This window comes from Melozone crissalis, unplaced genomic scaffold (genome assembly GCF_028551555.1).
Source record: "Melozone crissalis strain CALT ecotype California unplaced genomic scaffold, PUWL_Pcris_2 ptg000018l_1, whole genome shotgun sequence".
NCBI classification, from domain to species: domain Eukaryota; kingdom Metazoa; phylum Chordata; class Aves; order Passeriformes; family Passerellidae; genus Melozone; species Melozone crissalis.
The window spans coordinates 1,047,748-1,179,728 of record NW_026535796.1 but is presented as its reverse complement, the minus strand read 5'-3'; the positions used below and the strand labels follow the sequence as shown (position 1 = coordinate 1,179,728).

The 131,981-nt window shown below is 42.6% G+C and overlaps 2 protein-coding genes across 2 annotated transcripts in view; both read right to left on the bottom strand.

Annotated features, from left to right (window-relative positions):
• FADD (Fas associated via death domain) overlaps window positions 1-740 on the bottom strand; it is a 3,855-nt gene extending 3,115 nt beyond the window's left edge. The window contains exon 1 of the mRNA XM_054275851.1: window positions 342-740. Coding sequence (XP_054131826.1) covers window positions 342-702 — 361 coding nt within the window. The 5' untranslated portion in view covers window positions 703-740. The remainder of the gene's footprint in view (window positions 1-341) is intronic.
• A 9,699-nt stretch (window positions 741-10,439) lies between these two features.
• ANO1 (anoctamin 1) lies at window positions 10,440-81,876 on the bottom strand. Its single transcript, XM_054275347.1, has 27 exons — window positions 81,808-81,876; window positions 51,054-51,232; window positions 48,207-48,533; window positions 45,765-45,863; window positions 44,648-44,799; window positions 43,373-43,427; window positions 40,920-40,971; window positions 38,425-38,490; window positions 37,873-37,928; window positions 36,360-36,401; window positions 33,260-33,324; window positions 32,574-32,708; window positions 31,196-31,356; window positions 28,282-28,364; window positions 25,776-25,847; window positions 23,868-23,915; window positions 22,582-22,656; window positions 20,978-21,179; window positions 20,393-20,504; window positions 20,171-20,228; window positions 19,982-20,082; window positions 19,714-19,859; window positions 18,433-18,585; window positions 17,212-17,264; window positions 15,426-15,610; window positions 13,707-13,812; window positions 10,440-12,781 (listed from the first exon to the last, which is right to left on the bottom strand). Exons 1-27 carry the CDS (start codon window positions 81,863-81,865, stop codon window positions 12,521-12,523), a joined length of 3,102 nt encoding a protein of 1,033 aa, XP_054131322.1. The 5' UTR covers window positions 81,866-81,876; the 3' UTR covers window positions 10,440-12,520.
• Between the last annotated feature and the right edge of the window lie 50,105 nt (window positions 81,877-131,981).

Below are 131,981 nucleotides of genomic sequence, written 5' to 3'. Positions count from 1 at the left end.
CTCTGTTTGAATGGAATTTATGCATCATGCATGAAGTGCATGAATATGCAACAGGCTGTTGTTTTAAGGGTTAATCCTCTGTTAACGTGGGTCCTTTTTCGGGCTCGTGCTGCCCAGAAGAAGGTACCCGGACTGTCCATAACCCTTCGTCTCTATTCTCTCGTATTGTCCTAATTTAAATTGTCCAAATTATTATTACTCTAATTGTACTACTATTTTTAAAACCATTTTATTACTATTAAACTTTTAAAATTTTAAAAACAAGTGACTGGCGTTTTTCACACGGGGATATAACTATATTAAAAAAAAAAAAAACCCTCTGTAGAAAATAATCCACCTACGTTTTTCATGCTCATCTGGCTGATCCTCAGGGGCCTGAAGTTCCCCCTGCTCGAACTGCTCCACCAGTGCCAGCAGGCCGACCCTGCTGATTTTCCGCAGCAGCTGTTTCAGGAACTCCAGATTGTCGGGCGCGATGTGCCCCCGCTCCCTCAGGATGCTGAAGAGATCCAGGCCGACTTGCACCGTCTCACTCTTTCCCTTCGGGACTTTGTCGCGGCAGAGGAACGTCAGGTCCTTCACCTCCTTGGCCGACAGCTCTGAGGAAACGGAGAACAGCAGGCTCTGGAGAGGATCCAAGGCGCCGCGGCCCACGGGGGGGACGTCGGCGTCGTGTCCCAGCCCTCTGGAGGGGAAATTCATTACTGTTCGCGCGGGGTGACCTCCCGGGAACACGGAGAGACACCGACGGGACGGGACGGGACCGACCCCAGCGGACCCGAGCGGCGGCCGGAACTCACGTGACCCTCGGCTTTCCCGCCCCAAGATGGCGGCCGCGCCGCCGCCCGTGAGGGTGGGTGTGCGCTCTGTCGCCGCCGCCGCCTCAGCTGAGGTTGGGGACTCTCTGCCCCGAGCCCCTCCCGAGGCGAACCGGCTTCTTTGGTGCTGCTGAATGCAGAGCGTGTGCTGGAGCCGAGCTCAGTGAGGCCGGTGTCGTGCTTCAGGTGGAGCCTCGGTGCCTCAGCGCCTCAGCCGTGGCCAGGTCACAAAATCACAGAAAAAGAGTCTCAGAGTCGCAGAATCGCAGAGGCACTGAATCAGAGAATCACAGAATCACAGAGTCACAGAATCACTGAATCACAGTGTGAAAAATGCATTATTTTATGCTTGGTTTTTCGCGAATATTAAAATGAATATTATATATGTTGTGTTAGTAATGCTGTATTAATTCTCTTAAGTAGTGTGTTAAATATAGTTTTAGGTTATAAAAAATGTTAAAATAGAAACTGTGCTATGTAGGATACTTTTTTTTTTTTTTTTTAAAGAAAGGACTCGCAGCGAGATAGCAGCCACAGGACACCTGCCTCTTTCAGAGAAAAAGAATTTTTTGCCCTCTTATCAGAAGAAACTTCTTCCAGGAACGGTGACTCCACCTCTGGGCAGGCCGTTCCAATGTCTGATCACCCTTTCTGCAAAGGAATTCTGCCTAATATCCAACCTAAAGCTCTCCTGGTGCAGCTTTGACTGTGTCTTCTTGTCCTGCCACTTGTTCCCTGGAAGCAGAGCCTGACCTTCCCTGGCTGCCTTCTCCTGTCAGGGAATTGTACAGAGCCAGAAGGTTCCCCCAAGCCTCCTTTTCTCCAGGCTGAGCCCCTTTCCCAGCTCCCTCAGCCTCTCCTGGTACTCCAGACCCTTTCCCAGATCCATTCCCTTCTCTGGACATGCTCCAGCCCCTCAATGACCTTCCTGAATCCAGGAACCCACACCTGCAGATTTCCTGGTTAATATTGAATAATTGGACTTCTTGTGAACACCTACCCCCATAAGACTTAATCACTGTGTTTGTTTTTTTTTGTTGTTGTTGTTTTTTTTTTTGTTTGTTTGTTTTAAAGGTGGAAAGAAAAGCAGCACAAGGATGAAAGGTTCAGCCTGGGCATGAGGAAGCTCAGGGGGTGCCTTCTGGCTCACTGAGATGAGCATGGAGACAGGAGGGACTTGGTCACTTTTCCCAAGAAAAAGGGGCTGGACAAGAAGAAAATCACCAGAGGAGGTTTAGGTGGGGTATTAGGAGACATTTATTCACTGAAAGGTTGGACAGGCATTGGAACAAGCTGCCATGGGGAAGTGGTGGAGTCACCATCCCAGGAGAGATTTAAAAGATGTACAGATGTGGTGCTTTGAGATGTGGTAGAGGACTTGACAGTGATGGCTTAATGGCTGGACTCAATAATCTTAGAGATCTTTTCCAACCGTAATTGTTCCACAGTTCTATGGTTCTATAAATGGTTTTCTCCACCAAGAGCAAGAAAGGCCCCAGCAGAGCCCTGCCCCCAAAGAGATGCCATTCCCATGGCTTCCCTGCCTGACAGCTGCCCAGGAATTCCTTTCTGCCCTCCCTGTGTGCCCCTGCTGCCCCCAGAGACCCCCAGCCTTTCCCTGGAAGCACAGGACATGCAGCCTGGCCTTTGTTCCTCACCAAGATTAATTGTGACACAAAGCACCTCCTGACCTTTAAAAGGCAAGAAATAGGGCAAATGTTAAGTCCCTGTATTTTAGAGGTGACTCTTACACAAGGTGAAAGGTTGTGAACTTTTCTTAAATGGGAAAGGTCAAGTTCACTCCATTGTTTTGTAGGTGCCTTTTGGCTTTTCTTCTCAGCACATGTAGATAGTTCAGAAATTTCCTTGTTCCTTCTGTGAGCACTGCCATGTTGATTCCCCAAGTTACCCCGTTCCCAAGTTGTATCCAGCACACTTTAATTTATTATTCTTACAGCATGCTCATCGACCTATGTTCTCTCATAGAAAGGTTTCTGACTGATAAATGGACTCAAACAGTATCATCTTCCTCATCTCAGTCTCCACTCTCTCATGCCAACGTGAAGACCAACCCCCAAAAACATTTCTAAAACTCCCACAGGCACAAGCCCTCCTTAGATAAACCCACTAGATATTTTTGCTTATTCCCTAAATGCTGCAGAGTGGAGGGAATTAATTTCTTACAGGGTCTTGTGGTAAAGGAAAGAGTGAGAGGAATTGCCACTGTGAATCTGAGCTGGGACAAGATGTGGTGCCTGATTCAAGAGGTGGTTTTTTTTTTTTTGGTTTTTTTTTTTTTTTTTTTTTTTTTTTTTTTTGCTGCCCTGAATATACTTTAAACTCAGGGAAAGTCATTAGCAAAATAGGAGAAATATATTTGCTGTGTGTGCATTAATTAATGAAGCAGGAGTAACCCTTGTAATGGTATAAGAAGTATAAAATCCAGTTAAATGAAATTCCTTTTAAATTTTGCCAGCAAAGGTAACTCTACAAAACAGCAGGGACCAAATCATATGGCACCTGGTGATGGCAACCAGCCAAATTCAGAGACAAATCTGTGAGAGGGAAGTCCAAATCAGCACAATTTATACCTTTATTCTCTATATCCTGACATGCAATTGAAAACAACATCAACTGAGGTTTTAATGAGTTCATCCAAACCTGGTGGCCAGATTCAGCACTGAGTGTGAAAGTGACACTGCACATTTATGTAATTCCAAAGGTGTCTAAATTAGTAACAAAAGTGAAACTGAAGACACAAATCTATGTTTAATTAAGACTCTTAAATGCTTTTAAACTCACTCCTATGGGAAGGCAGAGTGATTGAGCAGGGTCTTTTATTCTGTCTGAACCTGACTTGGATGCATTCACTGATGAAAATACCCCAAGCAATAAATTGCTTTATTCCAGTGATTTCCTTTGGAAGCAGTTTGTGGGAAAGGAAATATTAGGTGAGCCTAACAGATTGTAAGCACTTCTGTGTCAGAATAAAACTTAATAGAAATGATTTATTGGAGTAGCTCAGATTCCAGTGGAAGTTTCCCAGAAATTTAAGTGCTGTGAATGATCTGGTTCCCAACCAAATAATCCTCAGGTTTCTCGAGGCAAGATGAGTCCTTGCAGAATACTGCAGAGGGAGCTCGAAGCCTGGGAGTGCCTCGGGCTTAGCTTTGGCTTCACGGTCCTTGCTGGAGGAGCAGGGCAAAGAGAGCATGGAAAGATTGATTTCAGCAGAGCCCTCGGGGAGGTGTCAGTGACCAGGACATCCCGGCAATGCCACCCATCCGGGGACTGCACAAATGGCCAAGTGCGGGGCTGTCCTGGGGCGTGTTGGTGTGGAAACTCGGGAAGATCCTTCCCTATTTCCAGCCAAGGCAAGCAACATTCTGCTGGTGCAGAAAAACTGGAATGTTTGGGAGCTGCTGTGTTTTCAAGTGAAGCAGCTTTGATAATTTCTTTATTTCCCACGCAGTGCAATAGCACATATCCCAGGGGGACTTAAAATCCTTATCCTGACAATTCTGAGAGGCAGGTTGGGCAAACGCCTTGGCACAGACAGTGCTGAGGAACTGTTTCTCTTTTGAGGCCCAGGTGATTGTACACTTCTTTTAATATACCTGCTCTTGTCTTCCAAGGGAATTAATGACCTCTCCTTTTTTATTTGCTGGCTTCAAGATAAGCATATAAAAACCAACCCTCTCCCTACTAGCAGAATTGAGCTACAAGAGGTTTTTAGTTTGCTTCCTCGCTTTTTTACTCCTACACTGAACAAACTGATTTCCATAAAATTTCTTAGTGTACTTATCCAATGCCACTCACCCATGTTTTGCTAATCCCTAAAATGCACATTTTCAGCAAAGAGAAAACTGTTTCTGTATTTTCTTTTGTGAATGAATTGATCTGCACATGTTTATTTTGTCAGCTATCACCCCTCTCTTGCTATAACATCCAGTCTAGAAAGAAGTGTTCTGGTAAAGAAACTCATTTGTGAAGAGACAGAGGATCTTAGGAGAAAACTGTCCCTGACAAAAGGGCCCGTAAGAAATGCCAAATTATTGTGGGTTGAGAGAGAAAATTAGAAGCAGAGTGTGGGAAAAGTAAATAAGTACTGAAAAGAGAGTGAAGTCTGGCATGACTAGGTTGTATACAGATAAAAAATCTGGCCAAGTAACAACAACAACAAGCAATAAGTTGTTAACAGATGCTTGAACTTAATATTGAAACAGCAGAAGTGTTGATATAATTCTGTTGATACAGTTCTGTTGTGTTATTGTTGGCAGAAGAAGTTAGTTTAACTTTAGGGGAAGGGTAAATTGTAGACTTTTGTTTATTTGCTCCAGCTAAAAAACCTCTGACTTGACTTTTTATCTATTTTTGTAGTGAATTTTCATCATACCATGGAAGTATGAAATCATTCAAACAAACATTTCACATGTCAATAAAGCTGTGTGCATATATTACCCCAGCACACCTCATTCCTCTAAACCATATTTATTACTTCAGCTCTGCAACATCAATTTTGCACTTGGAAAAACAGAAGAACAGAGAAGACAGAGAGCGAGGGTTGTTTGTAGAGGAATGTCATTGTGAAATGACAAAATGTCCCCAAATAACAGTGTATGATCATTAAATATCTTTTGGGGCCCTTTCTATTTCTATTCAGTTCAGTTCCTGCTCTGTGACTGGCTGAGGGCAAAGCAAAGCAAATTGAGATCCAAACTGGAAGTTGCTATTCATGCAGGGAAATAATCCAGCAGCTCTGATTGCCAGGCTTGGAAGCTAATACTGATTCATTTCTGCAGAGTATGTATAATTTGTTCTTTATTTTCCTGAGCTGCTGTATTGCTAGTTTCTAAACCAGATAAAACCATGAAAAGGTAAATACTTACCACAGTAACATTTATTTTCTCTAAATTGAGGTATTTTTGTATTGGAACCATCTTTACAAACATATCCATCTTTGTATTAGAAAATACAATATTCTGAGCAGCTATAAAATAAAGGTTAGGATAACAAAAATAATTATTTTGCAGAAAATTGATCCATTTTGCACCACTTTGCAGTATTTCTTACAAGCATGTAATTAGTTCTGTGCCACAGGACTTCATCCTCCCACCCAAGGAAAGGTTTTCTTTCCTTACTGAGGGGCAGCACTCCATTGCCTGCTGCAGAGCATTGCAGTTGAAATAATGGCAGCAGGGATTTATCTTTTTATTTTTTTTGGTGTATGTGAATATTCAGCTCTTATCTCTTCTGTACTAACAGACTCTGCTTTGGACCTGGTAAAAAATGGAAAATTTTTCCCAACCATGTCCCTGCATCCAGCCTGCAAAGACCAGAAAAGATCTAAATGTCTCTCAGAGATCCTGAAATTTTGCTTTAATAAATAAAAATGAGTGAGCCTGTCACACTTACTTGATTTTTGAGTTAAATTCAGGTATTGTGAACTCACTGTTGTGACTGGAGAGAATGACAAGCCAAGAGGTGGGGGTTATTTCCTAGAAACAAGCATTGCTTTATATATCTGTGATTTTCATTCTTTTCAGGACGTGCCAGTGCAGTATTTTCCATCTGAGTCACTGTCCTGGAGGTTGGAAGGTGCAAGTTTTTTACTCAATTCCGATTAGAGAGGGAGTGCCTCATGTGCTCAAGCACAGTGCACTTATTATCCAGTTATTTCCTTTTAAAACATGAATAGTTTCACGTGGCCACCAAGTGATACAGGATATGACTGGGCAAATTACTCACAGGGATTTAGATATCATAAATAAGAAAGCAAATCTGGTTTCATCATCCCGCTCCCTTGATTCTTTGGGGAGGAATTATTATTTTCTGCTCTCTGAAGAAATGCTGTAATTTGAGCTGGTCGGCAGTGCTGTGGTCAGACCGAGATACCAGCTAGTCCTAAACCACAATTTGGAGCCCATTTTCATACACAAACTTGTGGGAAACTTGTTGCATTTGTTCCCAGAGATGAAGAGTCTAGAAGGGGAGCGTGACTTCCTGAGAGAAGGCTGGATTAATCTAATACAAAATATAGCATTTATTTATTTTTCTTGCTGTCTGTATACTTCAGAAGAAGTGAGGAAGTTACAAATGCCACAGCTTGGTGCCAGAAAAGCCACAGAGTTTTTTCTTTTTCCTTGTGTAGATACAACCAAAATTAAATGACTTGTAGCATAGGATCAGCCCCAAGCTCACCCTCTCTGATCACTCAAATGCACATCTAACCATACTTTGCTGTTCTTCACCAGTTTTGGAGTAAGGCTTTTGAAAGGGAGCCTGTACCACATCTTTGCCCAGCACCTAAACCTAGCAGTGATTAATTCATTGCCACTTCTCATCCCCAAGAAGCCCCAGAGGCAATTACCAGCTTAGCTCAGCTGCTCTAAGGCAAGCCTTGTGAAGAGGTGGGGGAACTTGGTTTCAGAAGCCAAAGGCAGAGAGGCAAAAGGGGAGAGGTTCAGTAGAAGTTCAGAAGTGCCTCTCACTTTACTTCTTTCTCTCATTGAAGACAGGATGGAGATGGAGCTGAAGTTCATGTTGATTTGCTTGCAGGAGTTTCACTGTTCCTTCCCTGCTCACAACTCCCCTTTTCCACTGCCAGCAGTGCCTGAGGAGAGCAAAATGCCCAAACAGCTCCAGGAGTCAGAGCCCACCAGCCTGCAGCACCCAGGGCACACACACCACCTCTAGCAGTAAACCCAGGGCAGTCTGGCCTGCTGGGATTTATTGCTTCCCCACTTGCTGGCTAATTACCTGCAATTGCCTTCCTTCATTACCTGGAGATGTATTTCAGAGATTAATGCTTTGAGAAATGTGAGCTGCTCCTGTAATTACACACTGCTGCCATGACAGATGGGAATTCCAGGCTCAGCTCCATTCCTCCCACAGGACCAAAACATTCCAGCTTCCATCTCCACACGAGACCCACGGCATTGCCTGGCTGGGTGTGGTTGGGATGGCATGTGGGAACACGGGCAGAGGCTGCCCCATCATCCACCTACAAGGGGAATCCATCCTCTTTCCAGAAAAGCTAACTTGGGTCTGGGAACAGCAGGCAAAAGCCTTTTCTTCCTCTCTTCCCTACTGTGCATCTTTTCCTTAGCTCCATCTCATAGTTCAGCTGAGAAGATAACCACTGTTTTCTCATTTAGCAGTAAAAACAGGGAATAACCTTTTCTTCTAAGATTGCTTAGCCACATGCCTCTTGCTCTGAGAAATGGACTTTATTACACTTAAGCTTGTTCAGCACAAACACTCTGCTAAATATTTTGTATTTTGATTCTTGTTTCCCATGGCCATCTGAACAGATACAGTTCCTGTTTTGGCAGTAAAATTACCATCCAGAGATGGTACTGAGCCAGATGAAAGCTATGACCTCAGAATCTTCGATTTTCTTGGATTTTCCAAGGCCTTTGCCTCATGGCAACCAGCACAATGGGGCACCCAACTCTTTACTGCTCTCACAACGCATCTGCATCAATTTATTTTGGCTTTAGCTGACACTGAAGGTTAGAAAAGTAACCTAAAAAGTCTGTCAGGAGTTTTTATTCTATCCAAAGTGAAACCAATCACTCAATAAGTACCTCTTAACCTTATGCAAAACACACTGAAGGGAATCAATGGGAATATTTTCTTTGGCTTCAGGTGGCTGACACAGCCTTAAAAATTAGGATAGAGTTAAAATTCAAAACAAGCCACATTCATAGTTAGTTTTTTCTTCAGAAAGGCCTGTTGGGCTAAAAAAAGAAGGTTAAAAAAAGAACTTTGGTTTTTCTCTGCTATACTAAAAATGGCATGTTGTGTTTGGTTATGGAATAAATAGTGCTCAAATGTGCAAAGAATTGAACCAGAGTTTGAATGGAATTCATATAAATTTTAAGATGGGTTTTTTCCAGTGGTGAGAGGAAGAGAACTTGTGTACTCTGAAAACTTTGTAGGAAAATATAAATGCACTCAAGTGATGCACAGAGCTCTGGGAGAGGTCAGACTCCAGAGGTATCAGGATGAAAAGTAAATTATTATTGCTTATTGGAAATCACAACAGCCAAAAAGATCATTAACAGCTCAGGACCAGAGAGTGTAGGGGGGTTAAAAATAGAAATATGTCTGTGCCTTGATGTGAGACTTATTCACCCTTAAGCTATTTAAGACTGCAAAATATTTGTAGGACAGTATCTTGGAAACACAATGACATGGAAATCCAGGAGATTCAAACTCACACAGGCAGCCCTTGGGGTGGGAACAGCTTCCTCCTCGGACGCACCGACTGAAGTTGTGTTTTCGCTACCACCCTTGCATGGCAAACAGCAAACAGTGATTCAGCAATGGCTCAGAAATGGCCCCTGCAGCCATTTCCAGCAGAAATCTTCCCCATGGTCTGCATTATCTCTTGGACCAAGCAAATGGATGCCATGACTTTCCTCTTCAACACCTTAAGATGTTGGGTTTGAGACTTTTCATTTCTTTGATCAAATCTGGGCTGGGAAATGGTTTTGTGCTTATGGTTTTGGGGCAGAAGCATGCCAAGAACAGGCTGACTGCATGTCATGGACGTGGTGTCATACATGCCATACAATTCAACACAGAATTCAGCTTTGTACTTGCACAATTGAAATATTTGCTTTGCTATCTTTCATCAAACCTGGTCACTGTGAGTCACATCAAGGCAGGTATTCTTTGATCATTTCCAGATCCCTGCTTCCCTGTTTTAAGTTTCTTTTTTCCCCCCCTCTATTCCAGTAAATCCTTTCTAGCACAATCCTGCCTCAAATTTGCTATTGTTAAAAGCAAACCTCTTTTTTTTTTGCATCCCAAATATGAAACAACTTTCAGGAAAAGTACCACAACCACAGTGCAAGTGGTTTTCTGGATTATCTTACTTCTAATGAGCTCATATGTACTATTTTGTCTTTAATAACTGACAATCCCATACAGTTACCAGCCAGACTGTGGTTTATCTGCTTCTGGTGTCCATATCCATTCTCTCAGGACACAATTCCCACCCTTCCAAACTAAATTTCCTGATTTGGAGCATTAATACTCTCCATCCAGGAAAGGAGGGCTGGTGTAAAGCTTCGTGCTTTGCCTTCTCACACAACAGTTAAATGGGAAAGGGAGGGAAAAATTGCAATCAGCAAGTGAGGTTCTGAGGCCAGCCTTGCTTGGACAGGTCCCTCAGGGCAGTGGAAATGTGACAGTCACAGTGTGAGCCATTCTGCAGCCAAAAACTCCCTTTGTACTCTTGGAGATGGATTTCAGGTGGGATTCACTCGCCTCCAAGTGGGTCTCTAAAGCAGCTCAAACACCAGACCTGCCTGGGACATTTTTAGGGAGATGTCTGTACACTCAGAGTACAAGGAGGGCTGGGAACAGAACCTGTCCCATAGGAGAAACTCTTGGATATTTAAGTTTATTTCAAATAAGTGTTCAAAGAAAAAGAAAGAAAAAAAAAAAAACCAAAATAAAACAGATTTAGTATATATTTGCTTTTCTTAAAAAATGATTCCATGAAATAATTTTATAGATATCTGAGTAGTAATACAGATTTTTATATACAAAATTCCATTTCAAACAATTTACTGTACAAAAGAAAGTATAAGCAACTGTTACTATTCCATGATTTCAGCAAATAATGAGAAATTCAGATAAGTATGTGTTCAGGATATAGTTCCACCATTTACAGGAATGTCAGTATTAAGTTGGGAACACTTTCAGGTCAGTATTTACAGATTAAATCCCCTTCGAGGACGATCCCTAACATTTCTCCTCAGAATAGGTAGTTTGGCTTTCTCCTGGATCTTTTGGGCTACCAAGGAATGAGAGGAAAAACAGGTTTTCAACAAAATGTGTGGACAGAATTCTGCTTGATTTCTCCCCAGTCCTATTGCAGTCAGTGGGCCTGATCTGGTAAACATTTACTAACCAGGCATTACATTTATGTGGGAATAAACCAGGCAGGATTTGGCCCTACAGCGACATGCTATCATAAGTTACAAATTTTAAAAATAGTGACATTCCTGCAAGTCAAAATACAACAGAAACAAGAGTTAACAAAATATAAGCCCTTTATTAATAAAAATCTTTGGTTGGATCAGTATTTTAAATAAGCATCAAGAATATTTGGTTAATACCATTTTCTTTCTTCCACATAATTTCTCTTTTGGTACCTTCTTTGGATAGACTACAGAAAAATATCAAGTTTATCACATACTTTAAAACAAATAAATATATCAAAAGCTATATATGGCATTCTTTTTAGAGTTCTAGCATTAATCTTTAAATTAGTTTGGCAAAGAAAAAAAGAAAGAAAAAAAGAAATAACTAACCTTTTGAAAAGAGTTTGGTTTTGTAACAAACCATACAGTAGTTAGACTTTAAAGAAATCTTTCCTTTTTATTTTCTTTTTCAATTTTATAATGCAAGTGCCATGGACAAGACAAAGCAATAAAAGAAATTAGGTTAATTGCACCAATATTATTTGGAAGTGCAGTTTATCGGTCAACAAAGCAAAACAAAAACATATTATGCTTAAAAAGAGCTGTACTGATGGGATTTAGCTAGTCATGGTAAGTAAGGATTTCAGACTTATACTTCAGGGAAAAGCTCCTTGTACAAAAGACAGAGGATTTTAAGACAAAAGAAAAGTCCTGTAACTAGCTGAAGGTCTGGTCCTGTAGCCCCAGTGCAGGCAAAGCTTCCACTGAAGACAGCAAGTGGGATGCATTTAGGATTTCCTCCTCTGGCACAGCCTCTGGGAAGTGCCAGCCAACTGCAGGAAATCTGTGGGAAAAGCTGGCTGTGAAACACGGGGGCAAGCACTCCCTTCTCCTGCTCCAGAGGGCTACAGGGAAAAGCCAGGCTGGGGCAGGGATGTGCTGAAACACCGGGGAAAAGGGAATTTCCTCAGCAACAGCAGTGTGTGAGTGCTTGGCAGGGCAGTGAGAGTCACTGGAGCTCTCTGTGTGCTCATTAACTCAGGGCATTTAACAAATGCTCCGTGACCACGGGCCTGCTGGGAGGATCTCTGCAATTGTGCTGCTGCTGCTGCCAAGAAAGCACTGCCCAGAATCCCTGTGCTGATGTTTCCAGAGGCAGTGGTGCCTCAGGGAGGGTCTGGAGGCTGCCACAAGTCCCCCCCACATCTTTAAGACTCCAAAGCTCAGACTCACAAAGCTAAACCCAGCCTTGGGAAGCAAGTCAGTCTAGAAGGCTTTATGGAGTACTAGGGAATACTGATTTTGCGTATCATTTAGCAAGCTACCCCATGGACCTTCAAACCTGGCTTTCCAAAAATAGTTCCAATTAGCATTATTATTATTATAATGACTTCAAATTTACCTTTATTTCATTAGCTAATTGATAGGCTAAGATCAGATTCTCAGAGAATATCTCTAGCAAGATTCTCCTAAGTACCTGCATTTCTTAATGCACGCCAACGTCGATAGTGCTACCTCAGGATGAAATACAAAAACTCCCTGCATTACTGCTTGTGCAAAAGAAAAAACAAAACAAAACCCCAACATTGTCAAAAATAGAACGTGGTCCTCCATGTTTGCAAGAAGGGCATTTCTCACAAAGATGGGAGCGAAATGGCAGCACATCCTTCAACATGCACCTGGGTGTCCGTACCGGAGTCCTGCCCTTGGCGCCATGGCTTTTGTCTCTGGAATGCCCCGACAGCCTCAGCTCCCTCTCTCCTAAACGTCCAGAGGATAGGAATGGCAGGAGGACAAGCTCCCACTGCGGCTCCTTGAGAGCCTGGGGCTGTGGTTGTTGCAGTTTTCCCCTCTTCTCTTGTCCTTGTCTTTCCAGGTTTCCAGCATCTGCAGCTTGCCTTGCTCTTCCCTCATGAAGACCTCCACCATGAGAACTTTCTCCTTGTGAATCTGCTGACTAATGTCCTTGGGAATGTCTGGGATAATCCAGTCAACAAATTCACTCATGAACATGACCAAGTTCTGAAAATGAAGTTGTGAGAAAGTGTCAGCGGGGCCAAATTGAAGGGTGGCTGTAGGGAAAGGAGAGGGCACTTTGGAAGGAAAAATGAAGAGAGGACAGTACTTGAGTTGGACTATGGGACCAAATTCCCATCAACTGCTTTGTGCATGCTAAAAGTAGAGAAATACATCAGGTATTGATTGACCTCTATGGTTTCTGTACCAATCCTGACACTGCAGCCACTTAGAAATCCAAAGGAATTTGCAATTGGTGAGTGGCTCATGAGATTTACATCAGGAAGGCAGAAGCAAATACAAGAGGTTAAAATGGTAAAAGTTGGTAAAATACATTCCAATTGAATTTTTCTAATTGAAAAACTTTGATTCAAGGAAAGGGTGGTCTTTCTCAAAAAGATAATTTTTTATCAAAAAAACCCAATAAAAGTTTTGAAACAAGTTATTCAGATAAGGCAGACTTAAAACATCTGTGTCACAATAAGTAGCATCACTGCTGTGATTAAATAATGTCTTTTAAGAACAAATCACAAGATTTTGGCTTCTTATTCAGATGCAAAGTAAACCTGAACTTGGAAAATTTTGAAAATCTCATTTCTTGGCTAGCTCTAAAAATGATTTTGGGTTAAATTTATGCTGCTTCAGTGAAATTGTTGATGTCCTACAGGAGAAATTGGTGGAACCTAATTAGTATCAGCCTTAGTATCAGCTTTGCTGATCTCTAAGGTCATTAAGTTGTTCTGCATCAAACCAGCTCAAGGAATCCCTGGGGATGAATTTTTCCACTGAGGATATACCAATGTCTGGGTGGGTGGGACAAAGAGGGTGATGAAGATGGGCAAATTTCTTTGGCTTTTCCATGAAACAACTGAGAAAGAAGATATTTCTTTGGCCCAATAACTTATTTCCAAGTGCCTGCAGTGTCACCTACCTGGAAAACTATCACAAATGCCAATCTTGCTGCTAGGACAGCCCAGAAATCCTTTGAAATGTCATATTTGTTTTCAGACCAGGGGGGTTCTCTATAATCTTTGTACCTGCAAAACAAGACTCAGTAAATTAGGGGTGCAATTCAGAAATGTTGGCACAGGAAGGGGTTATTAACAAACAGTCAAACAATAAATGGAACTGTTTAAAACAAAGTTCACTGTGTTAATCTCTCAGAAACAAGACACAGATGAAACTCTCCCACAGCTTTCAAATTAGCCTTAAAATTAAAGGTTAATTCATCTTAGTACCCTCTGATTACTACATATAATATCAATTTTGCATAACACAGAGTAAACTACACAGCTCAGGTGATTTATTTTAAGATAGGTAAAAAGGCAACATATATTTTTCAAACTAATTTTAAAGACAAAAATACTGGTCTCAGATTCATAGAACATGTTTAACATGTGATTAGCAAAAGGTTGAAGCTAAATTTTGCCCAGTGGAAAGAAGAGAATTTTTCCTTAGCTATGGCTTATAGAAAATCTATGTGTTGATAAACAAGACCAAGAAAAATACATTAAATTCAAAACCACAGCATCCTGTCAATATTTTGAAAGAATTAGGGCTCTGCATTTTCAAATTATTTTAAAATCCTTGGGATAAGGATGGGATTGAAAGAAGACAGAGGCTGGGAGTGGAAAGCAAATAAATCTGGCATTTTGCCTTTGGACCATGATGCCAACACTTCCATTCTGTGCTGAAACATGTTTGCCAGCCTTGCTTAACCTCTGCCCAGAGAGCAGCAGGAGGAAACCAGGAGAAAGTAAAAGAAAGCAAAGCTACTGCAAAGGCAGCTTGGGTTGGTTTTGCTTTCATCTCTGAGAAAATTTTCTGTTTAGAGGTCATTTCACCATATTAACTTGCACTATTCAAATGCATAAAGAATTTAATATAAAATAATATGATTCAAAGGCAAGGTTTTTTACTTGGTCAGTTATGGTGATATTTCTACTATGCATGTATTAAAGTCCTCTTTCTTTCTCTCCTTGAATATCTCTTCCTTCCTTACTCTCCTCTTCCCCTTCCTCCCTCTGTTGTCCCCTTTTCAACTTCGCTGGTCTAAGTGCTTTCACTGTCAGATTAGAACTGTCAATTCTAAGAATGTATCAGCTGAAATTGGTAAACACAATTTTCCTTCAAACATGAAAATAGATATGAATTGTCACAGGCATGCAAATTTCTCCTGTATGATGACACTATAAATAAGTCCTAAGTTCCAGTGCAGATAAGGATGCTACTGCTCTCATCAGGAATTGGGAACTGGACAAAAAAAGAGGTCATGGTCATTATATCATGACATGACATCAGAGGGACATAATTTTCTTCCCTTAAAGCACCATTGTGCTGTTTATCATTATCTGTCTCCTTTCCTGGAAAAGGGAATCCATAATAATAAAAATCTTTGCATGGACAAGCTCTGAATTTAATTAACAATAATCTCCATTTCCCAAAATAAGCAGTAAATAATATTCAGGTCTGTGGTTACTTAATATGTAAGCAAGATGTTCAAGGCAATGGATCCACCTTATATAAAAGGCTAGCAAGGTGCTAAAAAGGTATTGAAAATACAAAGACTCTGCCCCAGCAATGTAAGAATTTGCCACATTCTCAGCCAGCTGTGAAAACACTTGGCATTAGCGATCATTCAAGAGAGTACCTGCATATCTGAACCTCGTAGCCAAGATCCAGGGGGTCGTTGGGAGCTGTTCCTGCTTGGAAATCGCTGACATTAAAAGAGGATAGTGTATGGTTGACGAAGCCATGCATGGTGCCATTCTCACTGTACATGTACAGGTACACGAGGCGTGGAATGAAGTCGGATGTGAATGAGATCACAAATGCCTGAGCCACAAGAGTAGAGAGTGAGCGCGGTGCCCAGGCAGAGCTTCACTTCATCACATCCTCAACCATGACTTGCCCAAACTACTCACACCACACTCAGGGGAGCCCGAGGGCCCTGAGAGTGGAGCATTCACTGCACCAGCAAGGGATTGCTCACTGCCTGCTCTCCTGAGGTGCAGCGCATTCCCTGGAGCAGTGCCACGCTAGCTGAGGTGCCTGTGTGGGTGACAACCTGGGCCCCCAAAAATGGAGCAGCTGCACCCTCCAGCACCAGGGGAGAGCTACCACAGCTCTGCTTCCCTGTGTCCCCGTCACAGTTTCTCCCTGTTGCCTTGGACAAGGTCCAATTGATTGATTTCCAGCTGCTTTTCCATCCTGCAAACAACCCATGGTGATTTGACTTCAAAGTCTCATTGCCTTGCAAAAAAATGTTAATTGTGTGTGGTGCTTAACTTCATCAGGATAAAAGGATGAGGAGACTGAGCCCAGTTTTATTTTTATGGCCACAAAAGTTGCATTTCATCCAGTTATTTAAAATTTTCTGAAAATATCATGGGGAAAAGGCACAGCAGTCAATTGGGCTGAGTTCCTCATGACTTTAGCCTTCCTCATTTATCATCATTATGAAACATTGCCACTGGCATAAATCTCATGTACATGTGGAACAAACAGTACAAAATGTTTTACTTATTTTATGGTAAAGAGAAGCAGTACATTGATCAAAGAGAGAAAACTAACACTGGGTATTGGCGAGGAAAGACTACACGACTACACAGAACAAAAGAGAAAAACAGAGAAATTATTTCCAAAGGAAAAGAGGAGAAATGGGAAGGACAAACTAAGGCAGCACACCAAAAGAATGGGTTTGCCATAACACAACAGAACCCTGGGGACAAAATAAAGGAATTTTAAGTCTGGATAATGTAAAAAAACCCCAAGGGAGTCCATAGCCATGTGGCCATAAGCCCTACAGAGCCCCTGCTTTGCTGCACTGCAAACATGTTGAATTTCAGCTGGCCTTTGTTTTCATCTTTCCCTCAGCTGAGGTGCAAAGAGGATGATCATTGTGGATGTCTATTCATATAGAATAGTGCAGAAGTACATGCATTAATATATTAAGACCTGCTAAATTTTTGTGAAATGTTGAAATAAACTTTTTTTTTCAGGATTATCCAAGCTCTCTAAGTAGAAGCAATGCAGCTTGAGGGCAGATCGATGGAGGGATTCTGCACTCTGAGGAGCTGAACTGGTTCTCACCTTACCCAAAATAGCATTGAAGTGAAAAAATACATCTTTTGCTACTAAGAGTATTTCAAAAGAGTAAAAATAAGCAGCTGTGGTCATATTTGTTTGAAGGACAGAACTGTTTTACAAAAACATTCTGGAAAAAAGCAGCAGTGACTACTTACTACTTTATATTATTGCTCCTGCCATCACAGCTTGAAAATAAACACAGCAACTCATCCTCAAATATTTCCAAAAATTTCTCAATCATATACTTTCACTTGATTGAAGGGATTTTGTACTGAAATAAAACTAATGGAGCAGAATGGAAAAGCCAGCCTATTGAATTCAAATTTAATTCATGCTGATTTACTTACGTTTATGATGACAGCAAGCTTTCCAATACCTCTGAGGATATTATACCAGATTCCTGAGGAAGGAGACAAGCATGTAAATGCTGTTCTAGTCCTTAAAATGAGATAAATTACATCTGCAGTTAACCGAGTTAGGAGCATGTATGATTGTGCTGAGCTAGTTATATTTTAAATAGAAAAAGAACAAATTATAAAAAGTTAATTCAATGGCTTGTAAGCAAAAGGAGTCCAACTGTGTTTTGGCACCTATTTTTTTCAGGTTTTGAAGAATGGGGTCGAACTGCAATGAATTGCAATTAACACATCCTCAGAAACAAAGAATAATCAAAACCCCATCACAATCAAAAAAGTCAACATCACTCTCCCAATCAATTCCACCAGCAATCTGAACCTGCAGCATAAATCAGGGAGGCACAACAAAACACCCCCAAAGCAAAGTCATGGCAAAACATGATGTGTCCTTCAAGTCTGGGATGATCCCTAGGGCACAAGGATGAGCCCAAGGAAAAACTCTGCCTGTACTGCAGCAGAATAAACTTAGAGTTCGATAACAGATAAACTTCTGCTCTTGCTGCTTGGCTCTGTAACAAGGACAGTTATTTTGTTTCTAATTTTATTTTTATTTTAATGAGCTTTTGATTCATAAGGAAGCACCATTTGGGAGAAGCAGCTCCTCATTACAAACACCCATAGGTGTGAGCCCCCTGTAAGGGCAGGACTGGGCTCTTGTCCCCACACAGCCACAGAGCCCAGCTCCAGCTCCATCCACTGCAGTTTGCACCCTTCTGACCTTCCTGCTGAGTAGGGACAGAGGGATCCATCTACCCACAGGCTTTTGAGTCTCCTCTCATTCCCAAGAGTATTTCTGAGGCCAGTGCAGAGTTGTTAAATGCGGAAATTTTTGCTTCTGCATGAAAACTGCATTGCCAAGAAGGGCTGTTGATGTCAGAACTGTGTGAGATATTTTGCTACTGCATTGATCATTTTGATTTAAAAAGTGGTAATATTTACTTAATGAAATATTCATCTGAATTTAAAGCTTTGGTCTTCCTATTTTAAAGGTAAAGCCTCAATAAATTATGACAATTCACAGGTAAGCCACAGCTGAATGTTTTGACTTTTCCTATAAATATCTCCTTGTTATTGAAACTGGCTGAGCATAACAATATCCTGCCATCAATCCAGGAATAAACAAACAGGGATACAATAACAATATCCACTTACCTATATCCTTTGCTCTCACTGCTACCGGTCTCCTCAGCTCAGTAACAAATTTTTTGGCATCCAGACGGATTTCAATGATGTTGTTCAATAAAGCAAACAAAGGTGCCAGCGGGAAGGAGGCAACAAACAAAGTTACAAACCCAAACTGGATAACTGGAAAGAAAAAGAAAACATCTCAGTGCCTGTTGTCAGTATTTACCAAATGCACCCATCACCACATCAGTGCCAGTCCCTAAATTCTGATGAGGTGATGACTTCTGGGAGACTCAATCCCATTTTCTGTGTCAGGCACAGTTTGCATGATGGCTGCTCTATTTGGGTATGGAAGGCCCAGTTGTCACCTTGTAAAAGGCAAGGCAATAGTAACCAGAAGGATGGGGAAGCTCCTAAAACAATTTTTCCATGGGCAAAGCTGGCACAGGAGTCACTTGAAGGAGTGGGATTATGGCAGTGACCATGCTGGCTCTACCTAAGCTTGCCATGTTCCACCTGGCAGGTTTTTGGCCTTCACTGGAAGCTATGGAAAGGACATGGCTGATTCCTGCCTCTTCCAGGAATAACTTGCTTCCTATAACCTGGGATCATATTTGCTTTTTGTATGGATGTCATGCTCATCCTGGTACTGCCAGTGCCCATCTTTCTCCTGTTACTTCCAAATGCTGATCTCAGTAACAGCATCTTTTCTTATTTTTAGGAACTGGCAGCATGGCCATTCAGTTTGTCCCACTGAATTCCCATCTGCTTCAAGTACTTTGAACATCAAGGTCACCAGATATTCTAATTTATCTCACTCAACATGACATACTACTTGAAAAAAAAATTCTATGCGATCTGTCAAGTACAACCAGGTCTACAGACATGCACTGCTCTCAGAAGATTTAGTTCAGATATCAGATAAAAGACTCTGGTGAGGAAATAATCAAATCTGAACGAACATACTTCCAGTGAAGGGTTCAACTGATGGTAAAATATGCCTCACAATCTCAAGTAGATGCCACTTAATCATTTGCATTTGAAACTTGACAGTGATGTGTTACATGGCTTGAAAGAAAAGATCTAAAATATCATTCTACAGTAAGGGCTTGCAAACGGCAGAGAGCACAATTCAGCCCTCCAGCAGCCAGGGTTGGCTGAAACATGCTCCAGTCCAACTGAACACGTTAATAATTCAGTTATCTCATATCCACTGTCTGCTGAATGTACAGTTCAAAAAGCTCAGCTCTCCATCCCAATTAGTCACAATAATTACAGTTTAAAATGCCTTCTTTCCACCTCACTCACTCATTTCCATGTACTCAGGGGTGAGTCCAGCAAAGGGCTCCAGGTTATAGTCTACTTCATAGCGCTGCTTTTTCTTCATGTGCTCTTCATGGTCTAGAGAACGCCGGCGCTTCAATTTCAAGTATCGTATAAACTTCTTCATTTTTCTGAGGGAAATGGAGACAATTTGCTGAGCACTCCATTCTGCTCACTCAGTGCTCATTTCTCAGTTGTTTTGCATTGCCAGGCACAATAATTAAAATAAGAAAGTACAGAAGTTGCTACTTACGGGATGCCAATCTCAAACAAATTGTTCTGGATCAGCTGCTTGCCCAACATGATAATACTGAGCTGGATACACAACTCCATTAGGCAACCTCCTGGGGCACACTGGGGTGAACAAAAGAGAGGTCAGTCAGAACATCTCCTCTACCCCATCCATCCAATATGATCCCAAACAGGATAGAAATTCAATTACCTCTTCCATTCGGAAGGAATGGAAAATGTAGACGTAGTCGCCTGGACGTCCAACAAATCTAGGGCACAATGAGTTAAAAACATCAGACGGATTTTATACTTTCAATATTTGATTCCTGAAATAATTTACGCCATACTCCATGCCTCTGAGTGGGACCACCTGATGTTTAGTCCTGAAAAGGCCTCCAAGAAGCTGAAACTGAATAGCCTTTCCATCACTCACCGGCCCTTGAAGAAAGCCACATAGAAAATGGGGGTGTAGGCATTGACAAATTTCAGCAGGAAAGCCTTGAAAATCAGCCGCTCCTCGAAGTTCTTGTCGGTCTTTGGTACCTCTGGAACCAATGGGACATGGATGAGAAACGTTAAGGAATTATCCAACCTGGAATCATTTCAAGGTCTTATAAATGTGGGTTTTGGAGAACATCATCACATCATTTGTTTAAAAGCCACCTTTTAAACAAAGGAAAATACATGTACAGTGCTATATATATGTATACATATAAAAGCAGTATGGCTGCACTGAGGTCAGTGGTCAATCTGCTGAGGATCCCACCAGTCAGACACGTTACAATGGCAATTCCAATTTAGTTCCACACCTGCCTGACCTTCATGACAATCATTTGTAGGTGCGCAAAAACTTGACCTGAAAAGATTCCTGGACCTTTGGTTACTGACAATTTCTTGGAAATAATAATGATAAAAGTTCCACAGTGGAATTTTAGGCACAAATGTGCCTACTCAAGATCCCCAGTGATCTGGGTGCTCAGATTTGACCCCCTTGTGGCGAGCTGAGGTTCCAACGCACCGATCTGCGTGAGCCACCTGGCGATGCAGCCGTACACCTCGTCCAGGATGATGATGACTACCAGGTTGATGATGACGGCGGTGGCGGTGACGGTGACACGCACGCTGGAGCGCCCCGAGGGTGTGGAGCTGATGGCCAGGGCGGCGGCCGTGGAGATCCTGTAGATGATCACCCCGAATACGATGGCGAACGTCAGCCCAACCTGCCAGGAAAAATCGCCCAGAACCTTACCAAAGGTTTGCCTTCCAACTCTTTGTTTGGGATTCAGAAATAACCTTAAAAATGGGATCTCTGGGCCACACCCCAAGTCCACCCAATACTGCATTAAGGCCTTGATGAACTGTGGGAAAGGAGTCCTCTTTTTTACTTGAAAATCACAGGAAAAAGAATGGCACTGGGATGCCACAATCACAGGCAAAAGGCTTTTTTTTTAAAAGGCACCTAAATGTAAACTCCACGCTTATCAGCGTTAAAAAAAACTACATATTACTAAGAAATAAATTCTAAAATACTTTATATTACTAATGAATATAAGTAATAATTGTAATTAATAAATACTGATATGAAAAGTATATTTCAGCAGTATATACACATGGTGTTTCCTTTGTGATAAACAAAAAAATTTGTTTAATTGAAACAAATATTCCAAATTTGAAACAAATACTTCATTTGAAACAATGGAGTATTTCAGCTTCACTCAACATGCCAGCCTTCAAATCCCTTAGACAGGCTCACTGTGCTCTCATAATCACAAAGTGAAATTAAATCTGATTAAATCAACACACCTCCTGGCTCAGTAAAATCTCTCTCAATTTTTCATTGCTTAAATAAAGGAATGATTTTAAAACATGGTTCTCAAAAGATACTGGATTCTTCAGCTGAGCATAAGAGATTTGTTGCATTTCTGTTCTCTGAAAATACAAATATTTAAAAAACTTAACCTTAAACCAAAATCCCTACAGCAAAAAACCAAAATAATTGACTTAGTCTGGGAAATTCTACCTTTGGAAAGGGTTTAGGCTTTTTTCACTATATCTGCCATCTGTTCCATGACTTGAATTATTATTGTTTCTGTCAACATTTGTTTTAAATGCTGATGCTTTATCAGCAAATGGAAGAAGGCTGTTCTCATCATTATTTTACATTTTCCTTGAATTAAGTGCTCTGTTTGCAATTCTCTTGTTAGATGGTACAGCTCCAAATTTGACTGATTTATTAAAAATCATTGCAATTATGATTCCAACTGGCAACATCAGTTATTTCCTCAAGTTTGACTATAAAAATGATGTTGGTCTCTACTTTCTGAGAGGGCTCTCTGTACTTTTTAAGCTTCATCCCATCAATGGTGTGGGAATTTCTATTTCTGTGTTGTCACTTTCCCCTCCCCTAGTTTAGTAATCTTTTATGTTTATTGGAAAAAGACAGCAAAGTAGAAATTCAAGCTCTTGCAAAGATTTCAGATCATGAAACAATAAAATGCTTGAATTTTTTCACTGGAAAAAAGCCATTTTGAACTACACCCACCTGATAAAGTTTCCTATCACTTCTCTTCCATACAATGTTTCAGTAACAAAAAATTTCAGGTTTTGTCAGGTGATGCTTACCATGAAGATGATGCCAACAAAATTGGTTAAATAGGCTGGAAAACGATCCTTCCATGTCAGCTTCTCTTTATCCGTCTAAAGTTTTTTTTGGTGGGAAGAAGAAAAAGGTACATTTGATAAAGAAGGAGAGTGTGATTCTGCACATGTGATGAAAACAGAGAGGGGGAAGAAAAGGCTGGCAAAACCACAACCAGTTAGAAGATGCAGACACAGTGTTTACAGACACAATTCCACAGAGGCAAATTGTTTACTCCGTATCCAGGTTCAGACTGGTCAAGTGCCTGTGCTAGGAGTATAAATAAACCAGATTTTTCTGTGTACTTTTTGAAGGAAACATGCAAATAGGTTGTCATAAACCATGAAGTAAGGTCTCTCTTGCTGTTAAGTATTTTCTTTTGCTTTCCCTACAAAAATCCCCCTCCTTCCTCCCCCCTTCCACAGTTAATATTTGCAGCTCTGCTGTTGCACCACTGGCTCCACTGAAATACAGATTTAAGTATTAAATGAATTCATGCTACAGAGTAGCTCCAAGGTGAGCACTCAGTTGACAGGGAAGATTAGGTTTTGATGTGTGGCAAGACTTAAAGTTCCTTTTGATATGAGTGACTTTTAATTTTACCTGGCTATTCCTATGGTATTCAATGGACTACAATAATAGGAATTATAGAAGGGGGGGCTGGAATGAGGTGGTCTTTAAGGTCCTTTCCAACCCAAACCATTTTGTCATTTTCTATATAAAAACTCTGTATATTCTCCGTATTCCCTAAACACAGTCAATCAGCCACTGCCTGAATTTTGGCTACAAAATATTCATTTAGAAGAGCTTTGCTCCTCTGGAGTCCTTCACAAACTTGGATGCCTGGAATTGTTTTGAAACACAGAAAATCAACAGCAAAAGGAACATCTCAGAGGATGATGCACACGTTGTAATGCACGTAAAAATATTGCTCAAATTCTATTTTTATGACATGCACGTTGTCTCAGGGAAGTGCAAGCAGCTCTTTCAGCACATGGCCCATGCTCCTCTGCAAAACATAACATCCAGGATGGGAAATCTAAGATTAGCCATGCAGTGCCATTCCAAACTCATGGAGCAGTGTCCCAAAAAATGCTGAAGGAATGAGGCAAGGAAGGGGAAGAAACCCAGAACTGAATGTGAATATTAAACAAAGGTTCAACAGCCAAAACCAAATTGATTTGTGTCTTCCATAATTACTCATAATTTGAGTTTCTTCATAAGTTTGTATAAAAAGAACCAATTTCACCCCAGCCATGACTCTCTTAACTCTTTGTCTCCATTTGTTTGCTGTCTCTTCTGGAAAATATCGGTGCTTCTGATGGGCAGTCAAAGGAAACAGAAGAGGGTTGGGAAATATGGAATTACAAAGCACTGCTCGATTAATTCCAGTAATTAATTCCATATTCTCTACTGACACAGCACTTTAGCACAAATGAATGCTCTGTTAGCTTGGTTAAGGCTTTGTGTTTCAGCTTTAAGTTAATAAAATATAACAGCAAGAAAAGATAAATGCTTGCCCCAAATCCTAGGGAACATCAGGCAATCCTGCAAATGATATTCCCTTTTTAATATAGGATTGTGCTCTGCTTTATATTTTATGAGGTGTTAAAGAATGTGCAGATTTTTTTTTCCTTTAATTTTTGGTTTTTTTAAAATTAGGTTTCTCTTGAAAAACTACAAGCAATTTTGGTTTAGCTTTAGATATTTTTTCTTTAAGAAGGTTTCCAAGTGTTACAACTGTCGAATTTGAACTTTAACACACTAGATCCCAATGAAAGATAACCACCAAGTCTTTCAGAAAAAAAACCCTCTTTTTCTCACGTTTCCCAAATTAGTAACATCCAAATTGAACACAGCCCAAAAACTTATAAATAGCCTGGTTAAAAAAAAAAAATCCTTTCTTAATTGCTCAACTTTCATTCTCCAGTATTAGAGGGCCACCATTCATTAGTTGTCTGATTACCCTTCCACATTTAAGATCTGAATTCTGATTATACTCAAAAGTAGAGCAAGTTACAGGTTTTTAATAGAATACAGTAAAGTCTGTATCCAAAATCCTTTACCTAGTCTATCATAGTGCAGCAACCCAAATTGTTTCTCTTCTGCAAGGGATTTTAAAAGGGATTTGATTTGCTTATGGCCCTGAACCACTTACATACAGCATCCTATAGATTAATGGGAACACACCACCAGCAGCTCTGTAGCATCTGTTAAGAGGGGCCCAGTGGTACTCAAGTATAAATTTACTTTAACATTCATCTATATGTGCTACCCTAAAGAGTGCAAATGTTATTGCAGTTGTATTTTCACAGGGTTGCCATAAAATCCCAATTTAGGGAACAGTTCCACGTTGTAGTGCCACTGGCAACAGACACAAAAGAGGAAATTCTGCCAAATTTTATGTTGGAGTTTTTACTTTTCTCAATAAAACCACGGCACACAAATGGCTCACTCCTTGTAGTGAAGGGGGAATAACCTCAGGTAGGATGGGGGCATCAGTGGGCAGGGGAGAAAAGGAGCTTTCCCAAGTCGTTCTGCTCCTGACAGGAAAGGAATTCCAGCTCCAGTGAAAGGGCAGGGAAGCTGCTTGTAGGGATTGCAGCATCCCTTGGCAGGAGGCAGGTGCTCCTGGGGTGACAGGCAGCACCTTTCTCACAGTGACATAGAGTAAGTTCAGAGCATAAGTGAGCACTGCCTCGTTCAGTGCGATAAAAGGGGAAGCTGTGGTTTTAAAAGGCAGAAAGTTATTGCCAAAGCTGGAATTTGGCATGGAAATTGGAGTTAGTACTCTTCATTAATATTTTTATTTGCAGAGAAAGTCCAGCAAGACAGAGAACTTCTCCTGAGAGGCTTTAGGTACTTTTACTGCATAGAACAAGATGGTTTGTTACAGTTTTCTCAAACTTGATTTATTAGTGTTAGAGGAGCACCTCTTTGATGAGGCTCTGTTAGTTTCCCTGAGCCACACTCCTGAATCTAATTAGTAAAGTCATTTCTAGATTTAATCAGGTCTTGTGCCTGGCAGACCCCGAGCATCTCATGTGTGGAAGAAGACACCTGGAACTTAAACACAGTGAGCATTGACTACTTTTTACCTATTTATTAGTCTTGGGTCACTGCCTGCTGTAACAACCTTCTTTTTCATAAGGAAAACAAATTAATATTTTTACCTTACCTCTTTATGTTTGTGTTCTTTTCTCAATGATTTTTCTAAAACTTTTGCTTCATATTCTGCTCTTGGATGATCCTGTGAAAGAAGTCATATTTAATAAAAAAAGCAAGATTACTTATTTTCTCTATCAGCTACAGATGAACTCTCTGCAGGTTGATTTCCTGATAATTTCTGAGTTTTCTAACTGAATTCCAATTCACTTGGTATGTCATTCATGTGAATTGATAGTTGATTATAATTAAAAAATGTTAAGTCCTGTGAATACAGGAGCAGCTGCAGAATAATTTGGACAGCAATGTGCAGTGCTGTGTAGATTACATTTAATATATGAGATATGCAGCACAACCTGCAGACAGCACAGCTCATGATGCTTGGACTTTAGTTACCTCTATTTTTTAAAAAAGTTAAACGTCATTAACCAATTTCAGTGATCCTCAGCTCATGAGAGGATTAATTTTCTGCTGTAAGTATGCAAAATACATGTCTTTGGGATCCCATAAAATTGTCAGTTGGGGTGTTCCCCTAATTCTGTCCAGGACAGCATCCACAGATTCTCTATCTGCATTGCAGGAGAAGGTGTAGGAAACACTTGGAAGTAAGAGACAGCCAAAAGACTGAGAAAGATTCATGGGTTCAGAATTCCCGACAATTAAGCATTCATAAAAGAGTCAGAATTCAAAATTATGCATTGGATGGAAACAGAACGGAGCTGAAAAAAGTCTGAACAAGTGGAGAGGGGAAGGGTGTAAAGGCAAAGCAATCAGTGGGAGTTCCAAAGCAAATCTGATGCTTGAAAAAGGAGAAATGGAGATCAAAAGATGGCATTCATCAGTAGACATGGAATAAAAAAGGTAGGAGCGATTTGAAAAAAAAAAATGTTTTCCAAACCTTGACTGCCTCCTTCAGGAAACCAGAAAAAAACCACGAAAAACAAGAAAAAACAAAAAACAAATAAATAAAAATTTGATTACTGAACTGTTCCAGGTCATATTGTTTTTATATATTAAACGTTACATGAAACAAAGATAGGTACAGTGGAAGGTTAGACACTATTGGAGAAAACCCAGTCTATTCATGTTCTATATTAATTAACATTACTGCAAGTATTGTGTGAACCTGGCATCCTTAAAAACACCAGAAAATGAGATACTTTGTGCTTTAGCATTTCACTCAAAACCCAGACTGTTCAACATGATTCTAGCTTAAGTTTCCCCCAAATCAGCAACAGGAGAACCTAAAATCCTGTGAAAAACCCATGACTGTATTATTTATCAGTGACCACCAAAAACACAGAATAAAATATATGGAATTGACAGCTGCTGGTTTGGCTGTGCAGAGCTCTGGACTCAGACATGAAGCTGCCATTGAAAAGATACACTTAATCCCTTCACTTTCATGGATGCTAACAAGTTACCAAAAATAAAGGAGCATATAGTGTCCAGGAAATAAATCTCTATATTCTCCCCCAGTAAATAGGTATGGACCAGTGCAGAGGCTGCTGGTACAGGGCACCTAAATATATTTTGGAGGAGATAAACATATTAAGGGGAGATAATTCCTACAGAAAGGCTCTGGGGGCGAGGGGAGCCATGGCTGTGCCAGGCTCAGCAAGCTGCAGGGTGTCAAAGCCAGGAAGGGCTGCTGAGGTTTGTGTTTCACGTGAGCAGTATTTGTTGTGTATCTATTTAGGACATCTAGAGACATGACAAGGGAGGTCATACTTCTTTTAATAACAGCAGCAGGGCAAGGCTGGGGGCTGGGACTGTGCTCTGCTCCGGGAAGGTGTCCCCTTTATTTTCTGTAAAGTGGCAAAATCAAAGCCAAAAAGGTGGGAAACAGTTTCTCAGCTGACTGAGGATTTTCTCTCCTCTCTTTGCAAAACTTCATTGATTTTGAAGGTCTTTTCTTCATACAGATTTGGGCCTTTTCTCCTTTATTCTCTTCAGCAGATTTAGAATAAACCTGGCCAGAGGTATTGCTTTTTTTTTAGCCACTACAAAAAACTCCACCACCTCCACACCATGTCCCTCCCTATGCCTCAAGCCCACATGTCTGGCAATGCTTTCTGAGGTATTTTCCAAGTCAGGGCTTGATCCTGCATCATTAAAGTTAACAGGAATTTTTCAGTGTTTTTACAGCACTGTAACTTTATCAGCTTCAATGCACTCATTTCTGATTTACAGCAGTGTGTGATGAATGAGGTCCTTGGCTCTTGGCACCTGACTTCAGCAGAAGGTCTGAGCTGGATATTCCATGCCTACACTGCTAGGTGTGACCCCACACTTCAAAAAGGAAAAAAAATAGTCACATTTTGTGGCTATACAATTATGTTCCCATGGCAACAGGACTGGACTAGTCATGCCTTTGCTACAAAAACCTCAAACGCTTCATGTATAGGGATTTTCCTTCCTCCTGTAGGATGGAACCCTCCCAGGAACATGAGGCAAAGTCTGTAAGGTCAGGGCAACAGCAGGGTGGAAAGCAAAGAGTCAGAACTGAAGGGACAAACCTCCTCCTCTTCAAACCCAGTCAGGTCCCACCTGTAGTTGAGGCGCATCTGTTTTCTCTTCCAGTGCTCCATAAAGGTGGCAGCTGAAACAACAGTTTAACATGTAACACAGATTACCACAGAACTTCATTTCTGCTTCTTTTTATTCAACAGTCAGGTCTGGCTGGGAAACACTGATGTGCCAGGAGCCAAATGTTTCATCCAGGTGAACTGAAGAAAAGGCATTTGTTACATCCACAGCTTCATGTAGGAAGATGCCTGCAATTTTTAAGGGGTCTAAGAAAGCCAGTCAGCCAAACTTATTTAAATATTTTATCACAATTAGTATGTGTGACTAATAATATTATTGGTCTTCAACTGTGTATTGTTTCATTTGTTCAATGTTTTATCCAGGTGAGCTGAAAAAAGGGCATTTGTTACATCCACAGCTCCATGTAGGAAGATGCCTGCAATTTTTAAGGGGTCTAGGAAACCCAGGCAGCCAAACTTATTTAAATATTTGTATGAGTGACTAATAATATTATTGGTCTTCAACTGTGTATTGTTTCATTTGTGAATCAAAAAAACCTGAATCTTATCTGTACAAAATAGGAATGATTTCAGTTGCACTGATGGCAGAGTTATTCCCTCAAGGATATAAAGATAAAGCATTTTTATATCATTTCATCCACCTGTGGTCACAATAGAGTGGTTGGCTCTAATCATCACACTGAAACCCAAACACTCTTGTGAAAGTGTGAAAGAGGAAGCCTTTTCGTTTTAATCATTAGAAACCCAGCCATTTTCTTTTTGATGGAGAAGGGTCAGAGAAAAAAAACCTCGTTAAAGCAATTCCTGATTCCCCATGAATGATCCCAGTCTATATCAGTCTATCTGCCCCTGAGACCGAGCGAGTTCTCAGAGGACATATTTAGATGCTGGGAATACACCAGTGTTGTATAATAAATAAGTGATTATGAAAGAGGCAAGTCTACCAAGAAATGGTGTTCCCAGGGGAGCTTCCCACAGTGAGTATTAACAGATGTGCTCAGAAACATTTGTATCCAGAAAAAACAGAGGCAGGGAGAGGGTAACAAAATTGAAGAGAGAGGAAAGGACACCCTCTTGACTGGAGCCAGGCTGGGGCCATGACATTCATTCGCCTTCCAAGCGAAACGTTCATGTGGAAAAGCTACAGCTGAGCCCCTTCACAAGCCACAGGCTTCCTGTGAATCAGGGTGGCCAGAGCTGTGTCTTGAGAGGGTCCTTGTCTCAGGGACCTGGAACTGCCTCTCCTCTCCTCACAGTTCTCACGCTGGCTGGGGGCTGCAGCTTCCATTTACAGCCAGAGATAGGGAACATGACCGAGATGCTGCGGGAAATCCTCCCGTGGCACTGGCTTACAGCAGGGCAAGAGGAGAGGACAGTGTCTGGAATGCTGCCTTGTTCTGGGAGCCCTGGAGGAAGTGCCAGGCAGCTGCATCCCTGCTCTGCCACGAGCATCTGCACTTCCCTATTTCAACCATACATGAATTTAATGTCACTAACTCAAAACTGTGTGGAGAAAGTTCTTAGTTTTCCAGTTGAAAAAGACATTTTTGAAACAATGTTTGGTTTATATGGGATTGTACCACAATAAAACTTTGTGTTGACTCCAAAGAGCTTGAGAAGTTTGACATCCCACTCCAAAACCCTCTCAGATTTTGTGCAGGGCCTGGCTTCTGCCAATCTGCCTTACTTTGCACAAGAGTGTAAAAACTGGATGAAGAGACCCATAGTTGCCTGCTGTGGAAAGGGAGGCAAACTTTTACTTTTTGGACAAGAGGATAACATGCCAAGATCCATGTGGGGCTCCCACTAATGGTAAATGAGGGAGACCAAAGCTGACACTTGACTTTCCTTTGTGGTACCTGACAGTGCTGCATCTAAAACAATGCTACCCCAAACACAGATCCTGGGCAAAAATTAAAATTAAATTATGCTGAAAGGTACTTATATTAGTTTAGATGAATGGTAATGTACAAACAGTTCCCTATGCACTGAAAGAGATAAAAACTCAGGGTGTATTATTATCACCTCACTGTGAATTAATATAACCTGTTCTGAAATATAATCCAGAACAGGCTGTATTAATTCACAGTGAGGTGTACAGGGGGGCTTGTGCTGCTCTCACTGCTGCTGGGAATATGTGGCCATGAAAGCTCCTCTCCCCCAGAGCCCATTCCTGGAGTAAGGAGGTTCCCCATCCCTCCCCCAGTAGGGACAGGAGAAGCCCTCCATAACCATTTCTGAAGGCATCCTCACAAAGATGTCATGAGAGGGTTCATATTTTGACCCTAGTGCCAGAGACATGCCCAGAAAGGTCTCAAAGCATGAGGGCAGCATCAGGACCAGGAAAAATCCCTCTGCACCACTGTTCCCTCTTCCCAGCCTCCTTGCATGATGTCTGCCTGCTGATAACCCTAATTGCATCTCAGACCACACTCAGGAATCAATGTTGGTTTGTCCTGAAGACGCTAAAGGCCATTACAATTCCCCCCAGAGCCCTCCCCTCAACCCCAGAGTACATTAATACATTTATTCTGTAATGTTCTAAAGTGGAAGCTGGCTCTGCAAAGAGATTTTTTTTTTTTGGCAAGCTGTGCAATCCCGTTAATGAAATTTTGACAAACCACGCAGCAGTTTTATGACAGATGCTTAACAATTTCATTTGCTATTCAGCTTCAGCAACTTTTTGAATTTTAGTCTCCAGTCCAGAATATAAATTTGGGTGTGACAGTTTCATGGGAAAGAAAAAAAAAGGAAGAAGAAAAAAAAAGATAAATCCTTTCTATCATTTACTGCCTGTGTATAAATATACTGCTTTATCTCCTCTGTTTCTTCCGTTGTATTTTTAATAATTAAAAGCTTAACATCAAGGCATAGATCTCCTTACCCCAGAGAGCCATGAAGACTGAGAAGAAGACAGTTGCAGGGTTATCAAACAGATGACTTGCACGGGCAGTGGCACAAGCAGAGCTCATCTTCCAGTAACTGCACGTTTTGTCACACAGGGGACACATGGTGATGTTGTTTCTCTGGTCACACATCTCCATACTGCAACAAAGCCACAAGAGAAGGGAAAAGCGAGGTCAGGATGGCTCCAGCTTTGTGCTCTGGTGATCTTTTCTCCTCTAGACAGCAGCTGCTTCTGTAGGATCATTGGATATGATCCTCCACCATTGCAGGGGCTGAAATCCTCATGTAAGGTTGTCTCCCTCCCTCCTTCCTGCCCCAGAGCCATAAGGCTCTATGCTTTCTACTCTAAGATCTTACAGAATAAAATAAATAAAAATAAAATAAAACACTCTTGTTTTATCTACAGTGATAGATAAGGTACAAGGGAAGTGCTGAACATCAAGAGACTGGAGCTCAACCAATTTATCTCCTCTGTATTCCATCTGTGAAATAGCAACAGTGACCCTCCCTTTGACTTTCTTCAACTGTTGGAAGCACTACAAAGCAGTCTTAATGAACAACAAAAAAAATTAAATCTATTTTTTGGTACCCATTATCTGCTCTGTTATTCAGGACTGGTGCTTGCTGTACAAACCATGTAATTTGCATCTCCAGCTGATGATGCATGCAGGGCGAATAATGCAAAATCAGAGGGCTTTAAAAATGTTTTAATACAAAACTTGCTGAAAGATTAAAAGTAGGAGGATATCCAGATTTTGTTGACGTGATCGCAGTAGCTTATTTGAGAGATGTATATTCTTGATGCATCTCTCTGTCACACAATGCCCTCCTCAGCACTCTGTGCTGGGAAGCACCAAACCCCCTCATTAGCAGAATTTTGCTGGTTTGTTTTAACATAATGATCTGAGTTTGGGAAAAATCCCAACCACCTGAGCAACCAGCCAAGAATTATTTTTAGGACATCAATGCAAACTGCCCAAGTAATAGTAACAATGAATGCTAATGAGATAGAAATGGGCTGCTCTGTGCCCTTGGGAGAGTTCTGTGCTTTAGTGGAAGCTGAGATCAGGGGAGCTGTGGAGGTGGATTAATTTGAAGCACAGCTTCCAAATGATGAAGCGTGAGGATGGAGAGTTTTAGGAGCACACCATCCTGCTGCAACAGCCAGCTGGGACAGATGGAAATGGGGACTGGGGTGAAGGGATGTGGGTGGCACAGGACAAGACTCAGCAACAAGAAACCCCAATTTCAGCTGTGCTTGGCCTAGATATTAATAATAAAGCATTTGTAAAGCAAGGCAACTTTGAGCTTGAAGTGCCCTCTAACAGCAGAATTTATTTATTCATCTATTTTACCTGGGTATATTCTCATCCACAGTTGCACAGCCATAGAGGAAAACGATAATCCCTACAATTGAAGCTGGAATGAGCATTTGTGTATAAACTCCCAGCCAGGCAAAATATAGCCCGATCTTCTCTCCAAAGTATTTTCTGAAATACATTTAGAAAAAAATAGAAAGAAATGAGAGAGACATGTTTCCTATTTCTTAAAATATAATGTGGCTAAAATTATGAATCACATCTGGATTAGGCATGGAGAAAGTAAGATGACCTGTGGGAATTTTTTTCTTCTCAGAGGACTCTCTTTCTCATGATGCTTGGAGTCCATCCAGAGATATAGGCACCCTGAAAACAAGTTTGTCCCACTGGTCATTTCCCCCCGCCCACTGTGTTTCTGTTGTGCAAATTGGTATCTTTGGACCTTCTGTGAGTGAATCCTCTTAAAAAGGCACCTCGCTTTCCTCAGAGAGTCTTACCACGAGCAAACAAAATTAATTAAAAATATATCCCCCACAAGCTTTCACTCAGTGTGGGATATATCAGCATGTTCTAAACTCACAGAAAACTCCTTTTCTCCCAGTGAATTTCCCATTCTCTGGAATCACCCGGGGTGAGGGGGCACTGAGGGCAGCATCCACCCAGGGGAATGGGGCACGAGCATCCCTGCAGAGCTTCATCTCTGCCCAGGGTTGAACTCTCACCTCACCAGGTCGATGGGCTGGTATTTATAAAACACTCCATAGCTCGCCCACTCCTCACACAGGAGCTGGAAGACAGAAAAGCACAAGAAAGGTGAGAGCTAAAGCACCACCAGGTTCTGCTCTGGATGCTGCAGGCCCCGCAGGCCTCACCACGCCGGGGTTTCGGCCCAACACGCGCAGCCTGAATTAAATATTAAAAGTAAATGAAATGGTTTGGCATGCTCCAACAGAGAGATGGATTCCAGCACATTGAAAGGCTCTTCAGCAGCTGGACTGATGGACGCCTAAGCAGAGACAGGGACAGCAGTGTTGGTTTTGTGGTCCGTGGGCCCAGCCACCCTCTGGGGGAAGAACCTTCTCCTGACATCCAACCTCAACCTCCCCAGACACAACCTCAACCTCAACCTCCCCTGACACAACCTCAGGCCATTTCACTATAATTCAGCATCCAGCAAGAGGTGCTGAGCTGAGGTGCCCCAATTTAAAATTTTTCTTCAGCTTTAAACCACAAAAAGCCAACGATTTCCTCTCTTCCTTTTTGTCAGGATGAGGGCCAAGGAAAACAATGATCCCCTTTACTGATTTGCAAAAGTGAATGCCTCACAAAAATAGGTTCCTCTGAGACCTTCAACTTATCCTCTATTTTGTAAAATATATAAATAGTGTTTCTCAACCCTCACTTTCGTCCCTCATTCAATTCAGCCAACAGAGTGACCAAGAAATGAAACTCAATGGGGAGCAAAGACTGAAACCAGTACCAGTGCAGGGAGGGCAACAGGATGGATCTTGCTCCTCGACCAAACAGGATGTTATTCCCTAAACTCCAGGCTATTTTATCATGGGAAACTTGACAGATGTCAAACTCCTACATGTCTCCAGTGACATGCAGCAAACAGAAAAGGGCACACCAGAGCCTGGCCACTGCCCATGCCCATTCCTGCTGCTCACACTTGATCACAGAGAAGTCCCAGAGCAAACCATGTTCCTACAGCAATTTTGGAATTCTCTTGCCAAACCATTAACAGAGAATTTTTCCAAGCTGAACTGCTGTACTTATACAAATGGCTTGACTCATTAAAAAACCAACAAAGCAACTTCTCAGCTTTTACAGAAATATGACGTCAAAAATGTAAATGGGATGTAGGTTTTCCCCTCTGCCACCCAAAATCATGAATCATTAATAATTTCCTTACAGCAGTAAGGGAAGGAACCGAAACTTAAGAGCAGGCCTTTGTTAAACAGCAACATTCTTGCAAATTTTTTTTTTATTCTGCTTTAGGTTTCTTTCAACCATATTTTCCAAAGGTTTAAGGCCAACTGCCTATGTCTGGGAAGGCAGTTGGGATGATTTGGGTCACCTCAACATCCACATGCAGCACTAGCTAAACTCCTTCCTTCTATATATATATTTTTAAATTTAATCTTTAAAACTAAGTTTATGCTGAAAATTAGATTCCTTTTCTGTGATCCAAGCTGGTCAGCCATATCAGGAAAACACTAAGCTGAGAAGATTTTGCATCAGTGCCATGTTTTAGTTTTGTGCAACTTGAAACCAGATTTGTGCCTAAAGTACAAATGAATTATCTCATTTATCCTGACATTTATCAGCCTGATATTCAAAGCACAGCTTCAAAGACATGATTAGAGGAGATCAGCACACTAGACCTAAATATTTACTTCATTTCTAGGCCTCAAATCTTTAATTTTCTTGTTAAAAAAGGCACAGGCCCAGCCTAGTGTTGGATAAGATTAAAGAAAGCTTCAAGAAACCAGAAGAGACATGCCAAAACACACCAAAAGATTATTTGATGGAACTTAAAGTCAGAAGCCAAGGTAAACACTTCCAAACACACAATGAACTTGTGAAATTAGTGAATTTGTGAACTTTGAGATGTTAGTAATGCAGAAGATAATTTGGACACTTCCAGAAAACATGGACTTCTATTTTTAGTTGAGTGATGTGCTGCTTAATAATGAAAAGACAGATGTGTGGTATTTTTAACACAAATCAATAGAGGGAAGGAAATAACATTCACTGCCTTTTGATGAGCCATTTGCACCTGAAGGACCAGCACACTATCAATTTTTAGAACCTATTTTTATGCATAAAGCCTGAAGATCTTTAAATCTGCTTTTCCTATGACCTGACTGTTCAGAGCATATCTTTGGAGAAAATAAAAATGAAAATCATGACACAAACAGGAAAAGCAAAGTTTCGGGACTAAAACCCCAGCATATTCAACACCCAAATTTAGTAGCTCCTCCTGAGAGAACTGGTCACCTCTCCACTTCAGTTTTTGTCTGATGCACAGACAAAAGCCACCCCTTCTTTGGGGAAATGTGATGGGGAGGATGAAGTCACCGAGCTTTGAATTTAAGAAATCAGCATTTCCACAAAGTGTGGAAAATTTTGTTTTTTGCTCATACTTCCTGACTATAAAGTACTACTTCCTAGTTCCTTAGGAAAAGTACTTCCTTAGAATAATTTCTACTTGTTTTACCACAGTGAACAAATGTTTTTTCATATACAGACAATAAAATCACAATTTAAAGCATTAACTTCAACAAAAAGTGATGCAGTGCCTCAGTGTACACCCACAGGACAGCTTCTAGCTGCAGAGCTACATTCAAACATAGTTGAGGACCTCTTATTCCTAAAAAATATTCAATATTTATCTTTCCCAATCACTTTCATGCTTATGTGCATAAACTGCCTCTGCCTCCCACTCCTCCAATTCTGATCCTCATGCCATGGAATGAAGCAGGATTTATGCCCAGTACAGATAGCAGAATATGACTGAGCATACTCTCATCAGAGCTGGCCTGAAATAACATTATCTGAACATATGTCAATATTCTTACCAATGTGGCATGGAATGTATCATTACTGAGCTGAGTACTTCATACATATCCACACTACATTCCACATTTGGGCAAATTTAAAGGCTACAAAGCACTTTTTTCCTTAAACTGCTTGGCATTTAGTGCCTTTTTGCAGCATTTTCTGTGGGATTTTGGCAAAAACATCCAGATTCCAACAGGTGAGTCTTCAGGCTGGGATTCTTGTGAATATGTTAAACCCCCCTGTGCATCAACTTACTTTTCTGTCATTGGGCTCCACGTTTTCACCTTCATAGTCACCCTTTAAAGAGAGAGAAAAATCTGCATCATCCAGCGGCTTGTGCCAAGAACTGCTCTGATCCTGCATGCCCACATCTCCCACTCACTTAATGCATCAAAACCAGAAAAAGCAATCTGTAAAATAATGCTGTATTTTAGGAGCCCATTTGTCACGGCACACTTTGTCTTCTGTCGTCGGGCACATTAGGAGAGAGCAATAGTGTCTGTCATGGGGGGAAAAGGAATGAATAAGTGATAAAGGTGGCCTAAAAATGTCCAGGGAAAGGATGCGGTATTGCCATGGTATTTGGGGTTCAGCTCAGTCCACTGGGAAGAGAAGGAACCAGCTGAGAGAGCTGCTCCCTCTCCAAACTCTCCAAACACTCAGGGCTGATTAGATTTGAGGTTTTAATTTGGAGCTATTTTTTGAGCAAACTAAGACAAAAATAACTTCTATACAAGATTATCAGCAGCTCTGCAAAGATGTGAGGCTAGAACAGGAAGAGAAGTTTATTTAACCTTACTTTCTCGATTTCCACACAGCACTGCTGTAGTTTGAGAGCCCTGACATGTATGACAAACATTAGGCAGAAAAAGACACTGCTCTGCTCTGGGGTGCTCCAAGATAAAGCTCTCACAGTCCCATGTAAAACCAGTGTGAGTGTGGGGAACAGAAAACCAGGAAGACACACTTCACCCTCAAATCCCAGGCCAGAAAACCAGCACCGGGCTCCACAGCCCTTGGGCACTCACACTCAGCTCAGGTGTGAGCAGTGTGACAGGCAGCCCCTGTGACATCTGCCAAGCTTTTCTGCAGGCTAAGAGTGTGTGCTTGTCAGTTCTAGTTGCACCTTGAGGCTCTAAATCAGAAGGGCACCAGCACCCAGCTCTGTGCACCTCTGACAGGATGGGGGTCCCTGGCTTGTCTTGAATGCCACCAGAATTCCTGAGCTCTCACTGATGAGCACCATAGCTGAACACACTCTTGACATCTCACTGAACTGCTCAGAAGCAAACTTCATCAGCAGGAAGGTCTCCAGTCACATCCAGCCCCATGGAATACATGACATCAGATCCTTGCTTATGGTCTTACCTGGTTGCATGGACACACACCTACTGACACCTCCACAGGGAGATGTGGCCAAGGGAACCAGCTACTTGGTGCCCCGGTAACAAATGTGTTTCTGGCACTGGTGCCAGAGATCTTGGGGGCAGAAGGTCAGGAAATAACAGGAGAATTTAATTTGCTAAAACACTGTAACAACTCTTCTAATCTTACGTTCAAATTTATGATCATCGGCGGTAGAACCGAGGTGGGGAATTCCTTAAAAGCAGCAGAGGGATGGAAACAACATGCAGAAGTTACTGCAGTCATGACACAAGTGAGAAAAAAGTCAGTCATGTTTGGTATGATGCCACCAACACGTCACACATGAGGGATTTCTTGGTGACAGACAGCAGATGTGTGTAAAATATATTGTGAGATCACTTACGTCATGCAGAGGATATGCAGCACTGTAAACCCCATTGGCAAGCAGGCTGGTGATCCCTTGAAAAATAAAGACATAATAGTTATTTATAATTTCAAGGTTAGACAGCCTCACTTCATCATCCTTCCAGGAGATCTCCCTCAAAATAACAGCCATTTGATCAGATAATGATTTTGCTGCCATCTTATTCCTTTCCATGTAGTTTCATTTTTAATCATATAGGTTATTATACATGACTCATTTTATGAAATGGAAAACTGCAGAGAGCAAGAGGAAGTCATATATATTTGAGAATCAAGAATTAGAAGCCAATGACTTGGAATTAGTCATTAAAATAAATTACATTTTCTGGAAAGTCAGTTTGATTTAAGGGCAAGCCTGAAGATTTGAAAGTGTAGCAGAAGGCTGGATCACAAGAAGAATATGGCTGGAATTGATGGCACAGGGAAACCCACACCCACACACATCACCCACGCAAAGTGTTGAATTCAGGTGTCAGATTGATCAGAGAAATTGTAGGGAAAGCCTTTGCAAAGACCTTGGCGTAATACTTACCATATTTACCACATTTTCGTCTTTTATTTAAAAGGGCAGTTTCCTTCTTTCTTCCCTCTCCTTTCCCTGTTTACACAGCCGTTTATTAGTGACATGCATGAGGCTGAAAGCAATTAGTGCTTCATCTATTAAATGTCTGTGGCACAAGGGACTGGGAGGAGTCCTGCCTTTCCCAGGGGTGGTGTCACTCCTTAACAGGGGGCAGAGGGAGGAGTTGGTGTGGAAGTTTGGAGGAATGCTGCACCATCCCCAAAGATGGCAGGACCTGGGCCTTTGGAGGGCTGTAGCTCATTAATTCTCTAATGTTCTTTCCTCCTGCAGCTGCTGGCTTTAATAGAGCTACTTCCAATTCTGTTCACCATGTCTGGAAGCATCACATTGCCCATGAACATACATTTGGGGTTGGAATGAACCAGTCAGAGCTAAGTCAAGCACTTGTCTTTGTGCAGGGCAATGGTGATTAATGCCAACTGAAAAAAAAAATAATATATATAAATCTGGCCACTAGCATTGGGAAGGATTTGAAAAGACTTAAAAAAAGGAAAGAAAAATGAGGTGTTCTGGTGAGCTCCATGCTGCCAATCAGCTCATGGCTAACAAAAGAGTGTGGGACTGGTGTGAAGGAACAGTGACTATGAACAAGGAACCAGTTCACTGTAGAGTAATTTTTGATTGCTCTTGAAATGAGGATTGTTCAAGTTCATTAACATTTTTGAGATACTAATCACCTGCTGGAAGAGCAGCTCCAGGAGTGCTCAGTATCTTGCAGATACTGATATTAATTTTCAAAGCCCTATTTAAGATTATACAGGTCTATGAATTGTCTGCAAATGTTTCCACACTCCTGGCAGACACAACTGGTGAGCAGATAAATGATTTTTCTAGGGCTGTGAGAAGACCTACATAATTCCCCTCTACTACAGATCTGGATTTAAAAGTGAAGCCAGATCCACATTTTCACAAAATTTTCCCAATAAATAACAAAGGCTGCAGTGTTCCCCTGCTGCTTTTTTCCTGCTGGGCAGCGGCATTATCTGTGATTGTTTAAATCTGTTTGCCACCTCTGCTGGGTTGTAACCCAGCATTCCAGCACTGGAACATAAAGGAGCTGATTGAGTTATGCAGGGCTGGCCTGGTGGCATTTTTATTACCAATATTGTGTGGCCTTGCCAGTCTCAGGTAGAAGAACCATCCAGGAATCCTAACACTCTAACATACATGAGTGTCTTCCCTATTCAACAAATCCCTGCTGTGCTTCCCATTTACTGAACAAAAAAAAAAAAAAAAAGTCAACTCCAAGTCAAGAATTCAAACTGAGCTCTGTGACCTTCCCCTTTCAAGAGTCCAAAGATGTAATTTCCAGTGAAAACGATCCAGCACGAGACTCAAAAAGGGTCTCGAAAGTCACAGAATAATTTGAATTTCCCATGCTACAGAGAACCGCACTTCTGTTAATACTGGCTGCACACCAAATTTTAGTGTATATTAGGAGTCAACAATTGTGCATTGTATGTTGTTACTTCAACACAAAAGTCAAAGCATGGAAATAATTTGTGGCGTAATTGTTCTTCTATTATTTGATGTCTTTCTAAGCAGCTGATGGGTCAATATTGTACAGAACTACCTGTAATTCAAGTTCCTATTGTTTTATTTAACTTCTTGTAGGCAAATACATGCCATAACAGATTTCATCAGTTACCAAACATTTTCTTCCATGTTTACGCACTTTTCTCACTTTGTTTGGATTTACCATTAACTATTTGTTAACTTTGGTTCCACAGTCAAGTATCATGTGTAAAATAAAGTATATAACAGCTGAGCAGGATCAGCTGCCACCAAATCTTCAAGGTGGCCTGATTTGCAATTCATCTCTATAATGAGTTTAATTTTTACAGCACAAACCCTAGGGCTGAAATCCTGAAACTCTTGGTTGTGGTAGCACAAACTTCTCATCCCCTGACTTGCAGCATCTGCTCTGAGGGCTGAGGTGCCCAGTTCCAGTGCAAGCCTTGGCCCCTGGCTGCTCCAGGGGGCTCATCTCAGTTCCCCTCAGGACAGTCGAGACCATTCCCCTCAAGTCACTGGAAAACAATCCCACTATAAAATGTGGGGCTCCTACTTGAATGAAATGGGCCAAGCCACAGATTTTTACTGCAGGTATTGGATTTAATTTCACAGAAATACCCTCAATCCATTTCAGAGAGTGTAGAACACAGAGCACATCTCATCTGCTGGTTTATGTCACCGTCCATCCTAAGTCACATCTGCAGGGCCTACATGCTCACTTACCATTTAATTTAATCTATGAATTCACATTTGAGAAAATGTCAAACAGCTGCATAAATTGAATCAGATTTCCAAATAAAACAATTACATCCACATACATCGAATTAGAGACCAGGGGGAAAACCTAAACTCCACAGCCATTTACAACATACAACTATTTTCAATACCTGAAAAAGATATTGATCTTAAAGCTAAATAAAGTTCCTTACCCATGCTATATTTTGCTTTGGTACACGTCGTTCTTTTCAATATTTCATAAACCTACAGAAGCAAAAGAAAAGGCAGGGTTACTTCAGACACCGCCAGTGAAAAGCACAATCTTTTTGTGTACAGCTCAAATATTGGCCAAGCCAAGATGTGGATGAAGTCATCACTCTTTAATAAAAGTCATGGTGTTCAGGAGAGAAAAGCTTAGCTAAATAGTCAGCTACCAGGAGAACTGATGGGGGCAAACAGGGTTACATCTATCCCTGGCACAACAGAAATGCAAGTTTTGCTCATGTTAGCCATCGATTGGAGCTCAGGGGTGTTCTTCCACCTGAAGCAGCTCTTCCCTGGCCTCCAGGGCATAGGCTGGCTCCATCCCAAGGAGCCGCGCAGAGCTCCAGGCTCACGGCGTGTACACAGCACGCAGCCGTTTATCAAACTGGACTAACACAGGCTGACCTTAACATCTCTGAGCCTGCCTGACCTCAGTGGCAAAACAGATGTATTTATTTTGGGATTTATTGCACTTATTGTCGAGTAACCTTTGCACAGCTCAGCAGGCTGCCCGCGAGGGTCGGCTTTTGGCCGTTCCTGTGCAGCAACACTTTCTGGCAGGGCGAGCAGGCAGCACAGGGAAACCTGGAACAAAGACACCTCCTGCCCACTGCCTGGCCTGTCAGCAGAGCTGGGGACTGTTTCCCAGCTCCCTAATCTATGTGCTAACTTGCCTCTTGCCCAATTCACTGGAGGAAGCAAGTGAGGGCATCCGGGGCAAGTCCCACAGCTCATCCCAAGTCTACATATGAGTCTGTCGTCTTGTAACCCCGGTGAATTAAAGGGCTGTCACAGAGAGATTTCCAGTTATATAATACATTTTTTTTTATTTTCTTTTTTAATAACTGAAAGGTCTTTGGCTTAGTTTCTATTCATCAAAGACTCATGGGTAGTGACTAGATTCTTGTTCATTTCGCAGTAGGTGGAAGGGTCAATATTTGCACTGCGGTTCAAAAATACATTTGAGAAAGGCAGGGGAGAACTTTAAGAAAGAAGAATACAAACAGCAATGCACACAGAATAAAATGATGTTGGGAAACATTCAATATGTTCTTCATTACTGGATGATTTGCAGGGATTTCACACAAAGCAGCACAGCACCAGCATAATTCTTATACGCCCAGTGTTCCTTCAATTGTTTAAAAAACCCTTGTCCCTCCTTTTCCTCTCAGCCTCTGCTCTGGCTCCTGCTTCAGCCCCATTTTCCAGGCAGTCTTGCTCACCCTCTTGTTCCATGGAGCCATTTTGTCTTGCTGCCTTGCTCATCCTGTCATGAATCTGAACTCTTCATTTGTTGAGTTCTTTGTACTTCCAAGATTTTTTCCCTATACATCTGGACATATAAAAAAAAGCCTACAAACAAAAGCCAGGCGCTTTTTTCCCCCCCCAATCTCAAGTTAAATGTTTTATTTGCAAATACACCAAATAAATATTTTTTTTCTTCCCAATTTCTATGCTCCTGCATCTGCCTCCCCTGGTCCAGCTCACCTCACCCCCATAACCAGTGCTCACATCAAACCCCTGCTCTTCAGGCTGGTGGGGAACTACACTGTGGAATAAACTGGAATTTCAGAGCAGGAAAGGGAAGTTGGATATCTTACACCCCTTATCACCACAGCAATGAAAGGCAGCTATGACTGGGATATAAGCTCTTTTGGAAACCACTTGGCATCCCAAAAGGCTGAAGTTAAATATAAGAAAAAAGCATGCTGGCAGTCACATTCCAAGGCACCAGTTAGGAGCAGTGGAATGGGGCAAAGAGTCCCTGTTATCCTCTGAAATGTGCTGCAGCCAGGGCAGCTTGGCACTGCCCTTTCCAGCTGCCCTGGATGTCACACGAGCTGGCCTTTCAATTCCTCCTTTGGTGGCTATAAATGAGGCTACACCTTCTTCCCCAGCTCTATTTTACGTTCTGTAAGTCAGATAAAAGCCATCAACCTCAACACTTTCAATACCACCATTACAGAGAATGTCCTCCCAGAAACTATAAATAATATTCCCTGTAAACACCCGGCTGTTTCGTTAGAATTTGTCTCAGGGTATTTAGCAGCATTTTGCAAAAAGAACAATGTATATTTACAAAAAGTTAAACCCCTTGTGGGTGCAGGCAGCTGGTGGGCAGAAGGAGTGGTAAAATCTAAACATTCCCAGCTGGTGATATCTCTACTAAGAAAATTAACCATGACCTAGAAAGAAGATCCAAATTATTTTCCAAAAGGCAGCAACCTGTTGGCATCAAACAGTACTCAGCACTAAATCTGGAATCATTTCAGTACCTGATGGCACAGGAGATCCTTGGCATTTGGTTAAGAAAGATAAACTTGAACAGGCATTGCACTAAAGCTGTTAACACCACGACTGAGGCAATATCCACCATAAATTATTTATAGGCAGTACTTACTATAGTGCTTCTGGTTTTACTGTCAAAGAAGGAATCTTTGTCAGACAAATCAAATCTGTTAAAAGATTAGAAGGAAGCCCATTAGGTCAAAAAAAAAAAAAAAGTCAGTAATTTCCTGTTCTTGTTGACCCCTTCAATATTTTAATTTCTCCTGGGGATCTCTCAGAGCTCAAATTAAAGAACAGCTTAACAGCTTATAGAAGAAACCCTGCTAAAAAGCAAGTCCAACCCAAATCCCACAATTTAAAGAGGCTGCTTATACATTTCACTGGTTTTATGTCTCTATAGGTTTTTCAGCACAAAAGAGAGTGTTGACGCTCATTTAAGTTGAATCCCTGACCACTGCTGGCCTTGAATTTCCCCTCATAATCTTTAATTTTCCCTGTGAGGCCTCTGTTTCCTCTTTCATCCAGCAGAGACACAGGTGCTGTTCCTGGAAAAGCCACCTGCAATCAGTGTGAGACCCATCAGGAGCATATTCTGGACCTTCCCTGAACCTCCAGGAATGCCTTTCATGCAGACAACACACAAAGACATTTCCAGCAAGCCCAAGGACAGGCCAAGATGTCACACACACTGCTCTGCTTCTCTGGATGAAACCCTCAAAGCCCTAGGGGTGCAGGGAAGAGATCCTGCCCTAGGACTGCTGTTTGTTCCAGCTGGCACATCCATAAACACGGCCTTCAAAGTGACTCCTCTGGGATGCTGGCCAGGGAAGAGCAGCAGCAGAGCAATCCAGGGCAGGAGAAGCTTTGTCTGGGCTCTACCTCGTGATTTTTTCCCTACACCCACATTTACAGCTGTTCTTGCTGATCTGGGATCGATGGCAAAGCCACCTCCAACTTCACAGCACTTCAAAGGCAAGGCCTGCTTGGCACTACCTGTGTCAGCTGCCCACACCAGACAGATGAAATTATTCTGAAATTTATCAACCCACATCTCTGGCTACAAGTTTTACTGAGCAATTTATTTAATGTGGACAAGAGACTGTTATAAATCACATCATAAATCCCTTTTGGCAGCCTGGCAGGTGAAGTTATGCAGGTATGCATATTATACGCAGGTTATACAGATGCGCATTATGTGCTACAACAGCAGCTAAAACACACAGAGCCAAAAAAACATCCCCCAAAAAGTAAACTTAGTGCAAAATGGAAATATTCTTTGCATCAATGCCCACCAAAGTGTTGGTGTTCATGTTCCCATTCACCCTCTGATGCCTGAGCTGCTGTCAGAGGCTGCAACCTGTGGATATTCAGGGAAGGTTTCACTCACAAGTGCTGCTTCTCTCTGGAGAAGGGGTAGGAGAGGCGCTTCACTGTCTGAGGTTTGTGCTCTGCTACTTTGGGCTGGATGGGCTCCGTTATTTTTTGAATCACAGAATTTATCTTTTTCAGGAGGCCGTGGGTCTGGTTGATCTGATACATCTGAGGGGGCAAGGAGAAAAAAAACCAAACAGTGAAACTTTACTGCTTTTTGGTTATCCATGGGTCAGAGTGAACTGTGAGGAATCAACCAGCAATTAGATAAATATATCACAATAAACTATTGAGGAGTGAAGTTTACATTCTTGAAATCATCAGAAATAAAGGGATGGGAAAGTCAAACCAAGGGTTAGGGAACCACAGGATCACAAAAGACCTTTTTATGTAATTGTGCTTCTGATTAAAATCCCTGGTAAGTGAGGCAATAATGGGAACTAATATGAAATCCAAACCACAAGTGTGGTTTTAGTGTTGCAATAAATGATGCTGGGCTTGGAGACTGTCTCTGGCTCCATTATGGACTTCTTTGTGCAGTCTGGGACCTGCACTTAGTCTGTGTTTAAATATTAATCCATCTCTGAGCTGTGCTCATTGAGCAGGTAGCTATCTATCTATCACAGGTGATTTAGAATTGATGAAAATACACTGTCATTCCTTTAATGATATTTCAAATATTCTGAAAGGTAATTTATTTTGTGGTTGAGTGGCCCCAGCTCCTGCAAACATGACTGACTGTGTATATGAATAGTCACTAAACCCAGTGAGTCAAATTCCTATCCTGGTGGTTCAGTTTTAGCAGTCTTCAAGTGAGAAAAAAATGTCCAAAAGGCACATAGAAATTTCACCATTAATTGAAACCTCTTCTTTTAAAACACACTGAGGATGAAATCACTCTCATCATGTACAGACAGTGGTAGCAGATGGAAATTCTTAATTTCCATTCTTCCTTCCATTTTTTCCCTCTGCTGCCCCAAGCAAGTACATTTGTGACTTTCATTTCTGGTGCACATCAGTTAATTGCTTTGAAAATACTCATGGAAAGAGAAGCCTGCATTTATAAGGTGCTCTGAGAGGAACATATGTTTAAACTATGCCTTCATGAGGAAAACAAGAAAATCAAGACTCACCTTTTTTGTGGGCATCTTGAGCTTAAGGAATTCTGCCTCTCGACACAACACATTCCACGGTGCATGTATTTTTACAAATCCAATCCCATGGATTTTGGTCTTAAAGAAACAAAGGCAAAAAAAAAAAAAAAAGCAGGGGAAAATGTTACTGATGAGAGGAAATTAAATACATTACCCCTTGTGATTCATACATATTAAAGGAACAAACAGTCCATTAGGGCCAACATGATAAATCTCATTTGTTTGAGAGAGTTGGTTTCCAACAACAGGACAAACACTGAACACCTCCCTGTGCTGAGCTGCTATAGAATGTGACTCAAAAAATGCTATTGTCTCCCCGAGCAATTACCACAAGGTTAAACAGATAAAAACTGTTTGGGAAATAAAAGCTAATGACTGTGGACACAAATACAGGCCGAGCCAGTTAAATTTGAAGCAGAGGCATCCAGCCAAAATGGTGTGATTTGGTGACTGTGCTGTAATTGCTGCGGCTGAGAGAATCCCTGCTGATCATACCTTAGACTCAAATGTGAGTATCTCCATTAAGGCATCATAATTAGGAAAACCAGTAGGAGGGACTCCACCAAACAAAGCAAAAGGAGGACAGAAGTTAATGGCAATATTAGTGGTTTGCCTGCAGCCCAGTAATTCTCTGAGCTGTGTCCTAGAGGGCTGGACATGGATGTTTGCTCCTGGCACTCCCACATCCACCCATGTTTGCTCCCCCTGGAGCAGCCATTCCAAAGGCACTGGACAAATGACATCCAACTAGGAGGCATTCAGCAAACAGAAGAGAAATGAACTTCAATTAATCTTTTTAACCCTACTGCTGCACCAACTCAGTTATTACAATAACTAGCTCTCACACAGCTGTATTCCCCCTGGCTTTCTAGAAACTGGTTACTCAGAGCACCATGGAATGGTTTAGGTTGGAAGGGAGCTCAGCAGTCACCTAGTTCCATCACTCCTGCCATGGAAAGGCCAGGCTGCCCCAAGCCCTGTCCAACCTGGCCTTGTTTTAATCAATTATTTGTGGACATCAAGCCACTGACCACAACTCTCTGTGTGTGACCATCCAGCCATTTCATCGAAGAGAGCTTAAGTGGTTTATTAAACACCATCTGTTTAAGAAGCCTTTGCTCTTTTGGAATCAGTGAGGTCTCCAATGCAGCTTTGTGGCTTTTCAGGCCCAAGTGATTGCAGATCTTTCCCTCTATGTGGATGTTCTGGAAGCTGATGTAAATCCCCACATCTTGCTTTCATCTCTACACTTTCATCTCATGTGGTTTGGTGTTTTGCACTGAAAGGACAGGGTTCCCTCTCTTTTACTGTGTCCTGTCTTGACCCCTGAGCCCTTCTGCATCATTTGAAATCATATTACATGTCACAGGTGGCACGTCCCATCTGAAAAAGGTTTTCAATATCTATGACTTGGCACAGGCAAGCTCCCTCTGTGCTAGAGGAACCTGCAAGCTGGACAGAAAGCAAGTCTGATTTTCACTGTTAGACAGAAAGGAGAAAGGTTTTGGGCTTTTCTTGCATTGTACCATGTTAAGTATATATATTACATTTACATAATATATAAAAGATATAAATGTCTGTAATTTGTGAGTAATAGGTGACAGATTTATTTTTATGCAGTCTGTTCTCAGGTCGAAATGCTGATCTCAACTTTTAGATCTTGTAAATAAAACCAGCATAAATGTTTACCCTCTCTCTCAGAAGTGTGGGGCACACTGGTTGGGTCAGATAATTGTAGCAGCTTTCTTTGAAATTAATACTGCTGTGTCTATTTCTACTAATCACACACTGGCAGCACTTCACATACATCATTTTTTTACACAGTCTAATGGGCTTTTAATAGAATATCCTGTTTTCAGGGTGCAGGTGGAAGATGTTACAAGCTGTACTGTTCATGTCTAAGAATGGCAAGAGCAAACTGTAACACAGACCCATGTGCTCCAGCAGGAGCGTGGACCAGAGCCTCCTGAACTAATTTAATTTTCCTCAAGCCTATATTGAGGAATAAATGACACTGCCTGTATCTGATTTTTTTCCCCCCTCATAGCTGGAACTAGCAGAGGATCCAAACCACTGCATACTGTAAACCCACCAAACTGGGATTAGTGTTCAGAGCAGTTTAAACCTCACTTCCAGATAGCACAACACAGCCGAGTTGCAATGGTGCATGTACCACAAATCCTGGTCAAAAAAAGTCAGGAAGCTTCACCTCCTCAGGGCATTTACAGCAGCATGGCACACTCCTGTGCAGCCAGCTAAATCAGTGGGTGAGGATGGCACTGACTGCCAGAACTGCAACCAAATCCTGCAAGGGCTGAGCTTGTGCAACCTTTATCAGAGCCAGGCTCACAGGGACAGCTCAGCATCCCCCAGGATGTGGTCACCAGTCACCCCCTCTAACCCTTCTAAAGGGATCCTTACATCTTCATCCCGCTCCAGCTCCAGCCCTGCCTCCACGAGGTTCCCCTCGTACTCCTCCCTGCGGAACCTCTTGTCGTCCTCGTGGTAATCCATGTGAGGCTCAGGGTCCCCCATCTCCAGCTGCACCCCCTTCCCGGGCAGGGGCTGGTCCTGCCTGCTGCTTCGGACACTGGCATCGTTCTGCTGAGGTCTCCTGGCCAGAGTCCTCCCGGCTGAGGACTTCTTGTAGTGGTAAACCAGGATGTAGTCCACCTTCCTCTTGCCGTCTCTGAAGTACAGGCCGTACTTGCAATCAGCATCTGGGTTTTTGGATAGGGAATTTAATAACTGTATGTGGAGAGAAGAGAGAAGAATAATGAATGTACAGCCCAGCACAAGCACCAGACAGACCATCCTCTCCTCTCAAGGCTCCTTTTGCCTGGAGCACACGATGCCCTCTCTCCAGACAGCCAGCAGATGGGAGGAGTCCCCCCCATGCTACTTACTCCAAAAATTTTTGCAAGTTAACACCTTTAATTTTACTGATAGCCAGCTGGGATTTTATTGGCCAGAAATAAATAGATTGCATGACTGGGATTTAATCTAATCACCAGCACACTGGTTCATAAGTCAGCTACTTGCTGGGTTTGGTTTTCTCCTTTGGGGGTTAATCGCCGCTAAGATCGTCTGTCCTTTTCCACCCGTGACATCTACAATGCTGCAATTCTGACAAATAGATTAATATCGTGTGGAAACATTTCTCACTTCTCTTATCTATCATTGCAAGTCCATATCATCTGAGAAAGAGATCATCTTAGATACAGACTGAAGGGAGCCAGCTGCTCCTGCGGCACGGCCAAAAACGCCATGGAAAGTGGCCAGGGAAGCAGGGTCACTGCTTATTGAGTTCACCGCTTCTTTTACCCACTTATAAAACCCATGTCACTATGCAATCTGATGGTGGCAATGGCTTTATTCCCAGCCTGGGTTAATGCTGGGTAAGTGTTGCAAGATACATGAAAGGTACTGATCAAAACACAATTTCATTTCCAAGCATTTATCTGAAAACTGCACAGGGCAACTGTAGAAACAAACAAACAAAAAGTACTAACAACTAATTTATTTCTACTTTTATAACAGTTCTCATGCATAATTCACAATTCTACCCTTGGAGATTCAGAAAATATTAAAAAAAAAAAAGGAAGAAAATTCACTAGTAAATGGAATTTGTTTTCACAAAAAATACCCAACACAGGAGTGGCTTTTCAGTGATCACGGAACTTTTCTAGCTTCTAAGTTTATAGAAGAATGTCCATCCCCCATCGAGGGAAAAGGAATTGTGCTCCAAAAGAGAGCAATTGGTCATCAGTTGCAAAATGCTAAAATCTGTTTGGGATTGCACACCTGCTTATTTCATACATAAAACACCAAATGTAAGTTATTTTAGATAGCCTTTGCTACCTGCTTCTCTCTCCTTTAGGATCTCATCCCTCTTTCCCATTTAACCTAAACCCTTTACATCAAGTTAATAAATATATAATAAAATAAAACAGCATTTGGAGCCACCACAGAGTTCACTCATTGTCTTCTTGCCCCTATTCCCCATTCCATGAAATCAGGGGAGGTTATTTAGTCATGCAAACTTTTCAGGGCAGTCTGCTAATGTTTATGTCCTACCTAGATATTCTCACTTAGTTTGTAAGCATAATTTTGATATAAAAGAACATTAATAACTATTACTTTTCTATTGCTTTATGACTAATGGCACACACCTGTGAATTCAGAACATTTTTTTTAAGCAAGCTGACAGTCTTATGGCAGGCAACTCATTTATGCAAATTTCTATAAAATATTAACAAATGACAACTAACTGGATAGTGTTTAATTGTTTTTAAAAGATGTGTTGATATTACTAATTAATTAAACAGCAGTTTCTGAAAAACCCAGCTGAGCCACCACTGTAGCTACTAAAGCCTCAACAAATTCACTTATATGTGAGAACAGCTATATCCCACAGCAAACAGGAAGCAGCCAAAAAACTTGGTTCTGTTTTAAAGAAATTAATGGTCAGATTATTTTAAGGATGGAGTATAAATGCTGAAAGATACTCATGGGCCAGATATTCTCTTGCAGTGCTGCTGTGCTTAAATTGAGTTGCATTGAATTAGACCATGTAAAGCTCATGTCTCTTCAGCTGTGAATGAGACAGAGAAAAGACATTTCAATTTCACCACAGCAGGAGGATTTTAACAGCCTGACAGAACCATTCCTCCATGTTCCATCCTAATTTTAAGCGCAAGCACAATAAATCCCATGTTGCTTTTTCTGGTACCTCTTTCTCTAGTGAATCTGTTGTATAGCCCACTCCACCTTAATAAACTTCTTTTTATGTTCCAATTACATAACCAAGCCCTAATCATGCTGGGTATTCATATTACTAACTTCCTTTAAAATCTATGTTAAGGAATTTAACTGAGGAGCAATTAATGGCAAATAGAAATTAATTAATTTCTATTGTGTGCTGGAGAAGATCAGTTTAATGTTTTCTATGTTAACAATGCCTTTTGCATGAAATTTTAGACATTCTCTTTTGTTCTTCTCTGCACTGGCAAGAAGAGGTAAAGGTTCCTCAGCCTCATTGCCAGATTCCTTACCCTGAGAAGAGTCAGCCCCTTTTTATGCTACAGGTTAAACCAGCTTCCCTTTCTCACCCATCCAAGAACACCCCCACCACACCAGCATGGGCTGTGCCTGCTGGCAATCCTTCCCAGCACCTTGGGAAAATGGAGGGAGGGGATTTCAGAGCATCCTGGGGGTGGAAAGGATGAGAAAGAAGCTGAGGTGACACAGCAGGCCGTGGTCACTCACCGTGCTCTCGTGCTGGTCGTAGCCAATGTCCTCGATGGCTCGGATGTTGATGATGTGGATGCCCTTCTCCTCAGCAGGCAGACAGGAGTATTTCTTGTTCACCCTCATTCCTGTCTCCTCTGGAGCCTCACTGAGATCCTCTGGCAGAAAATCCACCCCATGAAACTCGCTGTCTCCGTCTGAGAAGGAAGGGAACAATTTTATCAAGACACTTTTATCCCAGCTTGCTCCTCCCAGAGCCACCCAAAAGCTGAAACGTATCCTGTTCCTGCCCTCTCCTGCCCATAAGCCCTTGGACAGGGCCCCCACCCCTTCTCCCTTCCTCCCTTCTCAGCTTTCCTCAGCCCTCTTCAGCCCTACCTGGGTCTCCTCCTCCTCCTCCAGAGCAAGAGAGCTCAGTTACCTTTTATCCCACATGGGTGTCTCAGGATGTTTTTACTCTGTGGGCTCAAGGAATGATTGTATTTCTTGGCAAGAGAAGGAAAAAGGGGGGGCAGGAAGGGAAAAACTGCTGGTGAGGATAGGTGCCATGGTGCCTTTCCCTTTTCAGGAGGCATTTTTTCCTTTAACTTGTTCATGATGAAAAACTAAGTCAAGGGTTTTCCCTCAAGTACCTACATCCTGCATCTCATTTACTGAACCACTCTTATTTAAATAGTCTTGAAAATCTGAGGGCTTCTCAGTCTCAACCTGCTTCTGATTAAGTCATCAGAACTATTTCCATTCCCTGTTTAAGTATATAGATAGGCTAAAGGATTTTAAATAAAAATTTCACTTCAAACTGGGCAACCAGATAAGTAACAGACTGCAAACTGGTGTTTGCATATGGGCACTTATGCAAGCAATACAAGGCAAAGTGTTCCAAGATTTTATTAATTTTGACAGTGAAATAAAATACTGCAGCATTGTAGCTTTGTTTTTTTGGAACCACGTAGGAGGAGGGGTTGCTTGTCTAAAGAGTGAAGATAAAGCAAGAATTTTAGAATTTATGGGTACTAAATTAGCTTTCCCAAAAAACAAAAAACATGAAACTGAATTACCCTGTCTGGGTGTGGTTGAACTTCAGGGATAATGTTGAGGGAACAGACAAAGAAAATCCCACTCCCCAGCAAATTTGCAGATGATGTGAAACTGAGGAGCAGGACTGATAAGCTGGAGGGTAAGGCTGCCACTTCCAGGGGTCTTGACAGGCTGGAAAAATGGAAAGCCAAAGAAGTCCCCCACTTATGCAGCCCAAGGGAGGGAAGGCAAATGATGGGTCCCATTCCCCCCTTCAGCCAACTGAGTAGGTACAGACACAGCAGGGCCAGATTCCTCTCACAGGTGGAGAATGAGAAAAGGGTGAGAGGCTACAGACACAAGTTGCAACAAGGGAAATTACAATCAAACATTAAAAAAAAATCCCCAATTCGCTAACAAGAGTGATCACACAATGGGGAAGGAACCAGTGAAGCTACAAATCTCCATCCATCCCTGGAGAAGGTCAGAGCTTGACCACACCAGGCCAAATCTGAATGTTGGGAAGGCACAACAATAATCACTACACTTCTGATCAGGCTCTTGCTGGGAACAAGGCAGGAGCCAGCAAGGACAACAACCTGCAACAGGGAGAGGAGGAGGATGCAACCAAAGCCTTGGCACCTGTCCTGAGCTTACCAGAGCAAGGTAAACATTGCTGTTATGAAAGCCATGCTTCCGTGGAATTCCCAGTTGTGCTCCTCTGGAACTTGCCAACACCGCGAGTTTGTGGATGTTCATTTCAGTTCTGGGCAATCTGCTGCCCCAAGCTGCTTTCCCAGGAACACCAGTGCTCATCAACATCAGCACAACACCTGGGCAGCAATCACCCTCTGCATATTCACGTGCACAGCCTCTAACACCTTCACACACCTGGGCTGCTGCTCCTGGCTCTTGTCTAACACTCCCCAGTAGTTGTCCCAGAACAGACACCACGCTGACATCTCAGGGCAGCATCACCAAACTCAGAGAGCCACCCGAACAGCAAGTTGTAACAACTCAAGGAGCTTTTGTTTTTTTTTTTTAGGGGGGTAATCTAGAGATGCAGCCACAAGTCTGCTGGCTCATGGGAGCAGCTGGAATGTCTGCACCAATTCCCTACATGTGCATGGTCTCTTTTTCCCAACACTCACAGGCACATATGGGCAGGCTCCCTGAACAATGGGAATTGAAACAAGTGTGGGCAGCTGCAGAATCCTGTGTACTCAAGGCTTTATTCTGTGGCAGCAAAATACTCACAAAATAATACAACTTTTGGAACTTCATAACTGCAACAACCTGCATTTTTATCTGAAAGGATGCTGGAAACAACTTTGTAAAAACAGTGGATTAAGTGCAGTGAAAGTCCTCTCTTCTTTTCCTTCTTTTCACACATGTACTAAGTAAAACCAAGCTATTTCAGAATTTTGCAGAAGGTATTAGAAGAGAAACATCTTTTACTGACTGTGAATCTGAATAATGGAGCTGTGAACTGAAAAGTGCCAGTTTAGGAATCACCACTGGGACAGAATAGGCTCAGAGGAGAAAATCCCAAGCTTCACTGAGCCCAAACGACCTCCCTGTGCTCTGGAGCTGCACTTCCAAGCAGGGTTTGCTAAGCCCCAGCACGGAGCAAGGAGACCTGCTCAGATGATTCAGCACCATTGTGCAAGCCCAAACAATCCCCCCAACACAAGGAGATATTTACATTCCTGTTTACACATCAGTAGCCTGGCAATATTGGAAAGAACAAGTGCTTTAGGTAGACAATGAATCATAGAATTTTAGTTTATTATGACTACTGGAAAATATGTGAACTGTGAGAGCTTTCTTGATATAATCTTAATTACAATAAGTTTGATTTCTGCACTTAAGGATGATGTCAGGATTTAATCCTAAGTAAAACCATCCAAACCACTTTGGCAATTACAAACACCCAGGGATTACAAGCAGTTCACTTGTGCTGATTTGGCACAGGTCAAAGCCTTCTGTTGCAGAACACAAAACCTCTTTTCTTTTTTTTTGCATGGATGGAGTAGAGCATTTCAAAGACTTAAAACCATGAATATTTTATGTTAATCACATTAAACATGGACAATAATTTAATCTCAAAATAAATTCACGTTCAGAATTATTTATGGCAGGATAGAAGAGGAAAGGTGAGGAGCAAAAAGAACAATAATGTCCTAATTCAGCTAGACTGGCACTGTAATCTCTTTGTTGGGAGCTGAAAGAGGTGAGCATTATGAAAACTGCTGGCTTTGCTGCCTTCTGATGCTGACTAACCCACTCTCTTCTATTTATTAAGCAGAAAAGACTACAACAAAGACTTGAAGAAGCACTCAATGTATTTCAACACAGCCATAAAACCAATCCCAAAACCCTGTGGATTCTGAGTCAGCAGAAGTCCCCAAATATTCTGGGGCACAGAGTCAAACCCATGCTTGAGTCTCTTACTCTGAACCATATGGGAAACAAGACTGAACTAATAAAAAAGTCCCTCAAACTCGAAACCACTTCCTCCTCTGTTCAAATTTCAGTCGCAGCTGTTAAAATTCTCAACTTCATCTTGCAAAAATTAACACTAAAATTAATTAATGATCACTTTTCCAGCACTGAAATTTGGCACACTGCGCTGTAGCCTTTCCTCATTCAGACAATGCTTCACTCAATGTTGATGACCAACTGAACCAGGACCAAAAACCTGCTGTAGAAACCACTGCATTTTCTCCATTATTCAATCAACCATTAACATTATAGTCATAACCATGCATAGCCACTGAATAGTCCCTGGCAAAAAGTATTTTTGTCATTAAAATGAATTTTAAAATTGCATTCATGCAATGCAGCTCTTAAAGAAATACCCTGCACCAGTTCTAAAATAAGCATCATCAAGTCAGCATGAATACATCTAAACAAATGAACAACATTTCCCTGCTCAACCTGAAACCAATAATGTCCCTGAAACTGCCTTCTCTTCTTTTCTTTTTATTTTTTTTTCCTGGTCTCCTCTTGTTTTCACTTTCAGAGAGTATGTTTAAGAAAGTGGTAGAACAAAAAAGGCACAAAGACCTCTGAGTTAAAAAGAGAAAGCAGCAGGAGAGTTACAAGACCATGTGATTCGAGGCTTTTAAATGTCCACGTCCTTATCTTTTTGCTTTATATAAACCATGATAGAATTCAGAATGAAAATTAAGAATCATAGAGGTAACAAGGAAGCATATTAAGAAAGTCACACACACACATATATACATATGGTAAAAGAAACAAACACAACCTATAAGTAAATGTTGTAAATAAGTAAACAAATATAGTATACTCTTTCTATGGGAAAAAAAATGATAGCTTGTGAAATACATTGAATAACTTTTGGATTTAAGCTCTTTTCTTGAGGAAAAGATAAGATATTGAGATAAAACTCCCTTAGTGGGGTTTTGCTTGCTACATATTGCCCCCTAGCAGCAAGATCCTCCTTTAGCACATCCTCACCCAGCTCTTTACCGCCTGTATCTCCCAAATTCCAACTCAGAGGTTAATCCTAAAAAGAAAATAACATAATCCTCACAAGTGACTCTTCTACCTCTTCCCCTTTTCCTTCCCCTGATACGCTCCAAGGCTGTCAGATTTGGAAGCCAAAGCCGTGGGAGAGCAAGACCGGCCCAGCCCGGCTTGGCCCAGCCCGGCCCAGCCCAGCCCAGCCCAGCCCAGCCCGGCCCGGCCCAGCCCGGCCCGGCCCGGCCCGGCCCGGCTCAGCTCAGCCCTGCGGCCGGGGAGCCGTGCCCGGGAATGCCAGCCGTGCCAGCCGGCAGGCTGCAATGCCAGCGAGGATACCCGCTGCTGGCAGGGAGGGCAGCTCTTTTTTTGGGATGCTGACACCTGTTTACGAGGCGCTGGCCCCGGACCAACGGAGCCGCCGTGCTCTCCCAGGGACACCGCACACGTCCCGAACTCTGCTCTGCCCAAATCCTGGCAGCAGGCGCTCATTAGCGCCGCATCAGCGACAACTGGATGTGAATCCCCCCTCGCCCCTCCAGCTGTGAGCAGCCAGATGTTGCCCCGAGCTGTGCTGCTGGTGGAGAGGCAGCAGCTTTCACTGGTACCACCCGGCAGGAAAAGGGAGCCCACCTCCCCTGGGGCAAACTTAATGTTGACACCTCCTCCTGCCCACCTTTTTAAGGATGTTGGTACCTCCTGCCCCATCCTGTCAGGGATGCAGGGCTGTTGATACCTCTCCTGCCCTTCCACCCGCAGAAAGGTGAACCCTGCCTCTTCCATCTTCTCTAAGTAGGACACTTTGGAACTCACCCATCTCCTTCGCTTTTCCATTTATTTTAAAACTTGTAGCCTGCATCTGTGCTGGCTATTACCTTAATGAATCAAATATGATGTTATGACCCAATCCATTAACAAAAAAAAAGCTCAAACAGTGAAATAAATCCTGGATTCCATGGACAGTTTCCTTTGCAGAGGAGGAATACTTCCAAAGCAGAGTGACCTTGATGTACCTGATGCTGACAGCCTACGCTGAAGGGCAGAGTCCATTCAGACACTCTGTGTGCAGTGCTCAGGAGTCACACGGGTGGAAAAACTTCAGCTCCTGGCAGGATTGCCTGGATGATCAACTGGCTTAGCTCTGTTCCTCACTACTGAGAATGGTGGGGCTCTGGAGTGGGGCTGCAGCTTTCCTGGAAGGCTGTCTGCAGCTTTCAAGTTATTGATCTATTATTGTCAGCAACATATTCAAAGAAGGTTAGAAGGACACACAGATATGACATCATTTTTTATTTAAGCCTGTCTATTTTTGTTTTTAAAGATTTATTTACCCCTTTTGCAGGATGCAGTCCTGTGCTTGAAGACATGCCTGATCTGACACAAGCCTTGTGAAACGTAAAAGCAAAGAGCAAAACCACCTAAAACCTCTAAAGATAACGAACATTTTGATTGAAATGGCATTTTCAACATCATGTAAATGAAAGAACAGCATGTACAAACAGCATGTAAAAGAAAATACAAATTCTACCATAACACTACTGCCTGTTTCTCTAGACCCTGTCAAATCTCACATTTTATGAAAACACCTAAAGCCTCTTCCCATCCTAAGACAAATTTCACTTTTTTCTCCACAACTACCAACAACTATTTAATGGTCTATTAAGTCAATCTGTTTGCAGACATATTTCTTACACACCTAAGTTAAGCACTCTTCTTCTGCCAGGCACCAGGAAAATATTATTTGCTTCTGTTGCTATTGCACAAAGATCAGCACTAAAACTATGCTCAAGGTTTTGGTGAAAACAAAACCAGATATGGGAGAGCCACTGAATTCACATTTTAAATATGTTTTGCAGGGTTATGATTCTCATTATTTTTGTTTGTATGTTCCAAGGGAAGGCAGTTTTTATCAATGGGAACAATAAGATGAAAGCTAAAAAGCAGATTATGGTGAGAGAATCGGTATTTATTGGGATAGTGGGTACCCAAACTCTCACCAGAGTCTAAATATAAAAGATATCTAGATACATTGAAAATATGACGTATATTTTCTTTTACCAGGCTGTAACAAAAGCCTCTTTATATCACACATGTGGAAATAAGGATCCAAAAATTACCAGTTTTACTCTAAAAATCTCAGTCATGGGCTGCAGCCTGGGGCTGAGGCCATGGCACATGTGCTGACTGGGAGAGCTGCTCTTTATCCCTCAGCTTTCCCATTTAAACTCCTAATCTTGAGACATTTGCACTGGTGTTTACATTTCCATGCAAAGTCACGAGGAGGTTTGGGCTGCATAAACCCAGTCATGGATGCCCTGGAAGGCTTTGCTCATCTGATAAAGAGGGTTTGGGCCACAGGCACCACACTGAGGAGCTGCTTTTCCACATCTGAGCTGAGAGGCAGTCACTGGGGCTGGGGTTTACAGGGCAGAGCTCCACCCTATTTCTATATATTTTTGGGGTGTGCCCAGGCAGGCGGAGCTGATGTGGTGGGGTGATGAAGTGGGAGATATCCAGCTGAGATCCCAGCTCTGTGCTTGACTCTCCTGAGTTTTCTTCATGGCCCTGCAGTTTGAACTTGGAACAACACCAATATAAGAGAATAAAGGGGCAGGAAGCTGGAAGAATCTCCCTCCCTGAGCAAGGGAATGCAAATCAGTGATGGGAAAAGCTCTGTTAGATCTTGCCTATCCAGGGGAATGCCATTCCCTGTGCTCCCCAGTGCTAAGGAACCAAGCTGAGGCACACCAGAGGCAGAAGCCCTAAGAAGTGTCAATGCAAGCAGGCACTCCTCCTTGGTTTTTTTGAAAAGAGCTGAGATCTGAGAGGGTGCCATGTCCCAGCCAGGCAGCTCTCCCTGTGGAGAAAAACAGGACACTCCTGCTCATGATTCCCAGAGTGGCAGAATTCTTGGAGCAGAAAGCTGACGAGCAAAGACAGCTTCCCTTGGAGCCAGCAAGGGGAAGGAGTGGGCCAGTGCCTTTGTAAGGGTCCTTGACAGCCCTCAGGTGAAAGGCATCCTTGGAATGGTTGAGGATGGACATTCTTTGCAGTTTGGGAAGCTGACAAGGACAGCCCAGGCGCGCCAAACCTCCTCCTTAAGGAGCTTTTGACAACAACTATTATCTAATAATGTATCAAAGGAGCAGTCAAGATCCAGTCTAGGTATAAACAGCTGCCCTGTGGGTTTTGTAACAGGAGTCAGGCTTACTAATAAACCTGGATTATCCAAAGGTACACTGGTACATTTCCTGCCCAAAAACAAAGGAGAGGCAATTGTCATGAAATTGCTGTCACCTGTACAATGGAAAGAAGCAGAGAGTGGAGGGCACAGCTGCTCACAGGCAGCTGGCCCAAAATCTCTATCCAAATATCTCCGTTTCGTTCCCAACTTGTTCCTGATTGTTCTGCAGCAGCACTTTTCCAAAAGGAGCTCAGAATCCATCCAAAGGCGTGGACCTTGAAGAGGCAGATTTCTACATCAGGGAGTAGGGGCCTAACCCTGCTCCCCCCACAAAACAAACAACAAACCCAAGGAGTTCATATCACAAGAACCCAAGACAGACTTATTTTGAAAGATGGTTGTGCTCAGCCTCTGTAGAAACATGGACATCTTGGCAAACTCAAAGAGATGTCCTTAAAAATAGACCTAAAGACCTTTTTTGTAATTATGATGACCATGTAAAACACTAATGAAAACAGAAATAATGAATGGCAACTCTAGTCCAGTATTTTATTTCCAAAATTGTGAGATAGGATTCTCCTGTTCTCTCCATCTTTCTGTTCACTATTCTTTGAGAAATCACTCCCAGAAAGAGCATCACCAGACAATCACAAGTGTCACCAGAGGGGCATCATTCTCCCCATGACAAACCCTCAGCACTCTCTCCTTACTACTAGAAATGAATCCTCCTCCACTGAAGAAACACCTCTGAGCACCACAAAATTATGGCCCAAATAAGCAAAACTAGAAATTATAGATTTTCAAACATCATATCTTTTCTGGAACCAAATCTTCTTTAAATTCCCAAACTGCAGCTGTTCCACGATGGAAGAGCCCAAAATTCATCACAGGCACATGGTCAGTGATGGGCTGCCCATTCTGGGTAAGAAAGGAAACAGCAGCTCCTCCCAAGAGCAAGTATTTGACATCAACCCAGAGAGAAAGAGAGAAAAACATTATTTGTTTTCATATTTCCTGAGAAAGACATTGAGGATGTAACCTTGTTATTTATGCAGGGTCAAGGTTTCATCCTAGAATTTAGGAAAGGAATTTATTTTCCCCTAAAGTGTGATTAAGTTTATAAGTCTAAGACAAGTTTTGATTTTGGATTTTTTCTGTTTTGGTTAGCAGAATAATATTTCACTTTCTGTCTTCTCTTTTTTTAAAAAAGGAAAATGTGCTGTTCATTTATCTGGTAAATGTTTATCCATTCTGTGTTAAAAACCCCTAAACAATAGAATAAAATGGAATTAAACTTTAATATATTGCTTATCTACAAGCACTGAAACACTTAGAAAAACAATACTCTGCATGAAGAAAAAAGCCTTGTGTTTTATCAATATGTTTAGGAAAGTAATTGTTTTGAATACTCTAAAGGACAGTATCTGTTATTCCATAAACTTGTCCAAAATATGCTGTAAATGGCTATTTACAAAGTTGATTGCTTTTTAATAGCACATACTCTATGCTGGTGGGTCTGTTAAATCAGTTTACAAAACACATTTTTGTCAGCTAGGTTTCTAGTCTCATGAACAGTCTCTTCAATTTTAGGTTTGGGGGTTTTTTTAACATTCAAGCTCTTTGGAAATTATCTTGAAGTGGTAGCTTTGAAACATGCAATAAATGTATTGCTGGTGGAGAGAAAGGAAAGTTCTGACTGCAGCAATGATGTCAATATTGGTATTTTTAAGGAAGAGAGGGCAACTAGCTTAATAAAAACAAAGGTATTGCAGTTCTGATTGATTTCAAACCTGACTGAGATAACAAAGCTAGCAGCATCCTTGGGCCCTTTGCTTTACTGACCTTCGGGTGTCTGTGGCCTGCAGCAGGGGCTGGTTTTTGTTACGATACTGCATTTTTTGTGTTTGAGGGACTGATATTATTTAAAATATTTGAACCAGTTGCAGAGACTGGAAAAAAAGATGTTTGAGGGGGTAAATATTTGTTTTCACGCTGTCAGATCCAGCCCAATTCAGGATGAAGGCACCTTTCCATGAGGGTAGGGATGGACAGAGGGATGGGCACCTCACCACAGCATCCCCTGAGCCAACACACACTTGGGTCTCATCTCTTAACTGCATTCCTTCAGGAAATATTTGTAACTCAGACCAACAGTTTGAGTTCTTCATGCCTTTTCTCCTTGCAGGCTGGTTTCTGCCTGTCCTTGGGACCAGGGACAGGCAGGACAGGGAATGCCACCACAGCACACCTCCAGGCAGTCCAACAAGATCCTGCAAGGAAACCTCAGAGCACAGAGACAATTCTTCCTGATAAACATCCCACAGTGGTACAGCACAAATCTGTCTTTTGCAAAAGGCTGGATGTCCCGTTCCTCAGCTGTTCTAATGGCCTGGAAAGGCTCTGGATGGCCTTGGGGCAGCCCCCGCTCCAAAGGACGAAAGGAGTCTTCAGGTTTTTCGGTCTTCAGTATTGTTTATTAATTCTTATCTACAATATTTTCTCCCGGTCCGACAGAGGTCCCCACAGCAAGCCAGCCATGAGCACACTGACTGCCCTCGGGGCGGTCACATATCTTTATACCAAAAACTACGTGTCAGATATTTACCTTTTCTCCCCAGTACCTTTCACCCTTATTGACAAGTGCACATTCAGTAAGAACCAAACTCAAAGTGCCACCACCACCACCGAAGATGGATGACAAGAAGAACAAGAAGAAGGACAGGACACGCCCTAATTCCTCCATCTTGTCCCCGAGAACCCCCCTGTACCGAGATTCTAAAACCTGTGTTTTCAGTCTATAATTAATCTGTCTCTTCACCATTTATCCCCGTATGATCCTCCCATCCTCATACAGGTGTTGCTTCCTGTGCAGGATCAAAGTCCAACCACCAAACACTTCTGGCAACGTTCCAGGACTTCCGAGCCCCCCAGGGGTGGTCTCGGTCACTCTGCACATCAGGAATGCTGTGCTGAGTTCCCACAGCTGGATGCTCCAAGGGTACTGCAAACTGGAGCAAGTGTCAATGTAGGAATGAGCTGACTGCCCAAAGCTTTTGGAGTGCCAGTTCTCACCAGAGGAAATATCTACAGACCCAGGTCTGTTCTGTCACCCTGAACATGATGTTCCAGTGGGATAACATCATCACACCTATTGCAGCCACGAAACAATTCCCAGAGCCTCCATCGGGATCTCCCCAGGCTACAAAACATCAGGTGCTTTCTCTGCTCATCCTTACACTTGCTAATCAGCCATCAGACTCTTAGAAAGGGCTCAGCCCACGACCTTTTAAACAAGATTTTAAAAGCCAGGCAGTAAAAATCAGCCATTTGCAGAAAAATCTGTGTCTGAAACGCTACTTTTCATGGTAAAACAATGTCTTGCTGGTTTGACAGAAAGGCACAGTTCTTGCTGATCCTGAGTCCTTTGAGTACCTATATCCTGTTTGGCTTCTCTCCTTGATGCCTATTTATTTGGAAAATTCGTGTTGTGATTCCCAGAGGTTTGGATGCTCTATCACTTACCCACGTCAATAAACAATCTGGAGCAGTGTTTAAATATGGAAACACTTTGTAGCAGCACAACCAAAGACACTGGCTGTGCTGCTGCTGTGCCTGGGGGAAAAAAGGGGCAGGGAAAAGGGATATCTTGGTGAAGACAGCCATTTATCTCTCATTAGTCCACCAACACCACTGGGGAACACCACACAGCTGGAAGATTTACAAATTCTGCCCATCCTGCCCTTGAGCTGGAGGGTCTGCTGGTTTGGGTAAGGATGGAATTGGTTGCACCATTGACTGACAGTTCTGCTCTCTCCTTAATTTTTAGATGCCAAAATGAAATCTGTTTCTGCTGATGTCCCAGTGGAGACTTGGTGTGGAGAACTTCCATCCACCAGTGGTAGCAGAGGAGCTCTCAGAGCAGAGTGCAGAAAGCAGTGTCCAGCCAAGAGGAAGCCAACACCTTTAGGGCAAACTGCGCGCCCTGTGCCCAAACACAGCACGGCTCCTCTGCTCCAAGGAACACCCACAGAAATATCTTTGCCGTGACTGTAGAGCCTCCAGGAGCCCGTCAGAGCCCCCAGCAGGGTGTGAAGTGTTCTGCTCAAGGCAGGCTGCTCCCAATCTCCTCCAGGGCTGTCACCTGCCAGCGCCATCTGGCACTGCAGGTGCCTCGGGATTCCTTCAGCCTGTGTCAGTACAACTGTCCCTCTGTGAGAAACAGCTCAGAAAAAGGAAAATTACTATTTAGGGTGTGTCCAGTGAAGATGAACAAGCAACAGCAGCTTTTTTTCGGGGGTATTGTCTGCAGCACTCATAACCCACTGTGTCAGACACAGGAACTCAAACAGATGCAAAATGACAGAGGGGGTTGTGGCAGTGATGGAGGGAGGAACTGCTCTTCCTGGGACATAATAAAAGAACTAAAAATTTACCCCCTCATTACTCACTTTCCCCTTCCTACACTGGATAGTCAAGAAGACAAAGGGTAATGAATGACAAATAAAGTGCACAAGTGATTAATTAACATTTAAAACACTCAAAAGCAGTCATTAGAGATGAGGTTCCAAAGCAGAGGTTCATGCCAGGGCAATAGTGGCAAAAAAACCAAAAAAAAAGAATATATAAATAAAGTAAAACAAAACTATTTTTGTAATGGTACTTGAGAAATTTATGAATGGGATTCTGTGATGTGGTTGCCCGAAATAGCCAAGATTTGGACATGGTGACCCCAGGAGTTCCTGAGAGCAGCTGGCACAGAGGGTGAACAGAGGGTTTCCCACTGCGCCCTCCCCTCTCCTCTCAGGATGGGCTTTTCCCTCTGAGTTACAAACAGAATTCAGCATCAGCATAAGGCACCTCACACTCGGACAAGGAGGACAAATATTGCCCCAAAACCAACAACTCCATCCAGAAACCCAAAGGGAACTTTGCAAACCCCACTGGACAGATGCCTCTCTTCCTCTACTTTCTCCCAAGACATATTTCCCTGGATTTCTTTTCATTTTTGTTGCTTTAGGCTGTATGCTACACATTTTTCTTGTGCAAAGATGCTTGAAACAGGATAAAGTACTCCAGGTCAGGCTTTTCCAGCCCTGAGCAGCATTACTACATGTTCCCTGCACAGAGATATTGTGGATTTATGTTTCGTTTATGAGTCCAAGACCCTTCTCTATGGAACTATCCCTGTCCAGATGGAGACTTTGCACTTGTCTGGTTCTCATCTCCAGTCCTGGGAGCACATCCTTTTCCAGGAAGATAAGCAACAACAAATCTGCTTTAACAATGCAAGATTTAGGGCTGCTGGTACGGGATCCAAACCTCCACAGACACAAAAAGCCGAAGTGGGAGGCACCGACCTCACTGGTTCAAGTTTCAGAAAGGTTTTGGTGGGGCAATCTGTCATCAGCAGGCTTTATTTTAGATCTATTATCAACTGTCCTGCCATGTCCAGCCCAAAGCTGGCATAGAGGAACAGAGCTGGCATTAACCCCTCTGGGTGCTTTTTTTTTTTGGAGGAATTTGATGGAAATACAAACCATATGTGACTGTACTCAAAGCAAATGAAACCAGTGCTCCTGAGTGGCCTGACACTGCACAGATCCAATACCTAAAATTGTGGAATCAGCGCAGAAGTTTGGGTTTTACACAGTAAAACTTAGGAGGAGTAAACCTGGAGGAGATTCTTCTCTGTAAACATGAGAGCACATCTGACATGGAGATCAAAAGGAGAACTTACACTAATTATACTGAAAAACAATCAGTGCTCCAGAACAGATAATAATGAGAAATGAACACGGCAGGAAACTTTGATGTACTTCTTAGATAACTGTGGTACTTTAAAATTGGATGCAGTTCAAACATTTAAAACATGTCAGTCTGAGATCTACATTTCAGATTGAGAATGTGTTGATGCACAAGTAGATTTTAAAATAAACACACGGTGGAGCAGAACACAAACATGGATTAAAATAAAAAAAAAAGCAAACCCAAACCTCTGCTCTTCAGTTAAATCTCCAGTGTTGAAGAGGCTTTAAAACCACATCTCCTTCACACAAGCTAAATCCAAATGCCAGATTTGACTGAAATCTGAATTACTGAATTAATAATTCAGTTTGCAGGCTGGATTGGCTGGGGTGCCTGTTGACTCAGTGCAATTTGAGTCACAGGCACAGCCTGGGTGACACTGCCAGCTCCTGCTCCCACCAGCAGGCACAACACTCAGGGCAGGACGTGTCAGTCCTGATGGGGGAGAGCACAAACCTGTGGGTATCTCAGCAGGCCATTTGTCTTGCTGATGCTAATGACGATTTCCCAGGATGGGCAGGTCTGGTTCATTGCTGCCTAAGCTGTGGGACCAAGCTGAAAAGGTGTTCCCAAAAGCGTAAGTAGGGACAGGATGAGGAACACAAAGCCAAAGGACAGAAATTTGGAGACTTTCAAGCTTCTCTAAACATACTTCCTTACGTTTCCATTTAGCAGTAAAATATTCTCCTGTAACACCCTTCACCAGAAAGTCACCTGAAACAACATAAAGAACTAAAAAGACAGCTAAAGGCACTACTAAAAAGACAGGTAAAGTTTAAGACAGCTAAAAGCACAACTAAAAAGACAGGTAAGGTTTTTCCAAGACTGCAGCTGAATGAAATATGTGAAGACAAAAGCCACTACAGGGCAGGAAAGAACCACGCCAACAGCACCATCAATCCATCCATTTATACAAGAAATAATGTCCATGTGACACACTTCATTTTCACTCTCTGCAGCCAAGCCATGGGACGTGGATTTTCTCAGTATCGTGATGTGACTTTTGCTGGGCATCAAAAAACACACAATAATCTTCAAAATACCATAAAAATTCAGAAATGCTATTAACAACAAAAAGAGTTTTCTCCCCAGTACTTCCTATTTACATTTCCTGTGCTCTGAAGTTTAAAATTCCTATGAAAGTCCCATCTGGGGGCATGGAGAACACAACTGGAAGAGGTCCACCAAAAAATTAACATGAAGATAAATTTTTAGAGCACTCTCTCTATATAAACTACAAGACAGCACGTGCTGCCAGGATTACCCTTCAGGAACAATATGTGCCAACACCTTTTGGAGTGTTATGAAATTGGCCATTAAATTTAAACACTTTGGAGGGTGGAGAAGAGCCCGTGGTGTGCAGGTTTTAATATTTTGCTGAAGGGGGGTTAAGAGTGTGTGTGACAGCCCCAGGGATGAGCACAGCACATGGGAACAGCCTTGGATGAAGCTGCTCATGTTCCCTGTTACATCCACACTCTAGGAAGTAGAGCTTTTCAAATTTAACCAAATTAACCAGTGGTCCTCACTAACCCAGCCAACCTTAAGGACATCTGACCCAGGGCACGGAGTGGGGCTCCAGAGGGGACAGGGGCGCTCTCAGTTGCAGGCATGCACGGGCTTGCTGCCACCAGAGTGTCCTGACACATGTCCATCATGTCATTTTCAAAACAGCTGCTGCCCATGGGTGCTGCTGGAGTGTTTGATTACATGGAACAAGCACTGAGAGCCCAGTGCTGCTCCAGCTCCCACGCTGGGCTCCTGTCCCCCCAGGTGACACAGCAGGGCGACAGGGTGCAGGTGTCACCTGCAGGGTGGCTCCTTCCTGGCACCCACACCATTCATCTCCTGCTGGAGTCCATCCCCTGCAGTGCTTCTGGAGCCAACCAAACATGCAGCACGTGAAATCTGAACATGCAGCACCACAAACATTGGTTTCCTTCCCTTAAGAGGCAAAGGAAACAGCTCTCATTTTATTTTCAGGGTGCAACAGCAGGCAGCACCAAGGAAAACAGAGGCAGGAATACTTTCCTGAAGCCCTTTCCAAAAACACTTGCCATCTGCATGCTGGATGATGGACCATGTCCACACACTGTGTGATTCCAGCAGCAGATTTCAGGGATTTCACATTTCTGAAGCAGTTGGGAGTCAAATATTTTTGCAGCCTGTAATTCTTTCAATCAATTACTGCCTACAGAAATATTAGAAATCCTACAGTTCATAATTCCTAAGGTCCAAATTCATTATTTGAACACCTAAATTTGCTAAGACAACATGCACTTTCTCCTCTGCCCTAAAAAGGGTTCCTGGAGCCCCTGCAGCAAACTCCCAGGCAGTAAGCTCTGCTCACATGGAAATGTTAAAGAAGAGCAACAATATCAGAGTGCCTCTATGTTTATAATTATAGCTTTAATAACATTCCACCTCCTTTCTAATTTTTCCCCCAGGTTCCATTTTTGGCCTGTTCTCAGTGACAGCCTCTCACAGGCATTTCCAAACTACAACACATACTTTGGTCAACTATCAGTTTCACTTACTCCACACTGATTTTTACTTGATGGCAGAATTTATTTTTTTTTCTGGTGGGGCTGTGAGTTATCCCCTCATAAAGAATAAAGCATTTAAAGGCTAAGTGCTTTGAGAAAGATTTAGCAGGTTTTAGTCATCCAGGTTCCCTTTTATCTGGAGTTTTTGATGGGTTAAAGTTTTACATGGATAGAGGAACGAACGACAGGATTGAAGTTTTAAGGTATATGATTGCAGAGTAAATTAGGGTGGGATGAAACAGCACTGCCAAGTCCAAGGAAAGGGAAAGGCTGCATGAAGCAGACTCAATCAATGAGTGATTGATCAAGAGTTGAAGCAAGAGAATGCTGAGGAGTGGGGCAAGATCTCCTAATGAGCTAAAGCAGGTATTGCTCAAGGTCCCTGCTCCTGAAACCACACACAGTGGAAAGCAAAGGAAGGGCTCAGAAATGCTGCAGTTATCACCCTCATGGGCCAAGTTCATCCTTTTACTGTAAAAATTCAGTGAAGCAAAGTGGCTCTTATCCTCTTCTTTCCACAGAATTTTTTCACCCTATCTCACACTGCTGTGCACCACCACTAAATTACAGAAAATGCAAAGTGAAACACTTGTTCACAGAAATTTTGACAAACCCTCAGTGCAAGACACCAGCTGGAGCAGAGTGTGATGCATTCAGAACACACTTTGGCTCATGTTTTACAAACCAGCCTCTCAAGCCACACTTTACCAACCAGTGTGGAACCCAGAAGTTATGGATATGAAAGAAAACTCTTCAGGGCTAGGTTATCCTCCCTCTGCTTGGGTCAGACTCCTTGCTCTCTCCTCAGTCACACCTGGAGGCAGCCTGGAGATCCAGCCTGGAGGAATGCACTGATTTCCCACAGTGAATTTCTGTGCCCTCCAAACGGGGTGAGTAATATTGCCTAAATAAAAATTACCTGTGGATCGTGCCATGGATGTAAAACAAATGAGGCTGTGCAAGATGAGAAGCTGGAAAAGAGAGAGATCACCCAGATCTGCCCTCTTCCAAGAACTTTTTAAAAAGATCCTTTTCCCTCCAGAAGCAGCCTCTCTGGGCTACCCAGATGCTCCCACATGGGTCCAAGAGGATTTTTACATTCCTGAGCACAGCACATGGCACAGGGATGGGGCACATCTCCTACATCCAAGGAACTGACCCTCCAACAGCATCCATTGCTTCCTTCCCAAACATAACCAGCTACTTACTCCATATCCCCAAACTTCACCAAAAAAAAAAAAAAGCTCTTTTTTTCATGAAAATGAGAAAGTAAAAGAAAAGAAAAAAGGAAAAAAATAAAGGAACCAAGAAAAAAAGAACAGACACAAAATTAAACAATCTACCTTAAAATAAACTCTGTGGTGTTATCTGTCTCTTGTCAAAAAGTTATTAGGGAATAAAAGTGACAGACTGTCTACTGAGATACATCCCATGACCAAGTGACACACCTAAAACTTGTCAAAGACTTCCCTCTGTTGATGCGTCTGCTTATCCTGAGTGCCCACACGTGTTACATTACTGCATACTCTCGCAGGGTGGGAGCTCTTGATTTATTTGTTGCAGGGAAAGAACATTTCTTTCCCCCACCTGATTTCACCCTTCTGGTGTGACAGGTCTTTGTCTCTTCTTCACATAAACCAGAGGAGTCCTCGACTAAAACCAGACTCCGTGTAATTATTTTCCCTTAAAAATAAAGCCAATAAAACTGGCAAATATGAACAAAACTGGAACTGATCTATCAAAGAACTGTAAACAAATTTTCCTCCAGTGCACATTCTTCACATTGAGGAATTACTACTGGTCAGTATTAAAAGCAGACAAATGATGTGGTGCTTTGGTGAGAGAGGGGATGGAACAACTTATGTGGACAAGTTACAGAAAGGGGAGAAGGAGGTGGTGCCTCAGCCCAGACAGCAATTAGCTTTTGGGAACTCGGTGTCTGGTGTCCAGCCCTGCACGTAGGGCCCCTGCAGAACATCTCATATCAGAGCTGAGTAGCAGGCTCAGCCAGCTCTGCCTGAAAACTGGGCTCTGACCACAGCTTTGATGTGGCTCTGCCCTGGGTATGTTCCCATGAAGTTTCAATTCTTGTTAAAACTGTGGGAGGGAGGAGCAAGGACACCAGGAGGGCTCAGGAGAGAAGTGCTGCTCTGGGGGCAGTCTGGAAAGGGTTTCCTCTGCAGTGGAACCAAAAACATTCAGAGGGATTTAAAAACTGTTTGCAGATGAATATCTGTACTTTTTTTTCTGAGGAGAAACTTTAAATGAAAATTAAACTGAGCAAATAAAGCAGGCTAGAGCTATTGAAATAGAAAGTGTACGGATCATGGGAAGGGGAAAAGAGCAGGAGAAATGCTTCACACTGGAAGGTGAACCCAGGAGGGCACAGGAGTTAGAGCCTGAGCAAGAGCAAACTGTGTGTCAGAAACGTCTACACCACATCAGCTGGACAGATGGAGAGAGATCTTACCTGTTAACATTGCTGAGACCAGATTCAGCACAAAGATTCATTCTGTTTCTTCATTACCTCCTCTTGGGAAGCAACTGAAACTCTCTTTTCCACACCATGAATATCTACTTTTATTTGCTTTTGCCTCAATGCAACCTGAGTGATGTCAAGGTAACCCAACAACAGCAAAATGTTTCTTTCCCAATGCTGTGAGGAATCCATAGGCCAGGGTACAAGAATTTCCTGCCTTCCTGAACTGTTCCTCAGAGCATCCCAGCACCAACACAGCACTGCTTCATGGAATTCTATCACCCAGTGCTATTAAGTCAACCAGAAAAGAAAAGGGCCTTCAAACATGAAGTGAAGAAAAATCCATCTTCTTCCCAGAAGGAAGTGCAGGGGGCAGCTCAAAGCTGAACCTTAAGAAAACCCTGGTCACAGAGGGTTTTGTCTTTTAATATGGTTTAGATTAAAATCCTATCTGTCTCCACAGCTTTGATGAAAGTCTTGTTTTCCATGTCAACCGAAAGCAGTGAACTAAAACAAAGAACTTGACACACGTACATGTCTCCAATGTACAAACAACTGGCTGTTTCCATAGAAAAACTGAACAGAGAACTGAACCAGAGAACAAACTGAAATAACTCTAAAAAAAATGAATTCCGGGTATTGTAATAAAGGCCACATGGTCTGCTCAAGTGAGCGCAGAACTGGAGAGGCAAAACTGATCAGTTTTACCCAAACACCAATACTGATTTCATCTCTTAATTCATCTCCTCTTCATCCCAGGACATTCCTGTGCAAACTGCAGGACTCACCTCTTACTCAGCAGAGCATTGGCGGAATTAATTATTGAGCATTTAATTAAATCAAACAGTGAATGAACATACCCTGGAGTACGAGTTCATGGAAAACACAAAGCAAACCCAACATCATCGACTGGATTTTTGTGGTTGAATCCAAATCTCTTATCTGTACGCACTGGAACCATTCTGGTCTGGGCTGCACACAAACTTATTTTGTACACCAGAGTCAAACACAGTTCAACAAAGCAGAAAATCAACAAAAACACCATTTGGAAGCTGGATCTTACAAACACCTTTTGCGAGATTTTAATACCATCAGACTCTAGATTTTGCCCTGATTTGGGAATAAACTGATATTCTGAACCCCATCTTACAAATCCCACAAGCCCAAACTCAACCTTTCCTCCACTGGGCACCACTATCAGCAAAAAGTCACTGATCAATAATGCTGGCACTGTAAGTCCAAGCAAGGAATAGTACTGGCAAAGGCTTTGGATTTGAGCTGAAAACCCATTTAGTTAAGAATATTTTATTGTGGAAAAGCACGTGGAAACAGAAAATAAGTTAAAATGATAAAGGGACATGAATAGAAAAGCCGTGGTTATAAATGGAACAGTCGCTGTGAGCAGACAGTTCTGTACATCCACATCTGCTCCAGTTCAAAGTAGTTCATGTGAACCAGGGGAAGGAACTATTTTTTCCTTCAGTGCTGCAAACCTATCTGCAGCCTGGCCAGGGCACAGGGTGGGAAGAGGCAGAAACCACCATCACTGGCTCAATCCAAGTTTCAATGAGATGGAGCTGCCACCAACATCTCTCCTTGCCTTTCCCTATTTTCCCTCCCATATTAAAACACACTTAGGAGAGAATGGCAACATTTGCAAACACTTGTGGCAATTAAAGCTGTTTGTTTTTGCTAAAACCAAGCTTAACAAAAGCTCTGTTTTTGTTCCTCTGCTCACAGAGAGTTTCTGTTTCACAACTGTTCCTTCTGGGGCCGCTTTGATGACAACGTGGGAAAAGCAGGCAGAACAGTTAAACAGGGAAATTATATATATATATAAAAATAACGGGGCTGCTCCAGGACTCATTCAGGTTCCAGAGGAGCTCAGATTTCCTGCCTGTGGATAGCTGAAACATTTTATCTACCCAGTTTGGTCTTTGTTTCTCTAACATTCTCTTTTGTCCTTCCTTTGAATCTTTAGAAAAATGATTATTTTTTAAAAAAAGTAACAAAGTAAGCAGTGGCAAGAAAAATGTGGTGTGAAGAAACAGAAAGAGCACTCAAAAAAGGGTGAAAGCTGGAATCAGCTCCCTGTTTTGCTCTGACAGCAACCCCATACTTCAGAGGAAAGACACTCCCCAGTAATAATCTGGTCATGAAAAGTATTTATTTGCCTACTTACATTATTAAATGACTACACACATACAATCCATGGGATTTAAAAGCTTTTTTGTTTTTTCATTTTAACATCAGATGATTCACATTGAGGTTGAAATATGTTTATAGGGTCCCTGAGTTTATCTGCCACAGGAAAAACATGAAACTTCCCGCAAACAACTCTGCTCCTGGGGGAAAACCCACTCGAGTCAGTCAATACCCAGTAACTGCTGGACTGAAATCAATCACAAGCTCCCAGGAACTGCCTCAGCTGGGTTTTGCTTTAAAGACTCAGTGCTGTGACTGATGAGAAGCTGAAATCCTCAGCCACCATTAGACATTGCTTCCAAACTGGATGGCAAAGCCTCCGCCGGAGCAGAGCTGACGAGAAGCTCCCCGAAAGGCAGAGATCTTCAGCTGAAGAACCCTGAGAAACCCTGACACAGAGGCACAGAGAGTGAAGGGGCAGGGCTGGGGTGTCAAATGCTGCTCCTGTCAGGTGGAGAAAGCTCTGTGAAGGGTGGGAAGCTGCTGCGGATTCCCTTGGGCACAGGGGCATGGACACAAGGCACACGCGAGGGTCTCCTGCCCAGCTGCCACCAAAACCAGGGCTGTTTGTGCACTTAAGTGCTTGTCTGGAGGAGGGCCAGAGGGCACAGGGAATTGCAGGACACAGCCCTCAGGAGCTATTCTGAGAAAATCTACTGAAGAGGGAGAAAAAGGAAAGTTTTCGTTAATTTGTACTATCAAGACAACAGAGATCTTGTTTTGGAAATGACAATCTGGTTCTTTTAACTGAGAGCTTCTTAGCAAGATGCTACAAAGAGAAGCTTTAAAAATTAAATTATTTCATCTGCCATTTAGGAACTATTACCTTTAAAAGGCTTAGATTTGATTTCTATGCCTCTGGTATGTAACAATGTTTAAAATCTAAACCAAAATCTGTTTCTGCTCTTCCTCTGATAATTAGTAGACGGTCTCTGGTTTTCATTATCCAACTATTCATTTATATTGTCAGATGAGCCTAAATGGTTAAGATCAATCAAAAATACTTTATCACAACACACAAAAGACAAGTCATTATGGCACTGTAAGAACAGAGCACAATTTCTCTTGCTGCCAATGACTTGTCTTTATTTTCAGCATGTTTGAGAGAGCAGATTCAATCTCAAAAGAAAATGATCAGCTGCAAATTTACAAAATAAGCTATTTAATTTTGAGTTATTTAATTTTATATTTATTTCATATTTAATTTATTTTGAGCTATTTAATTTTTACAGTGTGATGGCACTCCTCAGTCCCCTACAAAGTAAGCAGCAGAGTGAATAAGTTTGACAGTTCAAACTCCATTTCTGAAGAAAGGAGCGCCTAGAACAGTTTCACCCTGTGTGATCTGGGCCAGACACAGAGCACTCTGCTTCTCCCTCACCTACACAGTGCACAGGGTCTCACCCTGGACAAATGTTCTCTTCTCTCAGCTGGACCCATTTCAAGGGAACTGAAATGACAGTACTTGTTCTCTGTTGCCTGTCAAACCCATAAATTCAACATTTTCATTCTTGTCATAGGCCAGAAGTTCTGAAACTTGAATGCAATGCAAATGGAGTGATGGGCTATCACGATGTCTCCCTAAAGTTTGTGAAGTCCCCCAAGATCTGTGGATACAGAAACACCTTCTAAAGCATACACAAAAGGGCTGGGACACGATTTTGATGTTCAGCTTCTTAACCTGGGAGTTAAAGGAGGCTCTCCTGTGTATCCTTGAGTAAAAGTGTTCAGAAACAGGATCTGTTCCTATTCCAAAAGCCCAAACATCATTTAACACCTCAGGGCACACAAAGTCAAATATTTCTCCAAAATGCCAGAATGTGAAATCCGTGGCACAGGAAGAGTTGTCTCTGTTAGCTGAAGTGTGTCCTGGCAAGGCACCTCAAGCTGCTCTCTCCTGCCTTTAGCTGGCCTCAGCTTTCTGGCAAATGGATTATTGACAGCAATAAAGATTCAAAGATGAAATAACATCTCAAATCTATGTCCCTGTCAGTGCCCATGCTATACCCTAAAAGACAAATTGTGGCAGCCTGCAAACAAAGCCCTTCTAGTACAGTGCTGAGTCCCAAAACCACAGAAACCTTGAAATGAAAACTAAGGATTTCTCAACTCACACCCTCTGTACAATCAGTTATGCTGATTAAAAAAAAATTGACTATGTGGACACTCACTCTTCATTATTCTGTTTGCCACTTAGAGAGGTACTCCCAAGATATATCCTGGCAAAGGAAATGATGCTCAGCATCTTTTAACTTAGATTACTCACCATTTTTAATGAGTGAACAAAATCACAGCATCTCCTGCTACTGTTGTACAGAGGCAGCCTTAAATTTCACCCAAAGGAGACCTCTACCTAAAATTCCTGATAACAGTAATTTATTTTCAGATCTGTTTAATTCAAATTTATGGTTGGTTTGGGGCAGAAGCATGATGAACTGACTGCATGCCCTAGGAGAATAAATTTGGGAACACACATTGATTGAGCTGATTAAAGAAGAGTAAATGTTGCTTTGGATGTTGGGCTGACGAACCTTAGGGATAGTGTGAGAGGAATAATTGACTGGAATCTCACACTTTTATTATTTATGGAATCTCAAAGTCTTTTATTACTTTAGTGATCAATTAACCTTAAGAATTCCACTTCTGATGATTTTTTTTTTTTTTAACTCTTTGCACAGAGCCGCAAGGTCTTACCACACTGGAGGCAGATGCAGAGAGCAGCTTTCCCCTGCATGCTGCCCGTGCCATGTGTGGGACCCTGAGGCACAGCCCCAGAGCCAGCCCTTTCCCTCACTGACCCCAGAGCTGCAGCTCCCACACCTGGCGAAAATCCTGGAAAAAGCCTGGCTCCACATCCTCGCTCTGTGACTCAGGCTCATTTCTGTTTATACTCTTGTGAGCTGAAGAATGATGATGACTAGTAGCTATATAGATAAATAAAGTATATTAAGTCACAGGAAGTAAAAAGGGAAAACCATTAATTTATTTTTAGAAACCTGTTCTTGCCATTCATCAGAAGAAGAACATCCAAAAGTTTTGCAGCGAGATACAAGCATCTGGATGGGGTTTGCTGACCACATACCAGCATTTAGACTGCTCACAGAGAAGCATTTGCCTTCTTTAGGCCAGTCCCAGACTCCGTGCCAGGAGCAGAGGATACAGACAGTAATGGAGCAGTTTCCACTAGCAGGAGAGGGGGCTGTCACCACACAGCCTACAGCTGCTTGCTCTCCCCTCCCAGTGCTCCTGCAGTGGATCCCTCCCTCCAGACGCACCTTGGCACCAGCTGGTCCATCACAAATAGGAAATGGATAGGAGGGTGAGTGCTGTCCACACAGCTCCCATCAGCAGTGCCCACAGCAGGTCAAACACCAAGGAAAACATCCCAAGGTCCAGGTGGACAGCCCAAGGTCCTGCACCCAGCTGGGGCAATCCCCAGGTGCAGGGAATGGACTGAGAGCAGCCCTGAGGAGGGGACTGGGGTTGCTGGCTCAAGGGAAACCCAACTTGGGGTGTCAAGGTGTGCTGGCAGCCCAGAGAGCCAAACGTGTCCTGGGGTGCCCCGAAAGCAGCGTGGCAAGCAGGGTGAGGGAGGGGATGCTTCTCCTCTGCTCTGGGGCTCCAACGTGGAGAGGATGTGGATGTGCTGGAACAGTTCCAGAGGAGGCCATGGAGATGCCCCAAGGATCCATGGAGCCAGGCTGGGAGAGCTGGGGCTGCTCAGCCTGGAGAAGAGAAGGCTTTGGAGAGACCTCAGAGCTTCTTCCACTGCCCAAAGGGGATCCAGGAGACCTGGAGAGGGACTTTGGGCCAGGCCTAGAGTGCCAGGACAAGGGGGAATGGCTTCAAACAGGGAGGGCAGGTTCAGGTGGGATATTGGGAAGGAATTGTTCTCTGTGAGGGTGGTGAGGCCCTGAAACAGATTTCCCAGAGAATCTATGGCTGCTTCATCCCTGGAAATGTCCAAGACCAGGCTGGACAGGGCTTGGAGCAACCTGGGATAGTGGAAGATGTCCCTGCCCGTGGCAGGGGGTGGAACAAGATGATCTTTAATGCCCTTTCCAGCCCACACCACCCTGGGATTCTGTGACTGTGGCAGTACTAATCAAAACCAAGGAGTGATTAAATCTGGATGCTCAACTCCCAAACACTGCATGAACTCAGGACACCCACACACCTCTTGCTTCCCCTCGTCTTGCTGGTTTGCCAAAACAGCACCAATCCAACAGTGGAAAACCTTTTGGGGCCAACAGCGCCGCGCCGCACTCGTGGTTGAATTTAATTGGATTTGCATAAAAACTTCCATCTCTTGTGGCCTGCAGAAGTTATTTTTTTTCTGGGCAGTCATACCACAATCATAAAGTCACACCATATTTTGAATCTTTGCCTTCCAAAATCCGGGAAGAATTGCAAGGCACGCTCACTGACATGTCGTGTGGTGCGTGGGCAGCCAAGATGCCAGAGAGCAAATGGTCAGACACAAATACTCAGGAGGTTTTTCTCTGACTGTTAGTGCTGCTCTGGACAAGTGTCTTTAACCACCCTTACTTCAAAGTAGTAAAAACCCTACAACTTTGAATGATGTTTAGTCCTGAAACTTGCACCTTGGCTCCCTTTCCACTTCTAAAGAAAAATTATAGAACTCCTACAATACCATGTTGAAAAGTAGAGTTCTAAAATGTATTCAGAGTTCATTATTTTACCTCCATGATGTCACTGAAGTCACTATCTGCTCACTTTTTCTATTCAATTTTTAACAGTGTGTCCTGAATCTGCACTGAAAATGTAATTTAGTAGCTAGACTTTTCCCTTTTTTCACTAATTGAATGCTGTGAAATGTATTTCTCTCTCCCTGGCACATTTTCTCTTAGTAAACCTTACTTATCAACACACAGATCCCTATTGCACATTGCAAGCTTGTTCTGCAAGCAGGATATCAGCTGACGTCAGTGAAGATGTACAAGGGGCACCAAATATTTTGCAACATGTTTAGAAAACATTTAGAAAACAAGAGATTTTTCTTGTTTTAGTCTGTACTCATCAGGATACAAATAGAGGGAGAGGTAAACCAGCAGGACAGGGAGCCAGGAATACATAACTCAGATTGTTGTGTACCACTAATGTCACAATAGAAGTCCAAAAATTTATAGGATATGAAAAGAGCAGTTAATGCCTGCTAACCACTTAGGCTTTTCATAACAGAGTTCAGGTTTTAAAACTCCCTCAGAGCACTTAGAGTTTTGTGGAAAAAGTCATAGGTGCTTGTGTCAGTTTGAAAAAAGAAAAGGTTCTGCCTTTCAGAGCTGCAGTCTGGAAGGCCATCTCAGTAATTGTATACATTATTAATATACCACTGATAGGAACCAGAATGTACATCCAGGTCCTTGCACAGATAGAGAGCTGCCAAGAATAAATCAGATATGTAGATAAGGTAAGCAGGCAAAGATATTAAAGAGGAATGGCACCGGGTCTGGTGTTACTGCTATCTTTCCATCAGTTCAAATCTGGAAAGAGTTTCTGTAATGGCTGGAAGGACAGACTGCCAGCAGAAGGTCCAAAAAATGTGAACTGTGGGAGTCAGAAGAAGACAGCAAACACTGGCATGTGGGCCAGCCACAGAGGAGAGCAGGGACAAGGCACTGGAAAGAGCAAAGGAAGCTGGAACATGGAGTGCACGGAGCAGCACAAAGGGCACGGAACAAAGGCGAGGTGAGGACGGAGCAGGACACGGAGCAGGACACGGTTCAGCTGCTGCAGAGAAAGGCTGGAGGATGCAGGGAGGTTAGGGGGCAGGGAGAAGGGCTGGCTCTCCCACCAGGATGTAGTACTACTTTCAGAAATAGAGGGATGAGGGATACAAATCAAAGGCTAAACCAAATAAATAAGAGTCTATTTCCCCGAGGGCACGCGGGCTCGCCCAGGACGCAGCCTGGTGACTAATGCAGGCCAGCAGAGGAGCTCTGCTTCCTGCACATCCCGAGCCTCACAGACATTGTGGTTGTTGCTAAAAGGCCCACAATGACCATAAATTACCTCGCAGGATCAATGGAGACACCACTATCTCTGTGCTCTTCTCAAAGCACCAGAACTAAGTGGCACAGTGTTAGTGGCATTGCTCACATCTAGCAGCTGGCACAAGATGACTTAGCACCACTGAAAATAACCCTGTGACAGGGCCCCAGCAAAGCTGCCAACCCCCGAAAATTTGTCATTTGTAAAGCCCCCTCCCCTTGGGATTTGTATCTATGACAGAACCACAAGTCTTGTCCTGATCTCCAGCTTGGCTGCAAACATGGGTGAGGTCGGGGAGGTGACTAATGCCATGCCAGCTGAACACCTTCTGCAGTCTCAGAAATCACACACAGCTCTTTCATCCCACTCTGCTGACTTGGCTTTTGTGTAATAAAATGTGAGGCTGTGAGCAGAAGGGCTTTGTCAGAATCCCTGAAAACACTCACAAGAAATAAGGACAGTGGTGACTTCCATTCCTGGAGCTCGCTGAGCCAGTGGCGCACCTATGCCGTGACCCAACAATTCTACATGAAACGCAAGTTTTGATAGTGTGGATACGTCCAATTCCCAATCATCTTGCTTGAGGATACTGCTAAGGACTTTGGACAGGCTTCCCAGATCTCATCGCTGTGCTTACTGCCCTCTGTGGCAAACGAGGATATTAGCAGAGGAATCAGCCTTCTGAAGGCACAGGGCAGAGATTCCCGAGTACCTGGACGAGAAGGAGCAGGCTGCTGAGCTCTGTGTCTCTTTCCCCAGGAGCCACAGACCTTGCTGTACAGTGTGATACAAGCAGCTCTTCAGCACTATGATCTTGGTGAGAACAGCTCCTTCCTGCTGGAGAGGTTTCTGGTCAGGGCTAAGATCCCAGGGGATCTCACCCAGGACCCAGCTGCGTAAGATGCCAAACCAGGCCCAGTTAGTGCCAAGTATCCCCAATAAAATGGGAGTGGGGCCAAACTTGGCTTTCATTAGCCTTTCACACAGTAAAGTCCTCAAGCTTTTCACGCCTATCACAGCCCCTTCCTTTCTTCCTCTGCCCAAAGTGACCCTAATTAAAAGTGAGCCTTATTTTCCAACCACAGCACATCCCCAAGCGTTTCCTTTTCTCAAAGCTGCCAGAACCCAAAGGGTGCAATTCGAGTCAGAAGGGACATTTTTCCCTTCCCCATGCCAACAAACACTGCTGCTTCCCAGGGTTACTCTGCTGCCAGCCTTCTGTTTTGGCACATTGCTCTCCCCCATATTTCACATCACACACGCGTGCGACCTCAGCGTGTGGCCCCAGAGCACCCCACCCTCCTGCCAGCACATCCACCACACCTGGCTCTACCGTGCCCCATTCCCCACACCCTGGTGTCCTGTCAGAGCTCCCAGGGGCTGCCAGCCTGGGGCAGGACAGGGAATGCTTCCCCTGGCACATGCCTGCACCAAGCCAGAGCCGCTGCCCTGGCCACGTGTGTGCTCACCCCAGGAATTAATAAGTTATTACGACAAATTAAAATATTAAGTTAATGATGTGCATGACTACAAGTTACAGAGCTGGAAAAGAAGTCCTAATTAAATCAATACAGTTATTAGTCCCTTGTCATGTCTGATTAATTATTAGCTTAATATGCTCTATCATTTTCACCGTTAGTGGAAAGAGCTGCAGCGCTACCAGGGGAAGCGGGGCTGTGCACACCAGAACTCCCAGCTCTGGGCTGAACAGAGAAGAGAGGAAGAAACATTTCACTTTTGGGGGCACTTGTCTGACAGCATTTAAAGTTGTTTTCAAAGGGGGCAGATGTTTGCTCAGGGGATTTTTGACTGCTGAAAGGTTAAGGGGTAAAGACTTGACTTCTAAAGCTGGGCTTAGTCCCAAGCACTTGTCCCGGAGCCTCCAAGCTTTTCTGTGCAGTGACAAGATATCACCATGGTCCTTTAAGGAGCCAACATGGCCCTGCCTTGCCCCAGAGCCCACCCCAGTGGTGACCCTCCCCAGATGCACTCATTAATTCCCCCATGCACAGAGAAGGAGTGGGCACCAGAATAAGCTGGAAGGCATCAGCTGTGGCTCCTCATGGCACAGATGTAGCTTGGGACACCTGTCCTTTCATGCCACCGACAGGGCCAAAAATAATGTGCTGAGCTCACTTTTCTCCTTGGTAGTGATAACTGCAACAGTACTTTGGATTCAGGCAACAGATAGTATCGACCCAGAGCTCAGGGGAGCACAGCTTCCCTTTGGCTTTCCTGTCTTCCATCATCCTTTCACTATGCCCAACTTTTTCCTAACTCCTTGCAACAAGCAAGTTTCCTTTGCTGTCTGCAGGAGGATTTTTTTGAGTGCAAAAACTTCAAGGATGGGTCTTCACATGTCTCTCCATCAAGTCACAAAGTGAATTTGGGCCACAAATGCTGCCATGTCAATAGACAGGAGCTTTGTTTGAGAAACAGCTTTTACAAACAAGCTCTTTTGGATAAGTTATCAACAGAAATACAAACACACGCTGCCGAGAACAACACTGCTCCTTGAACTCATCAATGAACCTGTTCATGCTGTTAAGGGGTGATTCAGTAAATTAAATAATGTCACTGTAAAAAACTGTGCTTCTCAAAGATAACAAGTCACTCAAAGGATTTCTCAGGACTCTCACCACCCTACCACTGTGATTACCTTGTGATAAATTGCCACCTGCCCCATGAGTAATGGTAGTTCCCAGTACCATTTTATCATTTAGTCCTCTTACTGATATCTCTGTTATGTACTGCCACAACACTTCAGCTTCCCATGATCTGCCTGCCTTCCACTGCTGTTGTGCAAAGATGGAGCTCCTTATTTCCAGGCAAAAGTTAAGGTGGGACAAGCAGTGTCATGCAGAAACCCTGTCCCCTACTCCTCAGATATAAATCCTACCTGTTTTCTGCCAGACATTAAAGAAAAAAGTTTAAATTCTGGCCAGCCCAGGTCTGATGAGTAAACAGCATTTCTTCTACAAATGGGCTGAACTCCAGTGGAATATTTGGCTATTTAATGAGCAGGCTCTAGGATAACGGTTTTCGTGGGAATCCAAAAAGTGGGAGTAAAGAAAAGGGCTCCCCGCGCTATTCTTAGCTGCAAACAGCTAGATTTGGAATTTTGATTGTAAAGCATGGAATTTATAAATGGTGCCATGCTAAATTTACTTCATTTGTATACAATTCAGCCGGATAATCAGAAGTGTTCCAGCATGTTCCTGGTTAGCATCTCGGTTCTGGTTTTATTGTCTCCAAGCTGGTAGAAAAAATGCGCGCAGTAAATAGTGCTTGCAAAATTTGTGTCCCAGTGCGTGTGCAGGAGGTTTTCTATACAGAGATTTTATATAAATGCGCATGTGGGTGCACATGCATGCACACAGACACCCAGCCGTGATTTATTTCTAGAGGGAAGCCAAGGAAATTCCCACCCCCTACCATTTAAACGATCTGCTCTTTGGCTCCAAACATTCTGCAACTTCTCAGCCAAGGAATGTATTTTCCCCTTCCAATATAGATAATTTATTTTGCTGAGCACATTAGTTAATGATAGTGAGCTACATGATTTAGTCAGTTCTGTAAAAACATTACTGACAATCTCAGACAGATCCATTTCATTTAGCAAGTTGATTTTGTTTTTTTTTTTTTTAGCTCGTCTTCCGCAGCACGGTGCGAATTAGCAGCAATCATCAACTCATGGATTTGTCACATATACTTCGTACTCCGGCAATTTTTCATAATTAGATTGGCTTCCCGCCGTTAGACGAGCTTTTAATTATGATATTAATATAGGTTAAAAGGACTTTACACCGCTTTACGCTTCGGGGGGCGGGAGGGGCGAAAGCGGGAGGTAGGAGACGAGCTTTTTCATTTCACCGCTACTCCGCGGCGATTATTTCGGGATTTTTAAAAATAGTCGATGAAACGCTAATAATAAATCCCTTATCGGGGCAGCCGGGGCGCTGAGCCCGTCCCCGGCCGGGCAGGAGCGCGCCCCCATCCCGCACCTTCCCCAGCGCACCAGCGGCCGACACTTACGCGGTCCCCAGGGCGCGGCGGCCGGCAGCCTGCGCAGGTGGATCTCATCCTTCTCCATCGCCCGTCCGAGCTCCGCAGCCCGCCTGCCACTTGGTACCAAAGTGAACTTGCCAGGATCCCTCCTCCCCGCCGCTCCTCCTCCTCCTCCTCCTCCTCCTCCTCCTCCTCCCTCCCTCCCTCCCCGTTCCCCCCTGGCTGCTCCGGGAGCGGCTCCGCGCAGCGCCCCGCCGCCCCCGGGCACACTTTAAATACGAGCGCCGGGCCCGCCGGAGCGCGGCCCTCTGCGGGCAGCCGGCCCTCCTCCCTCCGCCCTGCCCTTCCCTCCCTCTCCCTCGCTCTCTCCTTTCCCTTCCCTGCCGGTGACGCCGCGGCGCTCCCCGCCCGGCCGCCCCCGCGCAGTCCCCGCGCAATCCCCGCGCGTACCTGCGGCGGCGGCGGCGGCGGGGCTGACCTTGGGCGCGGGGCGGCGGCGCCGGAGCGACGGCGGCAGCTGCGGGCGGGGACAGCGCGGAAAGGTCAGCGCGCCCCGCACCGAGGAACCCCCGCTCCGCTTCCTCGGCCTGGGTTTCTCTTTATTTTCCCCGCACTTTCCCGTTTTTCCCGCGGTGAAAAGGAAAAGCGAGGCTGGGTCTGCTGTTGAAGCACCGGGTTCGCTCTTCCCTTGCACAAAGTGCGGGCTGGACACTGCCCGTGTTTGTCACAGCCGCGGTGGGAAAGGTGACGAGATTGCCAGCTGGGAGAGCGGGGTTAAAGTTCTCCGTCCCGACTCCCGGGAAAGCTGCTTCTCCCGGGTCTGGTGCAGGAGGGATGCTCTGAATGTAGCCCTAGACACCAACAAGCTCAGGCCCTCGAAGAACAAATTTTTAAAAACTTTTATTTAGAAATGTGAGGTGTAAAATAGCTGGCACTCACTTTTTACACCTCCCGCTGGGTGACTGCAGTGTTTGTACAGGGGTTTGAGTAGGATTTCAGGCTATTCCCATTTTCAGCACCGCACAGGGATTCCCTGGTTGTCTCCAAAGTTACAGCCTGAGCCCGTGCTGTGCTGCAGAAACCCACTCAGGCAAACCTCACACAGATTTATCTGCACCATTCTCTGACTGCTTTCTCTCTTTTTTTTTTTTTTTTTTAATTGTAATCTCAGACCAGCACTTAACCCTCAAAAATGCAAAGCCGGGAGTGTGCAAGGGCTCTGTGAGCAGCAAAGAGGCTCGGCAGGCTCCCCAACTCCTGGCAGGCAGCCCCCAAGTGTCCCACATTGCAAGTTCCTCTCACTGCCGTGCTCCTGCTGTGCCCAGGCCCTTCCTGCTCCCCTGGCATCCAGGGAAATTGCAGGGTGGCATCTTGCTGGTGGCACTCACCCCTAGGCTACAGATCATCATTCTAATTCCACTCTGAATTCCCCTTTGCTATTGAAAATGTAGCGGGTTATGGCTTGGGTATCTCTGTGGGGCTGATTTTTGGAAAAACAAGAGTAAAAGCATCTTTCCTGGGTTGGCTGGGGCTTTGACAGCAGAGGCAGAAAACACAGTGTGGTAAATACCTGAACAGTGTGGTAAACTGTGGTAAATCCATGAACAAGGGAATCCATGCATATGGAGTTTCCCTTCATGGAATATAAGCCCTAGAGGCCCTGAGTCAGGATGGTTTCAGGCTACACCTCCTATCTTTTTCCATCCATTTTAACTTTTGGGCTGGTTTTGGGACAGTTTGGGTGGGACTATTTTTGAAGTGCACATCAGTGGGTTTAATTTTGGCAGGGGAAGGGGTGAGCAGATTGTGTTGCACCAAAGCCTCACTCAGCAGCTCACTTAACCCCCAGATCAAAGGCACTTGGGAACGTGCTCTTTTCCCTCTGCCTGTAACTAATTTATTTTGGATGGAGATCTGCCACAGACCCAAATGTGGGCACGGGACCAACACATATATTTGTTTTACAAATGTGAGACACAAAGAGAGATCTGGGAATCGTGCTGGATTCCAGCATCCCATCTTGTCATGACCACAAGCTCCGTGAGCATCTGCTGGATAGAGCTGGGGTGGAAATTCAGCCTGGATGCATGCACAGGGCCTTCATCATTGAAGTGCCACCTTTCCTGGTGCAAAGTAGGCTTTCCCTACTCAAAGCCCAGCCAGAGGTGGATCAGCTGATTGATGTCATAATTTTGTAGCAGGTTTTAGGAAGTTTTTGTCTGATAAGTCAGATTTTGAGAATTAAAATGTGTTTTCAGGTGTGTATTCCAGCTTCACACCTGAAAAAAAAAATAAAGCTGACATTACTGCCTCATTTGAGGTGTTTAAGTCTTAATGAGCAATAATTTATCTTAGTGTCCTGAAAATTAAAATACATTAATTACCTGGTATTTTTTTGTAAGGTCCTGGGCTGACATTGCCCAGATTTGAGTGGAAATGGAAAAATCTCAGCGCAGCGTGGAACCTGTGCTCCACCCTGTAGTGCTGAGAGGCAGGACAACAAATTCCCATCCCAGAGCCCTAGATGAGCTCTGGCAGATCCTTTAACTTCTCTGGAGGAGCCCGTTGTTGGGAACTGCTGTAAAGGTAACAGGGAAACCATGAGTCTGGACGGAGCCTGCCTGAGCTCCATCCTCCTCTGCTGCTTCCCCACATCATTCCTTTTACCCGCCAATATTCCCCTGACCATTCCTGTCAATATTCCCTCCTCTGCATGGGCACAAGGGCTTTGTGATTGGGCTAACAAGGGCTGGACCACTCACCTGAGGTGACAGAGCTGCTCTGTGGGACTGCTCAGGCTCCAACAGGAGCAGAGGATTTGTCTTCTCAAGAGCCCCACGAGCTAAAATAGGCTGCTGGGATGACAGGAAGCAGAGGCTCCAGCTCCAGTTTTCTTCCTCAGCCTGTGATAAACCCAGCATGCCATCTCAACACATACTTGTGAGAGGGATGGCGAGGGGATGGAGAACCCTCTGTCTGTGCAATAAAACAAAAATGCTCTCCCGGCAGCAAGGAAGGCGACAGCGGGGCTTGGCACCCACACCCACAGCCAGTGCTCCTGCTGGAAATATTTACAGTCTGCGAGATGGATTGTGTGCCTTCTGAACAACAATAATGCAGCTCTGGGCTCCTGTGCTCTGGAGGGGAGGCTCTGTGTGCTCTGGGGAAATGCCTGTGTGTGGCACCTGCCCCACCACCCCAAATGGCAAACCAGCCACCCACCCCTCTGCCTTGGAGTTGCTTCTGGACTATTTTACTATTTTTCTGAAGTCTTTTACACTTTTGAGCAGGCAGGGATCCAGTGCAGCTCTGCTCTCAGCTGGGGCAGCCAGAGATAAGAGCCCAAATCCCTGGCAGGCACGGGGAGCAGCGTGAACACAATCACATGATGGTGAAACAAACCCTGGCTGTGACAGCAGCACAGCCCCTGCCCCTCACCTTCCCTGCCGCACACAGCACGCTCCCTGGCAGCCCTGGCCTCACAGGCAGAAATTAAAGAGGATTTGTTGTATAGAATCAGGTTCCAGGGAGCTCTAAAACCGCAGGCAACGCAGGAAAGGTAAACAGAGAGTGATAAGTCACAGTATGGAAGCTAAGGCATGCCCAGAGGAATTAGCAGGTGGCAAGATTAAATAAATAGGATGAGTGTTTTTGCCATGTAATGCACTGAAAACATAGGATTATTAAGTAAATTACTATATATTAGCAAATAGAACAAAACTGTACACAGAATACAGAACACTGTTGCATTGTCATGAGATACAAGTTAAGCCAGAAGCTTTTTTTTTTTTTAAAAAGGATGAGAAATATTTACCAAAAAAAAATGCTCTGAAGACATCTACTGTACAAAGGAGTCTGGCTGTAATTTTCAGCTTAATATGGTCTCAAAGCTCTGATGGTTGGAGAGACATTTGTGGGGATGTTCTGTTTCTAATCCTTCCATGCTGCTTACCCCTGACAGACAGTGTGAGGTGGACCTCAGATTATGGCAAGTTCTTTTGGCTCTATAGCACTCAGCATTTGTGTAGAGCTCAAGTACCTAAAGCACAGACGATTCTGTTTGTTGTGAATTTATTTAGGTCTGTGACTTCTGTGAGCAGTCTCTGGGGTTTTTTTAAAATTCTTTTTTTCATATGATTTAACATTTTGCAAAGCTCAGTGAGAAAAATGTTACAGCTTGTAAACAGTAATGTCCAGGAGGAGCAGGACTATTCCCTTCCTTAGGTCCCTGCTAAATGCTTTCACCAGCTGCTGTCAGCCACGAATCTGGGAAACACCCCGGGTTTTCCCATCAATGCTGCCGAAGTTTCCGAGCGTCGTTTTGCACACGTAGCTGGAGGCACCTCCCACTCTTGCCTGTGCATTTGCAGATGAAGGGAGCGCAGCCGAGAGCCCGGCGGCTCTGGGATGGCTTTGGGAGATGCTGCGAGCTGGGAAGCGGCTCTGACCCAGCCCGGCTGAGTCACGGCTGCTCGGGAAGGAAAGTCTGACAGCCGAGCCCCAGCTGCGCCGGCCAGCGGGGAAACGGGGCCCGTTCCCGGTTCCTTTAGACCCTCTGCCATTGGACTGAGCCGCCCTCTCAGTCCCAAAGCTGATTGAACCCGAGCCAAACTGATGGGAGTTTCCTTTGGGTGAGATCGCCATCATCCATCTCCATCTCCTGTGGGATTCTGTTGCTGCGCTTAAAATTATCCATGCACTGAGAAAATTTTTCCCTAATCCCAAGCACTTCTTGCTATAGGCAAGGCAATTGGTCCGTGGCCATTTCCATTAGACACAGCAGTGTGTGTTCCCTGCTCTTTGATCTTTTTGACTAACAGCAGCACCAATTGATTCCTTTCTCGAACTGAATCTTCAGGTAACCATGAGAGAAAAAATCAGAATGGTTCTTAACCTTTTCTCCTTCCCTTCCCTTCCCTTCCCTTCCCTTCCCTTCCCTTTCCTTTTTGTGGGTTTGTTTGTTTGTTTTGTTTTGTTGTGTTATTTTCTTAGGTTGTACAGTCCAAAGCAAAAATCAACCCACAAGTGTTTCCATCTTCCAGCATGCTACAACCTACTTCTGTGTCTTTGGTCTTCAGCAATGAAAGTAAAAAAAAATTATACACTTAGCAGAAGTTACCTGTAGAGCTTTAGAGCTTTAGCCACTTGAATCACAAGGAGGAAGAAAGGGTGAAGCATTTACTTGTGACTCCACCTGCCACTCTTTGCATTTATAGGAGGCATCATCTCCCTCAATGCACATTTAGTCCAGGTGTTTACTGCAACTTCATTTTGAGCCTGCAATGGTTTCACCATTTGTAATTGAGGCAGCAAATCCTTTTGTTGTAAAATACAAAGAGGGACTGACAGTGAATCAGGTTAATACTTTAAGTGGCTTGGGTGCTGGGAGGCTGCAGCCCCATGTGCTGCAGTAATTCTGCAGCAGATTCAGCATCCTGCACGCACTGCAGCCCACGGAGAGACAAGGTTTTAACACTTCATTAACTGTGATGGGAGTTTTGCCATCAGCAGTGATGGCTTTCACATGCCAGGAACTAAATATTTCATATTCTCCTTCCTTATCAGCAGATATCCACTAAACCTGCTCAAGATTTGCTATCCAGTGGAGATTAGAGACTCTGCAAAGCTCAGAGTTTTGACAGCACTTGCCAAAGGAGGTACTGGTTCTTCAGCCCATCCATGAGGCCATCTGCTCACCAGGATGGCAGAGATCACCCCCAGAGACACAGCCCATGGGGTTTTGCTCCTTGTCCATTCCACCTCCTCAGAGCCAGGAGCTCAGACTGATCTCTCCTGAAAATGTCACAGAAAGCAGCAAATTTGTGCTTCTGTAAATAAGTGGAGACCTGAAGCTACAACCAGATTGTGGTATAACTACAAAGAACCTGTTACTCTAGTATTTGGATAATATTTCACTCATATATCTGCTTTTTCTGATTTGAATTACTCAGTGCAGCTCTCGGTGGTCTGCATGCAGCAATTGCCTACAAATATTGCAAGGCCTGTCCCTGAGACATCACCAATGAAATTCCACCTAAGACTGTCACTGAAATGTAGGTTTAAGTTTGTTACTTTCATATATTCAGTTGCAGCTTGTGGTCACATCTTTTTGTGTGCTTCATTGTTTGTTTTTTTTTAAATATCCACAGTTCATCTCCAAGGTGTTTGTGGTCTAAACACCTGAATCATGAACTGAGTCGGGATCTCAGTGAAGACTCCCTGGAAACAAGAGGACAATGAGCTGAGAATCCAGCCCAGGGCTGAGTCAGAGGCAGGTTCAGAGACATTCACCAATATTTTCCAAAGCAGAGATACCTATGGTCTGCTTGAGAAACTGTGAGAGTGGTGAGCTGATTAAAGGAGCAGCTGTGTTCATTTTTCAGCCTCAGACCTCTGTGTTTCTGCAGGACAGGTACTGAAAAGAAGAAGCAGAGACAAAATTGAAGGATGTTTCAATATGAAATCACACCCCTGAGACTGATCTTAACAAGGGAGAGCATCACCTGCAGCAGCTGAGTCCTGGTGAGGTGATCAGGTATGGCTGTGTCCTCACATGCATGTGTTTGAATATCAAATGAATGCAGGAAAGAATATAGACCTCTTTATATTGTGCTTTGGATCCATATAAATAAAATAATGCAGCAGTGATTGTTTCCTGGTGAGGCTGACCCCTGCATACCTTTCTGCATTATATCTGTAAATATAAGCCTGTCTATATCTAGATGGGTAATCAGGATTAACAAAGCCAGGCCATTTGTTACTGTACACAAAGGTGCCATAAAAATGCAGCACTTGCAGCAAACACTGGAGTTTGAAAAGCAAGCAGCCAGCACTGGCTCCTGTGTGATCCCAACAGCTCCAGGAAAAATCAGGGTGGGAAGGCAAACAAAGCCAGAGGGGCTGACAAAACCAAGGTGACACAAAAGCCCAGCGCCCTGGGCTAGGTTTAGTAATAAGAGGGGAGGGCTGGATAAAAAAAATGTGATAAAAAACTTTGCAAAATCCTTGTGTATTATTCAGTGTGACTTATCCAAAGTCAAACCCCTCTGAAGAGCTGTTGGCTCCTGTCAGGGCAGCTGTAACATCCAGGCCATTCCTTCAGCTCTAATGCCACCTTCTCCATGGAGTCTTAATAAATCTTTTTAATTGCACTACTCAGGAGTGAATCTGTCATGGGAGAATGTTTTGGTAGCTCCCCTCCAGACTGTCAAGAAGAGAAGAAAGGGTGTTCCACTGCTATTTCTGTCAGGACTGCGATCCAGGAGTCGCAGGGAGGAGTTTTCTGTCTCAGAGGTGAACTCCCACCACAGCAGCCTCTGGCTGCCCACAGATGAAAACTGAATTTGAGTGGGTTCAGGAAGTTCTGTGTGCATCATTTATGTAGCTCAAGGTGAGAAACAGACACCAAAATGCACACAAATTTCTGCTGATTCTGGCAATTTCTTTTCAAGAGCAGCTCTTGAATACTCCCTCTCAAAACACAGGGTTTTCAACAGTTGTAATATTTCTTTGGCCTATGTTATCAGCTATTCCAATGATGAAAACCAAGTTCTTATATATATATATTTATATATATAAATACATACATATATATATACTGTTATATTTATTTTTATATATATACTTCATATATATATTTATATATACATACACACACACACACACATATATATATATATACACATATATATATAATTTTTTTTAATATATACAAATTCTTTTATCTTAGCAGCAGGTTGAATTCCTCTGGGAAGATGCCAGCACATACCCTGAGGATGAGGATATCAGCAGTTATGAGGTGAGGCACTTGGCAGAAGGTCTGAAAGGGACCAGTGACACAGGAGAATTTCCAGTGGCTCATTCTCTCCTTCTTCCCATGCAAAACCTGCACACCCAACAATTCACACTCCTTAAAATATTTTTACCTGAAAACAAGTCCTCAAATATCTTTCCCCATCAGATCATGAAGAGTATTATTTCGTGATTGAATATGGACAATAAACCTGAACAGAAAAAAGAGAAGAAATCTCAGTGTTCTTTCTGAATATTTTAAAATACTTTTAAAATTGCACTTTTTACAAACTTATAAGTAACTTTAATTTATCAGTGGCTTTGAGAACACCTGGACATATGTAACAACAATCCTGAAAAATTACAAGATAAAACTCTGTTTTCAATTCTGGAAAAAAGCTTTTAAAGTATGTTTTTTCCCCTATGCCCTAATTCTCACACCTTTCTCGGGCAGTGTTATTTAAGTTCTCCATGAATCCTGCATCTTAAAAGGCACACAGATGCAATTGATCTTTATCACATTCTTTTAAACACGAGGGGGCACCAAAAAGCCAGAGGAGCAAGATAAAAACGTTTCCCATACAATAAATCAGAAGAAAAACCCCCAAAACAAAACAAAAAAACCCAACAAACCAACTTGTTATAACTTTTGATAGCCTTGTCAAGTGAGACAGATTTTGAAGGAAAAAGAAAGGAAAGCAATGCAATGTTTTATCAATGTTTTATCATCCCTTCATCTGAAAGGACTGGGAAAGTAATCCCTGCCCTGTGCATCTCTTGCTGCCTCATTTCTTTTACTAGCTAGCATCTGGATTATTTCCCACCACAGATGGTTCTTGAGGAAGGAGGAATCCTGTGTCCATGGTCTTAAAAAGGAGGAATTCAGCCTTGAAGCTAAAAGATGCCAAATAGCCCCTAAAATACAAAGTTGAGACAAAGGACTGTTTGATTTTTTTTATTTTTTTACTCTAGAAACATCAGTTATGCTTGTGTTACTAAAATTTCCAGCCCTTTTTCAATCAATGATTAAGCTGACTAGAAAGGGAGTTTTGACATTTAGACTAAGATATGAAAGTTCTTAATGGATCATGATCCCAAATTAAAATCTGGGTGTCTGCACAGCAAAACCAAGGGGATTTTCCCAGTGCTGGGGGAGAGCAGGAGCCCCAGCACGGTGCAAACCCTGATAGCAAAGCTGTGCTGTGAGGAAAGGGCTGCCTGAGCGCTCCTCCATCCCCTCTGTGGCTCTGCTGGGCTGTTCCAGCCCCACACAAGCTGTGGGGTTCGCTGGGTGACAGATCTCTGCTGCTCCTCCTCCCACTGCTGCTCAGAAAGGGGAGCAGAATTCCAAGGAATGCCACCATTAAGAGCACTGAATGAAAGCAAGGCTCCTCTGGGCTTCAGGGAATGCCTTTGGCAGAGTGTTTTTCTTCCTAACTTTTCCTTATTTTCTCCTCGAAAGCTTCAGATACTGAAGGTTTCCTCCCAAGGAGTTTCCTGCTTTCTTAGGTGAACTCTCGTTCTCCCTGGATTTTTTGATGTTCTCCTAACTCTCAATGTAATTATCCATCTCTTCCCAGCCTAAACAAACATTGGTACAACGAGTTTTCAAAGGAATTAACACTTTCCAGGTCAACATGAGTCTTGAGGAAGACATCCCTCACTGAGAGCTCATTTAGTGATTGGATTCCTTAAGTCAGCAGGTAGCAATCACAAGGAGGAAATAATTTTTTTTTTGTGAGTGTTAAACTGTTTTAATTCATTTAAAATCCCAGGTGAGCCCTGCATGGAGTTAAAATGCCTTTTCTGTATAGTCAGAGCATACAGAGGTGGATTATTCCATCCATGAGATGATGGTCCAGGTATGAAAGTTTCAAGCTCCTGTAATTCTGCTTGGGAAAATGGTTCTGCAGTGACACAGATCTCATGGTTGAGATCTTCCTGATAACTGCCTGTGTTTGGACCTGCACAGGGCTGCTTTTCCCATTCTCTGTGTTCATCTAGGTTATGAACTGCATGTTCACTGCTGTGTTTGTTAACCTGCTTATTGGAGGTAAAACTGTTTATCGGTGGTTTCCAAAATGAGACTGTACTGTATTCACATAAATGTGTAAATAAATGTTTCCTTTGTGCATTACTGACAGCAGACCCAGCTCTGACAAACCCCATCACTTCTGCAGACTTGGGACCAAAGCCTGGATTGTCCAACCTTGGTATCAGGGCTTCCACTGCACTTCCAGCCCTTGGAATCAGGGGAGTCTGGGACTTAATGAAGTCTGTAAGTGTGTGAGGGGTTTTTTATTCAATGTTGGGATGGAATAGAGGTGAGGAGCAGGTGAGTTTAGGAGCATCCAATGGTTGTCTAATCCAAATTTTTCTCTCTTTTTGCTTTATTCCAAAAATACTAGAGGTTCTGCTTGCATTATGCCCCAAGCATTTCTCTTTGTGTGTGTGTTGGTTGCAGCATTAATTCCTGCATGTTCCAGAGCAGGAGTTTTGCTTGTGCTGAGCTGCACAACTTCTCTTCAGGCAGAGCTGCTCCTGTCTGACACTGCTGGGATATTCAGCAATCAGCTCCCTCACTGAAACTCAGCACCATCACCTGATGCTTTTGTTCAGGTCTTCAGTGTGCTTTGCTGACTTACTGGGAGTCATTATTCCTGCACTTGTGTTTGGGTTTGTCTTATCTTTTTCCCCTCACATAAATATGTTTTATTCTTTTTGCCTTCCTTTCATTTGTCGCCTCTTTTAGTTGCAGATATTTGCCCAAAAGTGCTGAGATGCCTTTGCTTGGTGCCTTACATTAACCATGACTTCAGCATCCCTGCCTGAAGAGTATCCAAACCAGGCACAGCCCCAGGGAAGCTCTCCAAGGACACCAGAGCAGCCTCTGGCATTACCAAAACTGATTTTTAGTCTTCCCACCAAATGTCCGTTTCTTATCCACCCAGAATACTTAATATATCCTTAAGTCAAAGCAGAGCTGTATATATTCTGATATATACTTAATTTATCTCCCTCTCTAGAGATTTGGGATCATTGATTTAATGAAATAAGGTAGTCCATACTTGATAATGAAATCAGACAGAGATTATGGCTCCACAGGAACAACTTTTGGTGCCAACTCTGGCTCAATCCCTCCCTCTCCCTGTACATGCTGGGCCATTTATTGCTGCACTCACTCCCTCCTCTGAACTGTGGTTCTGGAAGCACTTGAGGAACAACCCAGATAACTTAACTGAGAAAGGAAAGGAAAGGAAAGGAAAGGAAAGGAAAGGAAAGGAAAGGAAAGGAAGAAGGAAGGAAGGAAGGAAGGAAGGAAGGAAGGAAGGAAGGAAGGAAGGAAGGAAGGAAGGAAGGAAGGAAGGAAGGAAGGAAGGAAGGAAGGAAGGAGATTTGAGGTTTTGTTCAGCTGAGCCAGTTCCTCAAACAATCTCTCAATGACAACACACATTTTAGTGATGGCCCAGAGCAGGAGGCAGCTCAGGAAAAGGCAAATAATTTCTTATAAAATCATAAATAACCATGCTGCTGGATGTGGCACTACAGCGTGAACTGGAATCAGTTGAAAAAGTTAAAACATGGCCCTTTGTGAGTACTGAAACTTCTAACAGCATGAATGTCAGGTTTGATAAAATTTCCTTTCAGGCAGCAATGAAAACTTCCTGAACTTTATTTCATTCACTCTGTCAAATCCAGCATATAGTGTTTCAATCAAGCTGAAATAAATAGTTCTTTCCAAAGCACAGACCTTTCCTGCAGACAGGAAATTCTCTAACTAACCAACCAAGTAGAAATAAAGTCAAATGATGAATACAACCTGGCTTTCTTGCCATTTTTGTTGACATTTAAATTTCCACCCAAGATAATATAAAAAAAAATAGGAAGAAATTGTGCCTTAGCCTCTCCACACTGCAAAACTCAAGCTCAAAAGTAAAGCTTTTGAGCCATGGTGCTGTTTCTTTTCTGTGCTGTGCAGGTGTGCTGCAGATTTCCCCTTCATTTTGCAATACTCTGTTTGTATTGAGGAGCAAAAGGAACTTTGATCTGCAAAGCTGGCTCCCATCCATCAGCTCTGGAGCTGTCCTTTAAAAGGAATTGGTGCTTCCTGAATGCATTTGATGCATGCAAAACCAAGAAGGAGGTAGAAATCTTGGGCATACTGGAGAATAAAACCCACCAGGGAGTTGGAAGTGCAGCTAACCTGGGTGGAGAGGTGTACAGAGCTCATGAAACTCACACCCATTGCCACATCCATCCCTTCTCCCCTCTTCCTCCCACCTGGCACCAGCACACAGACCATTTCCAGTGACAGAGGGAAGGAAGAGCTGCCTCCTGCTCAGGTGGCTCTGCTTCAGTGGCACACAGTGCTAGAAACAGCAGCAAGCCCTGATAAGCACACACTCCTTGCCCTAAAGGAACCTGGCTGTGAAAAAGGGAGGTGCAGCAGCGGTTTCAGCACTCTGGGAGTGCATGGCTGATTTGAACATCAAACACTCAGCTGATGAGAAAAAACTCATCTGGCAGAGCTGTACCACCATCACACTGAGCCCTGCAAAGCTGGAGAAATGCTGATAGCTCTCTTGGTTTTGGTCAGGGTGGAGAAAAACATCCTTTCCTCCTACCTGCACAGCATTGCCCTCGCTTCTGGGCAGTGAGCACCTGCTGACCCAAAGTCCCAGTTCAATCCATAACCCAGACTGGAAGCAGGGAATAAAACCTTGTATTTTATGTATTTCAGCCTGCTGTGGCCTAGCTCTGGTGCCAGAAAGGTTCCATCAGGATGGAGGGGTGGGCAGCACAGGGCAGGAATGGCACCACCAGCAGGAGAGCCCAGGGGAGCTCTGCTCAGCAGCTCCTGGGCTTCCAGGGGGATGAAAACGTAGGGAAGAGAGATGTGTGATGAGGATTTTGTGGTTTGAATCTGCCTCCTTTCACTGTGTGATGAGGATTTTGTGGTTTGAATCTGCCTCCTTGCACTGGGGTGATCAAAAGGAACTCTGGCTAAGTCAAGAATTTTAATGGTAAGAGGGGATAGTAACAAATCATTAAAAAACTTCAGGATGCTGTCACAAAATTTAAGTTTTGGTAAGAGGCTAAAGCAGCAGTTTAAGAGTTGCCTAGTGTAGGGTTTAAGTATTTATGTGTATTTTATTAACATTCATTTGATAATTACCAAGATGTTATTGTGCCAGCTGTATGTTTATAAATATCACCAGACTGACTGTAGGACCAGCTTCACTTTTGTGATAAATATTGACATGTTTGTCTTAGAAAATGATCTGTTTTGCTTTGGAGTCTTTAATTAGTTCCGCTTTCTGTCATTGCCTGGAATTGATTTTTGTGTGTTTACTCTTTGGGAACTGTGTGTACAATCCTGGCATAGCTGCCAGAACTTGGGTGATATGTTGTTCATCTCTGGAGCTTTGTTAAAATGTTTTGAAAAGTGAAAAACTGAGGTTTCTATAAATCTGCCAGAGGGTTGTAACCAGTTTTGTTATTTTTTTTAATTTATTTTTTTTAGAAGCTGAAGAAACTTGGAAATGGGCAGGAAAAGTTTAAAAGTGTTTTCTTTAACAGTTTGAAACATCGTATTTCATGTTGCTATTATAAACAGTGAAATGCCCTGTTCCCTTATTTGGTTAAAAAAGCAGACAAGCTATATGCCCTGGGTATTCTGCCTTTAGGACCTTTTTTAACAACAATTATTAATGACAGTGCATGCTGGTTGGCATCCCAGATTGGTGCTACTGAGCTGAGAAGCCAAATATTGAAAGTTTCTGTTTGAAGGTTCAGTTCGTAACCCCTCTGTTTGGATTAAGAGCAGAATGTTTGTGTGAATTTTTTTGTAAGAAAAGTTGAGCTTCCAATGTTTAATGGAAGTGGTATTATAACACAGGCCATGTCTCCAAAGTCCTCTCAGAGTGAACAGCAAAACAGTTTTAAATGCAAACATACGTTTCATAAACTTTGGTTTATTTAACTTTTTTTTCTTTTAAATGAGGAGATGAATTTGACAGCTGACAGAGTCAAAATTAGGCAGCATTATGTTCAACAAGCATTCCATCCTGAGGAGGTTTTTTTTAAGCTTCTCAACAAAGATTTCTGTTTATCTCAGGTTATGCAATATCCAGTGACTGGAAGTCTAGTCTGTGGTGTCAGAATTCCCACATTGCTCTGCATCCCATCTTCCAGGTTGGTTATCTGTTGCAATCTTAGCCTAAACTTAGCATTTAAAAAGCTTTGTGCTGGCCCACAGTGCTCAGTCATGAATCACCACCTCACTGTCCCACACATTAATGGCATTTATTCAGGAGGAAGGAGTTGTCCTCACTCCACTGTGCCACTGCTTGCCCTGGAGCTGGGTTCTGCTTCCAAGAGGTGCTCAATTATCAAAAAGCAGGAATGTCTTTGGATGAGACTGTCCTAAATGTTTCAGATGTGAAAGTGGAACACAGAAAAAAGGCTTGTGGGAGATGGAGGAGAGATGATTTGCCCAAAGAGCCTCTGCTCACCCAGGCTCCATCCGAGGCAGAGTGTGCAGTGCCTCTGTTACAGCAGAGGGGCTGGGACAATCCAACTGCATTTTCACAGCACAAAATAAGGCTGGAGGGTCTGCCTGTGTAAATTCACTGTAAAAGGAGAAAATTCAGTTTTCAGACCCCTGCAGAAAGGCACTGGAATTTACTCCCCTTGTTTCCCCTCGCAGATGATCTGGGATCACCCCAAACAGAGACATTCTGGCATGCTCTGACCAAGTGAAAGGCTGTCTTTTCCCTTAAAACTCTCCGTTTTGGGTGTTTTTTGGGGGTATGGGATCAAATCTACCAAGAGGTTTTTAATACTAGACATTACATGGCCCTGTAACTGCCTGACAAGACCAGGCAAGTAATTAAAGATTGTTACAAAAAAAACCCAAAAAAACCTCCATCCAACAACTTTAAAAATTAAACAGAAATAATCTTTAACTTTTTAAAAATTCAAAACTGTGCATTGTTTTTCCAAGTTCAACTGCAGTAGGAAAGAGAGTTCAATGATTTTAACTTGTTTTAATTGTTCTACTCACAGGCATGAGAAAACACATCTCTGGCATAAAAATCCAGACCACCATTGGAATAAATTTGAACTCCAAATTCTGAGCTCCTAACCCACTCTTTATCACTCTGGATAGAATTAAACTTCATATTTTAAAAGAAGTTAATTTTTCTCTAGCTGGTACTGAATGCAACTAAAGAGTCTCATGGGGATTTTAGCACCTGGAGTCACCAAATTCTCACCCTTGGGTGGAAACTGGAGAACTTAATACAGCAAAATATTAGGTTGTGCTTCTGTTTGGAATGTCTGGAAATGTGTCAGTGTGTGGAATCACTCCATATATAGGAGGGGCAGATTTTACCCTTTGTTGTTCCTGCCAAAAGGGAACAACCAGAAAAATGAAAATATTGATGTAAAATCTCTCCATATGCTGCACATAATCAGCAGAATGGTCTCATGCATGTGCACACATCACATTAATAGAGTTCCAGGGATTAATGAGAGTAAGAAATATCACTGGAGATGCTGGGCAAGCTGGCAAGTCTCTTCTTTCTCATGAAGCTGTGCAATTAGAAATGAATCCAGGCTCATTCTTAGGTCTCAGACTGAGATTGCAGCACCTGCAGGGGAAGGGGAAAAAAAAAGAGAAACATATATAAGAGAAGCCTATAACAAACAACTCAATGCCCCATAAGCCATTACAACCACAGCTGAGATAAATTATGACTGAAATTTAGGGGAGTGAATAAAATCTTCTAGACACAAATCTAAGATGCCCCAAAAACTCCAAAATTCATTCAGAATTATGGCCCCTAATTTTGGTTGTTTTACAAGGTTTGTCCAGCACCTGTCTCTAAGTCTTACCATTCAAAATCCAAATCTCATGAACTAGAAGTAGAATCAGGTTGAGCAGATAGGTATTTTCTTTTCTTCTCTTAATTTAGATTATGTATGTCCAGCAACATGGTCTCAATTACTTTTAATGTGCACCAAAACTGTTCCAGAATTAGCAGAGGAGGGAATAAGTGAATGGAAAGAAAAGGGAGTAGAGCTGATGAGGACAGCTCTGAATTAGTTTTGTCAGCGGCATTTCTGGCTTCTGAGAATCTGAAGGGTCTCGTTTCTGAGATGTCAAGCCAGCAGTGGGGGAGTTGCCAAAAATAAAAGACAACTTAAGAATAAATATAAATCCCATCAAGTTTAGAAGAACTCGTCATAGGGTAAGAGTTTCCCACAGGACCGAGCACAGCCAGGGGAATGATCCTTGTGAGGACGTTTCCGTTCCGCAGGAATCCCCCTGCAAAACTCCAACGTGTTGTCCCAGAGCCACCAGCTCCAGCTGCCAGGAAGAGTCCTGTGAGAAAATGACTACCCTGACATTTCCTTCTGAGGTCTCTTCTTTGTCATTTTCTGACTGCAGAGCCTCTGCCTGGGCGTGTGAGTCAGTGGCAGGAGTAGGATTCATCAGGGCAGACTCCGAGGTAGAAATAGAGTTTTTCTGCCAATTCTTTTCTTTCTTTTTTCTTCTTCCAAGGTCGGGATTAAATGCACAAGACTGTATTTCTTGTTTGGACTCAGAGGTTTGTTAGTTCTTATCTATGTTACAGTCTCACGAACCCTGAGTTCTACAGCACTTCACTCTAACAAACTAAAAATGGAGCCCCATCTCTCTCTCTACAAGGTATTTTAAGAATAAACTGTCCAATTAAGAAATGACACCTTAATTATTTTTACTTTTGACCCAATAACAAACCACCTGTGTCCTGCAATGTGGACTTTTTATCCAATTACACAAAACCACTCAAACCCATGAAGATGAAGGTGAAGAAGGACCAGCCTCTGCCCTAAAACCTTCATCTTGCTTTATATATATTACTATATTCTAAACCCTTAAACTGTAAGTTTTCCACCATGTGATATCACACATTTCTCTTCAAACTGCACATCTACAATCCCAGTTCTGTCATTCTATTTCGGAAGCCTTCCCCACAGCTTCAGGTCAAATGCAGTGTTCCCTTGGGGGTCAGTTCCTCTTAGCACAGAAAGTCTGAAATTCTCATTTTCCAGGCTTCCAACACTTTTCCTTGGATTTCTGTACCCCATTTACTACTACTTCATCCACATGTCTTCAGCAGTGTTTAACAACAGGACTGCCATGTGCCTGCTCCCTCCTCTCCTTGCCAGTGGGAGAAGTGGGAACAGTGGAGTGCTTTATAGCACACCCTCCCCACCAACATGTGCACAAAGGAACTCAGAGCTCTGCATATAAATTAGAGGAAGATCAACATCCCAGACATGCTCCCTGAACTTTGTCTGGAGGGCTGTGACATTTAGGATGGTCTCCAGCTGTTGGGAGATCACCAGGATATGGGGAGATGTTCAAGGATGTGAATTTTACCCTCATTGTAGAGCTCTACCACAGGGGAGGACCCTGAATTACCCTGCATGGCCAAAGATGTTTCTTCTGTCATTGACAGCAGCTGATGATTAAGGGTTGCTCTTGAAAGCCCGTGAGCATTTCTGAAGTCAAGGCAAGCTGTAGGCTTGACTCACCAGTTGTAAGACCTGTAACCAAGGGAGTTAAAATAAAAGCTTTTACGACTTCTGTCACATAAGATGAGCTGTGCTTTGGGAACACGCAGGTTCCAGAAAACAGTGCCTAAAGGAGCTGCTTTACAGTATAAATGGGCTGAAATAAATCGATAGAGGAGCTGTTTTACAGTATAAATGGGCCGAATAAAAGTAATCAAATCTGTAGGAATTGGGTATAAAATATGGTCAGTATTCAGAATGAAACTGTAAGAAACCTGGCCTTTTTCGTACTCAGGCTACTCAAAATTCTTATGCTCTCCTCAAAGTGCTGGTCCATGGGAGTTTCCAGGTCTTGATTCTCCAAGGAATCCCAAAAGTACAGCAAAAGCTGTAGGGAAATAAAAGCACAGCAGGGTAGTTGTACTCAGAGGACCTAATTCCTGTTATTCACGTAATGCATGATTCACTTTATTATCTCTCTGTGCCTGTTTCTTTATTCTTGGTCTGCTTAGACTGAACCTTCTCAGAAACACCAATCATACTTGGGCATCATCACTGCCATCTTTCAATAAAACTGTTCTTAATTTTGAAAAAGGAGTTGGGCACTAGGTAGGTACTTTGGATAAGAACTCGGGAAAATGAAGTTCACTTCTCAGGGGGAGCACAAGGCTCATCCATGAACTTCACCAGGTATTTAGCTGGACTTCTACTTCCCATCTGTAAAACAAGGAGTTTTACTTAATTTCTGTGTCTTGCCTAGTTGGATTTGGAGTTCTGTGGTGCACAGACCTCTAACAAAGTACATTTATCTACATGCAGGACCTGGAACAGGGGGAGCTCAGGCAGAGTCTCTGGCATGAAGCTGTTTTACATCTACTGGGTAGGACTGAGTTTTGCCCAGGGTTGCAGGTTTGCACATTGATTTGTACCATTTTTCCCAAGCCTGGGAGACAAGCCAGCTTTGGAATTCAAAACCTCATTCCGGTTCACCAGTGCTTCTAAACTTGTTGGTTTGTATTTTTTTTTTTTTTTTTTTGTAAGTCTACCTTTTTAGACAGTGAGAAAACATGAAATTAGATAAACCTAATCTCTTTTTGTATTTTGCTATCAGAATTTTACACAGGTCAGATTTCCACTTTACTTCCATGACAGACAAAATTACCAATCTGGATTCCTTACTGAAGTTAAAATGTTGCCAGAACTGTTGTCCAGGTATGGATTCCTGGATATTGTTACACACATACTGGTGGGGGGCAGAAGGAGATTCTGGCATCGAGTCTGTTTTCAAATCACCCCATAAATACAAGAGTTTTTACCCCACAGGTAATCCTTTTGCTCAAAAGCAGAAACTCAGGATTCAACAAATCTAACAGCAAACCGCCACACAGGAAAATTCCATTTCACAGGAAAATTCCATTTGAAGCTTAGGTGGCACTTCTTATTCCCTCCTCTCCTTCTTCTGAGCCTTAGAAATTGCCCTTCTCTTCCCACTGCAGAGACCTCCTTCTAAGTGCATTTCCCCAAGGAAATGAGAATGTGTATCTACTTAATTTAAAAAGGCTGCACAGAACTGTGTTTTGGAAATGTTCTGATCTGGTGATGAGCTGCAGTCCCTCTCACCACGCTGCAGACGCTCTCCCAAAACAAACCGAGTTTTTGCTGACACTCTTTGCTCTCCAAGTGGATTCCCATTTTCAGAAAGGATCAACACCTCTCCCACTACAGAGAAATCAGTGAGGTCCCTCTAACCCATAGCAGACATCTGAGTGGTTTTTTTTTTGTTGTTGTTTTTTTTTGTTTTTTGGGTTTTTTTAATGGGAATTGATATCACCAGAAACTGGGACACTTGTTTCAGCTATTTAGAGAAATGAGAGGATGCAGATTAAGATTTCACACATTTTAAAGTAAAATTAATGTGCTGAGCAATCTTGGTAGAAGGAGAATGTCAGGCAAACAGAGCTGGGGCTGGTATTTAGTAATTGCTGAGAGCAGTTAAATGGTAAACAGCTGAAATGCACCTCTATTTGTCAGGAGACCTGAAGAAAACCCCAGGTTGTTCCTCAATTTTTCATTCCTTACATCATGAAAAGCCATTTATTTAAAAGTAATGGGTAGTACTGTGTGGGAATTAGCAGTGATGAAATGCTTAGACTCCCTGAAAATCATCATCAACATGATGTTATTATTGCCCCACTTTAATCCTTCAAAATACATCCTGTTCTCAAACTCTTCAAGTTAAATGATTTCATTAAAAACTTTTGGGCTTAGAAAATCATAGTTGTCTGTAATATTCTCAGCTAAAATTACTTACCTGCTGTGTGAACCCTGCTAAAATAATGGTGTTGTCATGTGTACTGTTCAAACTGCTTTGCAAATGTGAACTGCTTTTCCATCTGAATCATAGTAAATATCTATTTTTATACTGAATTTCCCTGTCTATAATTTAATATTTTGCTTAAATACAGCAGTATTATATTTTATCCAGTCCTGCTTCCACCCCACCAACATTTTAAAGCTGAAGAGAAGAAAAATAGCTTTATGTGAGGGGTTCAGAGTTCCATTCTTATTACTATGTATTTTTTAAAATAAATACTTCATACTTAACTTTTTTGCAAATATATCAGCGATATAAATGCTAAATACATTTAGAATGTTTTTCCTTTGATGAAATAATAATTAATCTCTCTCTTTTCATCCTTAACTTTATTCCATTGCTAAAGGGGGTCCCGTGCCGTGGCTTTAAAACCCAAATAATTCTGATTTAGCAATCATTATTAGTCATATATTGCCAAAACAAGGAAATAATTTTTTAGACCTGACATTAAACTAAAAACCATATATTTGGATACAGGAATCTTTCTTCCTGGCTTGCTGTTGCATAGTTCAGAAAAAAAATCTTATGAAGGTGTCTAATTTTTCTTCATAGCTCCCTTTGTCTAAAGAACAAATATAACGAGTCCACTGTGCTATTGCTCAACCTTAAATCCAGTGCTGGATGAAACCAGGTTTACCATTGGTTCCATTTTGATTTTTCTCAGGAAAACACTTCCTTTCATCCTTTCAATTTCTCAATGGTGGTCAAAAACCCAAACCAGTAATGAGTCAAACTGAAAATAGATTGCCCAAAATCCACCTCGTGCTTGTTTGAATAACTTTTGCCTGGAATTCACACTGCAGATCTCCTGAGACCTTCTCATCACATTGACATTTCCTCGCCCTGCTGGGTCAGAAACAGGGCACCAAATGTCCTGGTGCAGCTCAGAGCCTTCTCTTCTGACCACCACCAAGCAATGCAAGCAATTAACACAGGCTTAAAGGCTTGCTCCAAAAAATTTAAGTACATTTGGTTGGATTTTGGACCTACAATTTATATCCCATGCATTTAATCAAAGACCATTGTTGCTGCTTTCTCTAACAAGGAACTGTAGCCATAATTTGGAGGCTTTAACCTCCATTCAGTCCTTGTTCAAACAAAGAAAAAAATCACAGCCAGGAATGAGGGAGGAATTAAAGGACCCTTTGAAACAACACCTAAATAAGCAGCAAGGTCCAAACTCAACACAGCAAAGTTGTTGCTTGCTGTGTTAAGTTAGACTGAAGTGATTTCCTGCAGATACTGAAAAAAAACCCAACAAAACCTAAACCACTTTGGGAATGTCAAAGACAAGTCAAGCATAAATTATGTGTCTTAAAGAGAAAACAACTTCCTCTTTTTATTAAAAGTACTCTAATCATGTTTCATTCTATCACAGGTTCTTCTAAAGTATCAGAAACAGGAGGGCCAGAAAAGTTTTGCACCCAAACTTCTCTTTTACAGTGATCAACTTCATGACTTTACTCCTCTGTTAAACACGTAATTCTTAATAACCATCAGTGAAACAGCAGTTGTTTCTAAACATAATTTTGGTGACAAAAATGATTTATTTTAAACATTTTTCCTGTTTCTGAGTTTGAAAGACTTGCTGAGATGTGTCTGCAGTATGATCTGAAGCACTAAGTTCAGTTAGGCACAGGTTTATTTACTACTGCAATCACTGCAGGAAAAATTGAATTATTCCTTGCAGGGAAGCTGACAGCAGAGTACAGAAATCTGCCCAAAGGCTGGGAGGTTTTTTTTGATTGCTGCAAAGGAATCTGTTGAGAAAACAGGATATTATTTGCATAATGCATCAAAATGACTGTTAGTTTTCCTTTATGAAGGCACAACAAACTTCCTGACTCAGATAATATCCTAGCAACTCCTTGTGGTAACAGAGACACCATTCCAGCAACAGAAATATTTACAGTATGTTTTTATGGCATATTAAGTCTCAGCTATTTAAAAAGCTGGAGGAATGGTTCTGTATTTCTAAAAATGGATGCTTGAGAGTAAGCTTTTAGAACTATGCATAGTTTAGAATTCAATTGTTTCTTTTTTTTGTGAGAGGCAGGTTGATTTTGGAGGGATATTTTTAAGAGAGATGATATTCCTGTCATTTTATATTGGTCAGTGTTTTCAACAAATTTGCAGCAGAGTGGTAACTTTTTGTTAGATGAAGATTGGAGAATTTGGAGTAAGAATGTGGCAAAATTCAAGTTTAATTAAGTAAATTAAGTAATGAATATATATAAAATATCTACAGAAAACTGTGGTAAGGCACAGTTGAAAATTCACATTTTAGGATGTGAATATTCAACTTCCATTTTATCTAAAACATTATTTTTTAATAATATCATATTAATCATAGTTTCTGTATACAATTGATGGCATTAATCTTAATTTACATACATAGTTTTAATCTTGAAAATTTTTATTCAATAGCAAATTTGCATGAATATGAAACCCTTAAATGAAAACCTAAAGAATTTTGGTAGTAAAAGGCTGGTTTCTGAGCTGGCTTTACACTCTGGGGTTGCTTACTCATTCATGCCTGCCCATTCCATTACAGTCAGCAGGACTTCATGGGTGAGGAACTTCCTGAGGCCCCTTCCTGAAGAAATTTTTGGCTGCAGAAGGATGATTAGGTAAATGTGGACGTTTCTCCTGAGCAATATTTTTCCATTTATATGCTGAAATGCTTTCCATGGTGCCTTGCCTCCAAAAGTGAAAATATAACCAGTCTAAAGCTGCATTAAATGGGTGTGAAAAACCAGCTTGAAAGTCAAAATCCACTTGTATTTTGTAAAAACCTTTTTCTTTAGTTGCAAATCTTGACACTTCATTGTTTTTACGTTTCAAAACTGATCAGAAATATCAAATAAGTGAAGAAGGGCAGCCCTGTTTCCCCTGAATGAACTCTGCTGTACACAGTTCCCTGGCATTTCCAAAGACCTGATAATACCTCTTTGGAGGACACCACATTAAAAACCCAGCATGGCAAACACTTGTATATTTATGCTTTTGCAGCCTTCTCATTGAATTAATTGAGTGATTCATTTGCCTGATGGCCCAAGTCAGGAAAATGTGTGTTCAAAGTACCCTGTCATCAATCTTTTTCTTAACTTTAAACACATGTCAGGTCCCCATGAAGCTGACCAATCCTTTGGGTCACTCTGAAAACTGACTTTGGAGCCTCTGAAAGAAGTAGGATGTAGTTTTAAAGAGTATTTTAACCTGATCCTTCATTCCTCAAGATAAAGATGTCAATCAAGACTAGGCCAGGCAGCTTATGATATTTTAGAAAATGGAAAACAAGGCTCAGCACACTCAGCTACCACCACAACCAGGAGCTGCAAGAATTCTGCAAAGTTTTCTGGGAACACAGGAATCCGTGTGGAGTTTTCGCTTAATTTGTTTCATTAACTCTGTCAGGAAATATGATATAGTGCTCAGGAACGTAAACACTCTGCCTTACAAGTTTGTTGCCATACAAGTAAAGGGCTTTTTCTCTAAATCATGGCAGACATGAGTGTACACAAAGATATTCTGCATAGCAGGGGAGGCCACACACAAAGTTACATGAATTTAATTTTTGATTCACATTCTTCCTCTTCCATAAAAGCCAAGGTGGGCCATGGTTCTTTTCCCATAAAGCACTGAGAATGCTCAACTCAAGTCATTTGGACCTTGAACAGAGAACAACTCCACACCCCCTAGCCCCCCCAAAAAATCCTATTTTGTACATCCAACAGGGTAGCAAATTCCCCAGAGGAAACAGGCAGAGGGAAGCACTGCAAAGATGTTTTCCTTCTGCCTTTTCAAAGAAACTCCCTGGCTGACATCAGAGCTGGCCCCCAGTGCCAACCCAAGGCCCAGCTACAGGAGATGGCACTGCTGCAGAAAAGGCATTTTTGGCTCCTGGCACCTTTGTTTCACAGCTGCTGAGGAGGCCCCGTGGGTGGTCGGAGCCTTTGGTTTCCCCTCTGCAGCCGACAGACAGAAGGGAGATAACAGCAAGGGAAAGGGGAGAGAGGAGTGTCACAGAGTGCACAATCTGGGACATGTGGAGCTAGAGTCTCTGGGAGCAAAATGAACTTGTCCCCGGTTATGCAAATTTACCATTTTGATATCTTGTGAAAAGTGCATTTTATGTCACAAAATTAACGAGGGAGCAAAATTAACCCCTAACCCCAAATTTCTACTGAGTACATTCATCTTCTGCTTCAGGACAAACATGAACCAAATCAAGAACAGCACTGGTGTATTTTCTTCAACATAGGCTAAAAACCTGTCCCTGCTCCTTTATTGTCATTTGTGGCTGTGTTTACCTGGAATTTGAACAGACACTCCTGCGTTGTATGAGCAGCAAGTGGCAGTTCTGGGGGGTATGGAACCAGACACCTTCTTATTTGAAAACCATGAGAAGCAGTTTCTGGCATTTCAAATATGCATATACATAGGCATTGTCAGGTCATTTCTTTCTCAAGTTACTACTGAATCCTACAAAAACCCTAGGAAAAGGCTCACTATAATGCTCTGCAAGTATCATTGGTTTAGGAAGATGAAATTGGAAACTGGGCTATTCCTCTCTTGGAAGAAGTTGAAAACAACTTAAGCTCAGCAGATCTGCTTTAATTCTGTCTATGTTTTGTCCTGGAAATGAAGAGAAAATATCCTTTCCCTTATAATCTTGACAGTGTTGGTCCTTGATCTGCATCAGATGGCAAATACACAGATAAATTTTGTAATCTAGTGAAGGCAAAATGAATTTCTCTGTCTCCACTTTCTTTATTGGGGAAAAAAAAAAAAGAGCTTTGAGGACAAGCCTGTGCTTCTAAAGGAGAGTGTGAGTTCATGCTCAATATCTAATGACATTGACGGTTACTCTCCAGTGTCCTCTTTGGCTTTTCCCAGTGGCAGCTATGGAGAGGAGAGCCCTGGCTCTGTTCTGTCCTGCCTGTGGGACACCCTGAGAGTCCCCAGAGGAGTTAGCCAAGGTCAGTCCTGTCCATGTGGGGCTCTGCAGTCTTTCTGAGCAATGCCAGGTGGGATGTGCTGCTTTTCCTGCCACATCTCCTCAGGAGCTCCTTTCCTGGCAAGCCCTGTGCTGCTCTTGTTCTGCACATGAAGTTCAACCAGCACGTGGAAATGGCACAGGGGCAGCAATGTGGAGCAAGCAGAAATCCTTTACCCTATGTTTGCATGAAATAATTTCTGGTCATGCTTAACAGCCACATCTCCGTGGAGTTCACTGACCAGAGAGGCCAAACAGCAGAGGGGATCCAAAGGCAGCAGCTGTCCCCTTTCCCTTGGGGACAGGGATGGCTCTTCTGCCTCTGAGGGAGCAGCTCCACCCAGGACGATGCAGAGGGGGGCCCTGGGACTCAATCCCATGGTGTGGAAGTTCAAAAACCTCCTCCAGCAGCAGCTTCCTGGGCCTGCAAGTGCAGGAGGGCTCTGTGCTGTGCTGCAGAGCCCAGGAACTGCCTGGTGCAGGTCCAAGGGGCAGAGCTGGCTGACTCCTGGGTTGGGAGCCCAGGAATAGATGTCTTACTGTCCACAGGCCACAAAGTCCTTTCCTACCCAGAAGTTTAACTAACTGCTGGTTAAGCAGTGGCAGTGTGGGAAAGATTTGGTTGCTCCAGTGGTCACAAGCGATGGCTGTCCAGACAAACTCTCTGAGCCATGTGAAGCCAATAAATCCAGCACTGTCCTGAGCATCAAACCCTGTGAAACCCTCAGAAGAAAAAAGAAAGTACTAAAAATCACTCATCCCATAAAATGCTGTGTCATATTTTCTCTCAGATGAAGGATACACAACCAAATCTCTAAAGCAAAAATCACCATCTCTGTGCTATCCTGATTTTGACAGAAGTTCTCCAAACTGACCAAAACCACAGTCCCTTGGGCTGGTGGTTATTTCTCTGAATTGCTGAGAGTGAGGACCTGGTTCAGCTGCTCACACACCTCTGTCTCACACCCTGTGGGCCACCCCAGCCTTGCTAAGCCACCCACATTATCATCTTATTGCAGGGGTTCCATACTGTTGTCTCCTTAGCACAAAAGTTTCATACCTTCTTGGTGTTTCTTGTGGGCAGCTCCTCAGAGCACTGACTCCTCCTTCTTCACAAACCAACCAACCAACTCCAGTTCCCCTCTCACCCAGCCACCCCACTCTTTTATAGCATCTTCTTCTCATTGGTTACAGCCATGGCCTGTTAAAGTCAGGCCTGCTCCTAATCTTTGATAATTGGCCCAGCTGCAACTCCTTGGGGGTAAGATTACTTTCTACACTATCTTTATTTTCTTGTATTCTATCCCCCTATACCAACATTCTGGAAGACTTACAGGACACGCCTGAGGCAGAAGACAGGCAGGATATTTTGGACCATATCAGATGGGCTGTGGGGACATCAAGATCTTCGTCTTTGCACTGACCTTCACTCAGAACTAAAAAATCCAGACAAAATCCACAGTGATGGGCACTGGGAGGGAAGCACAGAGAGAGAGGAGGATCCTTCTTGGAGTGCAGATAATTTTTCCCAGGCATGCTCATGATCAAGCCCAAACTTACCCTTATTCACCTTGTTAGAGCATCTTTTAATTCCCTGAAGCAGGATCTGAAGCTTCCCTGTGGAATTGAAGCTGGCTTCCCAAGGGGGTTTGTGTGATCTCCAGGAGTTAACATCCTAAAGCTGAATTAGCTTTAACACCTCTTTATTGAGTGGGTAAATATTTACATCGAATTGTCCAGACTTTAGCATAACAACTTCAATTCCTTCTGGCAAGAAAGCCAGCACAGGTCACTTTGTCAATGACAAGGCTTCCAGATAATTAAACAACACTCACTGGCCACTAATTTATATACATTATAACTCAGACTAAAGAACTCAAATAGAATAAACTTCACAGACACTAAACACTTATTTGCTGTGACACTATTTACATTTGGGTCTACAGAAAGCAGTAAATCAAAAGAGGACTTTAGAAGAGGAAGAAGAGAGAACAGTCTTCCTTTTCCCAATATTAATATTTAATAACCTTTCAGGCATATGCACTTTTGGATGCAATTCCTAGAAATAGGAGTTTTACATAAGGACTTTATTGAGCCAAGAGAATTAATGGCTAAAAATGCTACATCTGCTTTTTCTGGCATAGTGGCAGGGTCTGTTGGGAGATTTTAGAGCCTGGTGTGAAAAGAAGCAAAGGAAGATACGTAAAAACATGTTAGAAGTGATTGGTCATGTGGCAGAATTTGCAAATTGAATGTTGCAAAGTTATTTCCAGAGGTGCTCTGAATTCTTCTTTGTGGGAAATAAGTCAAAGAGAATAAGGAATACAAATAATATTAAATCAAAAGGGCACTCTCCCCAAAACCAGGCTAGAAAAGATATTTGCATAATCAAAAAGTCTGGGGGCTTGAGGTGTTGTTTTTTTTTTGGTAAAACTAAAAGTGAGCCTTGAAAACAGGGAAGCTCAACAGGCAAGAAATAGAGCTGCAATTCCAGGGGTAATTCATCTCTTCCATGGGGAAATAAATAAATCAATCAATTTCTGTTAATGTTGCTGGCTTTTAGTGTCTGGTGCTCAAATTTTGTCACCATCTTTAATTTTCATCATATGATTTAGTAAAATTATTTTAAATTATGCAATTTATAACCATGTGTGGAAAAATAATTTCCTATTCCTTTTTCTTCAATTTCCAAACCAATGTTCAAGCTGGTTTTTCTTTACTTTGAGCCTGGTGCTTCTGTATTTTCCAAGGTGTTTTATTTCAGGAAAATGTTCATGAAGATAGGTTGCATTCTTGATTGCTTTTGTATTTCCTTAGTTGTTGTATCTTTTATTACTCTTGGCAACAAATCAAAACCAGCAGAGGTGTCTTTTCACTTGCAAGCAGAGAGTATTATATACAGCTTATCACTTCATTAAATCAATTGTTGTAGTGATTCCTCAGCTTTTCTTGGCTGTTCTTCCAGTCCTTTTGAGTTTTCCCAAACATCACAGGGTACAATTAGTGCTAATAGTCAGCCATTATCTACATCATTTTTCAAACGGGAAGTGTTTGATACATTTTGCAGTGCAGGAGATCTGTCAGTTAATGAAGCCAGCAGGAAATGCAGACATTTTTTTCTTCGTTTTAAGTGTTATTATTTCACATCCTGTTTGGTGTTGAGTAAATGCACTGCTTAAATGTGGAGTATATTTTCTCTGTGGGCACACAAGAAGGGAAGGTACAAGCCCAGACAGATATCTCATGGTAAGAGGCTTAGCAGATGTTTGTATTTAATCCCTCTCAGGGCATTGAGAGAGACCTCGATGCCTTTCAAGGCAGACACCAAGGTGCTTCCTCTGGATGCCAGAGGAGTTTTCACTCTCATAAATAAGAGGCCTTATCTGCAACCCTGAAAATGAAGGTTATTTTCAACGCAGCCCTATCCGACGGCATGCAGCAGGAGGCAGCCTCTCAGTTTGCCCCATGGGTGTCAGCATCCCTGGTGCTCCATCACACAGCCCAAGGCTCCAGCCAGTCTTGGTGCCTCCTTCCAAGGGCTGCTCTTGCTCACTGCTTCCCATTTTAGGCAGAGCAGCCACGAGAAGCTGTCCTGCTCTGGAGCTGTTATTGCAGAGACAGCGTCCTGACATTTTTTCAGCTCAGTATTGCTACTGGATTTGTGTACTTGTGTTTATATACATTTTAGATTCAAAGGGCTCCCCTGTGCTGGAGTACATCCAGACTCACAGGCAAGGTCACATTAGGGAGAGTTTTCCTTGACAGCTTCTTGAGGAAAGGCATTTTCTGCACTTTCTGCACTGAACCCAGGGCTACAATTCATCACCAGAGGAATCTTTGATGGGGACGGCCAGAATCTCCAAAACATGCAAATCAAAGTAAATATTTTGGAATTATTATGGTGTCAGAAGAGGTCCTCATCTAATACTCTTTCATCCTGGGAGCTGCAGAGATAAGAAGTCACTCTTCTACCCCTGCCCAGAAAAATTGCCTCTGACAGGGGGCTTATAATCAAAATAGAAAAGAAAAGGCAATGCTAAAATACTGCCCATTCAGTGTGAAAATGGAGAAATACAGGGCCAATCTTAGTCACAGGGTCCTGACCCCACTCTCAGACACCTTGACATTTTTAGGCTCTCTAAGTGATGTGAAAATGAAGATTAAGTGGAAATTGATGTTGAGAATGTCTTCAGCATGAAGAACAAGGCCAGTGGCAGCCCCATTATCTGGAAGGAGGAAAGCAGGATCTTCTCAGGGATGTGCTGAAGGATTGAATGGAGGTACAGCAGGAAGGACGGAAAAAAAAGGAATTTTTCACTGGTAAAAGCTAAAGGAGGCCAGGATTTCTAAACCAACACTAATCACCTCCCTGAAAGCTGACAGGAAAATAAATAAATGTAGGAAATAATTACTGGCTATAGTAGCATCAATACAAACATTGCATATCCCTGGAACAGTCTCCTGATCATCATCATCCAAGTGATGATTCCACAAGAAGATAGATCTTACAACTACCAATCTCTTCAGATGATTGAAGCATTGAGGCTTTCCCTGAGCACTTTGATGGACACTGTAATGCTCAGCTCAAATATCTGTATTCAAATACCTTTATTCTGCCTAGGAATGTACACTGCACTGTCTGGCAGTGTCCTGCAGACTGGGAGAGACTGTAGGGACAACGGAATTGCAAACTCACTGCAAACTGCTGTCTCCCTCAGCATCTGATACTGAGCCATGGGTATTTTATTCTCTCCAATAAAATACGGATTTGAAGGCACAGCTTTGCTAAGTCAGTGTCATAAATAGTCCACACATACTGAGCCTAAGAATCTTTCCAGGTGATTGAATTCCCACTAAAGAAATATTGAAACTGCCCATTTTCCATGTGAACTGGGTGATCATTTTCTTTCCTCTGCTAGGGACACTGAAGTCACTAAAACAACTAAAAATCTTATCCTGCTAATAGACAAGCTGGCATTTATATAGATGTTATTGCAATTTACCTCTCAAAAGCTCACTAGTAGATCAAAAGCTTGATAACACTCTTTAGAATATGAATCATACATTTGTCTTTTCCTCTCTGGTGAAGTCTTTAGTGAAATAATATGTGCAGAAAAATAATACGTGCTTCTCCTCGAGTTGGGAGATGCATGAAAGTGCTGGAGGTGGTTTCCTCTGTGTTGTGCTAAATCAGGGGCTGTTGCATGTATCCTCATGTTAAAATGATAGAACAAGTGCCTTGATTGCACTGTTTTATTTCAGAGTGTGGTTCTCAGCCTCCTGTTCAATGACTTCATAATAGCCTGGGGTAGATCCCAGTACCGCTCAATGTTTTTCTGTGCTAGCTCACATTTTTCTTTGCTCAGGTTTTCCTGACCAAACCAGATTGGGATTTAATATCTTTAGTGTTTCAAAGGTTGCTTAATACACACCAGCCTGGAATAACTTGAGTTATTATTTTCTAAGACCTTCAGATTTGTCACTGGAAGGCCAAGCAGTGGAATGACCACGTTATGTTCCAAACATCTCTAAAGCTAAAACAAAAGCAGCAATACAAATACATATGTCAAGGACTTGTGCTTTTTCACCATTCCTTTCACCATCCCACACACACTTGTTGTTGTTCCAGCTCTTCTGAAACATTCTCCCAACATTTATGTAATGCAAGTAATTCCAGTTTCTGCCTTCCATGGGATTGCCTCTGTGTCCCAGGTTTAAGTTTTAACATGTTTAAGTCTTAGTGCTTTGAATTAATTGCATGTGAACTCGTTAATTGAGAAAGCAGTTTTAAAAACCTGTGTTGTTTAATGAGGGGATTACAGAATCAGACCAAGATAAGGACTCTATGAAAACTGGAATAATTTGGGAGTTGGAAGAAAAGGTCATAGGAATTGTGTTTGTCTTTCAGGACTTTTTGGTGATGGCAACTTTAGGCACCTGAAGTCCACCTGAATCTTGGCCCAAGGAGCACCAAAGGACATTGTCACACAGATCCAGTGACAGGAAAAAAACTGGCTGGGGCTCAAAGGAAACAAATGCCTGTCATGTGTCTCGAGACTAGGAATAAATAAAAATATTGCATTAAAAAGAGTTTTTTTTCAGACACATGCTTCAAATCTCAACCTAAAGAATATCTGGTGATGAACAACCACAGAGACAAACATCAGGTATTTGTACCTCTGCCTATGCAGCTGCTACAATTTCCCTACTTTTCTATGACTCTGCAAATTTATTTTATGACAGTGGAGAAATTAATTTTATAACAATACATGCTCTGACAATGAGCATTTGGTTTCAAATGTCAAGTGCCACAAAAAGAGAGGCTTATTTTAACAATTTATTGCCAGTGGAAATGGGTGAAGACCAAAAGGCCTTCCAGGATATTTATTGGTCTATCAGGCAATCTAAAAGTACATGAGTACAAGCACAATCTCGGATTCTATTGTTGTTTCCAGTAAGACATATAAACCACTGTCCACATTTTCCAAAACAAAGAGGGCAATAACCTTCTTCCTGAATTTCCTATCACTACAATAAGCAGATTTCAGCTGCTCTCAGCTTCACCAAGCTGAACTGAAACAGAGCAGTCCTATCTGTAATTAGAATTCATAAATCACTCATTCAGATTGTGTATTTTTTGTAATTCAAGGTAGGCAGGATGTGTTATGCTGACTTTTAAATCCAATCCATGACCTCCTGTGTTTTGAGAACAGGGCCAAAGATGGAGCTGGGAAATGAGTGTCTTGGTGTTACAAGACACACTGTGCATTTGTGAAATACAGTTTGGAAAGCATTGCAGAGTGGCAGCCATGCACAGGAAATTTGATATGTAACAGATTTAGAACAGTTATAAGGAACAACTTCCTTTATGATGACGTCTAGGAAGTCATTTATCATCTCACAGAGGAGTCTGGCACCTTAAAGTGTTTATCTAAGGAAAGGAAATGAACCCCTGTCATCTAATAGAAACAGTATTTGATCCATCTCACAAAGAAGTACACTGGTCAAAGGAATTTTAAATAATCCTCAGCTCCAGCATTTGGCTATACCTGCTTCTTGTCTCCAGGAAGCTCTCAATCCATTACTTTCCTGGTGTTTTCCTTTCTTTTCAATCCTTTCCTTATTTAGACAATCTCTGGGTTTGAACATTATCCAAGATTAATTCCTTTTCAGATTAAATTAACAAATACATCCAGTTACATTGAGTTAAATAGCAGGTGTATTTTAAACACACCAAAAATTTAGTTTTCAGGAAGAAAACTAACTTGGGTTCACTAAATATTCCCCAAGTTTATTCCTCAGACTGGAACACAAAGGCACCACTTTTAATGCATGATCCAAAGTCCATGAAAACCTTTCCACAGCCTTCAATGGGGCTTTGATTAAGGCATGTGGGTGCGACCATCATTGAAAGCTTTGCTGAAAGTCTGTTATGGGGAGAAATCTTTTTAAAACAAGCAGAGAATGAGGAAAAGAGGCAAAACAGAGGACAGGATGGGAACAGGTTTGATGGGAAGTATAAAATGGAGTGAAAATAGCAAGAAAGCCCATGAGGAGAAATGAGAGCCAGAGTGCACAAAATAGTAGATTTATTGGTCCTCTGAGATGGAGATTTGAAATTGATTTGTGGGCTGAGAAATCTAAGCAGGCATATGAATAAGACACCAAGGACAGTAAGAAATAATGATGACTCTTCCCATAGTATTTAGGGATGGATGAGAAAATAGGTAGGGAGGGGATCTGTGAAAAAACAGAACCCTGGAGCTTCAAGTTTTATTTGCTAAGTCTTGGTAGTGAGAGCTTTAACTGGAAAAGGGGCAGCCTAATGCAATCTCCAGCCTGCTGTCCAAGGTTCCATGAAGGTAAAACTAAAAGAAAAGTGTGAAATTTGGTATCTCAGAGAATGTTTGCACCTTTTATGGCTTCTTCTGCACCAAACAACCAGATGGACATAGAAGTGTCCTTTTCACAGGACAAGTGTGAAGGAGGTCACAGGCTCAAAGTGATCAGTACTGAAAGTTGCAGTTAATTTCCCCCCAAAAATTAAATACAAACTGAAAAATTGGTCCTGGTCTGCAGTCCAGAAAATCAGAAGAAAGAAGACTGTAGGGAGACTAAAGGATATGATTGTTTTCTCTGTCAGGGGGAATAAAATTATGAAGTGAAAATAAAATTTGAGCAAAAGCTATTGTCAAATATCAGCTTCTGGTCACGGGGCAGTATGGAAACTGCTCTTTAGGGTTTATTTAGAGATGACTGCTCTCTAGGGCTTCAGACACAAAATATTCCTGTGAAGAGACCAATAATAACTGAAACAAGTTGAATTTCTAGTTTGAGGACAGTGTTGATTGCCTCCTCAGGCAGTGCAGGTGAGTTCTAGAACCCTTCAGTTTTCTCTATCACTAGGGAGCCACTGCATACACAAACTTTCCCTAAAAATCAAACATAAGCAAGTAAAAAAAAAAAAGGAAGTTATTTTTCTGTTCCCTTTGACCTAAATCTCTCTTTTTGTGATGGTTCATCATGACCACCCCTGAGTTTCCCACCTTTAAAGGATCTGCAGGGTTCAAAGCTTGTGGTACCTGGCTTGTCCTGACTGTCAGGTTCATCAGCTTCCTTTAGCTATGCTCTTGGCTTCCCCACAGGATTTACACCTCCCTGGGCTCTTTGCCTTTCCCCACGGCAGAGAAAGCTGCTGGGACAGCCTTTGATGCTTTGTTCTTGGTGCTGAATTAAGCACATTCCCACACAACAGGATCACAGGGTTTATTCTGGCAAATAATTCCACTTGGTATTCCCTGCCTTCTTCCTCCCCTACCTGTCATGGGACGTGGCCAATGCTGTTACCCACCTTCCATCTCCCTCCAACTCTCAGTTAATGGGTTTATGAAGAAGGTAAATATCTGCCTGATCACCTTTCACACTGTCCATAACCGATTTGAACCCCTCATTAAAAATATTTTTAGGAACTTCCAAAAGAAGGGGGGGGGGGGGTGGAGTGGGAGGAAGCTCCTTCCCCTGTCCCTGGTCTTGGAAAGAAACTCTGGTGACAGGTTTTAGCTATTGACATTTTTTCTATGCTACATCCTTCATCTGCAGAGAGTGTTATCTGACTGCAGAACAATGACAAATCAATTCCAACTCCTCTCTGACACAGCTTGCTTTCTTCTCTTCCTTTCAGTGGGTTTACACTGAGACCTCATTTGGCTGTGCTCCCCACCTGACTGAACTGTCCTCCCGTGACCTGTGCTTGTCTTTGGAGCAGCACATCAGAGGCAGGAGCTGGACAGGAAAAGGAAAAGTATCCCGAGTCCAACAAGCCTTTTAGGTTTATCTCTTCTCTGTGCTCCTGAAGGGCCAGTAAAACCTTAAATCCACTCTCTCAAGTACAGAACATCTGTCTTCCCCACAAGTTATCCAAGCTTTTTTTCCTTAACAACCTCACTTTGGCAAATTAGTCCTGTGTTTACTACCTTGGTGAGAGCTCGGAGTTTGAATTCCCAGTCTGGCCTTAATTTTCCAAATTCATTCTGCATATGCCATTCTCACAGTGCTTTTCTTTTCAGTTTTATGATGATTCATTACACATTTTCACTACTTGTAGAACTAAACCTCCTTCTTTCAATGAATTAATTTCTCTTCTTGAAATAAATTATCTGATTCTTCCCCCCTTCTCTCTTTAATTTGTTTCCCTTTCCCTGCGTAGACCCTGGCTTTGGCTGATTTGTAGCAATGAGAATTCCTGGGAAAGGTTAATTCCTCTAAAGATGTGTGAAACAGATGCTATGTCCAGGCTGCAGATTATTGTCACTTAAATCTACATAAACCCTGAATAATACCACTGAAACCAAAGGAAATAGATTTCAAATACCTATCCTATCTATCCTATGTTATACTTTTCAAGCAAAGAGTTTCATGCAATTTCAGAAGAAAAGAGGCCAACTTCTAAAGTGTTCTTGCTCTTATTGTAACATTTTTATAGGAAAACATGTTCAGCCTGATAAATTGTCTGAGCTAACATGTAAAAACCCTCTCTTTACCAAAAACCCAGAAGACTGGCTTGGCTTGTGTGATAGCATAACCTGCTGTATGTGTCATGCCCTCTCCTGATAAAGCATTTGATGGCAATTCACTACAAATCTCAGTCAGTGCCTCTGAGCCCTGAATGTAATTTTTTTGTACAAAATATTTTCATCTTTGGTGTAAATCCATTAATTTTAATATAATTTCCATTCTGCAAGTCTGTGACTACAATGGAAGTGGGGCTCTTGTCTCCTCCAAGGATAGTGTTTTATGTGTCGGTGTCATTTGAATGGAATTGGTTGATGCCTTGTGAAGGCTGACCTAGAATGGAGGCTGGATGGAGTCAAAAAATAAAGTAGGGATTTATTAAAAGGCCTCAATGGATCCACCTTGGGCAGCACAAGAGCCCAGCCAGGGTTGCACCCAAGATGAACCCAAATGGTCCCAAAATGGACAACCAGTCACAAGGTCTCTCACTTTTAAAAGTTCTGCTCCATTTGCATATTGGAGTTAATTGTCCAATTACAGTTTTAGGTTATGAAGTCCCATCCTTATTGTATTTCTTTCTTCAGCCCACGTTGTTTGTGCTCTTGGGCCTGAGATTTGGATCATTTGTCCTTGTCACCCAGCTAGAGAAGGAATTGTTTTGTCTCCCTGCTCTGTGAAGAGAGATTACCGTCCCTTAATATGAAGCTCAGAACTACACACTAAAGCAGCACAGAATTTGAAAAATATAAAAGCTAAAACCTGAGGCATCACAGTAAATAAAATCCCTTGCTTCCCCTTCAATATGTCTGTCTTTTAATACATTCATCCAAAAATTTCAAATATTTTAAAATCTTGTACCATCCGTCAACCTTTCAATGCTTCCAATTCTAGCATCTGCCAGCTGTGGATGTTGGCACTCTCCCATCATGATCATTTCTACTCTGCTCATCATTGGGCCCTCAAGAGTAAGGGATTAGAGAAAGCCTAAAAATAGCATGAAGGATGTCATTAATTTCCCTTCCGTGGAAAGGCAGACACTGCATGTTCTGTTCAGACCTTTGTCCACCGCAGCCTGTTCAGCCTTTCCACAGCTGCCTCCAGGCTGTGGTGCTCCTCCTCAGGAGCTCACAGAGCCTGGTAAGGCTGTCCCAGAGCCCTTCACACACTTTCCTGCTGTCCAATATCAAAAGCTAAATACTACTGAGATAATTCTGTCATTGCCTGGTAGTGCCTGAGAAAATTATTTCCCTAATGTTTTGGTTCCTCATCTACTTTCTGCCTACTCTGTGTCTATAAATAGGGTTAGTGTCATTTGAGCAGGGAACTGCAGCTTCGTGCTCAAGGTTTATTTCTGCTCCTCTAATCATCTGGTAATGGACTATGTTGTAACATTCCTCTGCATCAAAAGGAGTAGTCAGCATTTATTTTTGCTCCAGAGCCTGAAGACATCCTAACTGCTTCAGAAAAGAAGCAGGAAACCCATTGCCAAACATATAACCTGCCATCACCATATTGAAGGGTAGGTAATAGCACAGAGTGGGTGAGAGACAGAAAATGAGGAGAATGGTTAACCATAAAAAGATAACCAAAACAACAATGAGAAAATGGGTTTTCTGGGCAAGGCCATGATCCCCTGTCACTGAATCTGTCTGAATGAGCAGTTCATTTCCTACTGGTTTGTTCAAAAAAAGATGTACTTCTGAATAATTGTGTGTAGCATTAAGATTGTTTCCTGTGTGCTAACCAAGAAAGGAAATAACCTCTGAAGGGATTGGGAAGTGGTAAAGGACAGAGCTTAGTCCAATGTGATTTTTTCCAAGGGAGAAGGCACAAGGGAAAGTGGATTTGCTTACAAATGAAGCAGAGAACTTTATTGAGGACACCCACTGGTGCCACTTGCTGAGTACCCTAAGCAAGATCACTGGAGTGAGCTTTAATAGTGGTTGAGATTTCTTCATGTTGTTTCATCCTTATTCACAGAAGTTTAGTTGAAAGAATTTTTTCCAAAATATTTTTGGTCCCCCACACAGTGTCCTGCTGCCGTGGGATCGTTTGAGGTCAGGACTGTCCCTGTGTAACATGGGGCTGTCTCTGGGGATGACTGACACCAGACAAGCCTTGGCACAAGGGCCAGGGCAGCATTATCTGTAGGATCTCGGCTCCCCCATTTCCTCATGTGGAGACAAATCAGGAATAACAATGCAGGCCCTGCTCAGCAAGGCCTCAGCCCTCTGGCAGCCTCTCTAATCTGCACCATATTTAAAGATCAGACCACCTTCAAAGCATCACTTGACTTTATCTCTCCTTGTGGCTGTTCACACTGTCCTGGCCAAACTGTTTTACTGCATTTTATCTGCAGGCTTGCCGTGACTCATGCAGAATGTGGCCACCCTCCCACTGCCACGGCCTGTCACCGTCCTGCTGCGGCCCTGTCCCCAGCCCTGTCCCTGCTGCAGTCCTGTCCCTGTCCCTGTCCCTGTCCCTGTCCCTGCAGCAGTCCTGTCCCTGTCCCTGTCCCTGTCCCTGTCCCCGTCCCTGTCCCTGTCCCTGTCCCTGTCCCTGTCCCTGTCCCTGCCCCTGTCCCTGTTTCTGCCCCTGTCCCTGTCCCTGCCCCTGTCCCTGTCCCTGTCCCTGTCCCTGCAGCAGTCCTGTCCCTGTCCCTGTCCCTGTCCCTGTCCCTGAACCTGTCCCTGAACCTGTCCCTGTCCCTGTCCCTGCCCCTGTCCCTGTTTCTGCCCCTGTCCCTGTCCCTGCCCCTGTCCCTGTCCCTGCCCCTGTCCCTGTCCCTGTCCCTGAACCTGTCCCTGAACCTGTCCCTGTCCCTGTCCCTGCCCCTGTCCCTGTTTCTGCCCCTGTCCCTGTCCCTGCCCCTGTCCCTGTCCCTGCCCCTGTCCCTGTCCCTGTCCCTGCTGCAGCCCAGTCTCTGCTGTGGCCTAGTCCCTGTTGCAGCCCTGGCCCTGGCCCTGGCCCTGGCCCTGGCCCTGCTGTGGCCTGGTCCCTGCTGCCATTGCTGGAGTTGCAATGGCGTGTGCTGTGCCTCCAGATGAGATACAGCTTCCCACAGCAACCCTCAGCTCTCATCATTTCTTATCCATGTTTTATTGAGGATCTGGGGCCTGGCATGAATCCTCTCCCCACGTCACTTCAGATGAATATCTGTGGTTTCAGGATGGCAAAGGGATAACCCACACTGCTGTGGCTGCCACGCTGGTTGGAATCAGTTCCTGCTGTCTAGAGGATTAAACACTACTGAGTTACTTCTTTGTGAAGGATTATGTACCCAGAAAATAGCATGAAGTAGCCATCCTCTGGGATAAAAGTACCTGGAACACTGAAAATGAGCAGTTTGCTCTACTTGGGAGACCCTATATGTTATCTTACTAATTCTGGAGGGGGAGCAAGGGTGTTATTAGTTTGCACTTCACAAACTTTGTGAGGTGTTTCTGAGGACAAAAACGATGAGACAGGCAATGTTCAGGCAGACAACCCTTCTGATTAGGATTTATTTAAAACATGTGGACTAAGAGCTGAATTTTCCATGTTCACAAGAGAGAAACATTCCTATGTTATTCTGTGTTTGTTAGTAAGAAATTAGGCAAACCAAGGCCAAGATCAGTAAAGCATGTAAAGCTTTGCTTAACTCTATCCTTAAGCAATGGAGCTTTTCAGAACTTGCCTTCTTTAGCCCCACACTAAATCCTGTTGCCCTCAGTTTCACATTAGCACAAGACTTCTGTTGACTCTCTGTGAAAAGTTCTGCCAAAAACCACAGCCCAGAACAATTCAGAGGCACGATGGTTTTAAAACAGCATTAATAAGCTTCCCCTCTGTATTTCTGCACAGTCACAGTATCTGAACCTGCCTTTCAACAGGTAATACTTGGACAGTATTTTTCATTACAAATCTTTCCCACAATGGCAAATTAAGCTGAAAGGAAAAGAATAAAAATTACTTTTCTGTTTTCAATAAGAATTCCCATGCTGTACTAATGGGAGGGGATCTTGCCAAGAAGTGTCAAGCTCCATCTACTGGCATTAAATTGAATTTGTAACTCAACACGCAGAGTTTTGGGTCTATCTACAAGAAACAAGCAGGCAATTTCACTGTCTTTGTAGAATTTTTGTCCAATTCCATTATACTCTATGTTGATCCATCTTATTTAAATATCAGCTATATTTTCAAACTCTTGTGACATTTGCTGAGTTATGTGAGCACAGGAGAAAAGTCTTTCACTGCATGAGGTGCTGGGCTGTGCATAAATAACAATATCCATGCAGCAAAACCAGAGATGTTTGTAGGGCTCTGTTTCATGTGGTGCTCACCTGACCTGTGGAAAGTCACTTTTCAGTGGTATCAAGGAGGACAATTTATACCTGTAAATAGTTCCCCAAATGATTAAATAGGGAGGGGAGATCTCCCTTCAGCTGCCATGCATGAGGGAGCAGGGAACAACAAATGTGGGCTGCAAAAAGAGACACATCTCATCCTTTAAGCAAGGATACAAAATTGATTTTTTTCTATCAGTATTTACCTCAAACTCATAATTTATATATACACACTCTGCCTTTTTATATACACTCTGCCTGCTCTTAAGTGTAAAATTCCACAGACTGGAAATAAATTCAATGATCATTTTGAAGAAGAGCAACTGCTTCTTGTACCTACAATTTTTATGTCAGGTGGGACCTTTGATAACCTAGAGATAAAAATACATCATGCTAAAGTCATACTGAGTAAATGGGCACCATAACAATTCTGTGTATTCGTGATAAAATAAAATCAGTCAACTGAAATACAGAAAGGCAAGGCTTCTGTAATAGGACATCACACAAATTCAAATTACTTTCAAGATATTGAAGATATAAAAGGCTTGAAGAAGTGCATTTCTTCCTGACTGATGAAAAAGAAACATCATAGATTTTTAATCTCATTGAGCCAAAAAAATAAGAAAAAGAAGGAGAGAGCAGGAAAAGCCTTGACAGGAATCTGGTGCTCAGAAAATTCAACAATCAGAAAAGTCTGTGATTAGTGTTAATAGAAAATAACATCCCATCCGTTTCATGTTTATTTATTTTGAGGGAACATTCTTGCCTGGAATTGCATCCTGTTTCCAAAAAAGCCACTGTGCTGAAGCCTTCCATGTACCAAGATGAGGAAAGTAGGTCGAGCAAGCCCTGTTAATCTGCAGTGGAAGTCAGCTGGGGGGTGTGCAAGTTCCAGCTGCCACCAGGACACTCCTGCTCACCTGGCCGAGATCCTGCCCTGGTCCCTTTCTCCTGGAGCACTTTGCACAGCTCATCCTGCCTGGAGCTGGAAATCCAAATCCTCTCCCCATTTTCCCGTGGTTTGTGCTGTTGGCCATCAGCTCCACACTCCAAACTTCTCCTCCCTTAGCTTTTCTGACTCTGCCCTCTCCTGGCTAGTTTCCCTCCTTGTTAATTGTTTCCTCCTTCCTGAGGTAGGAATTGAGGGGAATCTCACCAAGATCAGTCCTTGGCCCTTCTGTCCCCACTCTGTGAATTTCAATGGATGCAGTTATTAGAAAATAACTGGTTTTGTTTCACCACACCTGAAAAATACTGGTGACCACATCAATAATGTATCTGCTATTTTTCAATCATCTTTATTCTCTGGGAAATCCCATACCAAGGCATAAGGTCCTTGACAATACCTCCCCTTGTCTTCTTTTCTCAAGCTTAGGAACAACAGCAATGTAATTTTATGACACCATCAATAGAAGATTAACAAAAGTGCCAACTGAAAGTACTGTGAAAATATTATCATTTTCGTGTTTCAGTTTGGGTTTTTTTCATTTTTGGTTTGTTTTTTTTATATACTTCTATTCCTGTTTTGATTTAAACACTCATTTAAACTAAAACTCACTAATAATTAAATCTATTTTGCCCAGCTCTGAGCTTGGCAAATGCTCTCCTGTCACCCTGAATCTGTTCCAAAATCCTTGGCAAAGTCATGGCCCTGAACTTGCTCATGTCACTCCATAGCCCCACTCTTCCTCCTCCTTCAGCCTTGCTCAAAACCCCTCTCTGAAATTCCTCCAGTGCTTCTTGCACCTGAGCCTGACAACTTTACTCAGACAAGCTGTGGAGCTCTGTCTTACAGAGATGTCCTTGACTGCCCTATTAATTTTCTTCATTTATATTTTTATGCAACTGTTTGTTACTCTTTTGGGGGAGATTTCCACAGAGATCCCCTCCTCCAGAAACACCCTAGGCCATAAAGTGAGTAAGACAAAATGTGACTTACTAAGGTGTAACTTTGTATGTCAATTTTACACTCCAGCCTTTTACTTTTTTTCTTGTTCCTCTGTTGAGCAACACCTTACCTGCCTTCATTAATGTCATATGAAATATCTGATGCATAAAGGATTTGCCTCTGGCAGCCTCTGACAGCCTTAAGCATCCTGGAAGCTTTTAATCAGCTGTAAATATGGAGGTAATCTCATTCAAGAAAATGGGGCTAACCAATTGGGACTCTTGAGTTTAATACTCAGGCCCTTAAATAGTCAAAATAGTCAAAATGAAAGAAACTAAATAAAAGAAGCATATTTTGGTACTTTCATAACACTGAGACAGTATTCCAGTCATTTTTCTCAGAGTGCTCAGTGGGAAATGTTGGTATCACAAATCACATAATTTGTCTTTACTAAGAGCAAAATTCTCCTTTAGTATTTCCTGGAGCAGCCTAAGGCACTGATAACTCTGGAAAGAAGAGAGGCCATGAGTCAAATATGGGGAGCAACAGTGCTCCAGTATCCAAACAACTTTATGCTCTTTATTTTGCCTTGCCAACTTGTCATGATCAGACATTTTTCTTCAGAGAAATCTGTGTGAGATAGAGGCAAAAATATTTGGAGAATCTGGGCCTAAAGTCATCTGATAAGGAAGCAGAGGGCTGGGGGCAACCTCTTATTATTTCTGAAGTGGGAGAAGACACAGAATTGCAGTACTTTGTCCTCACTGTCCTCACAGTCCCAAAGGGGATCTTTAACCTGGGCATGGGCTTCAAGAACATTTTACGGTACCCTGACAGCTCATCAAAAAAAATGCACGGTGATAAGAGAAAAAGCTACAGAAATCGTAAAAAAATCTTTATTCTTCTTTATTTGTTCTTTGGTTTTTCTTGTTGTCCTTCTTTCCCCTGAAAAACAAGGATTCTGACAGCTCTGCCTAATACAGTAAGACATCACAGGGTTTACCACAGACAGGATTTCATTCTGCCCTACATTTGGCTGTATTGGTTGGTGATGCATATTTTAAATTTACAAGCTGCTCTGCTGGGTATATTTAAGTGTGCATAACCTTTCCCCTGCAGTTACCCCAGCTGTTTTCCCTGTTGCCCTGGCACCTGTCCCTTCCTGAGCATTGCCATAAAGCTCCCTCCTATTTTCCTACTGCCCTGTCCATGGCCCTGCTCTCTGTGAGCAATCCCACATCTCTGCTGTGTCCAACAAAGAGGACTTGTCTTCACCTTGAAATCCTTCTAGAATTGTACTTTGCTTATCCCTGTTCGCTGTTGAAATATCAGTAGGGAAAGGCAACATCATGGACATTGGAGACTGAAAAATTCCCTTCCCTGTGAACTGGGATGGAGTAGAATCTGTCCCTGCACTCTCTCTCTGCATCTTCTCCACACTTCCTAGCCAAATTTTCCCTGGGAAGTTTCACTCTGTTTTTTGGGGATTTTTAAATCTGATGCGAGATGTTTGACTCCAGTTAAGAAAACATACTTTGATGGAAATGCATTTGGCTGAAACTGTTCCAAAGCATCAGCTCTAATCACCTCTGACTTTTAAGCAACCCCTGATAGCAGCCTTCCACTGCAAACTTGGTACTTTTTCAAACTTTACAGTGGCCTGCTTCCTCCCAGGCTGTCTTGCAAATCCCCACAAAACTACGTCATCCTCCTCCTAATATCTCCCTTGAGGAAAGCTTGTAAAAAGGAAAAAAAAAAAAAAAAGGATTCTGCTGTACAAAGAAATTAATAATTCTAAAGAAAAGAAACTAATGCAGCAAAACAAGCACACAAACAAGCAACTTGCAAGTCAACTTTTTAGAAGTTACTTTTGTGTGAAGCAGGAACTTTCAGTTCAGCAGAAACTTTCTCTATGAGAGATTTCTCAGGACAAAGATAAAATTTCTAATTAAAAAAGACAAGATCAGAATACTGCAGGTATGTTTATATTCATAGCATTGAATTTCAGTTCCCCACTTGTCCTGATGAGGAGAAGCAAGTGCAGTGGATGCTGGGCATACTATGATTTTGGCTTTCTTTCTTTGTTTCCCTTTAAAAATAATCATCTGTGGTTTCATTTTAGGGCAAAGCCAAACCTTACCATGAATCTGCAGAATATCTTGAATGAGAAAGAGAATTGTTTTTCTATGCCTTCAATTTTAATTATTTAAACATTGCTCTGAATTGATTCCAGGCCCCAGACACCAATATGTTGGAACAGACAACAGAATGAGCTGTAGAAATATTTCAATATTGTTCACTCATATAAGAAAATCATGTTATACCTGTAACATGTCCTCTGTGTACTCATAAAAGTTATGCTTATATTACTAAAAAACCCAAGTATTGGGATATGTGACCATCCAACAGGGAAATCCATCTCTTCTGACTGTAAGAAGCTCCACTAATTGTAAATAACTATTTTTCTTCTTCAAAAGCTTTTCAATAAATCAATCCATTTTCATTTTCAAATATAGTATGACTAGTTGCCAAATGCTAAAAAGAAGCAAACGTTTCAATTGCAAACTTTTATTTCAAAGTGAAACACCTTTTTTGTGTCCTTTGCTTCATTTTTGTCAGTTTAGGAAATGAAAGTTTATGTTGAAGTGTTGGTTTGAAACAACAAAGCTAAATGTTCAAAGAAATTGCTTTACATGTCAGACAAGAAAACTATCAGTTCTAGCTAAAGATTAAGTCTCTATCTAGAATTGAAAGGGGTTAACTTTGAAACTACACTATTCCAAATAATATTTGAAATAACTTGGTACCCAGACTCTTCCTGCTGTCAGCAGATGGCAGCCTTGACATATTTCGGTGAAATGCAGGTTTCTTATGTGAAGTTTAAATTGGCTTTAGTCAGCATTTCCCTTTTGAGGTTTTTCCTTTGCTCTCCACACTATGTCCTGAGTTTCTCCCCATCTCAGTGGTCTGCAGTCATTTCTAGCTGAAGCCAGTCAGCCCAGAGTCAATTTGTTGCTTTAAAATCAGCACCTCTGCTTCTTAATTGCAATGGAATTTGGGGCTACAAAAGGATTTCCTAGGCAAACATACAAAAGGTAAGCTCAAGAGCAGGAGCCCAAATCCCCTTACCTGATTCATGGAGTTTAATTTTTATTTACACTGCAAGGTGACCCAAGTATCATAAACAAATAATGCTCAGCTATCCAAGGATTGCAAGACTGAATTCCTGCCCTCCTGCTCTCCTGCCCTAGTTTTACATGAAAATGCCAATACCTCCAAACCAGAGTAAGCATTTCCATGATGACTTTTTTTTTTCCTCCAAAGAGCTGTGTGTCCATTATCCTTCTTGTTGTTTGTGAAAAATTCTGAAAAATTATTAGCTTAAAACTCCAGTATTTTAATCCATGAGCGATTAAAATTTTTGAGATCTGAAGCTTGGTCTATAAGCAGAGCAAAGGAAACATTAGGTGTAGCATTGACTGCTGCTGTTGCCATCACAGTCATGTCACTTCTAAAAAGAGAAGAAAGTTAAGTCCGAGATGAAATTAGGGACTCAAATACCTGTGAGGTTTCTAGAAGTAGCAAGTACCCAAATCCAAATTTTGGAACTAGTTTCATAACACTAGGTCAAATCCTCTTGTCTGGAATATACTTAAATCATTTGGTTTACTGGACTAGAAACTTCAGCCTGAGTTTGGTGCCTCAGCCCTCCTTCATTTACTGCTACTTGATGTTAACAGGAGATTTCCCTTACCCCAAGCTTCCTAGGCCTTGGATGAGAAGGCAGAAGCTCACAGCAAATGCCACTTACACAAGAGTCTGAGGTGGAAAATAACAGTAAAGCCCTCAGTTCATGAATATCCAGAGTATGTGTGCAGGATCTCTGGTTTAAAACACATAATCCTGAAGACATCTATTTAGCCAAGTGAATTTCTTTTTTTAAATTCCTGAAATTCATGCCCAGATCAATTTCAAATTGAGTTTGTTTTTACTTTAGAGATATCAAATCAACACTTGCAGGCCTTGGATGCTACTTCTGGAGAGTGTATCAGAAAGGAAAGTATTCCTTGATACTTGGGGGAGATGCATCTGAGATAGCTAATTGTAAGATTTGAAATGTGTAATGAGCTCCAGGTACTCATGCAGGTGGTTCTCCAGGAATATTGTCCTAATTTTCTTTTTCATTTCCTTCCCTTTAATCAGATGCTCTGATAATCAAACCAGCCTGAGGCAGGTAATAGCTCACTATGAAGCTCAGGGAGAGCCTGAGGCTGAATATGCTATATGCTGAGATATGAATAACAAATAGGTATTTGCCCCCTGCTGTTTTTCCTGCCACATCCCTTGGCAGAGTTGAGAAGTGAGCACAGGACTTGTGAAGACAACACGAGTCTTGTTTTATGGCAAGGAAGGAGCTCTCTGTGCCCCTGCCCTGAGCTCAGTTCCCACCAAAAGCACAGCTCCTCACTGCAGGATGAAAACCTCTAGCAACAAAAATCTGATTGATATATCAAAAACCTGTGACTGAAGGTGCAGATATTGATGTTTTCAGTGAGCTTTTATTGCTCAGGACTTCATGTTCCTTAATTATCATGCAATTGTTGATACTGCACCGCGTTCATACCCCCTGGAGCCATACGTGACTGAGGTGACCCCATAGCATTTATAAACACACTTTGTTTAGTCACAGGGTTTATCTCACCATAAAAGGGAGCAGTAAATAAATAAATAAATAAATAAATAGATGAAACTCGCCACACAAAGGACAGGTTTCCAAATTCAGGATGTTGGATGTTTTACTTTGAATCCCATGGCTTCAGAAACTCACAAGAACTTTTAAAGCTTGAACTAGAAAAAGCACATGTGCGCTTCTGAGGACAACAGAGCCTGCCTGCTTGAGCCCGGGATTAAGTGTGTGAACTGATGCTGACACTCTGTCATCAGCACCCAGAGCTCCTCCAACTGGGCCTGCCACACACAGCACTCGTGGGTTCACGCCACCCCTCCTAAAGATAGCAAAGCGAGCCCAGGGAGCCTTTGCTCCGGTTTCACCCTCATTAGATGAGTGATGACAGCTCATAGTAGTGGTCCCCCGTGGCCAGGCAACAAGCAAGGCCCCCCACTGCTGCTGCCCACCCTGATGGCAGCTGAATTTTGCCAGCTGTTGTGGCAACCGATGGGACGCCAGCACAGATCTCCCCGTGTCTGTGCTTTTGGTGAAAGTTCCCCTGCAGCCTCTCACTCCTGAGAAATGTGCCCCCCCAAATCCAGAATTCTGGTTAAAAGTGTTTTCCCTGTTTCTCTTTGCAACTTGTTTTACCAAAGATAACCTGAAGAAGTCATAAACATCCTCAGTGTCTCCTCCTTGTTTTGAATCTTTTCAATATTGAGCATTCCCATCTGTGAAATCACAATTCATCTGAGAAAGTGTTTGCTAATTAAAAGTTTGATTTTGGTGTCTTTGAAGTATCAAATCCATTATATGGTTACTTCAGCCTAATCTATAATAGGATCTTCATGTGTTCATTTAGTGCCATTGGCTGTAATCTTATCTAGGCTCCAAAATAAGTTGAACTCATAGCACTTCAAGTTTTATGGTCCTTCCCTGCATTCACTATTTTCTGAGTTACTGGATCATGCCTAATTTCATGGGTCTATGAAAGGGCTGTTTGCTAAGTCTGTGTTAGCAATTAAATCTAGGAAAGCTTCTTGAATTATTTCCAGTGTGCAAAAACTTCTCAGAAAATGTGGGAAGGGTTTTGTTTCTGTGCTGTAAATGTGTTGATTCATTGCTCCAACCATTTCCTAGTAAAATATCACACATCATTTGATGCAGATGAAGACAAGGCAGAGAGCCAGGCATAGGGCATGGTTTGAGAACATGATGAAGCCTTTGTTGTCCTCTAAGTCATATTTTAAAAAAACTCTCCTTAATTACAATGAGGAATTGAGATATTGCAAATGTTTTCTTAATACCATCTCTTGTTTCCAGCTCTCAGAGAAACAAGGATCTTCTTCTTTCTAGAGATACTGTGGTGCATGAAACATCAGGAGTCGCTGAACAAAGCACTGATCTAAATCCAAACAGAAGAGAGTATTTTTATGGAAAACTCTATCATCGCTCTGTGCTGTGGTCAGAGAGCTGTTCCTTAAACAGCTCTGAGTTAATACATTCTGTTACATCTTAGTGCTTACTCATTTTTGTTCTAATTACAAAAGTAATTTCATGTTTCTATTGAAAGCTATTCAGTGATAATTTTAAGCCTTTATTTCATTTGCTGATTTCCTCAGCCATGCTGTGTTCTTGTGAAGACCTGCTGTCCTGGTTGTCTTTGTTTAGTGTGAACATCACAACATGCAACACTGGCACACAGTGCATACTCTGTATTTGTAATAGAAAATTCTAACTCCAGGGCAGTAAATAGCAACTCCTCTGCTTTAAATGCTGGGATTTGCTTGTAGTTATTTGCTTCAGATCTGAACTATTTAAGCAAAAGTATTCTTCCTTCTTTTTTTATTTTGTTGCACAATTCAATTTCCTCTACATTTAATTCATTCAATATCTAAAAAATTTTCTCCACTCTAAAGCTAACTCAGAGGCATTTTCTGAGGCCTCACTGAACTGCACCACTCCTCACAGACTGGTGCAAATCCCTCACACATTTTTATGATGTTTCTCACTACAGCAGCTGAGTGCAACACGAACAGGAATATTCATGTTTTTATGAACTTTTTGAGGTGAAAAGTGATGTCACACTGTCATTTTACAGCATTGCGTTCCAGAGAGCTGCACTGAGAGCAGTGTAAGTCCCAAAACTCACACTGAGCTGCCAGGCCTATGACCTTCAGTTCATGTAGCTGCCAGTATGAGAATTTCTGGCTCCACCTGTCAGATTGGGTAGGGAGGATCTAGACCCAAAGTCCAGTACCCAAGTCACAAGATCATTCTCCTGCATGTGAATAAAAACTGGCATTAATATAGGTCACTTGTAAAGTAATCAGTGAAAAGATGATCTGCAGTCAGGACCATGACAGAGTTATTCAGAAACATCAATGATATGATCTGTAGTAGTTCTGAACAGTTTATCACCTTCATTCACTAAAAACATTGTTTTAGCAGAAGAAGAGGAAGGACAGGAGCAAGTGTTGGGTCTGACATTTTTACTCATTTCCCTGGATTACCCTGGTGCCCTGAATTAAACCCCCAAAACTAACAAGAAACTATTTCCCAGAAAAAAGTCTCAGCCTGGTGTGTTTTTTCAGAGCTATTTTCACTGGTGTTTATTTCATGTGAGCTGATGAAAGTCCCAAGGGTTTACCTCAGACAAAAAGAGTGGGACAAACACACGAGTGTCCAGCAGCTCAAGCCAGCTGTGGCCAGGCTGCCAAAGGAGATAATTCCGCCAAGCCAAACGGCTTCCAGACTGTGCACTTGTGTGTCAAAGTGACATTAGTGTATTTTGACATAAGTGCTGTCTTTTATCAGGGATAAGCTTCAAAGCCACAGAGATGGAGAGATGGGAAACTGGAGGTTGACAGGAAAAATAGAAGCTGACAGAAAAACATAAAGAGAATTTGTTAAAATAAACCAAACACTCCGAGAGCCAGCGATACCCTCAAGCATCAAATTTAGAGCAAAGAGTGTTTTATTGCTTTGAGACCATGATAGTTTTGGCATGGTAAATAAATTTTCTCTGCAAAATGCAATGGAGTTTGAAAAGCCTTGTGTTTGCTCTAAAGTCTGGAGCTGCTTGCTGATGAGGGAAGCTTTAGTCACAGAGAACAGGGGTAGTTAAAATAGACTGACATGGCTGTTCATATCTATTTTGATTTAAGTTCTGGACAACTCAGGTCCTTACTTAATTTAAGTTTGGCAGGGAGCTCTACAAAAAGCAGTGGAAAGCACTTCAGCAATCCTACAGCTTGCTGAAGGGATGCTTTCAGAGGTGAAATTTTTTGCCAAAGTTTACATTCACAGCAGGCCAACAATGATACCAAGACCAGAATAAAGTATCCCCAGTCCTACCCTGGAGCTGAATCCCACAGCTCAATTCACTTGTGCAAGCAGAATTATTGTGGATTGCTGATAGTGTGGGTGAACTCACCCTGGGTCAGACCATTCCCCTGGACAATCTCTCCCTGATAGATTGCAGGGCACTTGGGATGCTGCCTTTGTCACAGGAAGGACAGCAAGGGGATCACACACCTTGGCTTGCAGCACTTCTCACTGAGGCTTCCTGTGTCTTTGGGTATTCCACGGGCCAAAGCCTTGCAGGATGGGGCTAAAGGTTTTAACTTGACATCAAAATTTTCTGCCAGAGGGATTGTCCAGCAAGGTAGGTCATTTCCCTCTTGAGTGTTTTCCTCCTCTTATCTCTGGTGGCTCCCAAAAGCACATATGTTTCACTAGAGCTCAAACTAAAACATCCAGCATCTGGTAAATCAGGACATCTCTGATCTTTTGGTCAGTCCCCTTTGACAGCCACACAGTCAATAAAAGGCTCAGAGGAGCAAGCAAGCTGAATCCCTCCCTATTCCTTTCCTGGGCTTGAAGCCTGCAGAAGACAGAACAACAATTTCCACCTTCCTACCCAAATTTCAGCAGTCAAAGAATTTGCCAATTAAAGGTGCCACAGCTTCTTCTGACAGCTGTCTATTAGCATGACTGATGTCTGTTGGAGTCCAGAAGCTTCTTCAGGGCACACATGAAGATCAAAGACTTCTATCTAAGTCCCTTACATCAAAATATTTACTTGCTGTCATCTGGACAGATAAAGAGAAGTCATGGCCTCAACATCTGACAACTCTCCTGTGATGCTATGAATGTGCCCCATTTGCCATTAATGTCCCACTGATATAAATAGGATATTGCAATGCCTACAGAAGGGTGGTTTGCAGACAGAGATAGCCAGATCAAATTCAACCTGGATAAGGCAAAAGGAAAACAGCCAGGAAGGAGGGATCACCAGGAAAATCGCACTTGCCGAAGTAAATGTACAGAGAGAACAAGCCCTTTAACTCAAATGACATTTTTTTTTAAATTCAAAAAAGGGCCTCTGATCCTTTAGGCCAGATCTGTGTGCTTAGATTTGATTCTCAGCTTGCTGTTATTCCTTAATGCCACACAGTCCACCACGGTTTAGTCACTCCAGCTGCCCAAGGCTGAAGGAAACCTTTCATCACTTTGATTAGCAACATATTTATAAAAGTGCAATATCATATCTGAAGAAAGCCAGGAAACACTGA

Excerpts from the sequence above, each read along its gene's own strand:
- ANO1 (XM_054275347.1), bottom strand. The coding sequence starts at position 81,865 with ATGGAGAAGGATGAGATCCACCTGCGCAGGCTGCCGGCCGCCGCGCCC. Across the intron at positions 51,233-81,807 it reads CGCCGCGCCCTGGGGACCGC|ACGGAGACAGCGAGTTTCAT; the intron begins GTAAGTGTCGGC and ends CTTCCTTCTCAG. Across the intron at positions 20,083-20,170 it reads ATTCCTTCCGAATGGAAGAG|TGTGCCCCAGGAGGTTGCCT; the intron begins GTAATTGAATTT and ends TGTTCACCCCAG.